The sequence below is a fragment of the Magallana gigas genome, chromosome 10 (assembly GCF_963853765.1).
Source record: "Magallana gigas chromosome 10, xbMagGiga1.1, whole genome shotgun sequence".
In the NCBI taxonomy this organism is placed as follows: Eukaryota; Metazoa; Mollusca; class Bivalvia; order Ostreida; family Ostreidae; genus Magallana; species Magallana gigas.
The window spans coordinates 18,154,018-18,274,519 of NC_088862.1; the positions used below are offsets into that span (position 1 = coordinate 18,154,018).

The 120,502-nt window shown below is 33.5% G+C and overlaps 10 protein-coding genes and 2 long non-coding RNA genes across 17 annotated transcripts; 4 read left to right on the forward strand and 8 right to left on the reverse strand.

Moving 5' to 3' along the window:
• Positions 1-5,679: 5,679 nt before the first annotated feature.
• On the reverse strand, positions 5,680-8,126 carry LOC136272388 (tripartite motif containing 13-like). Its single transcript, XM_066073879.1, has 2 exons — positions 8,026-8,126; positions 5,680-7,682 (listed from the first exon to the last, which is right to left on the reverse strand). Exon 2 carries the CDS (start codon positions 7,673-7,675, stop codon positions 6,566-6,568), a length of 1,110 nt encoding a protein of 369 aa, XP_065929951.1. The 5' UTR covers positions 7,676-7,682; positions 8,026-8,126; the 3' UTR covers positions 5,680-6,565.
• Positions 8,127-14,857: 6,731 nt separating this feature from the next.
• LOC136272091 (uncharacterized) lies at positions 14,858-17,462 on the forward strand. 2 transcript variants are annotated; one of them, XM_066073029.1, is made up of 4 exons: positions 14,858-15,339; positions 15,688-15,814; positions 15,922-16,086; positions 16,401-17,462. In XM_066073029.1, the coding sequence occupies exons 1-4, from the start codon at positions 14,916-14,918 to the stop codon at positions 17,320-17,322; spliced, it is 1,638 nt and encodes a 545-aa protein (XP_065929101.1). In that variant the 5' UTR covers positions 14,858-14,915; the 3' UTR covers positions 17,323-17,462. The 2 variants fall into 2 exon arrangements, with proteins under 2 accessions (XP_065929101.1, XP_065929102.1); XM_066073030.1 differs by having other exon boundaries at positions 15,712-15,814.
• A 77-nt stretch (positions 17,463-17,539) lies between these two features.
• LOC105330085 (uncharacterized) lies at positions 17,540-19,755 on the reverse strand. The gene is made up of 3 exons (XM_066073031.1): positions 19,160-19,755; positions 18,870-18,988; positions 17,540-18,757 (listed from the first exon to the last, which is right to left on the reverse strand). The coding sequence occupies exons 1-3, from the start codon at positions 19,617-19,619 to the stop codon at positions 17,699-17,701; spliced, it is 1,638 nt and encodes a 545-aa protein (XP_065929103.1). The 5' UTR covers positions 19,620-19,755; the 3' UTR covers positions 17,540-17,698.
• Positions 19,756-31,492: 11,737 nt separating this feature from the next.
• Positions 31,493-34,024, reverse strand: LOC136269638 (tripartite motif-containing protein 2-like). The gene is made up of 2 exons (XM_066073884.1): positions 33,918-34,024; positions 31,493-33,574 (listed from the first exon to the last, which is right to left on the reverse strand). Exon 2 carries the CDS (start codon positions 33,565-33,567, stop codon positions 31,903-31,905), a length of 1,665 nt encoding a protein of 554 aa, XP_065929956.1. The 5' UTR covers positions 33,568-33,574; positions 33,918-34,024; the 3' UTR covers positions 31,493-31,902.
• Positions 34,025-38,286: 4,262 nt separating this feature from the next.
• On the reverse strand, positions 38,287-41,173 carry LOC105339526 (uncharacterized). Its single transcript, XM_011445103.4, has 4 exons — positions 41,027-41,173; positions 39,706-39,762; positions 39,124-39,225; positions 38,287-38,473 (listed from the first exon to the last, which is right to left on the reverse strand). The coding sequence occupies exons 1-4, from the start codon at positions 41,156-41,158 to the stop codon at positions 38,348-38,350; spliced, it is 417 nt and encodes a 138-aa protein (XP_011443405.2). The 5' UTR covers positions 41,159-41,173; the 3' UTR covers positions 38,287-38,347.
• Positions 41,174-46,687: 5,514 nt separating this feature from the next.
• LOC105339525 (reticulophagy regulator 3) lies at positions 46,688-56,225 on the forward strand. The gene is made up of 8 exons (XM_034452957.2): positions 46,688-47,124; positions 47,891-47,997; positions 48,199-48,229; positions 49,629-49,755; positions 50,367-50,451; positions 50,945-51,070; positions 51,804-52,034; positions 53,145-56,225. The coding sequence occupies exons 1-8, from the start codon at positions 46,949-46,951 to the stop codon at positions 53,612-53,614; spliced, it is 1,353 nt and encodes a 450-aa protein (XP_034308848.2). The 5' UTR covers positions 46,688-46,948; the 3' UTR covers positions 53,615-56,225.
• A 1,471-nt stretch (positions 56,226-57,696) lies between these two features.
• On the reverse strand, positions 57,697-85,540 carry LOC105339524 (transmembrane protein 198). Of its 5 annotated transcripts, XM_011445095.4 has the most exons (8): positions 85,511-85,540; positions 83,432-83,518; positions 69,583-69,701; positions 68,303-68,432; positions 62,038-62,323; positions 60,936-61,499; positions 60,401-60,531; positions 57,697-59,228 (listed from the first exon to the last, which is right to left on the reverse strand). In XM_011445095.4, exons 5-8 carry the CDS (start codon positions 62,261-62,263, stop codon positions 59,100-59,102), a joined length of 1,050 nt encoding a protein of 349 aa, XP_011443397.3. In that variant the 5' UTR covers positions 62,264-62,323; positions 68,303-68,432; positions 69,583-69,701; positions 83,432-83,518; positions 85,511-85,540; the 3' UTR covers positions 57,697-59,099. The 5 variants fall into 5 exon arrangements, with proteins under 5 accessions (XP_011443397.3, XP_034308855.2, XP_011443400.3 ...); XM_034452964.2 differs by lacking the exons at positions 83,432-83,518; positions 85,511-85,540 and adding an exon at positions 76,308-76,434; XM_011445098.4 differs by lacking the exons at positions 69,583-69,701; positions 83,432-83,518; positions 85,511-85,540 and adding an exon at positions 68,546-68,667.
• A 1,545-nt stretch (positions 85,541-87,085) lies between these two features.
• On the reverse strand, positions 87,086-92,305 carry LOC117683548 (corepressor interacting with RBPJ 1). Its single transcript, XM_066073343.1, has 10 exons — positions 92,133-92,305; positions 91,640-91,734; positions 91,071-91,149; positions 90,820-90,884; positions 90,371-90,522; positions 89,415-89,515; positions 89,200-89,285; positions 88,440-88,543; positions 88,010-88,081; positions 87,086-87,807 (listed from the first exon to the last, which is right to left on the reverse strand). The coding sequence occupies exons 1-10, from the start codon at positions 92,202-92,204 to the stop codon at positions 87,257-87,259; spliced, it is 1,377 nt and encodes a 458-aa protein (XP_065929415.1). The 5' UTR covers positions 92,205-92,305; the 3' UTR covers positions 87,086-87,256.
• Positions 92,306-94,018: 1,713 nt separating this feature from the next.
• Positions 94,019-95,096, reverse strand: LOC105339520 (uncharacterized). Its single transcript, XR_010710138.1, has 2 exons — positions 94,947-95,096; positions 94,019-94,417 (listed from the first exon to the last, which is right to left on the reverse strand). It is a non-coding gene; the product is annotated as an uncharacterized lncRNA (long non-coding RNA).
• A 5,448-nt stretch (positions 95,097-100,544) lies between these two features.
• LOC117683547 (uncharacterized) lies at positions 100,545-101,569 on the reverse strand. Its single transcript, XR_004597556.2, has 2 exons — positions 101,412-101,569; positions 100,545-100,938 (listed from the first exon to the last, which is right to left on the reverse strand). It is a non-coding gene; the product is annotated as an uncharacterized lncRNA (long non-coding RNA).
• Positions 101,570-105,697: 4,128 nt separating this feature from the next.
• LOC105339521 (uncharacterized) lies at positions 105,698-109,454 on the forward strand. Its single transcript, XM_066073995.1, has 4 exons — positions 105,698-105,809; positions 108,328-108,441; positions 108,881-109,007; positions 109,325-109,454. Exons 1-4 carry the CDS (start codon positions 105,725-105,727, stop codon positions 109,350-109,352), a joined length of 354 nt encoding a protein of 117 aa, XP_065930067.1. The 5' UTR covers positions 105,698-105,724; the 3' UTR covers positions 109,353-109,454.
• A 1,643-nt stretch (positions 109,455-111,097) lies between these two features.
• LOC117683546 (kielin/chordin-like protein) lies at positions 111,098-117,383 on the forward strand. The gene is made up of 7 exons (XM_034452953.2): positions 111,098-111,384; positions 111,776-111,931; positions 112,427-112,561; positions 113,706-113,879; positions 115,430-115,597; positions 116,418-116,729; positions 117,229-117,383. Exons 1-7 carry the CDS (start codon positions 111,318-111,320, stop codon positions 117,267-117,269), a joined length of 1,053 nt encoding a protein of 350 aa, XP_034308844.2. The 5' UTR covers positions 111,098-111,317; the 3' UTR covers positions 117,270-117,383.
• The last annotated feature ends 3,119 nt before the right edge of the window (positions 117,384-120,502 follow it).

Below are 120,502 nucleotides of genomic sequence, written 5' to 3' on the forward strand. Positions count from 1 at the left end.
TTTTCTAAACAGGTCAAACTCAAAGTCGCCATCGCCCGATAAATTCAGTCTTTTTAAGCAAGCGAGTGAAATGGATAACTTTCTGAAAAAGAAGATAATTTTGTTGTCACATAAATTATACTTGTTATAATACATGCAGTAGGTATTGATGTAATTGATTAATACAAATGTATTTTTTTCTAATTGATAACATAAATCAATAACTACACAATGACTTTATGATGTAATGAAGTACATTGTTATGCAGGTCACTTTGGCCAAATGAATATGACATGTACATGTCATAACAGCTGCAACTTTCAGTATTCAGTTTTATTTTTTTTAATCTAAAAGAATTATGGTAAATGTACACATAATAAAATTCATCATCACACATAATAGTGTTGTTTGGTTTTTTTTAAACAGGCAAAAACAGAAATGGACAATGCAACTTTTTGCAAATTGCACTGTTAATTTTTTAGTTCGGTGAGGTTACATCAAATAGCTGGTAAAATTATATTTACCTAACTTCCACGGTGGTATTCTGAATGTATGATGATTGACCTTTTACTTGATGTTATAACTTATTGCCATGATAATGTATTTTTAAATACATCGTACTTTAGAACTTGTAAAAATCAGCAGAAAATTGTTTTTAGTGTTAAAATATAAAATACCAGTATTTCTCAGCATGCCTGACTTTACCATTGCAAACCCTTCGTTTTATATTACATAGAGCAACACCTTTCTAAAAACATAAAAATCACATTCTGACAAACATGACTGTATTCAATCTGAGACAAGTTATATCAGACATTTTTTTTTCTATGTTGTTGTTTCAGCTTAATTTGAGCAGTCATGTCATTCTCACATTACTTCTTCTAACACTTGGTTAATTTGCATATTGATATAAAAATAACCCAGTTACACTACAACAGCATATCTGAAGCAACATGTATGGCAATAACGATATCGATACAGATTTTGGTCTGATCGATGGCAAGATGGTCCTGCAGAAAGATTCTGTTTCCATAACTCTAGGAGTTCTGCTTGTCATAATCAATATCTTCGCATTAGGAGTACTTGCTTACTGCCAGAAGATGATGGTCCAGATCCGACTGCTTGCCATCAACTTGTCTTGTACTGACTTGCTGGCCGGGGTCCTTTTGATTGCGGACACCTTCTTGCCTGTCAACATCTCTCTAATCAGCTGCCGGACCCTGCTCGTGTTCTGGTACATGGCGGTAGTCGTGTCTTACTGCACAACGACTGTCCTTTCGGTCGATCGCTACATTTCCATGACGTTTCCGCTAAGATACCATGCCCTCATGAACAAGAAAAGAGTCAAGGTCACCATGGGCCTCGCCTGGGGTGTTGGCTTTATCTTTCATTTTGTGCGCTTTGCTGACGAATTCGAAAAGTACACCGTCTGTATCCCGCACTTGTATCATCAAGGTAAATTTGCGCGCAAAATTGACGTCACCCTTTTTGTTGCCAGCATTCTAATCAATGTAATCCTAAACATTGTTATATTCAGAAAAATTATCAAAATTTCCAGGGTTTCCCGCAACAATCCGCTAGATCAAAAATTTCGAAATACTAGTAGTATGGAAAATATCCGGATCTTTATACGAGTTCTAGTCATTACCGGTACGTTTCTGTTTTTATACACGCCTGTTGTGATTTTGAGCATGATTATTAGTTATTCCAACGACAAAAATTTTGCGCTGTTCCTCACTAGCTGGGCAAGCCTTGCTGGTTCGCTGTATGTCCTACATTCGTTCATAAACCCCTTTCTGTACGCCTGGAGGTTCCGGGAGTGCCGTTACCAGTTTCTAATTGCGCTTTGCTACTGCAGCAAGAAACGACGGGAGCATTACAAAAGCAAGAAGAAGAAGTCGTACGTCACCTACATCATCTCTTCCAGGGACGTTGCAGAGGAATCGTAGGCCGCAGTCGTTATATTGTTTAATGTTGTTGCTGTGAATATTCCAAGCATTTTAACTTTTGAAATTTGATGTTCGTAGATATCATTAAAACGGTTTGCCACGTGTTACTTGAAATCAAATATGTAGTTATATATTACTTATTTGTTCACTGGTTATTAGGACGATAGACCTCCCCCCTTTCCCCGCTCATTGGGGCAACTATTTTCCGGGGCAAAATTTAAGATCAGTGAAATTCTATTTATCGGTATTCAACACCATGCGGAAGAGGATGGGAAAAATCTATTTTTTTTTTTTACTGAAATTGGTTTAATATGGTATGTTGTCATGTAAAGTACTATTAACGTGCATGTACCTGTATCAATAATAAAACTAACAACGATCTATAAATCAGAATTTCACTGTTTCTCTTTTATCTATCTTGAGGGTGAAGAAGAATTGGTGGCATAACCACAGGCTCGAACCAAGGACCCTTTAGTTTAAAACAATTTATGCTCTACTAAGCCAAAGAGTCAACCCATTAGTTGTATAAGTAGAAGTGTAGCAGTACTGATTATTACATTATCACAATAGTCTAACTGACCACATCTAGGCTCGAACTCAGGGCCCTTGAGTTTAAAAAACGAAGGCTCTGCCAACTGAGCCATGGGATAAGTACACTTGTTGTTATACTTAAGAATTGTTTTTAACTTGTTATAGTCCAAATACAAAGATAACTTTAGTTTCTGTCAAGAAACTCATTCCACAACAACTTTTTTTAGGTTTAAAAGTACAAAAAAAGAGGTCACGGCGCACGGTCAAATTTTGTGTTATGTTAGCGATAAACCCGATGATGTTCAAAGTAACGTTTCTAAAAATTGGACATAAAACCAACTAATATTGAAACTTCAAATTGACTTCTGTCATGATACATGCATGTACCAGTATTCTACATACCAAATAAAGACATTATATATTGTAATTAGTTACTGAAGACAGATAAATTCACTTTCATAATGAGAAATGACGTTGTTGGGTGTCATGGAGGAACGAGAATTTATAACAGTACTGATTTTACTCAAGAAAACCCAGAAGTAAACTAAAAATGCAAGATTCTGCAAATAACAGGTCAAAAATTATTCGCATTGGACATGCTTCAATTTTGAAGGGAATACACATATACAGAAGGAAACAGAAAAAACTTACTTATAACTCTCAAACTATTGTGAGCAAATAAGTTAGCAAGTGGTATAAGAGCTATTATAAAATGCATGGTGAAAGACACAAGAGTACGGCGACGTGGAAGGGCAAGAAACTCAAAATGATGTATAGATTTTTTTTTTACAAACTACGCATGCGTCATCTTGACGCCGTGTTTTGAACGTTATCGTGTTCCGTTGTAATAAAACATGAGTATGCTACATTTCTAAACCAATAAAATTCAAGATCAATTGAAAGCCCTCGTACAATCGTGTTTGGGTTTCTTCGCCTCACCAATTAGCAAGGTAAATGAAATTGCCACGGTTTTGATAGAATCGTTATTATTAACTCAAATCGTTATCTACCTTTGTGCTACGATGAATATCGTTATCATTATTATCAGTTTTGATTGTTACTGTCAATCAACATTTTATATTTGACAACTTCAAAATCCACAACCCTCCTTTTGATTAATTGTCCGTGGAAAAAAAATATTTATATGATTAATAATATAATAATATAACATGACCAGTTTCTTCTGCATTGTCTTTTGTCACTAGCTTTGGCAGGCAAAGAGAAACTTGTTCTTGTTCATTTTGTTATATATATTTTTCATAATATTAAAGAACAGAAAGCAAAGACATAATTAAGGGATTTGACGGCAATCTACTTTTAAATTAATGAATACATGTAAGTTAAATTGAAATTAAATGTCAGTAACTTTGTTAGGAAAATGGGCCAAAAGAATGCTTTTTTCAGTTTGAATATTTATTTTGATAGTAAAGATGAAGAAGTTGATGCTGTTAATGTAATCTGAAACCTGAAGTTTAACCTTATGAACGTGCCTAAGCGATTTATAACTTTTATTGATATTTTGGTGGCAAACTTATTTATATAATACTATTTAATTAATTTGTTACAATAATTATATTTATCAGAGTGAACACTTACATGTTTTGTCAGGTGTGTGTTCAAATCACAATTATTTATTGAGATTTCTTTGAAAGTAATGTTCAAAAATGAGAAATTCTTATTCGTGAAACTTAACTAAATGTACAATGTTTGTTTCAAAGGAATATCGAATAAAAATCTGACAACCGAAAATGGTTCACGTTTCTTAGAATAAAACGTTTAAAAATTGCTTTTGTAATTTTTTCTCTTTCATTAAAATACAATTTTTATTAATGATTTGTTAATTCCGTGATTAGTTGTGGCTGTAAGATTTGAGGGTGGCGCCTGCGCATAAGGTCTGTACTTCCTGGGAGTAGATACTGAGGTCAGCAACGTCGCCGAACTTGAGATGTACGCTAACAAGATGGCGGAGCTTTGTCTAAAACAGAACCAAAACAGTCTAGTATATAAAGTCGCAGATTTATAAAAAGAAAATCCGGTCAGAGAGAGAGAGAGAGAGAGAGAGAGAGAGAGAGAGAGAGCTCTTTGACCTAACACACCAACAAGTTTTGCACCTTAATTAAACTGTCATTCAATAAGGTGAAATACCTGAAGAGTTTTATTGATTTAGCCTCCTTATATTTCCATGACAGAATTTCTTTTTGATTGCCAAAAAGCTGTAATATTGCTGTAATTGTTATGCTTTTACCGTTACTTAATAAATAAGACCAGAGATATAAATAACATAACATAATAAATTGTTATTTATGTCTCTGATAAGACATAGCTAAACTGCTAGAGAAACTGCTGTTTAATAATTTAATGATTTTCAGAGTCTCGTGATATTTAACGTTACAAAACTGCATGTTTCTTTAAATCTACTGAGGAGCAAAGTCCACTGACATAAAATAAAAAGTTCATTGATCTAAATGGGGGAGGTGCGAAGAAATCAAACATAGTACTAAAAAATAGACATAGGCGTCGTCACACCCCTCCCCAATTCCTTTTCCCCCTTTCATATCCCAATGAAAATACAATGTACTAATATATAACTTTCTCTTGAAGTGAAATTTGTAGAATACTGTGTCACATGATCAATGTATGAGATGCTGTAAACAATTATTGGAACCTAGCACGGATCTAATACCACTGTAAACAATTATTGGATCCTAGCACAGATCCATTATCACTGTAAACAATTACTGGATCCTAATAGATCCAATATCACTGTAAACAATTAGTGGATCCTAACACAGATCCAATATCACTGTAAACAATTATTGGATCCTAACACAGATCCAATATCACTGTAAACAATTACTATATTCCAATAGAATCAATATTAGTTTGACACAATTCGTCATGGTGTCTATAAGGCAATCACCTCCTTTTAGCCCCCTCCCCCCACCTTAGACACTTTCCCTACATGCGGACGAAATCACAGGGACCGAGCCCGTTTTAACATTAATTTCAATGTAACCATATGATAAATGAAGAAAATGTTATGGTTACATTGAAATTAGTGTTAAAACGGACTTGGCCCCTGTGGATAAAATGCCTAATTTTGATGAATCATTTGCCGCCACCATGTTTATGTACAAACAAACACAATTAATTAATCTGGTTGATATACATGATTTCTTGTACTCTTAAGTTTACATATAGTGTACTGTGTGCATTCTACTTTTACAATAGTATATCATATATCATAAGTAAATATCAAATTAGTTATGTAAGTATGAATATTTCCTTTAGTCGTACAATAACTCAAAATGCGTGATTAAGTTTTTATTTGTGCTTTAACGCATGAATAGGCTAAGTGTATTCACATGAAATTGAACATCGCAGATTTTCAATACAATCATAATAAATTACACTGAATGTAAGTATTTATTCATACATGGTATGAAATACACGTGTTCTGCACCCCTGATATGAACGAAGTTTAATTTACTTACAACAAATCATCAAATTCATGGAAATAGTCTGGCTTAATCTATATCACCCAGTTTGGTGTCTATCTGAGAAATTTTATTTTCCTTACATTGCCTTCAAAATGTTCTGATACAAACAGATTGTCATTATTGTCCACACATAAACCATACGGACTCTTCAGATCACAGTTATCAATGTAACGGAGAAACTGTCCATCCTGATCCAGAATGTGAATACAATGGTTTTTAAAATCTGCTGTCAGGATACGACTCTGACTGTCTATTGTGATACCAAATGGTTTAAATGGTTTCCATTTGGTAACTGAGGGATGACCGACATATCTCCATCTGAGTTTCCCGTTCTGATTAACCACCACAACTGCTCTAGCCCAACAGTCAGCTACACAGATGTCATGGTTTCTGTTCTCAGTGATGTATTTAATTTTATTATTCCCTGAGTACAGAGGCTTACCTTCATCATCAAACTGAATTATGTTTCTCTGTAGATCCCGAGTAACGGATAACTTTGCATTGAGTATCATCACCACTGAACATGATAACCAGGAGACCACCAGTAGAGGTGACCCACAGTTTAGAAGGCGTCCATCCCTGTAATCTGATCAACTGTTCTATCTGTCAATTATTTACTTTATTCACTGTCCTTGATTTCCAGTCACTGAAAAGTAAATTCCCATCACTGTCTACAGCTATATCATTGGGTCGTTGTTCTGATTTGTTGCTAACTGTATAAAGCAATTCACCTTTCATGTTAAAGCATTTGATATCCTTTGTCGATCCAAATGTCCAAACACAATCTTCATTTAGATAGGTAACACTGGAAAGTTTTTCATACCCTGTCTGTATTGTGGCAACAAGCTCCGGTTCATCCAACAGTTCTCTTACTGAAGTGTTGGGTTGGTTTAGTGACAACACATTCTCTTCTGTAGCAGTAGACAAAGGAGTTATCTGCCCAAACATATTATACAACTTTTCATGGTCTAATGGTTTTGGAAAGAATGTTGGCAGTGCAATCTTTACTTTGGGTGGCAGCTTGCTGAACTGTCTTATCTTAGAGCTGTATTCAATGGTAGGAGATACTTCAGTGGATTTTTTTATTTCTTCTATGGCCAGTAATGTTTGTTTTATGAGAGCCTGTATCTGTTTGATTTCATCCAAGTGTTTCTGTAAAATGTCTCGGTGTTTTACTTTTATCTCACTGATTTCAGTTTTCATTTTATTGATAACGATGTCGATTTCTCTGTGCCATTGCTCTCCTAGTTTGGACATTGTTGTCGTAAGTTTCTCGTATCCTCCATCCAGGCTGGCAAGCTGATTTTCCAAGTCGAGTGCAATTTCTTCATAGGTAGGAGAAATAAGATTTTCTAACTTATTTGCCTCGTCCGCAATAGCATTTTTCTTTGTCGTGTAAACTTCGGAAACTTCTACAAAAATATGTCCTTTATGTGTTTGTGATGCAGTACAAGAAGAACAAACAAATATGTCGTTGCAATTCTTGCACTGCAAGTCACAGTTTTTGTGTGGATGTGTCCCACATTTTGGGTAAATCAGAGTTGATCTTCGCTCCCCAAAAGGGACTATTTTATGTTTGTCATATCCATCTGAGATGTGATCTACTACACAGGGCTTGCAGAGGTTGACATGACAAAAGTCACAGTAACTGTGTACTATGGCGGTCTCACAAAAATCACATCGGTGCACATCCTGGGCACTAGAATGAGGATCCATCGTTTTTCTAAAAATTTAATGAAAAAGTTAAATGAAAAAATCAAATTAACTGTTTGCCTTTAATCCAGAAGAAAACGTAGGATTAATTGTTATTATATTAAGAGCCAACGTAATAACCGTATGTTGCAGCCCTGCTTTTATCAAGGGTTAACAATAACCAAATAGAATGATCAACTTGCATTAATTGATAAGTATTGAAGCATAAAATATATCTGTTGAAGGTCAACTCATACAGAAAATTAAAACGAAAGTACTTATTGTTGAGAGATATTAATTCAAAACAACCAATTTTACATGTAGGTATCTCAATTTTCGTCTAATAAATAAAGTCAATTATAAGCGGCACAAACCTTGTTTAAAATAAATCAATATACATATTCGTCGAATCGGAAATCAAACATGCAGACGTGTACGCGTAACTTAAACATGGCTGAGCTTGCTTGTAAGGAATGTCAAGAATTCAAAACAATTAGAGTTATTCCCCGTGTATATATATATATATATATATATATATATATATATATATATATATATATATATATATATATATATATATATATATATATCCAAATCCAAAAATTCTTCAAATTTATAAAATGATAGTTTTTCATTGTATTCATTACTATTTGAATTCGGAGTGCCTCTTATTAGTCCCCTACCGGTTTTACCGAAGGGGACTATAGCTTTCCTCTACGTCCGTCCGTCCGTCCGTCTGTTCGTCCGTCTGTCTGTCCGTCCGTCCGTCAGTCTGTCCCACTTCAGTTTTCCACACTTTTTTTCTTTATGCGTTAAAGGAATAATATGAAATTTGCTGAACAGCTTTAAAATGTCAAACTACAAATCAAGTTTACATGAACTTTTGTAGCGTCTGGTTGACATGTTTTCGGAATGACAATGCATACAATTCAAAAGATGTGAAATGTGTTTAAGATATCGCATTCTTGAATGATTGTTAAGATTACATGTGTTAGATAATGCTTTTTTATATCAATAAGTTGACATTGTTGACATTCAAAAATTCTCTAAAACAGTGGTTTAGCCTGGACAAAATTGCACAAATAGATAGATTTATTCAAAAATTCTCAAAACTTTTTCATTTACAAATTCAGAACACAGAGCTATGCATATAATTGTGTACACATATTGATTTTAATTCTGAGTCTCCATAAATATTTTCATAAATCTGGCTCTCACGCTATATAGAATAATTTTTTTTAAAAATTAGGCATGTATGAATTGGCCTAATTCCTATTACTATTCAGAGTTTAATTACATGTATATTGTCGTGCTTGAAAAACATATAAAACAATGTACATGTAATATATATATATTTTAACAAGTTACCTACATTAAACTGATCATATTAGCACATGATATTGACCATTTCTTATATTTTATTCTTGTATCAACACGAGAGTCTATTGTTTTTGTTGTCTTTTTCAAAAAAAAAAGTTTCCCCTTGTGGTTCATGGATGGACGGAAGATTACGTCTGACTCATAACTTGGAAAACCCATACCGCATAAAACATGTCCTAATGTGCATAGTTGTACTCGAAAAGCATACCAGTTTAAATGATGTTGAAAGTAGACCACATTTACTGCTGATTATGGCTTTTAAAACGTAATGTTTAATATGTTGTACAAATGAATACATATTTTGGGGGAATATGATCACAATATCAACGAAACATTACACAGAAATCTCCTTTACATAAATATGTAAAGTTTCGTCCCCTCTATAGCCATTTCGTATTGCTCAAACTTCACCAACAGGGTGTCTCATCGTAATAGCTGTAGTTCTGTAGCTCTGGTTGAAAAAATCGGAGAGACAAACTGATTTGTCTATCCGAATTTTTTCAACCAAAGAGCTAGTATACAGATCTGCAGCTATCTTCGTAACAAATGTACAATGCCCTTGAACCAAATTCATATCACATCTCTGGGTTAAACTTAGCCAGGAGCATATTTTCTCTCTATTTGGCTCAAACAGTCAAAAAATACTCACATCAACAAAAGGATTTGAAGTTTCTAAAGCCAGAGGTCAAAGTTAATTGGTCAGAGGTCAAAGTTGTATGAATTCTCCATGCAAAATCCTTGTCCAAGAATATTTTGTGCGACTCATTCTTCATCTACAGTGTTAAGATGAAGAGTGCAGTGACCTTGAGTTGTTTAATGCTCCTACTTGGTCATACATGTACCGACCCCTCCCCCGGTCAAAATGAGCATGGACTTTGTTCTAAAGAGGTAGCCATGGAATGGCATGATAACAATCATTGCCCCAAGCAAACCATCTCCCCCTTTTGCACTATCTGACTCGCACTTTACCTTTTGAGATGGTCAGTACACTATATAGTTACAACTCCATCTCGATATTTTCTAATCATCTATCTTGTTTTAATTTGGCCCCCTCCCCCAGTTAAAGATTGTTTGTTGCCCTATTTTTCACGTTATACATGCAGAATAAATTAGAGATATGTAACAGTTCTGTTTAGTTACAGATTTCAAATCTGTTGTTAAAAAAACAAAACACCAGCATCATTTGTAAGTTGAATTTATTAAGGCACACTTGGCTGGTTACCAGCCCTCGCTTCCCCATTCAGTTTAATCTTTATATATAGTACACATATGTATATACCACATTATGAAAAAAAAAGAATTACAGAAAATCTTTACAGACTTGCAATTCTGACAATTTTATACAAGTGTGCACATATTTATTGCATTTCTATCCTTTTTTGATGTGCGCCAGAATTGATACATACATATACATCTGAATGACCCCTCCCCCTTTTTTGACATTGAAAAATGAAATAAATAGATGGTTTTACATTTATATAATACAGTAAATGCATTTTTTTCAATTCTGACAATTATAGTGATGCACCTGATTAGATACATGTATGTACTTGAAACATATGGTATATACCATAAAAGACAATATAAAAGAAAACAAGCAGATTAAATATACATTTTCCGTTAATAATGTATTCTTTTATAAACCATCAACAAGACTTGAGGGCTAAAAAATATATCAAATATTCTAGTCTAATTAATATACTGAAAAGTAAATATAGACAATTTTTAAAAAAAAAATTAGAAAGAGAGAAAAAAAGAATACAGTTTTTACTTATTCAAAATCAACATGTGAATTTGAAGGATAATACATGAGATTAAATTGACATATAGATCACTCAGGTTTAGTTTTCAGTCGTTCTATAAGACTTGAAATGAAGAATACATAATGAAAACTGATTATAAAATTGTTAAGTAACAATAATAAATGAATGTATCATGGATTGTGCTTCAGAATAGGGAGAAATTTTAAAAAATATTCTTCTCATGCATGCACACATACTACTAGTTTATACATATTTGAAACAAAAATCAGAATGCCATATTAACTGCTTTACTATTTCTAAAAAACATATGTGAAGATTTAAAAACTGGCATTCATATTAACTTCACACATGCTGATCAGAATGATCTTGCTCAACAGCTTGAGCATATTGTCTTTTTTAAGCAATTTCATAAGTTCCAAATTCATTAAGTAGGGCTAGTGGGTCGTTGCCATTTGTAGACTATAACAATCTCCTTAAACAAAGAGCTCTATACAGAGAATTAGGCAAAATATTAACATTTTAGAGCTTAAATATTTGAATTTTTGTTTCACTAAATAATAGTTATAAGCGAAAAACATTATAATACAGGTAATTGTTTTTGACAGATCTGATGAATAGTTTGTTGTTTCACAAGATACAATGTAATGGCTATTAGCCAAAAATATCATACTACCAGTAACTTTTTTTGGACAGATCTAATGGATAATTTGTTAACCGCCCACCCTCCTTAAGTAGGATTGTTGTAAAAAAAAAAGGTGTCTGATAGATAAACATAAGTAAATGTGCTTCAAAATTGATTACTTGTATTCCAAGTAACTTGTATTTGCAGATCAACCACATGTGTAAAGCAAACAGAACAAATTCTAAACCGAACTAAGCAGACTGAACAAAACAGGTGACAGATAATTTAGGTATCCAGTTATGATTTTTCAACATTACCTAGCTCTTGCTCTCCTTTCAACACAGAGAGAGAGAGAGAGAGAGAGAGAGAGAGAGAGAGAGAGAGAGAGAGAGAGAGAGAGAGAGAGAGAGGATTATATAATCTTGTCAGTCATATTTGGTCAGAATACACATAAAGGGCACAGCCTCTAGTACATATAACATATGCAAATTAATACATACATTCTAAAACAAAAAATAACTTTAAGTTTTAACCCCCCCCCCCCTAAAAAAAGTTGAAAAAAAGAGATCTTTAATCTTAAATGGTAGAGAGAACTGATATTTCATTTCCCCATTATTTCCTTAAATGTCAATATCTTACTTTATATATCTAATTATCTATATTACATAATCATTGATATTCACGGAAGCTCAGTTGATTTATTCCTATCTAATTTTTCTATTAAAAAAATACCCTTCTGAAAGTAGGAGTGGGGAGGCGGTTTTGGGTAGGCCAGACAAACAATATTAATGTATTGGTTCTGGAATAAAATGTTCAAAATCTAATGAAGTAGGCAGGTTTATTTTTTTATCGCAAGAATTGCAAAGGGAAATAAATATTTAAGCCTAAAATTGAGTTTTCTTTTATTTCCAATTATCAGTAAAATTAATCATTGCAACAGCATACGGCCTGAACCAGCCGTGCCTGAGAAATAAAACATTTATTTTTTTTGCCTTAGCGAACAAGAACCCAGGACTAACCTTGATCACTTCTTGACCTTCTTCGTTTGTTTCCTTGATGACGCAAAAAACGACGGGGGCATTACAAAAGCATGAAGAGGAAATCGTACGTCACCTACATCATCTCTTCCATGGACGTTCCAGAGGAATCGTGGGCCGCAGTCGTTATAATGTTTAATTTTGTTGCTGTGAATATTCCCAGCATTTTAACTTTTGAAATTTGATGTTCGTAGATATCATTAAAACGGTTTGCCACGTGTTACTAAAAAATAAATATGTAGTTATACATTACATATTTGTTCACTGGTTATTAGGACGATAGACCTCCCCCTTTACCCGCTCATTGGGCAACTATTTTCCGGGGCAAAATTTAAGATCAGTGAAACTCCATATATCGGTATTCAGCACCATGCGGAAGAAGATGGGAAAAATCTAATTTTTTTTTACTGAAATTGGTTTAATTTGGTATGTTGTCATGTAAAGTACTATTAACGTGCATGTACCTGTATCAATAATAAAACTAACAACGATCTCTAAATCAGAATTTCACTATTTCTCTTTTATCTATTTTGAGGGTGAAGAAGAATTGGTGAAATAACCACAGGCTCGAACCAAGGACCCCTCAGTTTAAAACAATTTATGCTCTACTAAGCCAAAGAGTCAACCCATTAGTTGTATAAGTAGAAGTGTAGCAGTACTGATTATTACCAAATAAAATCCAATGTAAACAATATAAAGAATATAAACAAAGACTTAACGTCGAGGAAATTCGAACTAAAACTTGACAACGCGTATGTGAATTAGAACCAAAAGCGATTACAAAGATCTTAAACGATGAATGATTTGAAAGCCTTTATGGTATAATTTTATCTAATTTAACTGTCAATATTTACTGAGAACTTACAATTTGATCTAAACATGATTCCCGTATTTTGTTTCCCGAACTAACTTTAAATTACCTCCTTTTACTAAAGAGTCTCTTTAACTTAGAAATGGCGCTAAATTCAAATTCTAATTTACCACGCATCAATGCAACAAACAAAAGTATTTCATTTACTTGTCTATTCTACGACTATCAAAAATAAAACTATTTACTAAAAAAATACATGTGTTAACGGCAAAACTTAGACGGATGAAAAAGCAATTATTCTGTCTCCTAGCCGATAGGTTAATAATGAATTATTTCATAAACGACAAAGCTCAAATTTAGAAACTTATTCCTTTAAAATCATAACTTATTTAAATGCCAAAATTAAAAAATAAACGTTTAAGCAAATTATTAATTTCTTAAAATCAAACTTTTATGAACTTTGAAACAATAGAAAATAAAATAGAGAGCAACATACCTGCAATCCAAATAAGAAAAATGATGATAAAATATGAATACAAGTTTATTGAATGGAGCGTCGCATGGAAGTGACCGAGTTAGGCCAAATTTCCAGCGACGTCCCCACGCGCTTGGATTGCAGGTCATTGACCAATCAAAATTCAGTATTAGATGATCGGAAATATCAAAAGTGTGAAAATTTACCATTTTAAGAAAAAACCTATTAGTGATAAATCACGTGACCCGTACAGTTTATTTGTTTAATTGACATAACTCAGCGCAGCTGTACATAGCCGTAGGTCATTTGCAAAAAGAAAAAAAAGTACAATAAAAATGAAACTTGATTACGTAATTGATTAAGCCTATTTCGGACTAGGCCGGATATCAAAGACTGATAAGTAAACTATTTACACACAATACAATGGATGGTCCATTAAGTGGACATGCCAGGGATTACTCAATTTACACCTTCTTACATTTTGTAAAAAAAAACTATTTACCAAATAAACAACACAATGTCCAGAGGAATTGCTGTCATGTGTTTGAACATTTGACATTTGAATGAATAAAAGAGAAATTGACAATGAACTGTTAAAATTCAGTAAACAAGTTATCTAATTCTTTAAATATTGCATATTCGTTCATGTAGTGAAAAGTTAAAAATATAAAGATAATGATACAATTTCTAATGAATCTTTTCCGTTAAATCTATCTGTCCTTCCACAAATTTATTTAAAAATTAAATTTGTTGTTATGACTATTTTCCTCCCTACTTCAATTACTTTCGACCTCGAAAGCTCAAATTTAGAAAAAAAAATTGAGGGTGTAACCTTTGAGGACAAAAATCATGAAATAAAATATATACAGATGCTACAAAAGGAGACCAACAACAAAATATCAAAATTGAACATGAAAGGTATGAACATATCATTGATGAATATCCACTATAATAGAGGATATATCTTTTGAAACAATAAATCAATTATGTAGGTGGAGAAATTTGTCCACAAAACATAAAAAATTGATTATACAAAAAAAACTTATATATATATACATAAAAATACAACAATGGATGTCTTGTGATTCCAATGAAATAAAAAAAAATGAACCTGATCAATACTTTTGATTTCCATTAGTGCGCTCTTCACATTGGAGGCGCGATTAGTAGGGTCGTATGGGACAAAATTTTGTCGTGATGGACGCCAACTATCAAGATTTACAATGCGCCGATCTAAAGCATATTCTAAAAACTAAAGGCATTCCTTTTTCGAACAAAAGAAAACAAGATTTAGTTGACTTATGTGAAAGCGCTGATGCTCTTAATTTGCCTGGAATCGACCAGAACGATAGCGAGAAAGAGGCTTCAATCGAAAGACGGACGGTTCGGGGGAAAACTTATCAACATCCATGTTACGACACTGGAATCGTCTGGAGTCGTAATCTAGCTACCATCCCAACCATTGATACGTTTGATGTGACATCTTTTCTCCAGAACTACTGCGGATGGTCTGAAGAACGCCTGCGGAGGAGAAAATCGGACAATGGCTACAAGCTACATTGTTCCGGCCACATTCATGATGTCACAATGGCAATGTTAGGTACTTGTAAACTTCGTAAAGCATACCATTTTATAGTTTTATTGACATTGAAATATGAAAATACTAGTAGTACCCATATATTCATAAATTTTGTTGTCAAAATCGATATAAGCAATATATGAATGTTACAACAGAAACATAATCTTGTTGACCAACAGTTTTCTACCCAGTAAACAGGGACTGGAAATTAATGTCATACCAAGACATACCTTTATTGATTTATCAAACATGATTAGAGACAGTCATGCAACAAATCTTCAAAGCAATATATGTATTGTCAACAACAATGTCAACAAAAAGGAATTTAGAATATTTGAACAGAAAATAATTTATCACTTTTCAATTCAGATGAAGATGTGTTCTATGTTAAAGGCAAATGTGTGCCTGAAACAAGGCAGTCCAGTGATCCCTATATCCCATGGATTCTGGTTGAGAAATCAGGACACATATTTTCAGCTGAATGTACATGTGTTGCGTAAGTTTATTTTCTAGATTTTCACTTCCCTGTATATCTTATTGAAGCAAAGCTGGTCATACTATTTTATTATCATTTTTCAAAACCACATTATTAATATTTAACAGAGGGGATGGATCATGTAAGCATGTTGTTGCCCTACTGTTTGGCATAATAGATCACATCACTTCAATGGAAGATCGAAGTTCAATTGGAGTTACTGATACTGCAGCATATTGGGATAAACCACGGAAAGTATGCAGGCCAGTGCCTGTTCATGACTTAGATATCAGGTGTGTTACCCTATTTTTATATGTTCTTTTTTTTGGGATTACCCAGTAATTGAATTAACTTATTTGATAAACATTGTCAATTCAACTGTTCTTTTCTGGCGCTGCTCGCATGTACATGTATTGTGCTTATATATTCAGTTTTAATTTTATGCCAGTCCTTTTATTCATTCGAAAACCAAGCAAATCTTGCAGAATGAATTAAGAAACTGAATTGTTTAATATCCTTTAACTTAGAATTAATCTTTTGCAATTACAATGTGCGTTATTTAGAAATTTACTTATAATGCGTTATAATAATTCCATATAAATTACAGGACTGTCGTGAATGTACCAGATAAACCACGACCATCTGAAGATTCTGGTTATTTGCCACTTAAGTCTTCAGATTTTGATATGGAGTCATTGGAAAAGAATATTGTTCAAGTCCTAAAGAAGAGCAAAACATTGGCAGTGGCTTTGTATACAATGTCAGACTCTGATGATGACAATGACATGTCCATGTGTATTGAGGACACGCCCAAAAATATTATTGATTTAGTGGCAATGCTTGGTCAAGAAAATGTGAAAGTAGACGATTCTTATGTTAAGAAAGTTAATGAATTTACCAAAGGACAGTCCATTAACCTTATGTGGCAGTACCAAAGAAAGGGAAGATTGACTGCTTCAAATTTTTTCAAAGCTTATCACTATAGAGGGGATAAAGCAGACAATTATATTGTGCGCAGTATTATGGGTCAATATAATTTTACTTCGAAGTCAGTTGAATATGGAAAAATTAATGAATCTGTTGCACGTGAGAAATATGTAGATCACATGACATGTTTTCATCCTTCATTTAAGTGTTCAGAGACTGGAATCTTTGTTTTTAAAGATTTCCCCTTTCTTGCTGCATCCCCTGATGGTATTTCTGAATGCAAATGCTGTGGCAAAGGTCTTGTTGAAATCAAGTGTCCATATAGTTCACAAAATGAAACTTGTCAGGTTGCTATGTCAAAAAATTCATCATGTGCAATTGTCAATGGTAATTATGCATTGAAAAAGAGTATTTCCTCCTCCTATTATGTCCAAATGCTTGGCCAAATGGCAGTCTGCAAGTTATCTTACTGTGATTTTGTATTGTACACACAAAAAGATATTTATGTAGAAAGAGTTAATTTCTCACAAGCAGATTGGGAACTGTTATTTGAAAAACTCAAAAGTTTTTATGTGCAATATGTTTTACCAAAATTGGTCTAAGTACATGTATATGCATCAGAAAACTTGAATAAGGTTAATGATTATGGTGTTTGCTTTATTGTGCTAATTCAAAAGTTGATGAATGTCAAAAACCATTGTATGGATTACACTGTACCATAATTTCACAATTTATTGTTCATCATAAGCAATATATAAAGTTCTTGAAATTTATGTATTTATCTCAATCATTTTTCATCATAACATTAAGTAAATAAAAAAAGGCATATGATTATTTGAAATATTGTGCAATCATGAATAAATGCACTAGCTTAAAACATTTTTAGAGCACTTAGTCCAATTGATACAATTATTTATGTTGCTGGAAAAGAAAACCGCCCATCAAATTAACGGTACACATGAACAACAGTAATTTTCCTTATTTAAATTTTTTTGACAAAGGTGGCATGAAGTTACAAAATGCTGCTGCAACTCGTAGCATGGCTGATGACAAGTTTTTCATATTTAATGGGAGAATTCCTGCTAACATTTTGTAGGATTTGAGTCTTCTGATAGCCCGTTCGACATGGATGCGTAGAGAAGCAATCTTACGAGTTTCAAGAATCTGTTTAGATGAGAGTACTCTTCCCTTCCCATTTCTTCTCTCATGGGTAAAAGGTGGCATATTCAAATATGCTCCTTTCAGGGTAAGAAGATCTTTTATTTGGAATCCTCTGTCTGCCATCACCTCATCCCCTGGGGAAATAAGGTCAAGAAATTTGCTGTCCACAGTAATTTTTCGGTCACTGACATTACCACTCCAGAATTTGGAAACAAATGTAAAAGCTCCATTGGGTTGGATAGCCACCAGAGCCTTAAGAGTGTTATGTGACTTGTAATTACTCCAAGTACTTGCCTGAGCTGAACAGTTTTTGGGTTTTTGAATGAACACTTCGGTGCAGTCAATTATTGATGTAGTATTAGGGTATTTCAGCTTAAAGGATAAAGGCATGTGTTTCAGAATTTTTTCTTTGGATGGCCACTTGATAACAGGATTTAAAATTTGTGCTAAGAAATTAATCCATGTGCCGAACAAGGTCGAGACATATCCAACGGACACATTGAATAAAACAGATAGAGTTGCATTGTCTAAACCGAGTCTTAATTTTAGCATAACTAATACGAACTCTTCCTTCATGGTTAGTTTTCTCTGTTTGCCAGGTTTTTGTTGATTCTTCTCTTGCCACTTCTTGGATCCTGACCTCCCAGCCCCTTTCCAAAATGAAACTTTGTTGTAGTATGGTGCCAAAAACTGAAGGAAGAATGTGAGAAAGCTGAGGGATGGCAGTCCAAGAAAGTGTTTGATGTTGTTATCATCTTGTATAATTTTTCCTATAAGATCATTCCGGAAGTCATTTTTCTGCATTTTCAGGGCTTGCAATGTCTGATTTTCCTCTCTCAGTTCCCTGTTTTCTTTTTCTAGCTCCGAACACCTAGCCTATTTGTTAAAAAAGTAAAAAAAAATTGTTTATTCAACCTCATGTTCATAATTATCATTTTGAAAAAAAAAAAACATGTACATGTATAATATTTTGTCAGTGTCAACTCACCTCTAAGGATGTTATTCTTTCCAAAAGGTCATGTTCCCCACAATACTTCTTCTCTGGGTCACAGCAGATATAATGATGGTCATGCTGTATATTTTGACACTGAATATCACATCCAACCTCTAAAATAATTTGAAACATGCCGATAAAGAGCTGGTATACTTGTATAAAATAGTAACAATATTGTATAATGTATATACATGTATAATATATGCATATATTTTACTGGTTAAATTTTATTATTTAATATATATACAAAATATAACCTATTTACATGCAATTGTTAAACGAACCTGTTTTAATTCCGTTGTTATTGTTGACATCTGTTTGTGGAATGTCTAATTCTCCTACTACATACGGATAACATATCTGTGTTTTGTCGGTGGCTGGCTCACATTTGACGAGGTGAACAGTTTTGATGGATGGCTGATCATGCTGTTTGACGTTTGTTGAAGACGACCTGCTTAAATTAGAATTCTTCGTTTTCCGTGGAGTTGATTTTTTATATTGATTATATGTAAACAAAGTTGGGTAAGGGTTTTGCGGTGTTGGAAAGGAGTCAACAAAGTGTTTGGAACAGACAACATAGTGTCTGTTGTCGCAAGAACTGTCTATTTTTAATCCCTCTCGCCTAATCAAACTTAGCCACTTTTTCAATTCGCTCTCTACCTTGGGTAACTGGTGGAAGAGTATATTTGAGCTGCTTCGACTATCGGCAGTACAACCGACAGCAATACAATGTCGCGCAGGCATAACGTACACTGCAGTAGCGTCATTCGCAACAAGGAATGTTTGTCCCGAAAATCTCGCGAGATCTATACGTTTTTTCACTCCGGTGATTGAAGAGCGCCATAAGGGACTTAACTCTCTGTTAGTGGAAATCGGAAGTATTGTAGAGACAGCTGATTCCGAATATTAAAGCTGCTTGGTCCGATTTTTTTGTAATTACAGTATCAAATTTTTTTCCATACAAATCATTAATCTTAGAAAGTTATGGACTTTCTCCTATTTACACCAGCAAAATCAGTCTCCTTTCAAAGTTAGACATATTCAAATAAATAAAAATAATTTCTCTTTGGGCAAACGAAAAAACAAACCAAAATGCATCACGGGAATGTTTAGAAAAGGAAACCGCTTGGTTTCGTCCCCCGAGTGATTGGGGTTATTCAACCCGCATGCTATGCATCGATTGTAAAGAAAGCAGACTTTGGAAATATTAGCGAACAAAACGTACACATGTTTATTTGTAATTGTCTGATCATTTCGACCTTTATTTAAAGCGATGTCAAAGTCGTAATACAACCATACCCGTCTCGTCGTCAGGGGTGAAATTTAACATGAGGCGAAATAACGCGGTACCTTTTCATGTCGTTTGTTTTGTTAGCAAATTTTGTACGTATTTTTCTTCATTGAAATTTGGCATAATTGACGGGTAAAACTACTGCAATGTCTATTATTATACATATACTAAGCATAGCCATCGTTTAAAAGCGTGCATAAAATTTGATATAAAATCGGACCAAGCTGCTTTAAAAATTCATTTCATAAAATATACAGATTGTTTGAAAAATTTTGTTGATAAATACTCTTAGGATGTGTGCTGCCATAAGTGAAATTGAAAAATTCTTAACTCAGAGATGGAAAACCTAATTTTGATGGACCAAGACAACATATATGCACTGAAAGGTTGTTTCAAAATGTTTTTAAGTTTATGACCAATGTAACAGCTGATCTGAATAGACTTGGGAACAGAGATTGTTTTGTCAGTGCGCTTGTCTGTTACAATAAAGTTTGACCAATTTGCATATAATTTGGTATAGGGGAAATCCGAAATTGAAATAGTGCCAATATTTGGTTTTTGAATGTCATAATAAGAAGGACACAATGACAACTGCATGATTGGAACCAATACACATTGACCACCGGTTGTTAACTCTAGTGCCAAAAATGTGTGTTTTCTAGATTTTCTGTGATAAAGCCAAGCAAATAGAATGACGACTAGAATAAATGATAAAGTTCCAATGATGATGTAAGCATGTAACAATGAAAATTCCTCAATTAACCAAGTTTGGGAATCTGAGGGTGCTGCAGTGGTTAAAGCTTTATAGATGAATGAAGGGACTTCCTGAGATTTGGCCATGTGAATATTTTGCATTAACATAAGTGCAATGTGCATTTTTCTAATCTTGAAGAACAACAAAATACAACATGCAAGTGCAATGGCAGCAATACTAATTGAAACAATTGTTAATATATCATTAGTACTAGGCCAAGGTGGGGTTAATTCAATCTGTCCATCTATCAGAGGTTCTGCTAGATGTTGAAAAATTTTCTTTTCTTTCTTAGTTGCTTCTACCATTTTCTTTAAATTAAGATGACTTTTCAGATCGTTAGCCAAAAATTGATTGAAAGTATGATTGTACATCTGAAACTGAGGGATGGAAAAGGAAACTGGTTTTGAAAAAGTTGAATTTGCAGAGATATGAGATACTTGAGTGTCATCAAAGAATTCCTGCAATAAAGCCAAATTTACAGGATGAACTGTTGAATATTGCTTTGATTGATTGTAACAATTGACTAATCTTGGGGCAAAATAAAGATTGCTTGTTGATAATGAGCACCTACAAGGAATATCTATAATGCAAAAATGACAACCTGGTAGAATTTTCTGTTCGGCTGGACAGTTTAGGGAAAGTTGAGAACTATGGTAAACTAAAACTGAAGTGGAGGTTATTTCAAGAATGTTAGTTTGGGGTTTGTAGTTTTGAAGATAACGAAAATTGCATAATTTGTGAACTACTTTAACATTGTTAGTGTACAGAGACAATACACAAGAGTTAGTAGTGAAGGGAGTTAATGCATAGTTAGTGTCGCAAACAACTGTGTCACCATGATTGCAGTTAATCAAATCTTTTGCTTTCAGTTGTACATAGTTATCATGATGTTGGGAGACTGCTAAATATTCCGGAATAGACAAAAGTTGGGTTGCTTGGCCTGAAGTGTTCGAAATAGGGACTGGCATAGAAATGACTTTAAACAATTTCATACTGGAAGGTTGAGATGAGATGGGGAATTTTAAAGTAATGTACAAATCTGATCGATGTCTGGCATACAAAAATTTGCCTTGTGCATAGAACAATGAGGGATCAGTGTGGACTAAATGAAACCCATGATATGATTTTCTTAACAAGCCAGTAATTTGATGAAGAGTATGACCAATGGTAGATTTTGAAATCAAAAAGGGGGACAACTTGCCTTCAATAAGAGTTTGGACAGCTGAAAGTAACCTATTCATTTTGTTTTTGTACACAGTTACCTTGTTGACTTGATTTAACAAAACTTCAGAAATATTTACAAAAGATGATTCTAACTCACTAACATTAGCCAACTTTGTTGCTAAAAGTGAAATTGCAAAAGCATTGTTTTTGATACCATTCTTCAAATTGTTCATACGAGAATCAGTCAATTTCATGAAAGAAGATAAATGATCGCTGTGTTGTACCAATAAGTTTGCCATTTGATTAGTGTGCCTTGTCAACATATTAATGTGAGACGCAAGTATGTTTACATCGTCCATTGTGGCAGTTCCAAAAAAACTTTTTGACAACGAACCCACAAATGGTAACAGTGCCCTTGTCTGTCTCCTACGTGGAACTCTATTGAGGTCTACACTTGGAAGTAATACTTGAATAGATTTCATGGTTTCATTGAAATGAGTTGCTGCTTGCATATGTAGATTATGAACAAAATGACTCAAACTGTTCAAAGTAGAGCATCCTTGTTTATCTCCTGTACACTTTTCAACTTTTGGTATGGCAAACCTTTTTGGAAGGGGAATTCTGAATGTTTGCATCCAATATTCTTGGGCTAGGATGATATTAGGTTCCTCCTTAGAGACAACACAATAATTTATGCGTTGAATTAAACCGTTGCTTGTTTCAATTGGACTTGGGGATGCGGGGTGCAGGACTAGTATGGCCACCAATAGGAACATAAAGTTATGCAGGGTCCTCAAAAATGGTCCTACAAAACACCAAATTAAAAAAATAAGGTTGATGTTGGAAAAGAGAATTCGTCAACATTAGTTTGAGTCGTCACTCATACTAATTAGCACTAACTAACTGTAACATACCAAAGTACTTACAAATTTGGACTCATTAAAATTCCCAAAAATTTAGATTTAAAGGGTAGAAGACAAATAAAAAATAATCTGATTGTGCACAGTATACCTGCATGAGTATACAAACTTATTGAGGACCTCAGACTCTATGTAGCTATATTAGTGTTATACCTCAAAAGGTTTCTGCCCTAGAACAAACACACCTGCTGTATTTTGTAATAAATAAAGCAACATTTGTTTAGTTTTATTTTATTTGATTTGTTTTATATAAGTTTATTACACATTTATGTTTATTTTGGGGGGAAGGGGGTATTTAGGAGAGAATTTTTTTTTTTTTTTATACTTTTTTTTTAAGTTTTACGTTTAAAGCACGTTTTACGTCGCGTTCCGATTTTCGTGAATTTTCGATTAATTTCTTCTAGAACTTTACCATCAAAACAATGGTCTGGTTCCCAGGTTTTGGTTCCATCGTCCCATTCAACTCTAATTTCTCGTCGTCCATTTCTAAACCTGCCAGCCAAGAAACCTTTCAATTTCCATTGTTTGTTTGGATCATGTGGCGGGATTGCTGGCACAGGTTGATCTGGTTGGTGTGACCCATCATCTCTCAGTGGATCATCGGTATCTGTGTCATCAGCTGTCTGTTGCTGATCCTCAGGAGGTTGGTCCTGGTTGTCTGTCTGATCATCACGATGTTGGTCGGCAGCATTAGACTGATCATGGAGTTGTTGCTGTTGTTGTTGTTGTTGTTGTTGTTGCTGTGGTGGTGGCCTATTGTCTTCATCTAAGTGTCCCCTGTGCTCTTCTGGATCATGGTAGAGTTTGAGATTGGTTGCGTTCATCATTGATTGATAAATTTTGTTGTCTGAACATCTCTGCAATTTATAGGTGAAGTTGGGACCCAGTCGAATGATTTCATAGGGACCATCTGCTTTATCATGAAGTTTGCTTGACAGACCTTTAGGAACTTTGTTGATTTTGATGAGGACTTTGTCTCCTAACTGAAAATCTGGAAGTTTCGTGTTGAGGTCGTGTCTTTCTTTGTTGCGAGCTTGATGCTTTTGGATGTTTGACTGGGCAATCTCATTGGTGACCTTCAGTTGTTGTAGTACCTCTTGAATATTCTCCTGGGCTTCTCTTGGTAGATTGTCTTTGGGCTGTAATGAGACATCAAAGGGTAGGTGCATCTCCTCACCAAACACTAACTGGTAAGGGGAGTGTTCTGTCGAATGCATCGATGGAGACTTGTGGTAAGCCATTAACACTCCATGTAATGTTTTTGGCCATTCCTCTTGTGAAGTTCCTCCACAATAACTCCTGAGGGATGCGGCTATTGTACTATTTTGTCGTTCCACCAAGCCGTTTGTGTTGGGATGATAGGCCGAAGTATGGTGTTGTGTGATGTCAAACATCTCGCACAATGCATTGACCAACTTGGACATGAAGTTCCTTCCTCTGTCTGAGAACAGTACTCGAGGTGCACCATATCGACAAAATATTTGTTGGAATAGAATAGTTGCTGTTTCTTTTGCTGACTGGGTACGCAGTGGAAACGCTTCAATCCATCTGGTAAAGGAGTCAATACATACCAAGATGTACTCATAGCCTTCTGTAGTTTTGTACAAAGGTCCTAGGATATCAATGTGCCATCTGTCAAAACGTTTTGTGATTGGGAGTGTAGCCATGGGTGGCTTGGCAGGATTGTAGTCTTTCTTAGCATGCTGACATCTGTCACATGATTTGACGTAGTTTATGACATCCTGGTACATCCGTGGCCAGTAGTACTTCAATACCAATGCTGTACGTACCTTTTCGATACCAAGGTGTCCTCCGCCAGCTAGACTATCATGATATGCATGTAGAGCATTCTTCCGTAGTTCTCTGGGAAGTGCGATTTGTTTGATAAATTTGACTTCTTCTTCAAGGTCTACCTCTGGCAATTTTTTGACTCTGCGTTGATACCAATGATAGAGGATATCATCAACCAAAGAGAAATGTTTTGATTCCGCCACTGTGACATCGCGCAATCGAAGATCCTCTGGTAGTACGTTGTCCTTTAGGTATTTGTATATGTGTTGAAAATCTGGACATTCTTGTTGAAGCTGAGAAAGATTAGTGTGATCTACTCCTTGGGGTTCTGTGTCTATCTCATTGATACCTACCCAGTTGATTTCTTTGGGATCATTAGTGTACCCAAGATGAACTTGTATGTAGCATCGTTCTTCCTCATCAACATTGTCTGTCTCTTGTGCTGGTGTGACATACCTCTCTTCAACATCCAGTTCATTTTCTGTCTCAGGCTCAGTAGTAATGGGCTGACTGTCTAGAACATTGATCTTGTGAGTACTTACCTCTTCCTCTACATAAGGCCGTCTGCTCAAGGCATCTGCCACACAGTTGCTTTTACCTGGTCTGTGTATGATTTGGAAGCAGTACTCTTGTAACTTTAGCGCCCATCTTTCTAACCTACCTGTATGTTTGGCAGTTTGAAGCCAAACTAAAGCCTTGTGGTCGGTCACCACCGTGAACTTAATGTGAACTACATATGGTCTGTAAGCTTCAATACCTGACAATACAGCGAGACATTCCTTTTCGGTTGTATTGAACTTTTTCTGATCTGGGGTGAGAGATTTTCCTCCATATGCAATGACATACTCCTTGTTGTCATCGTCTAACTGACCTAATACATACCCAATTGCTGTGTCCGAAGCATCACATGTTAGGATAAATGGTCTGTCTGGATCAGGGTATGCTAAGACAGGAGCAGTCAGGAGTTTGTTTTTCAGTTTGTCGAACGCCTCTTGACATGATTCTGTCCATTCGATCTTTTTGTCTTTGGACAACATCGCGTTTAACGGTGTGGCAATTTTCGCAAAATTATGAATAAAGCGGCGGTAATAATTTGCCATACCGAGGAAACTGCGTACTTGTTTTTGAGTTTTTGGAACTGGAAATTCACTCATGGCCTTTGTCTTTTCTGGATCTACTTGAATTCCATTCTTAGAGATAATATGGCCTAAAAATTTGAGCTTTTTGACAGCAAAATGACATTTAGCTGGTTGCAATTTCAAATTAGCCTCTTTAAGTCTATCGAAAACTTGGCCTAAATGTTTCAGATGTTCATCAAAAGATTTTGAAAAGATCAAAATGTCATCAACATAGACCAGAACAGATTTCCAGTTTAAACCTCGCAGAACGTTGGACATTAGGGTTTGAAATGAAATGGGGGAGTTTTGCAACCCAAATGGCATTCGCTTCCATTCATACACTCCGCTTTGAGTAATGAATGCAGCTTTCTGTCTGCTACCCTCATCAAGTTCCATTTGCCAAAAACCTGACATCAAATCTAAATTAGTGAAATATGCGGCTTTGGCTTCCCCTATTGTGTCAAAAACGCTTTCAATGTGGGGCAATGGAAACGACATTGGAACTGTTATTTTGTTTAAGGCTCTGTAGTCACATGCAAACCGATAGGTGTTATTTTTCTTTTTGACCAAAACTACAGGTGAATGCCACTCTGAATTTGACGGTTGTATAATGTCATTTTCTAACATTTCTTGAAGTTGCTTGTCTATTTTGCGAGTAGCTTGTGGAGATGTTCTGTAGAATGGGAGTCTGACCGGTCTGGACCCAGGTTGAATTTCAATGTGATGTTTGTGTAACCCTGTTTTGCCTAACTCTGTCAAATCTTTAGCAAAGTTATCTCTATGTTCATGCAAAAATTTTAACAGTTCCTGTTTTTGAGATGGATCTAAATCAGCATTTTCAAGATTGAATTGAATTTGAGTTTGATTTTCAATGTCTGGGGAGATTTGATTTATTGTTGGACCTTTGGGTTTGTTTTGATTTTGACAGTCAAATGGAAAAATTTGTTTTTCGTCAATTTCCATAGCATGGGCAACAATAAAATTGTGGGGCAAGTACACATCGTGAAAATTTGGGTTCATTATTCTGAACACAGCGTGACTACCTTTGATTTTCACCAAACATTTTGCAGCATTTAACCCTTTTGAGAATAGATTTTCATGGGGTTCAAGTAGCACTTCAACATTGTGTTTTTGTCTTGAAATTTTGATTTCAACATTCATTTCTGATCTCTGGGGAACCATGATGGGCTTTGATAATCTTCCCAAACCTGCGTTAGTACTGATTGTGCATACATTTGGGGAACCATTGTCATCTGGTATGTGCATTGTGTTAGTACCAGAAAAGGTTAGTGTAGTGTTAGTAGCACATAAAAAATCTACACCTAATATGAATGAGTGATGTAAACCATCTACAACATGCACACAGAATGAGAATTGAGCACCATTGATTGTAAATTCTAAGTCTAATTTGCCAAGAACTTCTAATCTTCTACCACTAGCACCTACTACATTTGGGAAATTTGGCGTTTGCAATTTTGAGCCATTGAATGCAGTTTTCTCAAAGAATTGTTTGCTAATGATAGTTACTGCAGCACCAGAATCTACAAGAGCACTAGTCTTTTGACCCAAAACATTAACCAGAATTGTATTTTTTTGACATGGGGGCAACCAGATTGATTTCAGGACATTTGTCATTGTGCCCATCTTTAGACGATCTAAAGACAGGCGCGATTTCCTATGCTGAATTTGTTTGCTTTAACCAATTTTGAATATCAGTCTGAGTGACTTTACCCGTTTTCAAATCATTAGTTAACCTACGACAGCACATCCATAAGTGGTTTGGTCTGTTACAATTTAAACAAATTTGGTTTCTGGCTCTACAATTGTAAAAAGAATCACAAGACTCACCACATCTTTGACATTTGCCCGAGGACTGCCGCGTCTGCTGCTGACCATTGGGTATGGGTCGGGGCATCTGCTGGTACTGGGCCGGCTGCTGTGGCTGATTCGACTGCATCGCTTGAAACGGGGCGGGTTGGTGATACTGGGTCATCGGCTGATATTGCGTAGGTGGAAACTGTGCCTGATACTGAGGTGGCTGCGGCTGCTTGTACCTAGGGTTTTGACGGTATTGTCTCTGATTGGGCCTAGGTCTGTTGTTATGGAAACTTTGACTGTTCACCATATTCACCATGTTCATATTGGTTGTTTCCATATTCTGTATCCTATCTTCAAGGGAATTTACTGCCGTGCACAGCGATGCGTTGGTGGCACTCTGGATGGCATTGGTGTCCGGTTCCAGACTCTGTGCAAGCTCTGCTAACAGAGCCTGAGTACGGAGGTCCTCCATTGTTGTTGGGTTGTGGCGAATAAGATCTTTCCGGATGTTTTGCTTGAATCCGCCCATGAGTCTTCCCATTAATTTTTGTGAATCAACTTTCAAATCTGTTGCTTTTTCCGATACACGTTGGATGAACTCTTCCACAGATTCGTTTTCTCCTTGTATGAATTTCAAAAGATCGAACGCATGATGTGACACAGGTTTGAATCGGTTAATGAAGGCTGTGTGTATGGCTGTTAATGATGATTTCACCGTGGTATCTAGTGCGTTGAACCATGTTTCCGCAGTTCCAAGGAAGAAAAAGGGGAGGTATAGGATGGCTTTCTGCTCCGTCAGTCCTTGGAGGTTAACAAGAGCCATAAATTTAACCCACCATTGTACCGCGGAGGTCTTCCCATCGAACTTCTCGAGTCGCACATTTAACCGGTCCGGAGTGGTTGATGGTGGCGTGTTGTAGGACATGGGGGGCGGTGTTGTCAATGGCTGAACATGTACATCTTGCTGAACTTGTTGCTCTCTCTCCATGTTCCTTATTCTTTCTCGGAGTCCTTGCATTTCGTCCTCCTGGTCCACTTGTCGTGTCCTTTCCTGCTCTCGCAATGCTATGATTTCCTCTTCTTTTTGCTGAAGTAGTTCTTGTCTTATGCTTGGGGGTGATGATGTGTCCTCCTGATTGCTATTTGACGGAGTTCCGGTATGAGGCATATTCAATACAAATGATGGTAAGATGTCTAAACTATCACTTCCTTTAGAACGCAAAAAGTACCTTGACATAAAGGATCCTTTGGATTCCCACCAATTGTCACGTCTTGCTTTTTGTCCTTAATAACGTGATCTGAATTCACTATAAATTTGAGGAAATTTAACTTTAATTTGAACACTCGCTTGCTGTGATGAACTAAATTTAACTCGTTGATGTAATTTCTTATTGGTGTCAGCTCTACTGACGTTGTTATATGTTGAACACAATCTGTCGTGGCTGCAATCCAAATAAGAAAAATGATGATAAAATATGAATACAAGTTTATTGAATGGAGCGTCGCATGGAAGTGCTATAAACAACAGTCACCAGTTACAAAAGTTTAAGTTCATTTACGTATAATATTTTAAAACTCTGGTGACCGTAACAGAGGTATAAACAAGATGTAATAAAAATATAACCTCTGTATTATTAATTAACAATATGAAAAATAATAAAATCCAATGTAAACAATATAAAGAATATAAACAAAGACTTAACGTCGAGGAAATTCGAACTAAAACTTGACAACGCGTATGTGAATTAGAACCAAAAGCGATTACAAAGATCTTAAACGATGAATGATTTGAAAGCCTTTATGGTATAATTTTATCTAATTTAACTGTCAATATTTACTGAGAACTTACAATTTGATCTAAACATGATTCCCGTATTTTGTTTCCCGAACTAACTTTAAATTACCTCCTTTTACTAAAGAGTCTCTTTAACTTAGAAATGGCGCTAAATTCAAATTCTAATTTACCACGCATCAATGCAACAAACAAAAGTATTTCATTTACTTGTCTATTCTACGACTATCAAAAATAAAACTATTTACTAAAAAAAATACATGTGTTAACGGCAAAACTTAGACGGATGAAAAAGCAATTATTCTGTCTCCTAGCCGATAGGTTAATAATGAATTATTTCATAAACGACAAAGCTCAAATTTAGAAACTTATTCCTTTAAAATCATAACTTATTTAAATACCAAAATTAAAAAATAAACGTTTAAGCAAATTATTAATTTCTTAAAATCAAACTTTTATGAACTTTGAAACAATAGAAAATAAAATAGAGAGCAACATACCTGCAATCCAAATAAGAAAAATGATGATAAAATATGAATACAAGTTTATCGAATGGAGCGTCGCATGGAAGTGACCGAGTTAGGCCAAATTTCCAGCGACGTCCCCACGCGCTTGGATTGCAGGTCATTGACCAATCAAAATTCAGTATTAGATGATCGGAAATATCAAAAGTGTGAAAATTTACCATTTTAAGAAAAAACCTATTAGTGATAAATCACGTGACCCGTACAGTTTATCCGTTAATAACAACAAATTTAATTTTTAAATAAATTTGTGGAAGGACAGCTCTGCCAACGGAGCCATGGGATAAGTACACTTGCTAGTACACTAGTAAGAAGTGTTTTCAACTTGTTATAGTCCAAAAACAAAGATTTATTTAGTTTCTTTCAAGAAACTCATTCCACAACCATTTTTTTAGGTTTAAAAGTGCAAAAAAGGGCTCACGGCGCACGGTCAATTTTTGTGTTATGTAAGCGATAAACCATATAAAGTCCAAAGTAACGTTTCTACAAATTGGACATAAAACCAACTAATATTGAAACTTCAAATTGACTTCTGTCATGATACATGCATGTATTTTACGTACCAAATTAAGACGTATTATATTGTTTTATTAATTAATTTATTTTATTAATTAAAAACTAAAGCCAGATAGTCCTCATTAAATTCACGATCATAATGAGAAATGACGTTGTTGGGTGTCATGGAGCAACGAGAAGTGACAACAGTCCTGATTCAACCCAGGAAAACGTAGAAGCAAAGTGAAAATGCAAGATAACGCAAATAAAATGTCAAAAATTATTCGCACATTTGACATGCTTAAATGAAATACATTTTCAATTTTGAAGGGTATAGGAAACGGCCTTTTTTATATCTAGCAGCCCGAAATAAAATCAATTTTGATTTTTTTTTTTTGATTTTTAATCAAAAGCATTATTCACGTCTTCTGACATTCAATGTTTTTCAAGAATACAGAAGAATACTAAAAATCTAACTTATAACTCTCAAACTATTGTGAGCAAATAAGTAAGCAAGCCGTATAAGAGATATTCTAAAATGCACAATGAAAGGTACAAGAGACTCAACATGATATAAAGATAGTGTTATCAATAAACTATGCATGCGTCATCTAAAGTGCTCCATTGTAAACACTACACTGTAAACAATTATTGGATCCTAATAGATTCAATAACAGTTTGACATAATTCGTCATGTTGACAATCACCTCCTTGTAGCCCCCCCCCCCCCCCCCCCCCCCCCCCCCTTAGACACTTTCCTTTCATGCGGACGAAATCACAGGGAGCGATCCCGTTTTAAAATTAATTTCAATGTAACCATATGATAAATGAAGAAAATGTTATGGTTACATTGAAATTAATGTTAAAACGGACTTGGCTCCTGTGGATAAAATGCCTAATTTTGATGAATCATTTGCCGTCACCATGTTTATGTACAAACAGACAATTAATTAATCTGGTTGCTATTCATGATTTCTTGTAATCTTAAGTTTACATGTATCGTACTGTATGCATTATACTATTACAATGGTATATCATATATCAGAAGTAAATATCAAATTGGTTATGTAAGTGTCAACGTTTCCTTTAGTCGTACAAAACCTCAAAATGCATGATGACTTTTTTATTTGTGCTCTGACACATGAATAGGCTAAGTGTATTAATTCACATGAAATTGAACATCGCAGATTTTCAATGCAATCACAATAAATTACACTGAATGTAAATATTTATTAATACATAGCATGAAATACACGTGTTCTGCACCCCTGTATGATATGAACAAAGTTTACTTTACTAACAACAAATCATCAAAGTCATGGAAATAGTCTTGCTTAATCTCTATAACCCAGTTTGGTGTCTATCTGAGAAATTTTATTTTCTTTACATTGCCGTGAAGAACTTCTGAAACAAACAGATTGTCATTATTGTCCAAACATAAACCCCACGGATTCTGCAGATCACAGTTATCAATGTAACGGAGAAACTGTCCATTCTGATCCAGAATGTGAATACAATGGTTATAATGGTCTGCTGTCAGGATACGACTTTGACTGTCTGTTGTGATACCAAATGGTTTAAATGGTTTCTTTTTGGTAACTGAGGGATTACCAATGTATCTCCATCTGAGTTTCCCGTCTTGATTAACCACCACTACTGCACCAGCCTCACTGTCAGCTACACAGATGTTATAGTTTCTGTTCTCAGTGATGTATTTAAGCTTTAAATTCCCCGAGTACAGAGGTTTGCCTTCATCGTCAAACTGAATTGTTTGTTTCTCTGTAGATCCCGAATAACGGACAACTTTGCATTGAGTTTCACCACCACTGAGCATGATAACCAGGAGACCACCAGTACAGGTGATACACAGATAACAAGGACTCCATCCCTGTAATCTGATCAATTCTTCTGTCTGTCTATTCTTTACTTTATTCACTGTCCCTGATGTCCCGTCACAGAAAAGTAAATTCCCATCACTGTCTACAGCTATATCATTGGGTCGTTGTTCTGATTTGTTGCTAACTGTATGAAGCAATTCACCTTTCATGTTAAAGCATTTGATATCCTTTGTCGATCCAAATGTCCAAACACAATCTTCATTTAGATAGGTAACACTGTAAACCATTTCATACCCTGTCTGTATTGTGGCAACAAGCTCCGGTTCATCCAATAGTTCTCTTACTGAAGTGTTGGGTTGGTTAAGTGACAAGACATTCTCTTCTGTAGCAGTAGACAAAGGAGTGATCTGCCCAAACATATTATAGAACTTTTCATGGTCTAATGGTTTTGGAAAGAATGTTGGCAGTGCAATCTTTACTTTGGGTGGCAGCTTGCTGAACTCTCTTATCTTTGAGCTGTATTCAATGGTAGGAGATACTTCAGTGGATTTTTTGATTTCTTCTATGGCCAGTAATGTTTGTTTTATGAGAGCCTGTATCTGTTTGATTTCATCCAAGTGTTTCTGTAAAATGTCTCGATGTTTTACTTTTATCTCACTGATTTCAGTTTTCATTTTATTGATAACGATGTCGATTTCTCTGTGCCATTGCTCTCCTTGTTTGGACATTGATGTCGTTAGTTTCTCATATCCTCCATCCAGGCTGGCAAGCTGATTTTCCAAGTCGAGTGCAATTTCTTCATAGGTAGGAGAAATAAGATTTTCTAACTTGTTTGCCTCGTCCGCAATAGCATTTTTCTTTGTCGTGTAAACTTCGGAAACTTCTACAAAAATATGTCCTTTATGTGTTTCTGATGCAGTACAAGAAGAACAAACAAATATGTCGTTGCAATTCTTGCACTGCAAGTCACAGTTTTTGTGTGGATGTGTCCCACATTTTGGGTAAATCAGAGTTGATCTTCGCTCCCCAAAAGGGACTATTTTATGTTTGTCATATCCATCTGAGATGTGATCTACTACACAGGGCTTGCAGAGGTTGACATGACAAAAGTCACAGTAACTGTGTACTATGGCGGTCTCACAAAAATCACATCGGTGCACATCCTGGGCACTAGAATGAGGATCCATCGTTTTTCTTAAAATTTAATGAAAAAATTTAATGAAAAAATTAAATTAACTGTTTGTCTTTAATCCAGAACAAAACGTAGGATTAATTGTTAATATATTAAGAGCCAACGTAAAAACCGTATGTTGAAGCCCTGCTTTTTTCAAGGGTTTACAATAACCAAATAGAATGATCAACTTGCATTAACTGATAAGCATTTAAGCATAAAATATATCTCTTGAAGGTCAACTCATACAGAAAATTAAAACGAAAGTACTTATAGTTGAGAGATATTAATTCAAAACAATCAATTTTACATGTAGGTATCTCAATTTTCGTCTAATAAATAAAGTCAATTATAAGCGGCACAAACCTTGTTTAAAACAAATCAATTTACATATTCGTCGAATCGGACATCAAACATGCAGACGTGTACGCGTTGCTTAAACATGGAATGTGGTCACCTGACATCAAGAATTCAAAACAATTAGAGTTATTCCCCGTGTATCATAATTCTGTATCACCCCCCCCCCCTTTCCTTACTGAACAGTCACGATGACTGAATTTCAAATGAAGTACATGTTGGAGTTTTAACAGATAGGCTACTCTATACAGTATAACGTTACTATTCAAAATAAACCAATGCAGCATTTTATGCATGAATCTCATTATGCTTCTATTATGAAATCCTATAGCACATACAATTCAGCGGTCCATTTTTTAAATGACACCTTGTAATGTAATACTTCTTACATTATTTAGATAATACATTATAATGGGTATTTTGTGCATGCTGCCATGTTTTAATAATTGTAATATTTTTTATTAAAATGACCTAACTGCGCTTGAGTATTCTATGGATTTAAAAATAAAAGGCGATTAATTATATGTAAACATTACACACCTACATAAAAAATGTAGATAAATATCCTGTAAACAAAATATCGTTTTATCCTGGATAGGAAAATTCCATGCAGGTTCATAGATTTAAACCATGACTTCCTACATATATATTTTGCCAGCTTTCTGAAGGCTGTATAAGCATACTGTGATAAAATTAAGGGATTCTTGTTAAAACTAAATGGAAATGGAGGTGAAATCCGATTTTTGAAAACAAAACGAAGATGCAGGAATAGCTCTGGAGAACATGGGGGAATAGCTGTTCACTGTTCGAAAGATGGTCCAAGTATACAAGACGAATTACCTACATAAATAATGTAAATAAATATCCTGTAAACAAAATATCGTTTTATCCTGGATAGGAAAATTGCATGCAGGTTCATAGATTTAAACCATGACTTCCTACATTTATATTTTGCCAGCTTTTTGAAGGCTGTATAAGCATACTGTGATAAAATTAAGGGATTCTTATTAAAACTAACAACTGAAATGGAGTTGAAATCCGATTTTTGAAAACAAAACGAAGATGCAGGAATAGCTCTGGAGAACATGGGGGAATAGCTGTTCACTGTTCGAAAGATGTTCCAAGTATACAAGACGAATTATGAAGTTTTAAGATGTTCATAGTTTTATCTTCTGTTATCAAAACATTCTTGAAATTTAGAAAATGATAGTTTTTCATTATTTTCATTACTATTTGAAATCGGAGTGTCTCTTATTAGTCCCCTACCGGTTTCACCGAAGGGAACTATAGCTTTCCTCTACGTCCGTCCGTCCGTCTGCCTGTCCGTCCGTCCGTCAGTCTGTCCCACTTCAGTTTTCCACACTTTTTTTTCTTTATGCGTTTGAGAAATAATATGAAATTTGCTGAACAGCTTTAAAATGTCAAACTAAAAATCAAGTTTACATGCACTTTTGTAGCGTCTGGTTGACATATTTTTGGAATGACAATGCATACAATCCAAAAGATGTGAAATGTGTTTAAGATATCACATTCTTGAATGATTGTTAAGATTACATGTGTTAGATAATGCTTCTTTATATAGGAAGTTGACATTGTTGACATTCCAAAATTTTCCAAAACAGTGGTTTAGCCTGGAAAAAATTGCACAAAGAGATAGATCTATTCAAAAATTCTCAAAACTTTTTCATTTACAAATTCAGAACACAGAGCTATGCATATAATTGTATAGCTTGTCAAACTATGTAATTTATGAAATAATTACCTAAATTAAGGTCTACGTACAGTGCATGTGTTCCATGTTACTTACATTTATGTTCAATTTTCAGCATTGTCTACAAAAGATAAAAACTCTGCAAAACGAAACCCCAACTGTAAAAATGAATGCAGGTATATGCAACCTGGGAGTGTACAAATATTGATTTTAATTCTGAGTCTCCATAAATATTTTCATAAATCTGGCTCTCACGCTATATAGAATATTTTTTTTTAAAAATAGGTATGTACGAATTGGTCTAATTCCTAATACTATTTAGAGTTTAATTACATGTATATTGTCGTGCTTGAAAAACATATAAAACAATGTACATGTAATATATATATATATATATTTTAAAGAGTTACCTACATTAAACTGATCATATTAGCACATGATATTGACCATTTCTTATATTTTATTCTGGTATCAACACGAGAGTCTATTGTTTTTTTATGTCTTTTTAAAAAAATAAAATGTTTTCCCTGGTGGTTCATGGATGGACGGAAGATTACGTCATAACTTGGAAAACCCCTTCCGCATAAAACATGTCCCAATGTGCATAGTTGTACTCGAAAAGCATGCCAGTTTAGATGATGTTGAAAATAGACCACATTTACTGCTGATTATGGCTTTTAAAACGTAATGTTTAATATGTTGTACAAATGAATACATATTTTTGGGGAATATGATCCCAATATCAACGAAACATTACACAGAAATCTCCTTTACATAAAGATGTAAAGTTTTGTCCCCTCTATAGCCATTTCGTATATTGCTCAAACTTCACTAACAGGGTGTCTCTTCGTAATAGCTGTAGATCTGTAGCTCTCTGGTTGAAAAAAATCGGAGAGACAAACCGATTTGTCTATCCGAAATTTTTCAACCAGAGAGCTAGTATACAGATCTGCAGCTAACTTCGTAACAAATGTACAATGCCCTTGAACCAAAGTCATATCACATCTCTGGGTTAAACTTAGTCAGGAGCATATTTTCTCTCCATTTGGCACAAACGGTCAAAAAAATACTCACATCAACAAAAGGATTTGAAGTTTCTAAAGCCAGAGGTCAAGGTCAATTGGTCAGAGGTCAAGGTTGTATGAATTATCCATGCAAAATCCTTGTCCAAGAATATTTTCTCTTCCTTTTGTGTCACTCATTCTTCATCTTCAGTGTTAACATGAAGAGTGCAGTGACCTTGAGTTGTTTCTAATGTCAAGGTCGAAACAACATTTTTTCTCTTTTCATTTGCCCCTATTTGGTCATACATGTATCAGAAGATGGGAAAAATCTATTTTTTGCTGGTTTAATATGGTATGTTGTCATGTAAAGTACTATTAACGTGCATGTACCTGTAAAAAGCTAACAACGATCTATAAATTAGAATTTCACTGTTTCTCTTCTATCTATCTTGAGGGTGAATGAAGAAGAACTGGTGGAATAACCAATATCAATTTTGAAGGGAATTCAGAATACAGAAGGAAACAGAAAAACTTACCTATAACTCTCAAACTATTGTGAGCAAGTGGTATAAGAGCTATTATAAAATGCATGGTGAAAGATACAAGAGTACGGTGGCGTGAAAGGGCAAGAAACTCAAAATGATATATAAAGATATTTTTTTTACAAACTACGCATGCGTCATCTTGACTTCGTGTTTTGAACGTTTTCATGCCACGTTGTAATAAAACATGATTATGCTACATTTCTAAACCAATAAAATTCCAGATCAATTGAAAGGTTAGAACGAGTATTTAAGCCCTCGTACAATCGTGTTTGGGTTTCTTCGCCACACAATTTAGCAAGGTAAATGAAATTGCCACGGTTTTGATAGAATCGTTATTATCAACTCAAATCGTTATCTACCTCTGTGCTAAGATGAATATCATTATTATTATCATCAGTTTTGATTGTTACTGTCAATCAACATTTTATATTTGACTATTTAAAAATTCACAAGCTTCCTTTTGAGTTATTGTCCACGGAAAAAATATTCATATGATTAACTTAAAGTATAACTTTATCAGTTTCTCCTGCTTTTTCCTTTGTTACTAGCTTGAACTAACTTGTCCTGGTTCATTTTGTTATTTTTTTCGCAAACTAAAAAAAACGAGAGAAAAGAATAAATAAGAAATTTGACGGCAATCTACTTTTAAATTAATGAATACATGTAAATTAAATTGAAATTAAATGCCAGTATCTTTGTTAGGAAAATGGGCCAAAAGGATACTTTTTTTCAGATTTAATTTTTATTTTGAAAGTAAAGATGAAGAAGTTGATGCTGTTAATGTAATCTGAAACCTGAAGTTTAACCTTATGAACGTGCCTAAACGATTAATAACTTTTATTGATATTTTGATGGCAAACTTATTTATATAATACTATTAAATTAATTTGTTAAAATAATTATATTTATCAGAGTGAACACTTACATGTTTTGTCAGGTGTGTGTTCAAATCACAATTATTTATTGAGATTTCTTTAAAAGTAATGTTCTAAAATGAGAAATTCTAATTCGTGAAATTTAACTAAATGTACAATGTTTGTTTCAAACGAATATCGAAAAAAAATATCTGACAACTCAAAATGGTTGACGCTACTTAGAATAAAACATTTAAAAATTGCTTTTGGTTTTTTTTTCTTTTATTAAAATACAATTTTTATTAATGGTTTGTAAATTCCGTGATTAGTGGTGGCTGTAAGATTTGAGGGTGGCGCCTGCGCACAAGGTCTGTACTTCCTGGGAGTAGATACTGAGGTCAGCAACGTCGCCGAACTTGGTGTGTACGCTAACAAGATGGCGGAGCTTTGTCTAAAACAGAACCAAAACAGTCTAGTATATAAAGTCGCAGATTTATGAAAATCCGGTCAGAGAGAGAGAGAGAGAGAGAGAGAGAGAGAGAGAGAGAGAGAGAGAGAGAGAGTTTAATGGAGTAAATTAGAAATGACAAGAGTTTTTAATGAAGTAAGTTAAAAATGACAAAGTCTGGTATATCCTATAAATTTATGTTTTGTGTTTTGATGACGGTGTATTTGCTAAAACGTATAGATTATTTGTTATGATCGAAATCTCATATATCGTCGGAAACCCACTATCATTCTCGCATATCTTTACTATATAACCGTGAGTTACTCTGTATCTTACTTACTTTTTCTCGTACTCATAATATCAAATACTTATTATAAGAGAAATCGAGCCTCTAATATAATATTTTGAAAGTATGAAAATGACGGCCATGTAAAGAAAATATGCCCTTGTGGAATGCATGCAAAGATGCCTGTGTTAACCGTGAACATGATTTTTAAGTTTGCTCCACTGAAGTGTATAGGAGCCAATCGGAATAGAGCCTGGATTATTCATGAAAACGAAAAATATTTATTGAGTTGACCCAAGGTGCGAGATTTACAATGGCTATCCGAAGGTGAATCGTATATTTATATAACAGTAGATTGAAGGCTTACCTCGAGTTCGTAAATTCCAGTAGGACTCTGGACAGACTCAATTTCGTGGCTATTAAGTCTCCAGAAATAGCAGGTATCTCCCGACTTCATGATGGAGGAATCCTGACAGAAAAAACGTCCATTGAAATTTTAATTCTTTATATTTTATATTGTTTTTTAAGTCGTAAATAAATAGTGTATATATATATATATATATATATATATATATATATATATATATATATATATATATATATATAAATATATATATATATATATATATATATATATATATATATATAATAATAATAATAATAATTGCGCCTCATGTGCATTGTATGAATAACAAAACATTCACATGAATCTCATTTGCTTTTTGCGCCAAACAATGCAAAGTCATTTCATATTTTCATTAATAATCTATACGTGAGGTAAAACTTTCTGACTACATGTGTGTTAATTTTCAAAGATCAAAACAATAGCTGTCTACATTTCTGGATTTTTATGGCAGTTTGTACTGATAAATCAGGATAAGCGGTTAATAATCATGTCGATATAAATATATTTAGGTTCCGCTGAGATAAAGACTACGTAGAGTTTTACCTGTGAGAGATCCAGCACGAATCGGTCAGCTGATACCATACACACAAGGGCTGCAAGCTGTGTATGATTTAAAAAATGTGGTGACCGATTAGTTTACTCATTGTTTAAACTTAAACCATTTTTACGGGTTAGTCAGGGCTAATTGTGTGGGTCATTTATGATATGTGATAAAAGAAAAAAGTTTCATAATTTGTTGGGGTTGTGAATTTGCTTTTGATAGAAATCTACCAAAATTAAGCCGCCACGAACAGAACCCAGTATTTGACATCTTCAATAAAAAAAAGAAGATATATTCATATTATCACGGCCACATGGTATAGTGGAGGACAAGCGCTACATGATCTGTAAACTATTAGGGAATATGATAAAAATTCGGTGTTTGCGATTTTTTATTTTCGCGATTTGATGAACAACGATAGAAGATGCGGAATTGGGTACTAGGATAAAATAGAATCTATAGTATGCTTTATAATACCATAGTGAACTAGTATAATCATATAGAGGTTGTCAAAAATAAGTCATTGATTGTCCCTACGAGTTGAATGAGGATTGCGTCATGTTTGCACTAAAGCATGGATGTGTGATCATTTGACCTTGTGGGACCTCTAAATATCGGTCAAAAATATACCTTAGTACTTATTGCACTAGTGTCTGTCTTATCTACACGTGATTCCTTTTTGTGCTTTGGGATGAGAATGTTCTGACTATAATGTTGTTAAAGGTTTAAAGAGGCTTGGTTGTCAACACATTACCCATCAGATCTACCGCAGAAATTAAGATGTGATATTTTAAAAATAAAATAATTTTTTTAGTGAATAAAAATTCCGAATATTTTAGCTTTAGATTTTCCATGTCTTCCTAAATCTTTATACATATAGCGCTTTTTCTCAAGGAGATTATTAAGGTATAAATATGGCAAGGGGACTATCTAGGCCTCTTAAAAATAACTCAATTCACAAATGATTTCCCGCGGTTCAAATTTCGTTTGGATTTGCAGTTATAAATACATTGTAAAAATTTTTTTTGTTTTTTTGTTTTACAAAGTTCCACTTTTGATCTAAACGGCTGTTCATCAAATGTTAAATAAATTGTAGAAAAAAGATAAAAACAATACTTTTTTGTTAACTCAGCTTGACTAACATATCTATATATTTGCATCAGAAAAGTACATTCATTTATTTTTTGAAAATACAGAAGCATTATTATCTAAAATATCTTAATGAATATTCAACTACAGAAAAGAGTGAATGAGATCTTGTAATTACTGTTCTAAACTTAGAAAATAAGTTAATTAAAAGTAAGTAGGTAAATATATACTTACACAGAGTATGAACTTCATTGTTGTTCGGAATGGTTCTTTGGACTGAGTTACTGAACTGTTAGTCCTTATCAAGGCAGATCTGTGGGGTCGGGAGGTTATACTGGCGGTATTACGTAGCTTGCCTATGCGCATTCTTCCATTATCGCTAAGTATCGTGACTTTTTCATTGATCTAAGGGGAACAAAGCCTGTATAGCGGAAATAACGCAGAGAGTCAAGAATGTAGGGGAAACTGTCACAGCTAGTTAAACCAGGTGTAATTAATACATGTTACAATTTAAAACATGTGTATTATTATATTACCTTACAGATATAATTAATCATGACGCAGACTATAGGATTTAGTTATTCTATAGATTTTTATCAGAAAAGCATCTCAAGCTCTTTGGATAATGGCTCATATTAATTTCCCCATCTTTTGGGGGTTTTTTTGATTTTTGTTTGTTTGTTTGTTTGGTTTTTTTTTTAATCAACTTTAGATTGGTATCTCTGTTAATACATTCTATATCCTATTTGGTAAATTCGATATCAACTTGAGTTCTTCCCGGGAATCATTGTTTATCAGTTACTTGAAGCTCATCATATCATTGTTCAAAAAATTGATATGGTATATAAAGATGAAGGTAACAAGTGAACTCGGCACCTGGTGAATTTGGCACCTGCGTAAATAGTGAAGTCGGCACCTGGTAAACTCGGCACCTGGTAAACTCGGCATCAGGAATCTGGTGAACTCGGCACCTCGATATTTTTTTCTTATCATAACTTTAATTAAACATAGAAGAAATACAAAACCTCGTTATTTTTTTATTATCATAACTCAGACATAAAAAAAAAACATCGAAGAAACACAAAACCATTATGCAATTGTGACAAATAAAAATTTCACGTATTCCGTGAATAAAAGCAGTTAAAAACAACTAACTACAAAGAGGATGTATATGATTAATATAATAATTAAATATAAAAACGAAGAAATAAGGTAGATTTGTAAACATATTAATTTATTTCCTATATATAGAACAGTAATATAACTACGTATACACAACATCAAAGGTACTGTACTTAAAGGCCGAACATTTTACAAACGCCCCCTTTTTTACCTGTACAAACTTCAAAATGATGCCGCTTGTCAATCAAGTTTGAAACAATAGCACCCAGTTTGATTGACGTGATCGTCCGAGCGTGATCTGGCCAGGTCCGCGGATTTCTGTTTACTAGCAATTAACAACGGTATCTTTGATATCTTCCGTCATGTATTAAAAAGGGGGAATTGAAAATTGATTTTTAAACATTACCAGTATTAAAATTGATTATGAAAATTAATTATTCAGTGATTGAAAATACGCACAATTTTTATTTGAATTATGTTGAATGTGTGTGACCTAATAAATTCCACGAAAATGCATTGACAGCTCCAAAACATATAACATTTTCTTTTTACAACAAACGTACACTGTGCTAGTGCTACTAAAGCTATATTTACTGGTAATTCACTCAGTTGGAAGTTGGTGCATGTTAACGTCTCTCCATGGAAAACGAACTCCATTAATTGTCGACGTATAATGGCTGTCTTTATATTCCACATTCTTACTGATCGTATGGTTTTCTTATACTATTATAATTGTTAAAATTAAGTTTTTAAACAATGTCAAGTGCTAAACACAATGTACTGAGTTATGCTTTTATAGCAGAATTAATTTACTGCATTTTTTCAATTGTGCTTTACACACTTGTGCTTAGAGAAAATTCGGACGACACATACCATTTCCGTATAAAATTGCTTGGTATGGTCATTAGAACAATAAGATATTTAAACTAAGACCAATTCTGACTAATTCTTTATTTCCTGTGTATTAATTTGCCTCCTGTGTATAGTGGTTAGCAGCGTTCACGACCACGGTAGACTGCAAGCCCCGGAGGCTTTCACACCTCTAATAATTAAGCCCCGCCCTCACCTGGGATTTACCACCCGGTAAAAATGTTCGGCCTTTAAGCATGTGTTATCCAGTGTGTACCTTGTTTTAATTGCTAAAACAACAAGATGACAGTGGGGTATTCCTAGTATACATGGAAGGGGCTACCAGGTGCTATTAGACGGTGTATTACCAATTGCAATTCAATTTATTCTCTCAAACCATTATCATACAATGGTACATGAGGTACAATAACATATTTACATTAAATTGTGATGTCAAGGGTCTAATAAATTATATATATACAGGAATCACCGAGTCGTTTGACCCAATCTGCTTTTACTGTGGGGATTCTCAATTGGAAACAAACAGGGACATAGAAAAGTTAAAAGAAAATTTTGCTATTGTGCGCCCTGTTTGTTCAAGTTGCTACAAATAAAGGAATGCAGCCAGCCACAAGAAATGCTAAAAAAACAAAACGACAAAGGACAAATTAAACTTATATTATGTAAAGTACAAGCAAAAAATATGTAATTTGGATCAATAAAAGTTTGCTCAGAGTTTTTTTTTTGTTTTTTTCCTCCTCCTACCCAATTTTTTTACAAAAAAATCCGTAAAACTAAAAATTAAATTTCTCTCGCCTAAATTATAATACAACATAGTATTACATGTGTTAGTAAGCATAAGTAAGTAAGAGAAAAAAAAATAGTAATAATACAAAAAGTGGTAGAAAAAAAAAATAGATCATCATATAAAAATTTAATACAATGTACACATAGAAGGGGTGAGGTACTAATTATGAGGAGGTTAATGAAGAGACCTTGTCAACACATGGGCTTCCCAATGTCACTTTTTCTTGCGACTTCAAGAAAACAACTGCGAAGACAACATGAGCGGTAAATAAAATATATTTTTTACATTATAAACACATATATTTAAAATAACAAATTTGAAAAGAAAGTAAATATGTAATTACTATGCATATATTAATTGTTTGTAGATTTATAAAGTTCACTTGAATCCCCTATAAAATAATATCTACATGTATAATTATGAATTACCATTATACTCTGAGACGTCGCGCACAGTGTTGGTGTTAATTTCGGTAACGTAAAAAACCCGTCAAAAACGTCATTTTCACTCATCATTATCATAACTTAATTAATAATACATTTCATTAACCACAACATACAAATAAATTAAAAAAATAAGACCTTTAAGTTTATTTTTTTTCCACATGTAAGAGATTTTATATTTCAAAACTGTTATATAAATAAATATTTCTAAGAAATATCAATGTTCAAAAGCATGTGATTCGCTCACAGCTTTCAATTCTTATTTCTAAATTCTTAAATGAACTTCCTATATTTTAAAGAATAGCTCTTGATTCAAAAATGATATACAAAACTCCTTCATTCCTGAGTCTGTTCTACCCTTCTATGTTTCCTTTTTTCTTCATTAATGTTAATTCGTAGTGTAGCAGTCAAAGATCCCGTTGAAATAATCAAAATACATGTTCATCGTCACATCACGTTTAAGTCCTTGCGTCATTTTACGTACCCGTGACATTTAATGTTGACATCATTTTTTTCCTGAAAATCAATTATTTTTATTCGCAATGCTTGTATATTTGGCATCAAATTGTTTGGGAGAAAAAGCACATTTCTAACTGCGATTCATTTTTGTGAATTTTCTGCGCGACTTTTTAAAAGAAGTTTCTAAGTTACTTTCTCTTTCATTGCTTATGTAGTTTAATAATGTGTTTTTATGAAAGTGTGACATTTCATGTTGACATTCTAAATTGTTTCTATTAAGAAAATTTGCGGACACGTTTGCTTCTTTTTAATGGCTATACAACTTATGAAAATGCACATTCTAAAATGATTTCTATTATTATGAAATATAGCCACCATTTTTTAAAATGGGCATGCACTCAATACTTGTGATCGCCATGCTACGCATAACGTTCGACTGTGAAATGTATCTCTTGTGACACGTGTCTTGAATAAACTCCAGCATATCGAATTTTTTTTTATCATTGAAAATTAAATTATTATAAAATATATATTACGAAAATTTTACACAGAAACAATTTCTCTTTATTAAAAAAGTCATATATTTAAAAAAAAACTTCAATAAATCATTGCAAGTTCCTGAATCACAATTTATATTCTGGCAATTAACTCATCTTGCCCTGGCCATTTTCGAGGTTTTTTTACGCATCTACAACTCCATTCTGGGAATTCTTTGATCCGGCGTCGATTCCTGGCATTGATTACGTCAAAAACGTTATGACGTATATATCTGTTACATTATCAAAATAATTAGTCCACCAAAAATTTCTCTCCCAAAATGAAAGTTCACCGAGATAATGTAGTTTATTTGAGATATATACCCAAAAAGTGTTACCTATCTACATGCCATTTCTAGAAAAAATTTCAGGTTTTAACACCGATTTATGAAATATAAAAAAAAATTCCTACATTTTAATATTACATGTTTTGTTGAAGTCCGTATACATTCGAACAGATCGGTATATAAAATTACATATGTCCAAATTTTTGTTTTAAAAAATACTCAAATACTGTGCGCGCACCCTGAAAGGACATTTTAACACCAACACCGTGCGCGACGTCTGACTATTTATGGAATATTTATGAAATATTTTAATTTTATGACCAAGGCACCACATCAATTGATTATTTTTAAATAGCTGACAATTATTAAAATAGAGCATATTAAATAAAAAAGAGTTTATATACTTTAAATATATACAATTTTAAATATAAAGTTTATACTTGATTCCCATATCTACATGTATGATTAATATGAAACTTATTAAGACATCACCAATAGATTCTTACTATTTATTGAGTATTTATGAAATATTTAAATATCTTAATTATATGATCAAGGCACTATGCAATATTTCTAGTTTAAGATCACTAAAAATAGGAAAATATATAAATTTACACTGTATAACCCAACTTTCAATGCTACTGAATTTACACGTCTTGTAAATCATTGTATTAACTTTCTACAATCAATTATACTTTTGGAAAAATACATGAAATTTCAAAACTATTCAACAATCAATGAAAATATGTTGAAAACAACTGATTCTCAATCTTCTATCTAGGAAGTTAGTCGTATACATTGTGTAATCATTTTTTTTTCTTCAAAAATGTGTGTCTTGGAACAAAGAGATAAATGAATACTATGCAAATGCCGAATTCACCAGATGCCGAGTTTACCAGGTGCCAATTTTACCAGGTGCCGAGTTTACCGGGGGCCACACTAACTTGAATATGAATAAGACAACGACCATTTAAATATTCAATGTCATATTTTCCCTACAGATGTACAACAGTAGAGTTCGTTATTTGTAATCTCGGTTGTTGTAGTTGTTTTTTTTCTGTATTATCTCGCTATGTATACAGTACCTTCATCCGATCACGCATGAATCAACAAAGAAAGCATTTCGATTAAATATCATCTTTGTCTTTGATTCACGTGTCTTTGATATTCAATCTATTATGCATGACAAACATGCATGTATCGTTTTAGTTTATGTAAATGTAACTTGTAATTTGCAAGAACTGATGATATGCATTATCCGGATATGTTTACCCAATCAAATGAGGCGTTAAAATCAGAATTAAATTATTAATATATGCATGTGGGATATGAAAAATGATATGCATTATCCGGATATGCAAATTTATCTACTTATTGGTTTTTCAGTTTACTAGTGTTATCCTACTTCCTGTGACAAAAAATTAGTAAACATTGGATTATCAGTGGTTTATCAATTAATTGTGCATCTTTTAATCACTCTTGAGTGTTCTAAAAGTTTAACCCTTGTATTTACTTCAGTAACATAACACATTACACGGTTATTCGCTCTTTGTGTTTGTGGAATCCATCGTGACGTCATAACGTAAACAGTTCAGAACGGAAATGTAGGACAGTCAAGTACTTTTGTGTTGACAGCTGAGTTCTCTACAAAGATGTCCTACGAAGAGTCAGAGATTTACACGGACAGTTATTCCCGGGAAACAGAGAATATGTTCCGGGAATTGTTGAGTCCGATCGAGCCCCTAATTATGAAGATCCAGTCGTTGTTGGTTTGGGAGAAGCCCAGTAGAAGTGCAATTATGTTTCTTATCGTTCATGGAATATTTTGGTAAGATTTTTGCTATAGGCCTTACGGTATAACCAGTATGATTAATTTATTCCTTAAAATATTAAAGTTACCGAGCGATATGATGACATAACTTTTGGACAGTTGGGGAACGTGTAGAAGTACACACATCATTAGGGTATAAATCTGATGGCAGCTAGAGTTCTATGATTTCAAACCATTTGGTTGGTAAAACAGCTAGTCTATGAAATATAAAGGTAGATATTGTAAAACACATGAGTGTTTTTAATTAATTGGAATAGTTAATTACTTTCATTCATAATGGTGTGCCATTCCCATTTATAACATTTAATTTCGATAAATAGTGTGTAATGTTTGTTTATGTTTATCGTGTTTGTACTATTTATAGATATGTTAATGAGAATGCACTGTTGTAGTAATAAAAAGAGTGCATTACTCTTTATGCAATCTGCTATTGTTATAGAAAAACAACTGTGACAAGATTAGCTTTTTTTGATGGGTGGATCTCTTTTTAGAGTGTTTTAAATGCAAAGGCTTTTCTTTTAAGTGCTTTCTTTTTTAAAAGTGTGACACCTTTTAATGAAATTGCTCACAAGGATTTTGTATGAGTTTACAGTTATAAAAAAATGATAAATGGTAACTGTGTTTGTAAACTGTCGTTTATTATTGCCCGACCTAATTTATTTGTATTTTAAAAATGTTAAAAATAATTTGATTGTCAAAATTTTACATTTTAAAAACAATAGCAAAAAATTTACTCATACTGATGTTCATGCCTCTTTTTCAGGTTTATAGCTAAGAATGGATGTCAGTTTTATTTCTGCATCAGTTCCATTGCTGCCCTCATGTTTTTTGTTTACACATGGAGGAAATGGATTTGGCCAGAAATCAGAGGTTCTTGTTATTTATTGGCTCTTTATTGATTTATTCATACAATTGAATTAATTAAATCCATTTTCTCAATGATAATATTGTGACTTCCCAATCAATCAGAATCTGTTTGTAATTTATTGTACAAACAAAAAGACTGAATATTAACTAAAGAGGAAGTTGTAAAAGCTATATTATTACTTTCATGTTTTTTGTTTGTTTTAGTTCCTCCTCCAATACCTGAAGATACAGATGGGTAAATATTGATTTTTTTTTCATAATCCAGCTCAAATATTGATGTGGTTGTAATGGAAGGACATTGTTGCATTTCACACACATAACAAGCATTTTAATAATGCTCCATTGCATTTTTTCCCCAAAAAATCATTGTACTTCATGACTCATTTGTTGCATATAAGGCATATATTTTAAAACAATTTTTTTTTAATTAGTAAATTTATGTAATTCTGTTTTCTTCCACCTTTCCCAATGGATGAGTTCTACATCCACTTGACAATTAGTTTCAACAGTCATTCATCAGAACATACTGAGATCATGTCTGTATCTAAGCTTATACATGTAGGTACATATACAGCTTATAGAACAACTGTTCCTCCATTGAATCCAGCTGGCATGGTAGTTCTTTGTTACCCAAGTCAATCACTTGTCCACATGTCAGACATACAACAAGGCACTATCTGACTATCAATACAAAGCAAAAATTCTGCCAATACCAATAGCTATGGGTGATATTAGTTTCTTTTGATTTAAAGCTGCCCTACTTACTTAAAGCTGAACACCGCTCGTAAATAGGCACCGATTTTGTTACACCCAATTGCACACCTGAACCTCGTGGCCAACATGTTGTATTCCTTTCGTGGTCTTTAGATTTTATGCATTTTTTCTTATCTTATGTTCATTTTCTGTTCGGAAATAATGCATTGACCAATTTATTTGATGTTAGTATTCTCCTGGCTTCAAAAAGGTGCGTAAAATTTGATAATTTCATCGCGACCGAGTAATACGGCAAGGCAGAATGTGCGTCCTCACATGTGAGACCTCTACAGCGAAGTACTTTGAACTGTTTAGAGGTCTGTCCCTTATATAAGGGTTGCAGGGACAGCAGTGATTAAAGAGAAATATGGCGGACAGTGCCTATTTACGAGCGGTGTTCAGCTTTAAACATGCAAAATTTAATTAGTACAATTGTTAGAGTATATTAATATGAAAATGTACAATTACATGTAGATGATACTGTACATTATCTTTTAAGGACCCCCTGTATGGGCTAAAATACACTCCACTTACTATACATTCCTCAGGCTCTGGAGCTATAAAACTTTGACATGTTAACTTTTGATGTGTTTCACATAGTTATGATGAAGTATAATATTACTTTAAAAGCTACATTTGTAAAAATGAGACAGAGATCAAACATGAGCACATCTATTCATTAAGTTTTACAGTAGTGAGGTCTGGTTGTACTGGACTGCTTTAATCTTTCCCTTGAATTCTTACCAATATCAAGCCAGACTATTAACCTTTGGCCTCTAATTTGACCCATGTATATTCTTAGATCATCTACTATCGACTTCTCTATTTGACCAATTATTAGACCCACAAGCTTTGTTCTCAGTATTTGACCTATTTTGTAGATGGACCCCTGTACATGTTCGGCTGCTGAGCGTTCCGGAGATTTGTCAACACCTGGCCAATCTGTGGATATTTATGTCAAACAACATCAGCTGTTGGCTAGCATTCAGACAGGATCACCATTTCTTGGTTTGTATAAATGGAACTTTCGAACTCTTGAGAATACAATGTATTTAAGTATACAGAAGTTAAAAATGTATGAAAATGTATAAAAATTACTGACATTAATTGGAACCTCATTAGTATCTACATCTAAAGATAATTAAATTGAATAGTCAAAAACTATGCAGTGCTTTGGATTAGAAAAACTGTACTCTTATATTGCAATGGGTGGTACACATTATGTACTGTACATGCAGAAAAGATCCTGTATCAGTTGGTATCGCATGAATTAGCTAAAAATGTAGACTAATTACTCCTTGCTTTGTATAGTACATGGACAACACGTCAATATTTAGAGCATGTACAGAATCCAAGACTTGACTGTTCTATATATTTTATCTTAAAAGATACAAGTACTCACATTTACTTGCGATTTCTGGCTAATAAATGTACAAAAATCTACACACTTAATTAAAAAAACTAACCATGCTGCCAAATCTTATTCTATTTCAATTTTTTTTTATTGAATAAATTATTATGTTGCTAAATGTTTGAATACTACAGTAATAAAGTACAGTTAATTTACAATACATTCACTGATTTGTCCGTCGTACATGAACAGTATCTTTTATTTCCAGTTCACCTCTCTGAACTGTTCTTTCTTGCTGTTGTTTGCTGCCTTTGGACGACTGATATCTGGAGTGACCCTGACCTACATTATAGGTAGGTGTGCTGCGTCAACCAATCAAGTGTGTGCATTGCATTTTACAGTCCAGTAAAGGTGTTGGTAGTATTGCTCATGGCACTGTAGAAAAAACTGGTTTTTTTTAATATATATCTGAAATTATAGTTTAAGACTAGGATTAGGAGAACTGTTTCAGTCTCTCTTTCTGATCTCTCTCTCTCTCTCTCTCTCTCTCTCACAGTTTCCATAATGTTCATTTTTACAATTACATGTTTCATGTTTCTCCCCTTCTCTAAGTAATGTTCAAGCACTTGTTGAAATGTTAAAAAAGGTTCTGTTTGAAAATCTGATGCTCTTTCAGATTTTGATTACCAGTACAAATGCATGTGTGTACCATTAGTTTCCATTTGTTGGTTCTCAATTACATGTACAATGTATCTGCCTTTCTTTCTGTGGTGATTTACAACATAACAGTTATCTGGCCTGAATCCACCGATGATTTACAATTACATGTATCTGGCCTTGTTTCAGTGATGTCCCTGATGTTGTGGCCCTGTGTCTTGTACAACAACTTGTTCCAGAAGATCTACATGGCGCTGGAGCCGTTACTGATGAGGCTGGACTACACACTCAAAATCAGGCCCTGGATTTGGCGCAGTTAGTATTGATTTCAGAAGAAAAGGAATTACCGTATTCCTTGAGTATTATGAAGTTATCAAATATGGTCAGGGTGATCAGATCCTGGGACCAATAGATTTGATCATGCCCGACCGTATTTGATAACTTCGGAATATTCAAGAATGATTTCTTATAATTTATAATTACCGGTATATGATTTTTAGTAATTGTACGATTAAATTTTAAAGTAGTCATTGATGAAATGTACAGTGTATTGTTATATTGTTATTAAAAGTGTCCCACTCAAATATACTGTGAGCTCTTTTGGTTAATACTCGATTAACTTGTTATGTGTCAAGTTTGTTATGTGTCTTTATTTATGTAAGTGTATGTATCCACAGGTACCATTGAAAGCTTGTTTGATAAATATTTTGTGCTTGTTCTAATGTTAATACTGGTACCTTCTTCAATGCGAGTATCTTATCTCTGTATTTAGTATAGCCCTGTGTTGAAATTTTCTTCTCTTCAGTATAATAATAATTTTTTTTCTTACAGTTTAATGTTAATAGTTTCACATATTGATCTAATATTTCTCCCATTCTAGTTTTTGTCATTTTTCTTTTTAACCCTAAATTTCTCTTTAATCTTAACGATTATTAAGAGAGAAAAATGAAGTTGATAAATTGTCTGGAATTTGAAAACTGGTAAATCTGACTTATTTTTATCATTTATACATTTATTATAACCCTGTCACTCTATTTTTTTTTTTTAGATCAGCAGGCTCGGAAAACCGCAAATTTCGGCAGTATTGGGACATCAACAACTCGAGACTCGGACAGTGAGTCTGAGGAACTCATGCCAACTCGCGACCCCAAGGTCACGGCAGCACTCGCCCGGGCCATCACAGACTCGGAGGACGAGGGGATGGGGGTGCCAGATATCCCCACCCCCAGGCTGTCAAAGGAATCCTCCATCAACCACAGTGACGAACATGCAGACTTTTGTAAGGAGTTTTAAGAGTTTTGATTTATACATGTACATGTAGTTTAAATAGATAGTTTGTTCCTATAACCTATAAGGTTATATATAAATTTATATACTAAAGTCCTTTTACTTCAATATAACATGCCTGGAAATATCTGGACAGTTAGCTAGCATTGAACTATTCTTAATGACAGTGAGGTATGTACATGACGATCTATTCTGGTTCATTTTTGCAATGATCTTCATTTCATGCTGATATAATGTCATTTGCAGTGTGACACAAAAACTTAAAATACAGATCTTTCTTCTTTAGCAAAAATCCTTAAATATATGTATGCAGTGGTTTATCTCCATGGGTAAATGATTTGATGGTGCATGTATCACCAAAGTTAAATCTAGTATGATAGTCTTATTGAAAACATAGACTAAGAATATCTATCGTACTTATATATGGATCAAATGGTAATTTTGATGTCAAATTTATTTTTGGGAGTTGATTTTAATCAACTCTCCTATGCAGTTACTCAGACAAACCGAAAGTGAAACAATGTTTGGACCTCAGTACAAATCATTGCTGCTGACAAGATTTAGTTCTTGAAAATAATTGATTAATTCGATGTAATATATGCTAAAGCGTTGTTTTTCAAGGAAACGTATTTATCAATACCTTGAAAATAGTCAGATTTTAAATGGTACGAACAATTTAAATATTTTTTGTAGTCGTGTGTATTCCTACGCCAGAGTTCAATATACTCTCGTTCAACTCGACGCTCGCCTGTCTCCTAAATCCTTGTCAGAGATTTACGGTGTCAGCCGAGCGTTTGGTTGAACGAGAATAGAGTTCAATATTGCTTGGATCCATACAATTTTCGAGAAATATTTCTATTACTGATACATAGTTTAATTGAATTATTTTTATCTTCAAATATTATTTAACATGAATCATATGGTGGTTTCTCGACATTCTTGTCGAAAAAGTCCAAAAATTCATATTATAAAAATGTGCGTAATTCAAATTAGAAACTACATGTAACTGTCATGCAAAGTAACATATCATTGATTTTCAAATAAATAAACATCGACAAAATCAACTCCCGTCAGTTCTTCAGTACTTTGATTCTTCTTGCAGCAGATAACTCAGACATTGAATCAGAGTTTGCCAGGGGTTTGGGCCAGATGCCTTCTTTAGAAGACCAATTGTCAGATGAAGAAGCGACCCCCTCAAAGCCCAGAAAAAAGAAGGAGAAGATTCAGTTTGTGTCCTCTCATTTCGGAGATTCAACAGATGATGAAGTAGAGGATACAAGACTAGTGAGGGGCATGAGGTTCCCAGACTTACAAGACTTGTCATTGGTTGAAAATTCAGCTGGAATTCGAGAAACAGCCAATCAGATTGTTTCTTCTGTGATGGGAAATGCTTTGTCAGGAATCAAAAACTTGGCTGGTGGTAACAACAAGGATTCAGATGCCGTTGATGGAACAGAGGTTAAAGTTCAAAGTTCATCACCCCAGCAAGAAGCTTCTGATGCCAGTGACCTTGATAATGATATTGCAGAAGAGTTTGATTTTTTGGAGGAATATGATGTTGAGCAAAGTTAGTGACAGGCATTTATGGAAAAATGATAATTAATCTGTGATGAAACAGTTCTTGCTGCTCTGCATAGGGGAATCTCATTGGTGAATGATAATTTATATTGAAGTTTTCAATTGCCATGCATTTGCCAGCAAGGTCAATTTATTCTACTAAAATATCACCTCGAAACTGTACTGTTCAAAAATCTGCAGCAACAAATGAATTTGTAACTGGTCTTGAACCCTGTGTTTAGTACACAGGTTTCTTACTTTAATTTCTTTTTAAATTGCCACTGTTGTATAAATGATATGTATGTATTAGATGAGTGGTTCAATATTCCATAATTTTACACAAATTCTGAATGTCTTCCTTTGGGATTATGCATTTTTGGCATTTCTTTTTAAAAAATGAATTCTAATATACCGGTATATATATGCATTTAGTACAAAGTTGTGTATGATTTATGTTTTTATTTTATCTTTTAATGCACTAATTTGATTTTTTTTTTAAAGTACTTTATTGGATACACAAAACAAGTGGGTATTAAGCTTGACATGGTACATTGTACATGTACAATGTATCTACATATTGTAACCTATCATCCATACTGTACTTGACTACTAAATTAATACATGTACTAATGTACTAATTTATTGAATTTCAATATAGTGCTAGGTAATGATTAATTATTAAATGTTGAAAATGTGTTATTATTTTTTTTTTGTTTCTTTTAAATTAGAACATTTTTTAAATTATACATTGTAAATTTTTTTTAAACCCAATTTTTTTTTCTCAAAATGTGATCAAACAGTGATGTTGAAATGTAAAATAGAATTGTTGTAATTGTGCCAATCGATGTGTGATTTTGTGAAGGGAAAAATACTTTACAAACACAGGTGTAATTCAATATGTACACAAAACTCAGAGAAACAAGTTCATTCACTAAGTCTGTGTGTGTTATCTGTTATTTATCTGCTTTTTGTACACGCATTTTTTCAAATAAAAATAGAATAATTTTTGCAATTTGAAGGTAGGTATACATGTCGGACCCTTATATTTTCTTGTACATATATACATATATCCAACCCCAAAATAACATAATTTTTTTTATCGTATAATGATTTTTATCTTCAAGTTTTTTTTTATTTTATTGAAAATAAAAGCAGTGGTGAACATTACATGTATACATTTGTACATGTACATTACTAATCTTTTTCATTATATATGTGTAACAATGCAAATATTTTTTGCTTGTTTTTTGTTTATTAAGGTAGCACTTTTTGCAAAGCTTATGCACAAAAATACAACTTTGAAGTACAATTGCACATGCAAGCTTGTTTTGATTGGAATAAATTTTTTGTTATTTACAGTTATATGAACAACATTACTTGTGTATGAAAAGATAAGCGATTCTCGTCATAAAATTTTTGTACCAGTAATTTCAAAAAGAAAAAAAAAATGATTATAATTTTAAAAAAAAACCAGGATACACAATAGATCATTCCAAACCATGTCTTGATATTTTAACAATTTTCTAAGTCGATGTACCAGTTACATGTATGATAGTAATAACTTTGAGGGTGAAAATATATACCAGCAATTATATATCCTGAGTGGTGATAGAAATTGCTATTGTTAATCTAGCATTTATTTAAAAGTATTACAGCGAATTACAGAAAACCGGTAGAGTTTTCAATAGCTTGTTGGATTGCTCAATAGGGTATTCAATTTGGTCAGCAAGGTATCACATTAGGTTTAAATCTAGGTCATGTGATTACTCAGGTATGACAGTGATAAAGTGAGTTAATCTAGTAAACATTTGCACATTTGGGCCTTTTTTGTTTCTCCCTGTTGTCCTACATTACTGCTATAAAAGTCTGAACTAATATGAAGCAGTCACAGCACAAAAATACTCTTAGTGCTGTATGTTGCACCAGGAATTGGGGAACCAAAATGTCTAATGATTTTTTGCAGGAAAAAAATATCTCCGTAATTCTTAAAGTTATGCTTTTCTCTTCTGTTTGTTTCTTCAGAAATGTCTTTTGAATTACATTTCTTGAAAAACAAAATTCAAATTACTCCAAGCAGAATTGATGCTCTATAGAATCCAGTGCTGTTCAGGTGAACATTCTTTTTAAAGGTCTATGAATAGAATAGCTAACAATAGGAGAGAGTGTTCTAGAGGTTTTCTTTGTGCCAAATGAATTGGTTGAGTGCAAAATAACAATCTACACTTGGGTAACCACAGGACCTAGATTTAAACCTGATGTGATACCTTGCTGACCAAATTGAATACCCTATTGAGCAATCCAACAAGCTATTGAAAACTCTACCGGTATTCTGTAATTCGCTGTAAAGCATTGTTTTATTGAAATTGTCAATTTCATAATTTTATTAGCCCCCCCCCCCCCTCCAAACACCATATCTAGATTATGAACCTATAAGACAGTACATGTATGTACCGTACATATCATATTCAAATATTTAGTATACTGGTATGTACTTACTAACATTTTTAAGTGACTCAATAGTTTGTTGTTTTATTTGAATGTTTTATCTTGATTTACCTGGATAAAACGTTGACTTTGTGATTCCCTGTATTGTGATTGTATAATAAACTCAGAGAATATAACTGTATCAAGTCTTTTGTGTTGTACATACATTATACAGCTCCATTTACCATTGTTAAGGGTATAAATTCTAGAGCTTCTTAGTTTCATTTCTGCTCAGTTCCTGTGGAAATCTATGAGATCTACAAATTAAATATGAATATAGATGTGATTTGAACAGTTTTTTTTTAAAGAGTGCCAACTGTTCCAACCAAGTTAGCAGTTTATTTTTTCTGTCAATTTTGATGAATTCTGCTTATAACTATAATGTAAAAGAAAAATATCCCAAAAAGTCATGCAGATTGACACTGCAAGATCCCGATACTTTTCCCAGTGGGAGTCCATAATGTTGTCTACCAGCTGGGAGGTCGGAGGCTCTTTTCAGAAACTTTACTTTGTGAGGGATCTGACCACAATACCCATTACAGTAGTCTTCGCAATGTACAAACATTAATTCTCTTAGCAAATCAATAAGTGTACCATACATTATGAGCAGAAACTGAGTTTTATTCATTGAATTCAATTGACATCAAATTCATCCAATCAAATTTTACTGTTTCTTTTATCTTCTCTAAATATTTTTTCTGCATGTCTTTGCTACCAATTTTCTAGTACATGTATAACCATTTTAAATTAGACAAATTAAGCATCTAAAGATGAAAAGATTTTTTTTAATTAATTTCTAATGTACTCTTAGCTGAAATTTCTTTAACTATTCTATTTTCTATATCTCCTAGTTCCTACATAACTAAAAAAAAAATTTGTTCCATTGAGTTTTGAGATACAAGACTTGACTGTATTAAATAATACTTCCGATAACCCTGTTTCCTCTCCAACATAACCCTGTTTCCTCTCCAACATAACCCTGTTTTCTATCCAACATAACCCTGTTTCCTCTCCAACATAACCCTGTTTTCTATCCACCATAACCTTGTTTTCTCTCCAACATAATATGTGACACAAGACTATGTGACCGGTATGATAAGAGTCACTGGGTTGTCCAGTCTGTGACTGTTAGAGTCTGTGTATTGCATGCACAAGTCTAGAGAAAGGGAAAGGAGAACAATTCAAACTTTTCAAAATCACAGTAGAGTGCAACTGTATACAGTGTTATTTTCGCCTTTTTACACAGTTTTACCCCGTCTTAAATTCGCCTAAACTCGCTTGTGTACTATAGCAATAACTTGTAACATTGGGATTCGCCCAGTCTTAAATTTGCCTGCTGACAACGAAGGCGAAATGGGCTAAAATAAAACGGGGGCGAATATTTCCCTGTTTACAGTAATTTTAAAAACAGGCTTCAGAATAACCACATCCCAGTTCACAAAACAAAATTATCAATTCTGACCCCTCCTGCTGTAAAAAAAATTCTGGATCCATGCATTTATTGGATCTCTGTGGTTAGAGTGTTAACTTTGCATTGTACCGGTACACCAGAGGCCGTGGGTTTGAATCCTGTTCGAGTCTCGACTTTTGACATAAAGAAAACTATCAACATCTTTTATGTTTTGAGTTTTATTCTAATCATTAACAGCAACACAAAACTGCCTTCATTAAAAGTTAAACTTACACAATACCATACTGCATAGATTTACATGCAAAACAAATCATTTTCCCTGCAGAATTTCTTATCAACATTTCCCAGTTGTAATGAAATAAGCAATGCTGTCATATCATAACCATCATTCAGAATTAGCCTATCACTTATAAACTATGACATTAATGTATATTTATATACAACTTACAAAACAAAACATTTGAACATTTAAATTTTCTTCATTGAGGGTTTACAATACATTGTAATATTACCTATATTCCAAAAAAAAAAAAAAAGAAAACCAAAAGAGAAAATAACACTGAAGTCTGACAACTTGACTGTGAACTTGAATTGTTTTACAAGCACAATTAAAACAAAGATGTACCCTGGTCAGAATAATTAACAAAATTTAAACAGTTAAACAAGTTAAACAGTTAAAAAAGAAAGCAAAATTAATGTTGCAAAATAATGACCCACAAATTGTACAAAAATAACAAAATTGAAGAATAAAAAAAAAATACAACACAAAATCTTATTTGAGTTATTTCCCTTGCTATTATCATGAGATTCACTTGCATTGCATGGCCATTGCAAGATTATGTACAACTACACGTCAAGTGCATTACGTTTTGCTTAACCTCTGAAATAATAAGTTTTATTATCAGATAAGCAAAATAAATTAATTAATAAATCAATTTATTATATTTCCTATGCTGATAGCTACATGTACATGTATCTACACTAAAAGTTGAATGCGCATTTTAAATGTGTCCATCCAATATGTAGCTCTATATATCAACACATGTTTACACACATCCATGATCATCACTAAATCATCAAGTTTCAGACAGACACACTATGGTACACCATTATGTATCACCCTGTATGTGTAGCACGGGTATAAGTTTGACTTGGTGAACAAAAAAATTGTTCTGCTATAAACAAAACAAAAACGAAAAAAAAATGTTCGACACTGGAATGAAGTTAAAAAAAGAAAAAAAAAGAAAATCTCGATTCATTGCTCGTCTGAGATCAACACTTTCCAGGACTTGCTGCAGTGTCTGTCTGAGTCTGTGAGAAATTTACACTGTTTATTGTTCATGCTCACTGTATGGCACCACGATTCCAGATCCCGAACTCTTGAGACAGTTTCTCCTTATCAGTATAATACTGTCCTAAAACTGTGTCACTGTCTTGTATTCACAGAAATTCCTGGTCTGCCTCTCAATTCCAAAGAAATCAACTGAATTCAGTTTTCGAGTCCTGTTTTACATTTGTTGTCAGACTTTTTCCACTGTCTGACAGCACATAGACTTGTTAAATTCATCACGACACAAATGTTTTTCCACCTCCACGTTGCAAATATTATGGCACCTGGGTTAATGTCGTATTTGTGCTTTCCAGTTCTGTCAAACTTGGCTCTGTCGGAATTGCAATGTGGTCTTTACGCTTTGTGGCTGGTGACATTTTCTGTTGCATGGTCTGTATGTATGTCTGTGTATAAAAAACAAAGATGAAATTAATTTACCAGTTCTTAAAAGTACAGCGCAACAGATCATGCAGATATTTTATTCTTTTTGTCTTCCAATATCATTAGCACAGTTTCTAAATCCAAAATAACTATCGATAAATAGACTTCTGAAATGCAGAAAAAATTTAAAAAAATAAATCTTCTTTAGGTTGATTTAGATGTTTTTGGGTGACTTTCAATGACATATCGAGGGAACGTCAAATGATAACTATGCAATTTATTGAAAAGAGATCCCAAATATTTCTACAGCTATATCATACCAAATACTGGTAGCTTTACACATCATACTGAGTATCATAAACAAGTGTTACCAAGATCTTAAAGAGTAATGAAATATTTACAGAGCACCTGAGGTGTTTATAAATTTCTCTGAATTAAGGGTGTTATCTTTTCAGAAGAAAACCCTGTGTTATGTGATGCCAGTGTATGATGAGATCTGTTTGTACAATGACTGTGCGAGTCTCTTCACAAATGACTAGCGAGCACTGACTGTGCCCATTACTGAATAGCATTACATTGGTATTCTGGAGGTTTATGATTAAGGCAACCCTACAGAGGTGTAGCTTGTCATAATAACTCACTGTATATAAACAGATAATCACCCAGTTACCAAAGATCTACAAGATGTTGCCAAGGATTAGAGATTTGCTCCTGAGAAATATCATAAATCAACAAAGCCGGTACAGTGTGAGCTAACCCATTTCACACATGTTCTCTCAAGCTTTTACTGTTTTTTGTTGATGAGTATATGTATATATGTATCAATGGTAGCTGGTCATTACATGTGTCTCAGATACCTAATACAATTCACGAATATATCTATCTTCCACCAGCAGTCTAGCTACCTGAACTAATTGACAGAAATAATATCATATCAACTAACCAAACTAATCATATGGTATGCTAACAATGTCAGCTACTAAACAAGTTCTGATATGTTTAACCACTTCCAAATCAAATGGTCCAATCCAAAATTACATTAAAATTTCGTTATGATAAATATTTTTCAAACCTCAGATCTTCGATTTCCAGAATAACACACCAACACTAACATACCATTATTACAGGAGTTTCTTAATGGTAATTCACCCTTACAAAATATAGCTTTAGTAACCTGTATCTCGAGATAACTCACCTGAGATAGAACATCACCGGTGGCTCGCCTGGCTTGGTACAGGTGTCGGTATCTCGTGTGCTGGCTGTCTGACCGGTCCTTCTTCCTCGCCTGATGCAAGTTCACTTTCTTTGTTCTTCTGCTTTGAACAGCTACAATTTTACAAAAAATGTTTAGATGAACGTTTTCCTGCATTGTTAAGAAAATACACATCAATTCTTCTCTAAGGATTGCACTGTTCAAGGTTTCTCTAGTAAAGTACTTGCATTCAAGAAGAAATCTCACTTATTCATTACATATTGTAATTTTCTCCAACATCTTCAAAGTGTAAAACAGTAGTAATAGTACATTTTTTAAGTAGTTTTGTATTTTTTATCCCTAATCATATCACCCATTATTCAGAGAAAAAAAAAACCCTGCATATAAAATGATGATTTATAACAATAAGAAAAAAAAAACCCTGACTCAATGATTTTTCTGTCTTTGACAATGATCAATGAACAGACCAAATTGTGGTCAGGAGAAAACCATGAAATACCTTGGGGATTCCCCTCACCTTCATTATGGTCGTATCCCTGTCCGGTAATTCTCCACTGAGTTACGGCCCCTACCAGGAAGCAAAAGAGCCAGCAGCCCAGTAGCACCCAGGAGTACCAGCACACCAGGGTAGAGGCTGTTCCCGTCACCTCCCCCCACACAAACGTCACCATGGCCAGCTGTTCTATGAAGTAGTCCAGACAAGACACCATCAGGGCGCCCCCAAACACACTGGTCCCCAGGATCATGCCCCCCTTCTGGAATTTCAGAGTCACTATTGCACATATTAATCCGGCACCACAGATCACTCCAATCCGAATCCAGTGGATTGGGATGAAGACGAATAAGTCCACCACTATTAAGCTCACTACTCCTATGGCGGCCCCAAGCTGGAAGCCGGTGAAGAAAAGTCCCACATACTGCACTAGCATAGTCAGAAGTCCAATAAGGAGCCCACTCCCCAGGGCCACGCCTATGTTTCCCTCCACTGGGAGCAAGGAATGCTGGGATAGGACGAGATATACCAGGACGGATGTGAAGATGAAGCCGGTCAGGAACATCACAGCTTTGAAGAACCGGTAACCTGTGAAACACATAATGAAATATATAGAAAGATTTCACCAACCAATATTGTAGATTCCTAATGAAACCCAAAAAAGTAACATTTGTGTAAAATCGCGGGAAGTACTCCTCGCAGATTTTAAAGATCGCACTTTTCTTTTTCTGTGAATAATATAATACATTATTTAAAATAAAGTTTGGTTCTCAAAATTTTATATTCTCGTGTTTTGATACAAAACTGCAGCATTGTGGAATTAAATACTTGCATAAAATAAGGAATCTACAATATTTCTTTAAATGTATTTACAATATGCAGTCAAAACTTCTTATCTTATACTTGATAGGACAGACTATAAACAGAAATATGCATCAATACCGGTATGTAGCAATATGTATTTCTGTAGTAAAATCAAAACTGTTCTAATAATATTATTTTTAGTACGATTTTACAACCTAAACAAAATAAACACATTGCTGCCGTTTTTTACATTTGCATCATTCAAGTGCTTCTATTTTGACATGTTATCTTAGTTATCAATATATAACAATGGAAAGCTCACCAAAAAATGTGTACACAATTCCGAAAACAAAACACATGGAACAGATCACAGCGAGAGCAATGTCGTACTCTGCAGTGATTTCCTCACAGGTGCGGGGCCGTGAGATCGCATGGTCACCAAGGGTGGTGCCATTAACCCCCTCCGTGGAGGTGGGCAGGGTGTCGTATGGCTGTCCGGGTGTGGCTGGGGGCATGGCCCGGGGCGCCCCTACAGAGTTGGTGCTCATGGTCACTATATGGTTATGATAATAATTCCATCACGTTCTCAGCATTAAAAGTCATTGGATCTACAACAGGAAAGAAAAAAAAAATTAAAAACTTGAAACTTTGAACATAATTAATTGTTCATGCAGGATCAAAATGATGAATTTTCAACTACAAAAACTAGACATGAAACAGGATTCAAACCAGGACATTGCAGAGGAGAAAACTATGGAGCCTGCTGTCACTGATCCCAATGTTAAACATGTCACTGACTAATGTGTCCTGGACCCAAAATAAACATCTACATATAGGGGTGGATCAGGGGAGCAATGTGAGACAGCAGTTATCCCCCTTTAATACATGATATCTGTACATGCAGGTACTGATACTCAGATACTGTCCACAATGCCCAAAATATGTACATTTTTTAAAAATTAATTTTAAATTTTTAAATAATATTTCAGTCATTTGTTAACTGGTACACATATTGGTATACACTTTATTTGGACATATTAATGTCCTCAGTTTGAATGGAAAATGAAAGAAATAAAATCCCTGAATCTATTAAAAAAAGTCTTTTACACAACAATATACAATGCAATAAATTCTTTAAGCATGATTTTTTATCCATTATGACACCATTTTACTTCAATTAATTATTTAAATTAACATACAAGCAAAAACATATTCAAAGTCCAATGTGAGTTGTAATACAAAGATGAACAAAGATCCAAGCATACACTATATTTCGTCAAATTTTTAATGTTAAAAAATTCAAACAATTGCATCCAGATAAACATGCACACTTACAAAACATTTAAAGTTAAAGTCCTTTGAATTTATAGATGAACAGCTTTGATCATTAAACAATTCAACACAAATGACAGACTGAGCTCTCACTGCTTCCTTATGCCCTTGATATCAGTGAATACAATGAATGCATGATGACGCATAATCACTACGATATTGAACTTGTAGAAATAAGTCAACAACTCATACTATAGTATCGAATAACAGGCGTCAAAAACAAAGCATATACTACTTATGATGTAGACTTCTTGACACTGGGAAAGCCCACATAAAATCAATCTTAATGTCTGAGCTAGCTGCCCTTACAATTCTGTGTGACAGTTGCAGTCTGCACTCGGTGATATGTGCGTGGTTACGACGTCTATCATTTTCACTTAGTTCACAAACAACAGTTTATATAATCCACATTTATTGAGGAAAATAAAACTCACGCAATTAAATAGGATAAGTATTGACTGACAAGCCCTGGTAAGCAATAGGAATGTTTGTAATGATGATCAGCATCTAAAGTACTGAATTAAGCGGGGGAGTACGTGTTAATTGAAAACTAATTAAACTTACAACACAGTACACTGAGGTTCTTTGTCTAATGACTGTCTGAGTCTGTCTCCGTGAGAAAATTCAAACATTTACATGTAAAAGCAAAATTATCTATGAAACTCTTCATAGACTTATCATATACCGGTACTGGCTCCATTATTTCAGAAACTTATTCTGTCTCGATTCTATCTCGATCTACAGAAAACTGTTCGTCTCACAATCATTCAATTACAACTGTCTCTAATCTTGATAGCAAGTTAAAAAAGCTTCTGACTTCTAACAAATTCCTTTGAATTAGGATTGTCTTTCTCCCCAAAACAACAGAGGCCCTTCGTTCAATGAGTAAAAAACTAGAAAACAAAATCATCACATCAATTAACTTGATTCCCCTGAATACCTCTTTTGAAACGTTAATTTGGTAGATTAGTGACTTTACCTAATTATCTTAAAACTCTTTAGTGCAATTAGCCAAACAAATGCAAATTATTAGGATCTGTCTTACCGAGACCCAGCTACATAGGAAATGTCTACCGTACACATAATTTGAAAGGATCATATCTAAGTCAAACATGCAATTAAAACAAACCAACGAACCCATTGAAATTGTCTGCTTGCACTCAAGCAATAAATCAACTTTTAATTAAGTATTAAATTAAGATACGGAAAGTCCAAGCCTTAATCAACTTCTGTAATTAAAATGCCAATGACTTTATTCTTATGTGACCTTCACTCTCTTACAGGAATTCCAATCCACCATTAATTACCACATAACACTATGATACCCTTGAAGCCAAATTGAAAAAAAAAAAATAATAAACTCTGCCAAAAAAAAAAAATTTAAAAGTTTTGATATTGATACTTATGTCTTTAAATGACTTTACCATGAATGCAATCATTAATATCCTGATAAAACAACAAACTGGGACTCCTTTCCAATGATGACTTATAATATCCTAAAAGATGATGTTGACAACATTGCACAAGTCCAGTAATAGTGTGGCCACACAAAAAAAACGGTCACATGAAAGCCATCAGTTATAACAATAATCCTCGCACATCACTGGCAGTTGGCCATATCACAAAGGCTCGTAACATGCAGACATAGGAATGTGCACACTGGCATAACAATAATTTCTTCTTTTTCTTTTTTTTATATATATAGATATATCTGCTGTACTTTTTGGAGGAAAAAAAACAAACTTTGGCCGTTAGGGGACTTCCCTTCTTACACTAGCTTGAACTACTAGACACCGAATATGTAATGCATTCATGTAGCTGCTAAATGCCTATTGAATAATTCACTCTCAGGCTCCTTCAACTTCACCATTCAAAGGGCACTGACAGCTTTTTTCAATTAACTGAACTAATTCAAACTTTTCAAACCACAATCTACACTTTGATGGTTGCATGATTTCTTGGGAACTATAGATTATATTAATATAGTAACAGTCAGCAGAATTACCCTGACAAACCAGTACAGTAAAACTATGTCATCACCAATGCATACCTACATAGTTCACAACATCTAATAAATTATGGAAAAAGCCTACTTGTTTAGATTGAAAATTTACAGTTCCCCAGCACCAAATAAGTAGGCAAAGGCTGCATTAAAAAATAATATTGGATTTCCAACTTTCATTACAATGTGGCCAGCAGATGTGATGTAACAACAGCAATTATACCTGTCTTGTATAATTATTTCTAATCCAGTAAAAGTCTCCCTCAAGAACAGTAACTCCTGACAGACTGTCATCTTGTGCGAGTCTCCGACACTGAAATACGTCACTTACACAGTCAGACCCAGCGTTTTGGGCGATAATGAAAAGATGGAGAATAAATAACATGTACGCAGTGTAGGAGGAAAAAACAACAGAACAAAATATTTAGAACAACCCAGAATATTCATTATTGAAAATATTTAGAATGATTTATACCTACAATTCCCCATTCCCTTGGAATTAATTCAAAATTTTCGAAGCTAAGACCAATGATACACAACTCAAATAGTGCACAATCAGCCTTAAATAATTTGACCTTCCTCATTGGGAAAAAAAAATTCAAAATGTTCCAAAGAGTATCAGGACAACTGAGGGAAGTAAGCACAGTGGGACTAACTTAAACCAGGAAAATATGTGGAGCTATAAAAATAAAAGCAATGTTAAACTTCCCTCAGGGCAGGCTAATTCCAGACAACAGGCAAGTGGGGGTAGGAAGTTAAGTAAGATAGCCCATCCTTTATGATCAGAGGTCCAACAAGGTCCATCAGTAAATAATAATCGATTCAAATCAATTGGGGAAAAAATAACTTTGACGAACTATCCTATCCCCTAACTCTCAAGACTTCCCGCAGGCAAACATAAAACATACACACTCAAACGTAGCCGAACATTCTTCATCATCGTCATGCAGTCAATTAAGACTCCATCCCTTATAGATTTTACGAGGCTGGGGAAATAAAAGTCAGGATGAGACTACTATGTCACACATAAACTGCCTCGTTGTGCACAAAACTGTCAGAAAGTACTCTGAGCGCATACATCATAAGTTTTAATTACCCTATGCGTAAAGAAGGATGCTTTCCCCTTAATTCAACTCGCATGCATTAATTACTTCTGCAGGCTTCCTTAAAACTCAATCTGCCTTCACATATATTTCTAAAAGCTTTTAAAAAGCCTGTGACAATTACTTAACTTAATGCATCATTGTAAACTAATTGTTAAGGTTATAAAGTGCATTGTTGCAGCTGACGTGCATTTTTTTTAACATAGCTAGGGGAAATCCTCTGGCTAATTATAATTACAATATGTAACAGCTGATAAAACATAAATACCAAATCAATATTCATTTGCCCTAAACCTCAAATTATGCATGAAATACATCAACATGATTTTTTTCCCTTGAGACATAAGTAACCTACCTTATAGTTAATCAGAAAAAAATGAGACCAAAATAGTCAGGAAAAAGCCAACTAGGGTCACAGAAAGTTAGGAAGGTCTGCTGTCACTGTCTTGTTCAAATCCGAATAACAAGTACCACCCACCTAACCCCCTGTTTGTGTTAATTAATTATTACCATAACCTAGCAATGTCTCCATAACACGTTCTGATAATTACTTAATTAATGGATGTCTAATGGTCAATGGCCAATTAACAGATAATTAGTCCTGTACCTAACTGATCTATACTTGTAATGATTGCACTGTATAGACTTAACATACAAACCCCCTAATGAGTATACCTGTAGTTGATTGACATGAACACCATTATGACAGTCAATCTCATTAAACATTTTTTAACCTTCGTTTTTATTACTGTCAACTCCATTCTGATAAACAAAATCAATTTGAACAATAGGGTCCAAATACCCCCCCCCCCCCCAATTCTCAATCAGTGTCAACATACATGTTACATAATGACAAACCAGTAGGGAGAAATTTTGTCCAGGTAACTTGTAATTAAATGTCAACCCACACATAATCTAGACTAATACATTACATGTAGTCAATATATTGTTTATAGTTATTCATGTTGAACAATTACAAAAGAAAATGTTCTACACCCATTTTCTATACAACGTTTATAAAAAAAACACTGGTGAAGTCAGTAAAATATAATATTACACTCGCAAAAAAGACTTATCTAAAGTTGCCATCAAACCTTGAAAATTCCCTTCAAAGAACACAATGGTAAACAAAAAGAGGCAATACAATCGCCATCCAAACTTCTCACAACCATCGGAACAAAAACCACAACATGGCTAGATCATCTAACCATGGACTGTATTCAAAACTGGATGGAATACACAAAACAGCAGACAAATATGTTTGTGGATTTGACGCTAATGTTAACATTCAATGACATACATACCCTAAATATATACCTCTTGACCAATTAATCCATATATCCCTAATTCATTAAGGTTCATTCAAGACATGATTAACCAAGCGATTGGATCGGTAGTCACTGGTTAGCTTGATCAAGCCCTTTAAACAAACAGGAATGTTTAACGTGGATCTGCAACAGGGTGCACTTTATCCTGCACACCTTTGTCGCGTAATGTGCCAGTAAAATTACGTACCCCTTTTATTTACAATCCCAAAACCTTTTCCCTATAGGTGTGTCCAAATCCAAGTCGTCAACGTACTGATTCAATAGCAATATGTATACACAAAGAAAAAATGGAGTCAGCTGGAAACTTATCTAGTCAACACCTAACAGAGATGGTCAACGTCTGTATAATAAATAGATCTGGTGGAACCTTATATAATTCTATACCTGATCAATTTATACTGAAATAATGATTACATGTACAGTGAAATAGGAGATACCCGATATCCAATCAAAAATGTTAACTAGTATGTATAGGGTTCTTTAAGTGAAGGTGTAGACACAAAATCAATGTTTGGCAGAAATCAGCTGATGTAATGAAGCACCTGACAACAAATCAATAACCTGGTCAGGAAACTGGTTTGTGTTCACTGACCACGTTAACACATCTGTAGGGTTTGACACCACATCCTGTAGTGTAGTTGATACTATAGTGAAATACTGTTACAGGTATTATATAATTATCATTTTGGAGGCCCCATCCACCCCAGATCAAGAAAACAACCCCAGTCAAAAGCAAAGTTTATAAAAGATGTCATCACTGTGAATCAGCTAATGTAAGGACCAAAACAAAATGACATACCGGTAGGTATTGTCTGTACATACCTGCATTGTTCAATCAACCCCTAGTGATTGTTTGTCATTAACTAGGTCGCTAAGTCCTCCTTTGTTCCTTATATCACTTCTCTGCCTCGATCAACCTCTTTTTTTTTTTGGTCACTCGATCACGGCCTAGCTGAAACACAAATGACAATATCTTTTCTGAAAATTTCCAGAACTTTTGGTTGAAAAAATTGACACATGGATTGAACACAATCCTCAAGTGAACCTCGCGTATTAAACTCTCACTCTCATAAACCACGGCTATTCCTCCACAGTAAACAGGTAGGCTTTAAAATGAAAGTGGGGATATTTAAATGCGACTCGGCAGTAGTAGGTGTTAATTGCGACTCAGTTGTAAATAATGCTTGGCAGTTTCTTTGGGATCGTTGCTCATGAATATTCATTTGTTATGACAGTTCCCCCAGTGGAATTGAACCAATTTATTGCGCAATGCTGTCATAGGATTTGTATGAATGAAAGAAGCTTTCAACACACACCTACATCGGTTTAATGTATTCAGAATTCCAACCCACTAATTTGTGCCAAGCTCAGTCTGCGTGAAAAGCCTTGACCAAACAAAGGAAAACATACTATTGCTGTCTCATGGAACAATGAACTATCTATTGAGCTTTAATGGTTTAAACACCCAACACAGTTACCATAATGTAACCATACACAATCAGTCAGGGCCCTGATTTTCTCCATTATTTATTTCTTTTGTCCTCTATACCAACTTGATGAATACCAAAGAGAACATCAGCTTATTTTCTTTTGTCTGTCTGTCTGTAATTTGACCCACTTAAATTTCCAGACATGAAGTCTTTATATTTTAGAATTAATACAGAGATTTAATGATGTTGGGTATTCAAAAGATCCAGATCCGAAAATCTGGGGCTACCCTTAACGTTTGTACTGTGCTAATGAAAACATTTTTCACAGTTACTTTTTCTTACCGGATTTGATACAAATTTTGAGGTTCATGTGTACTATTGCCTGAATGAATCCTTGATTTTGAAAATGGTTTATTTAATTTAGTGAACTTCTTAAACTTGTGTTTGTTTTCAAACTTCAGCTCATATTTGGAAACTTTGATTATATAAACTCTTCTGATCCAACTACCGAGGTAATATACTGGTAATATGGATATAAAGAGATCATTGCAAAAACTATTGAATCAGATATACTGGTATACACATGTTATTGAGATCAGTTTACAAAGAGCACCAGACACCTTCAAGAACCATTAAATGATTTTACAATTTACACACCAATGTTGAATGTACCTAGAAACTCGTTAGACGAGCACTGGAGGACTGGATGTGTCTTTTTCACCGTGAGCTATATCCTGTGTGATGGTCGCTATATCCTGTGTGACGGCCGGGCGAAGAGCTCTGTCAATACCCTACAACAAAGAATAAAATAAACAAATAACAAAATGAATGAATGTTCAGAAATTGAGTCAATATTATGTAACACAACATTAAATAATATTGATCATTATGATCGGGATTACAGAATGATTCATAACCCGCCAGTCTTAGCTGGCGACCATGTTACAAAAGATGTGTGTACTCAAAGGCTTTAAAAATCCCTCTACATTTGAATCTCTTACATTATACAAAGGAAAGTCAGAAGATTTATTTCATTTTTGGTGACCTCGCTTTCTTTCGGCAATCATTAACTATAAACAGGATGAAATGAAACAGGCGGAATATATAATTATCTCACACTATTCGACTAAACCTCTCATTGACGTAATAGAGCATCAACTAGCTGTCACTACGTTGATTGGGCTTTCAAATTTCAAAATGCAATCTGATTAATATTTGGTCATTTTTTAAAAGTACAGCAATTGTACCACGTACACATGAATTTTACAGAAAATTTGCCTGTTGGTCAATTTCATGTACATATGTATATGGTACATGCAACATGATATAATACTGAAATTTTCAGCATCAAAAATCCTTTCATATGATTTATTTTAAATGCTCTTTTATAAATGTGAAATTATTGTAACAGGAAATAAATTGCACAGTTATCATAATTCTTCAGTATTACTCATCTACTTTTTTAAAATTTCATCATCTATATAAATAATGCAAAATATGAATTCGATTGTCTTTCTATCATTTATGAAATTTTCCATCAGTAATGCTAAATTAATGCAACCAGTTACACTTTGGCCCACATTAACAAATAGCTCTGCTGTGCTCAGATACTGTAATCCTAGATTTATACACTACACACAATGATCATTCATCACTGCTGTCATTCTTTTTTATTCACAATGTACACATACCCAATTCTCAAATTTCATCAGTTTTCCAAAGAATTACAAGAAAACCATTCTGTGTATATGTTCTTTTTCTGGTTTCAAGATCAATTTTTCATCATACAACACAAGCTATAATAGAAGCTCCCTCTAAAAATTACTGAAAGCTGCACTTTTCAATGAAGAAAACTCATCCATCTCTCACAACCTCCAGGAATGATAAACATAAACTGACAAATACTCTGACTCATCACATCTACACAGATAAAAATCTCTCCGTGTACACTGTTTATAAATATGATTACTCGTGTGTCTTTTTTTTTCTGGGTTCAATTTAGGCCTTATCAACAGATTGGGAAAAGGTTGGGGGGAGGGAGGTAGGGGGTCTTGAACTGTAGCCCCCTGTAGCCCCGATAACAAGAAAAGCTAAGCAAACACTGAGCTCCAGCCAGGTACATGATGTATCCCTGTGTATTGTAGATAATCACCCCTCAGGGTGTCTGGGGGTCAACCATTATCACACATCTTAAAATGATAAAATGGAAACCAGACAAGATTCTAGATTTTCTATGATTGATAAGGCTGATGTTACAACTCCCTTGAAAAAATAAATCACTGACAAATTTTCTGCTTGATTTCTATACTTCCCTCTCCCTAAATTGCAGTATGGAAATATATATGTGTGTCAATCCTGATAGACTAATTAGTGTTTGACAGGAAGAAATAGAAAAATGCTAGGGACTGAGTGAGACATTGCAGCTCAATAAATGGCTGACCTCTGCTACTTCCCTTTAAAAACAAATACATCAACACGTTCTATCACAGCAGTATGTAATGTCATGCTGTGCAAACAGGTGCAGACTGTTGATTGAGGAAACCAAGGAACTAAAACCCACACAGGGAGCATCAGAACTTATAGAAATACAGATAATGAACAACAGAGGTACATATATATGTCAGGAAGGAATTCACTCAAATAATTGTCAAACTTTATCCACAAAAATCAAAAAGAACTGTCATATCAGTAATACAATGAAATTCTTATAGTCTCAGTCCTTCTGTCAGTTGATCAGTCTGCCTGCCTTGGTATCCTGCTTGAATTGATTTGAAACTTGTAAATTATGATGTAGTGTATACATGTATGGAGTCTATGATGATGGTTAAAATTTATGGGCATCTATTAGTGAGAGTAGTTATATTAAAGTTGCATGTACACGTCAATGCATTCATCACTCTTATGTAAAATAAAAATCTAGCTAAGAATATGACAGGAATATAATTCAACTAAATCTGAAAGCACACATTGAAACCATATATTTAGCACCCTAAAAATTGCCTACTATGATGCCAAAGATATATACTTACAGGGAAAAATAGCCAAGAAGAAATAACTACATTAGTTCCTTATTACAGAAATCTGTGCACCCAGACCACTTCAAAGGTAGATTTTTCTGCTTTAGAAGCAAAGAATTCAAGCACCTGCAACTACATACAACAGACAAGGCTATCCACTTTCATCTCAATTATTGGATTTTTTTGCAACCTGAAACAAGAGACAGACAAAATTCAGTGGCCAGGGATACATAACACTCTCTATTGATTCCATGGCATCGTTTTCAGCTGGTGGGCTTTTTTTTCTGCCTGGATAATGAAATTATCTTACCTAGGGCATGCATGATTATATATATCATAGATTAGTTTAGTGCATTTTATGATGCATCAGGTGCATAATTAGCACAGCTTGCGATGGATATTAAATATATACTTAATTACCGGTATATACCTAAAAGATTTCATAATCAACTTAATATAATGAGAGATTATAGCCTTATTGCCAAATCTGAAACCACTAGTGTCATGGAAGAAAATTGAGTTACATGCATACATAATACCTAATTTACATGAACCAGTATTATATGTTCATGTGAAAACTTATGTCAGGTCAAATACACACATCTAACATATAACTTAAATTTGACAAATTCATCTCACACACGAAAGGCAAACAGCTGCATGCATGGTAATCTAACATTAATATGTAATAGGTTAAAATACATGTAAAATATACATGTATTTTATTTTACATTTTAAAATTAAAAAAAAACAAACCCAATTGCATCTGGTTCCATTATACTGTTGAATGATGGGAGACAGATGTACTATAATGGGCTAGCTTAATCCTGGCTAAAACAAAAGTATTAATGACGTCACGTCATGTTAATTACGATTCTTGTTGAGAAACAGAATACTGACGTTTATTTACTTCTGCGTGAGTTAATACGCAGCATACAGCCCCCTCACAATGAACAGAAATATCCTAACTAGACATCTGTGTTTTATTTTTTGATTTAAGCTGTCAGAATTATTATTTGTTTGAATTCATCTGAAATGTCTGATTTTACTACAGGCTCAGTGACTCATCTTTTCGTAAAAAAAAAAGGGGGGAGGGGGAAGGTGCTGAGCGATAAAACATTCTCCCTCAGTTATTCATATAAGAGAATTTTTTTCCCCTTAAAAATCAATACATGTTTATGTATATCACTGTGCTTAAAACATTGAGCTGCAATGATGGCTTTAATAAAAGATTAAAATGATGATTATAGCCATATATATACTCTGCATAATGCTGACGTTTCATAAATACAGAATAAGATTCTATATCATCGATTTTTGCATTATCAAATCAACTTAATCTGGTGTCTTTTCCGGTGTGCAGTCTTTAATATATATAACAGCGGTATGTTAATAGTCAGAATATATCAGGTGACAATAAAAACGCAGCTCTGACATTTTTTTTCACCTTGGAATTTCTCTCCTGGAGATAAAATAGAGCTGCCAATGCAGCCATCCTGACCCCTAATGCAGCAAAATGCCATAATTTCCTGATAACAAAATATCTTTTATTGAATAAAAACCCTGGAGAGAAGAAGCCAGGGGATATATATAAATTATCATCTGCATTCTAAAACTTCCTTGCAAATTAAATCTCAATAGTATAAAAAGGAGTATATATAAGAAACAGATGGTGTAATTTTCTGTACACATTATGTCTCGGCAAGAATGAGAAGATAATGCCAGCCTTGGGAACCCCAGGGGATTGAGAGTCTTCAGAAACTAGAAAAACAATGGATGAGTGCTGCCTCTTGTTTATAAAACAGGGGAGGGAACCCTTTATTGTAGTTTGATGATGTTGTACATTCCATGCCTATCGACAGAGAGAGTGTTGAGGGATACCATGGCAAAATAATTGTATCTGGGGCCCTTGTTAAAATATAATCCACCACATCTGACTCATTATAATACTGACTTCTGAATTCCACAGCATACTTATTCTACAATTTATCAATATAATGGCATTATGATTACACTGTAACTTTGCCAGCCTAGCTGTGTTCCATCATTTTTTGAAGTTTAAGTACACTTGTAATTATTCAACTTTAAATCTTTAAATCCAATTTCCTGGTCAGTATGACAAAAGCTATTAATATTTGTAAATTCCCAAGACATATAACACCTTATCCCATGCTTTATACAGATTTCTGTTCTAATAGATGTATACTTATCTCCAAAAGTTCAACATAGAAAAATGAATGCATTACCGTAAATATCCAAATTAATGAAGTAACACTTTCACACCCCATCATTAATGATTTACAAATTAAACACAGATATCACATCAGCATAATGAAACAGGTGCATTAAATTGTTTACATATACGCGCATATAACAAAGTTATACTTACATCCTAATTCAATTTTTTATCAATATTCCAAATGAAGTACTCACTTACAGAAACACACAGTTGGTACGTGAGTCAATCGTTTCACAGCTGCAAATGAGCTGGTAAAGTTTGAGGCTCGATCGTAAAATGACTGTCAGATTATGATATATATCAGGAGAGAGCCTCCCTTCAGAGCAGGAGACTGTGACTCAGTCATAGAGAGAGAGAGGAGATAAGATACACCTCTGATTATTTACACATTGGGAGGGGGGAGGGCCCAGTCTGGCTTAGTAGTTATGGTAGTAGTGGGAGTAAATTTTTATTTTCAAATGAACAATTTGATTTTTTTTTTAGTTAACTCCCTTGGATGAATGTTATCTCCATACAGTTCCTTCACTCATAAATTACAAAATACTAGTATAATTGTAAATGTAGAAATTTCACTTAAAACGTACATTATTACATGTAATGTTATATACAACATGAAGGTATTCACCTATTAATGATCTGACTAACCTCAATATCATTGAGAAACGCACCTGAATGTATTGAATTTCATATCATGATAATGATAAATATATATATGCCCAGAAATGTGTTGACAGATATATTAAACTTTCAGAAATGTTGAAAACCATGCATTAACAATATTAAAAGTCAACCAATTCCTGGTAAGTGGCACAGGTGTTCATGTATTTGTATTATCAAATAAACACCACATGTATACACAGACACAATAAAGTGTTCGCCAACTTAATTAAAAACACAGATAATGGTAAGCCGCTTTATCTACCTGATGTACCCCATTCACAATATCATAAAATTATGATCTACAGCACCACAGCATAAATCCCACGGGCTATTGTTAAAAGTCAATGTGCTGTCTCTCTCCAAATCCCTTTGTAATAGGATTAAAAACTGTCCAATGTTTACCTAAAGCTGAAGTATGATGGGTTTATCTCCTGAGCTAGCCGCAAGTACATGGCGCATTGAGTGGCAGACTTAACACCAGATCAAGAGCACTTGGGCGACTTTATGGGTCAGATTCTAAATGAATTAGACTTTAACCACATGTACTGGTACATGAAATCTACTACTAAAATTGCTTCCAAACCCTTTAAATGGCTCTGTTAAAGGTAGCCCTGAGGTAAATTTACAGTCTTTGATTCATTAAAATAAAAATTATACACATTTAAATCTTTCATAATAAATGCATGCCTCTAAAATTAAATCTAGTTTTGAATTTGCACTTTCAATTCTAAATTTAAGCATCCTACCCCCAATTTGAATAAGTTTGCACTGAGAGACGGTGGTGTGTGTTTAAGTTTTGTATAAGTAAGTGTGTGGCTACTATAGAAGCTAGTGACTCATTCACCACACACATGCTTACTATAATGTCTTGTAGGATGCGGGATGAAGATGTAAAGTCAAGTAGGCGACTTATATAATACTAACAGTCATTGACTTAAATTGCAGGGAGCTCAAGTGAAGATCTTGAACAACAAATAATTACTGGTATTAAAAATCCAACAACAGTTTTTGTAGGCATTACATCATATCATACCTTGATACAGCTGTATATAAAAACTGCAGGTCTGAATTTCTTCAAAACACCAATATCAAGTTAACTGTTATACAATGTTTAAGTTTTTTTTAAACAAAATATTTGTTTGAAAACTGAAATTTAGTCACTGTCCAACTATTTAGTTCAACAAATTTCAGTATACAACATTGTAATAATATATACTTTTTGACATATTTCACATGTTCTAAATCAAAAAACTTTTCATTTGTAATATTAGTTTACATCAGATATAAACCTCCAGTCTAACACAACTTCCTTAAACTCTCAAAATGTTCAGACTAAATATAAATCATCCGATATGGTATTTTTTTCCCCACAAAATCTCTTAAACCAAACAAGCAAAAATAAGCTAGTTAAATCAGAGAGCAAACTTGTATAACATGTTAGATAACATGAAGTAATATAGACCTGACCAATGATTACTCACTGAGACCAATGACTCTCGCAATGTGAGTCCACTTACGTCCACTGTAATGTCATCAGAAACAACCCACACAATTTGTCCCCAACACTCCCAGCAGGCTAATAGAAAGCTTGTCCTGGTCAGCTGTTTACGAGCTATCAAATCTGGATAGGCTCAGACAGGAAACAAGGGCACTTTTCCCAGGCCAATTATCTCCCTTTATCACCTCTTTAGCTCCCGTAAATGCTGCCTAATAGAACTCAAAATAGCGGTCCATTTCACGAGTTGAAATTTTCTAATGTACTGATGAGTGATGACACATGTATCTAACTGTATTAATGGTTCCCTTGACTTTTTAATGTAATTTCTGGTATTTATGGTTGTTCAAAAAAACTTTACATCTTTCGCTGGTAAGTTATTAAAATACATTGACAGTACTGTGCATTAAACTGCCTCATTTCTATTTTTCCATGGGCCTCGGAAAGATTATAAGTAAACCAATCACATGCATGTATCCCTTTTTTCATTGACCACAATTCTTGGTGGTTAAATAATTGTCATTTGTAACGAATGTATATCATCTGACTATTGCACAATATAAATGTAACTCTGATGTAGATATTATGCTAATTGCATAAAAAAATTCATTAATTAGTTACCATCCTTGCATTGCTGACTAAGATGCTAACAAAATAAATGGAATATAAATACTAATGTACATTTCTGATATAAACTAATTGTTTATAAATTATGGAATGTTTCAGAGTAAAAAGATTGGGATAATAGCTGTACATCAAGTTTTAATATTGCATGGTTATGTGAACTAAAGTATCAAAACCTTCACCGGAAACAACAATTATATTATATGCTGGTACATGTATATCTAAACTAAAAATTAAGAGAAATCCTCATGGTATTTACATGTATAAAATGTTAATTAAAATCTAAAAAGTACATTGGATAGCGTGAAGCTTATCTACGTACAGGCAACATGTACGCTTTATTTCCGAGTTCAAGTTTGGGGCAAAGAACTTGTTAACATGGAGTAATGATAAAAAAACACTACTGAAGCAGGAAATATCATCTTCAGACATGAAAGTGTTATCTAAAGTATCCATCATCAATATGATGGTGTGTCATATACATATAACAGTACGAGATGGGGGCGGTTTATAGAGAGGATGTGTCCCCTTCAACCCATTAAGACTGATTAGATAAAATGAATTACATAGAAATTGAAGATTTGATAATTATACATTGAATATCAATGATATTTGTACTATGATTCAATGCTTTCTGACACAGCAGAGCTTCAAGATCTATAATAATAAATGTTGTGGGAGGAAAACATTTACGTCATCCAGACTTACGGTAATCAGACATATTGTTCACCGGAGGAATGATTACCAAACTCTCTTCAATATTTGTTTAGCAGTTGAAGAAAAAGAAGTAGAAAATCAGATAGGTCCTTTTGTTGGTGCTGATACAACAACAGTGGAAAAATAAACGGTCACAAATTCTAATATTTTTCACCTGACCAAAGAACCACACAAACCCCAAACATTTTAAACACTTCAGATGTAACGATAAGACCTATAGCTAGTGAACAATTCTAAAATGATATCAAGCCAGGCAATAACAATGTAGATTTTTTTTTACCACTTGTGGTTTAAATGCCAAATACAAGAAAACATAGCAAATGTCTTAATTGTAGTAATAAAGCATTGACAATCTGAAATAATTTGTTCATAATTTCTTATCTTTCAAATTATTAGATGACACTGCCAAAGTTATTATACTAAATCCACGAGTGTAATAATTATTTCCCTAAATTAATACGAAGCTGCAATTCAAATTCAAAATCCATGTTCTTTATCATTGCATGTTAATCTACATGCCGACAGTTTAAAAAATAAACCCTCCATTCAAGACAATGCATAAGGATCGACTTATAGAGCAATTAATACAAGGCACCCCTTGCCCCCCAAAATATCATCACAGTCCTCACACAATACAATTATCTTTGCTCTACATCTCTATCTGATATCTGACGGTGACAATAGCATTTCTTAAATCGTCATTCTGACCAAAAAAAATCATTACTTCTGCACCAACAAGTCCATAAAAATTTGCAATCTCCAATTATTCTCTCCATGCATAGTTGCTATCATTCATGCATATAACTGAATTATGAATAACAGAAACTCAATTCAAAAGATCACAACATTGTTTGGTTGTTAGAACATGCATTTTTATATGCAAATAAATTCTTCATTCACCTGTGCTGATTGGTAATTTTCATTCATTCATTCTAACATATCAAATTGATCACAAAATTGGTGTATAATTGATTTGCTGTCATAATAATCTTTATCCTTAAGCCCTTTTTTGTCTTTGCACATCATAAATTATTCCCAATTTGTTGATACAAGCAACTACGGTACCTAAAAATCTCCTTTTTGTTGATCGCGAAACTCAAATATTTAGAAATGTTAAATCAATTTTCACCCCAAGATAACAATCTGCACGGAACTGCACATCCGACCCTGTCTAGACGACAGATTGAGTAAATAAGAGAAATAGAATCTGATCTCATACAGGTCATTACAGGGCACCCGCCTAGGGCCCAGATTTCTAAAATGTGGCATTAAAACTAAACTACCTGCTAAATGTGGAAATTCTAACATTAATCAGAGCAGGGATCTTAATTTAAGATATCAGACACCATCAATTTTCTGCAATGATAATGTAATAATAATGTCATGGTTCTGAAATTGTCTTTGTAAATGCTTTATCTCACTATCGAGTTATCCTTTTAGTTGACATTTTTAATCATTATCAGTAGTTGTTCTGTTTTTATGAATGTACATGTATCACAGTTATAGGGATAATTATAACAAATTACGGATATAACAAATAAGGGATATAACCAATTAATTCCATTGGTCCTGAGCATATACATATCTGAAAGATTTAAGATTAAGTTGTTACTTAAATATTCATACTAGTAATTAAAATTTTTGCAAAATTATGATTTAGGTAACAGTAATGACATTTAAACACTAATAATACCAGTACTCCCCCTGCGAGATGAAATTCGTGATTTTAAGAACTTTAATGAACCGTTCATGAAGTTTCATGATGTATTCATGACTGGTTCATAAAGGTGGTTCATGAATTTTATTCATGAATATATTCTTAAAATGTAATTCATGAACAAATTATGAATATACAAGAATACAGGAAATACCTGGTATTCAATAGTTCTAGGTATTGAACTTTCATGAATTTTCATGAAGTTCTAATTTACGAAATATATAATTAATTTCAAATACTTTTATAAATAACATAGTTTACTCTAGTATTCAGAACATTATCTTTTTAAAAAAAATTATACATCTTAAAATATTAATATTAAAACACAGTCTTCATGAACATTCATGAATATTCATGCATACACCTATATAAATATGGCATCTTTAATTTTGAAAAAGAAAGATGTGATATATTATAGTTGCATTATTTATTCAATTCTAAGAAACATGTAAATTCATTGACAACAACGAAGGTCACAGACATCATGATCAAATGGTCATTACTAGATCCTAAATTTGACGCTTAATTTCCTCATTGTTCAATTCATATTTTAAAAAAAATGACATAATTTATCAGTGAATAATCAGTCTTTGCAGATGATACATTATGGCTGTTTTATGTTGTTAAAAAACTTGTAAACTAATCTGAAAAAGTGAAATAATTTAAAAATTTGCATATTTCTTTGGAAAAAAGATTTTGTATACGTTGAATTCCAACTTGTTTGAAGTACATTGTATATCAAGTTTATTAAAGACGTGGTAGGTTGTCAGTCTATCATAGAAGCATAATAACACACAAGACGAAGTGCGTATGTTCCTGGGAGAACGACAGAGAAAATGTTCCGAGCACATTCGGTGGAAATTTGGACCCCGTCGAGTTTAGAACCTTTGCGGTTTTTTGTAAAAGGCATTACTGTTGCACACACTTGAAAGCGATTCATTCTAAGAAGTTACAAATCCGTTACGTAAATATTCCGTTGAGAACTTCTAATAATTCATTTATGATTAGCTGTTTAAACTCAGACAACTACCGTTGCTACACTCCGAGTTTTGAGGAGTCCGCCATTGTTTATGAGGTGTCATGTCGATTCGCCCCCGTTACAAAAACACACTGAACTTCAATTTGTCAATTAACTTAATGATACACAATCATGAAAATATTACTTTAAAACATTAATGCAAATTATAGAAATAAAGTATGAAAGAATATTTAATTGAGTGTAAATTATTTTTTAAGTTTCAAAACCTTGAGGGTTCAAAAACGAAGGGGGTTGAAGTTTAACAGACACAACTTGTGTAAACCGAACGATATTAAATCGTACGTTTCTTCAATCTCTGAAAATATAATGATGAAAACTTAAGCATTTTATAATTAGTTTCATTTAAAGATATTTTTTGATTATTATTAACATATGTTAAAAAAATTATTTAACCAAATGAAAGAGTCTCAGAATACACAGTCAGTGAGTTGTTTTGATTCTATTACGTCACTTCCGCCCAGTGATAACGCATTTTGAATGAAAGCAGACGGATCTTCAACATGAGCAATGGATTAATTAAGCATGGAACATGCAAGAAGATCATGCAGCAGATGTAGTTCAAAGTAATGGTATTAAAGGTAATAATTTTTTTTATACAGTATGTATACATGTATATTGAAATAACTTTTATGAGGGAGTCAAAACGTAAGATTAAGTTTTGTTCATTTTTTCAAACATTTCAAAATGGCGGTTTTTAATTTGTAGTGTTTTTAATTTGTAGTGAAATTCTTTTTTGACTTACTTATAAGTTTTAACTACATAATTGATATAATTTACACATTTGATATACCTAAATCGGTGCAATTACAAGGTAAAGTTATATGCTGATGTCATTTGAACTAATTGAGTTAATACAGATTTTTTTTTTACTCTAGAATTATGCAGTGAAACCAGAATATTGGACAGCCCTAAAGACAGTGATCATTGAACATAAATTTCAGTAAGTAATACATAAATGCTATTGTAAGTAATTGAAAATTTTTAATAGAATGGCCAGTATCATTTACAAATTTGAAAACAGTTATACATGTAGTTTCATCGTAATTAATTTAAGAAGTATTTTATTCAAGTATATAGATACATTGAAATGGATTGAACAGCAGGCATAATGCCTATTTATGTTTTCTCCTGAATTTTTCCTCTTGTTTCATCTTGAGTTGTTTTATTTTTCTGCGATATCACTTTTTCTAGGGTAGGCACTCTCATTCTTAAGCTCTAGTGCAATTTCAGCATCACATTTGATAAAAATATTTGAAATAAAAATTACATGAGATGATTGAATGATTAGTTGATGTTCCAAATGTTTTAAACGACATGTCGTAATTATACTGCTATTTGTCATATTATTTTTGTACAGTACAGAGGTACAACTCTTCTGCCACCGAAGGAGCTATATGTGAAGCCTGAAGAATTGCCACCAAGAAGTACTGTCACCAAGACACTCTGGGTAGTGGGTTTGTAGAAAATAATCATTTGAAGGATGGAGCATTTTACCTACCATGCAGTAAATGCACATTGCAATATATGGAATACAAGTGAAATCAACATGAGCAGAGGCAAGGAAGATGCAACAAATGAAGATTTCATAAAGAACATATTGATAGTTATCAACTAGTAATCATATTCTAATGTCGCTTATATTTCAAATCATTGCATATTGGTGTGTCAATTCAAATATTGTAACATTCCTTTAAAGCTAAGGAGTTAGTATTGATATCATTACCTGTTGTTTTTTAAAACAACTTTATTAGACTTGCTCATTATTTAAAGTGATAGTAAGTACATAAGAATTATGTGATACTTAAGATATTGTCTCATTATTCTTCAATTTATTATAATAAAGTATTTATTTTATATTTGATTTTTTTTAGGAGATTTTACCTTTTTTATATACAACATGTAGAAGGTAAGAATTTTCATGAATAGTTCATGAATTTTATTTACGAATTATTCATGAATAAAATTCATAATGATATTCATGAACAGTTCATGAAGATTCATTAAACTTATTCATGAACAGTTCATGAAGATCCGATGAACTTATTATTGGACATTCATCAAATGATGAAGCTTCATGAATATAACTGTTCATGAATTATTCATGAAAAAGTATGTTCATGAATATTCATCAACATTTTTTCATGAACAAAAATTCATGACTTTAAAATGTCCAATAATAAGTTCATGGGATCCTCATGAACTATTCATGAACATTTCATGAATATAATTCATGAATCATTCAAGGAAAAATCATGAATTGTTCATGATCATCTCGCAGGGGTCTATATACATGAATCATATACACATGCATGTACTGTACCTTAAATTCTCTCACAATAATGGCAAGCGAGATGATAGCCCTATTTGAATTAGCATCCCTGAATTGTCTTGTTATTATTCAGAGAAAAAGATTGACATCTCGGCCATAAACTGGCCAATATCAGTGACCGAAGAGATAAAATAATCCCCTGGACATACACAGTATATAGATTTCTCCCAACTGCTTGGCTGAAGCCTAATGAAAATCAATAGCTTTTCATGTCTACAGAGTGTCCAAGGAAGTGCTGAATCTTCTAATGATATAGTGTGCCAAGACATGAAACTGCACTGTACTTAATTCCATCATGAACTCTGAATAAATCCTAGCAAGTTTCAGCAATCAGTTAATGAATATTTTGATACAGATCAATCCTTCTAACAGTTTGGTACATTTATAATATGAATAATATATTATCTTACCTAAAAGCAGTCAGAAAAAAAAATGATATTCATACACAGAATTGATCTGTAGATAAAATAGAAAGGACGTTGATAACAGGAGCCTGTCAGGTGTTTAGTGTGTTAATTTTAAAGATTTAGTGGGGTCTAGCCTTAGTTATTATCTTGAATGATCAACATGAGGGGGAAATGAACCAGAAACAAGCAACACAGAGGTCCAAAAAACATTGGAAACACCATTACTTGTCACAAGACATCAATCAAATTATAGAGGGAAAACACAGCAATCCCTTACCTGAGTGGTCACAACAAAACAGGTGTCACACGGATAAATCACATCCAGTGTTCAATAAAGGAAAATATAATTCGTCTCCAGCAAAAACTGAAAAAAAAAAAATCATAAATAAGCAGGGTTGGCAAAAAAGCGGGAAATACTCATATTTCCCAGGACGGTGGAAAATACTGGTAATTCCCGGGAATTACTGGTATTTCCCGGGAAATACTGGGAAATAAAGTACAACTACATATTATAGTACTTCATACTTAAGACATTAGTCTTAATTAAATCTGTAGGGATGTAGACAATAGTACACCTTGTCAGCAATCATTTATGACATTTTATATTTATAATGTTCTTTGATTTTAACATGTTTTGACTGGTCAGTAATGCATTGTTATCTCTTATGAATACTCAAAACATGGTTCATTCATATACCATTGTAATTTGTTTTTAAGGCTTTAATCAGGTATAGGTGCATCTACACAGTTATCATAAACATGATATCAAAGGTTCCATTTCCTGGTTATTTGGTGAATATGAAAATGGGGCAAGAAAATTGTGAAAAATAAAGTGTGACTGTGTCACTACCTCCGTATGCAACACACCTAAGAAGAAGCCAATTAGCCCCACTCATAGTATATATCTCCCACAAACAGGAGCACAAAACTGTCAAGTGTAATTATTTATTAAAACAACATGTGTGATTATTGAATTTTTACTTGCAACACCTACACTAATTATAACAGTTTATTTTGTGCTTTGAATTATAAATCTGTAAAACACAAAACTTGAAGTTAAAAAAAACTGGACTAAAATTTGTACATTTGCAGCTATAGAAATCTTTTGGAATAGATGATCTGGTGAATTTTAGATTTATAAACTAACAGTGAAATGGGGAAGTATAATAAATTGGTTTTTGATGCTTACTGTTAATATCTTTTATCATAAACATAAGTTTTACATTGAACAAACTAAAGAAATAAAGATTATAAATTTGTATTTCCCAGTATTTCCCAGTATTTCCCAGTTTAGTGGAAAACAGTAGTATTTACCGGGACGGGAAATACCGGTATTTACCACCGGTAATTCCCAGCACTGGTATTTCCCGGCCAACCCTGTAAATAAGGTCTGTAATGGTTGAATTGATTAAAGTATAGTAGCATGCAAACAATGAGTCAAAGAACGCACATTTACTGTTATTTACATGATTGTATACTTTGCTTTTGAAATGAAAGTAGGTCATCATGATAAAAAGTGTCAAAACTAAAATTTGAATCGACTGTCCTAAGGTCATTGTTTGACTTGTATCTTACATGAACCACCTGTTGCTTAGTTTCCTGGAGCATTGAAACAAGACGTGTAGATTATTTATAAACTGTAAATTATTTTTTGGTGAATTGGCATTACGGTACAACTGGTTTTATCCGAGAATATTAATGAAAAGAATTGAAACTCACAGAGCATTATCACTATGCTTAGTTCTCAAAATATTTAAATTCAAACAGTTGATTAATTAAATAAATTTATTTATAAATCAAAGAAGGGGGTATTTTATAACTGTATAAGTTTATATATGTAGGCCTATAGCCATTGTCAACTGATTGAAGTAACAATTAATTCAAAGCGACAACAGAACTATGTACTTAAAACAAAATTAAAATGCCTATCAAGTAATTAACTGGCAAGACGGATAACGGGCTATCACTGACCCCCTGGGGTCCTATTGAACGCAATTTGTCTGGAAGACGAAGTGTTACCACCCCCTCCTTTTGTCATGGTGACATCGCCGTAGATATAACAGTTAATGTGTCTCAAATTCTCTGCTATATACATTTTGCACATCACAGTTAACCTCATGAAGATTTTCAGGATGTTCCGCGGTGTCGAGCTGTCGAAAGCATGCAAAATCAAACAGTCAAAATGTGTCTAAAGTTTTCGAGCTTCTTCACCTGTCTGTTGCTTACTTCAGTTCATTGAAATGTTGAAGCAAAACGTTATTCCATTCAAAAAGTTTTAATCGGTGGAGTCGTATTCAAACCCTTCTTGATTTATCTATACCTAACATCATTTTAAAAGTTTTTCTAATGCTCTTACCTTAGATGATCGCATTCGGGACGGCCCGGGTATCAATGTTAAATCGTACAAGGATAATTCGTGCGAATAAGAAAATAGGGAAGTTGTACGCTAAAATTCTTTTGCCTTCTTCAAAAAATAACAGTAAAGAAGAAATATTTACAGACATAACCGATAATAATTGAAATCTTGTGATTTTAAAACATTAAACATCTTAAACTTTGCTTTCAGTGAAAAGTAATAAACTGTATAACAGTAATAGAATGCAAATATTCTATTACATCAATTTCATATCTTTAAATTATTTTGATCAATATTAGTTTCAAATGCATGATTAGTTAAAAATGAGAAACCTTTCCAATTAGATAATTTATCGTATTGACAATCAATGGTCACTCCAATTAAGATATGCATTAAAAAATTGTAAATATATAATGTTATCGCATAGCCCCCTAACTCCGTCACTACCCTAACTCCGTCACCTGGTCACTTTCGGGAAACTCCTCGCCGTTTGAAATCAAGTATGATTATGACGTCATTTTTTACATGTCAAAAATCTTTAATCAAATGTCAACAATTTACAACGGTTAAATCTAAGAATGTGTCAAAAAATAACAGAATTAAACCTTGTTCATTGCATGCACCATTAATTGTGTGAAATCAGCTAAAACTTTTTCACGGGTGCACTAAAATATTGATATTTCTTACATGCGGGCCCATTCGACCAAATACGGTGGTCAGCCATTTTTAGAGAGGTCAAGATGGAACATTTCACATGTAATACATTTTTGATTAAGGTATTTAATACATTTTTTTCAGTCTGCAATAGCCTTTATGCACTACTCTTGATGATAACGTCAAATCGCTCATGCCGATATTTTTGCCTTATACAGGGTATAGATATCTCCGGTATATCGCTATTTAGAATATGCTACATTTCTAAAAATTTAATAAATAAATAATATAATAATTGATATATTAATTAATGATATAAAATATTTGAAATATGTAAGGACATAAATCAAACGGCATCCATACATTCTGAAAAGGCCATTGTGATTGTTGTTACATGGACCCATTTTTTATTCTGGCGATCATTTCATTTCGATGAAATTAAATACAATTTAAATTGTATGCACCATTTTTACTTATTATAACTTGGCCTAGATACAAATGGAGTTTTAACTAAATTGTTAATGTGTCTTCATTCCCTGCCATATCATAGAGCATGTGGGTGACGGAGTTAGGTTCATAGGATATAATAAGCACGCGTGATAAACGTCGTATTCGGAGAGCTTATTTGAATAAAAATAAAAATATTTTTGTTAATAATTTTATAAATTATATTGTTTCAGATTATATTTAGTGATTTCAGATGAAAAAAATCACACAAAATAATTTACAGAGAAACGCGGGATGTTTTCTGCTTATGGTGACGGAGTTTGGGTACTCGGGGATATAGTTTTTTCTCCAAAAAGACGCATTGAACAGATTTTCAATAATGTTTTCTTTTGGCTGGACAAAAGAATAAAACATCATTGACTGACTGAGGCAGAAATAAAATTAATGTAACAATTTAACCTCAAACAAAATGCAGTATGTATCAACAATTTATTTCCACTTTATTGACAAACAATTTCACTTAAATAACATATGCATCAGAATGAATTACATTACATAATATTTTTTTTTTACCCCAATATGGGGAGTTCAAGGAATCAACAGTCTAGAAGTCCTTCATCTTCTTCCATCACGTGACCTTGACCTTCAGTGTTCATTTCTGGAACTTGACCTCCTTTTCCTGGAAGAGTAGTTGTCTCTCCTGTTCCTCTGTGGTGACACAGACCTCCTACTTGACCTATGACCTCTTTCTAATGACCTTGACCTGTGTCTTCTAGATGAAGCTCCACCTCCATCAGAGGAGGATGAACTAGAACGTCTTGACCTCTTCGGTCTTTCTCTGTCAACCTCATAACCTCCCCTGCCTCTGTGATTAGGTGACCTTGACCTCCTAGCATTATCAATATTTCTTCTTCTGTCCCTTTCATGAATACTATCTTTCTTTCTTTCAACAGAGGAAGATCTGCCTCTCCTGTGACCAGCTCGGAAGTCTGCACTGCGATCTCGAGATTTTGACCTTTGATTGTCTCTTCTCCTTGACCCCTGATCCCTGCTGCCTCGTTGTGGAGACGAGTCTGATAAAGATGGACTCCTCCTTTGTCTGTGTTGAGATCGCCCTCCTCCTCTGTATTCTCTGTCATCCTGGGGCTGTCTCATTCCCTGTTGTCTGAATTTTTGACGTCTTCTTTGTTCATTATCTGAAAAATCCAAATTAAATCCGGTGATCATTGCAGCATATGTAAAATGGAAAATAACTTTTTAGATGAAGAGCATATACAATTTTAAGGTACAGATTATTTGTGGTGTTATTTATCGGAAGTATTTAATCAGCAGCATGTATATTCTTACATAAAAATTCATTTAGAATTAAAATCAAAGATGTTTAGAAAAGATTATTACCAGAGTCGTCTGAGTCTGAATTGGACATTGAATTTCTTTTTTTCCTGTGAAACTTTGTATCTGTATCTGATTCTGGAGAAAAACATACAAATCCACATTTAGATTTTAATTCATGTTCCTCATTATGAAACATCTTTAATATATATCTTCTTAATTATGATAACATCAATATCCTCAATGTTTTCAAAATATTGTAAAAAGTAAAATATAATTAATAATCAAAATGTTTGGAACTTCCAAGATGAATACCATGTAAGGAAAACATACTAAGATAAGCCATTGCTTAACCAAGTCAATGAAAATTTTTGATAAATCAATGTCTTTGTAGCATCCCACTTTATTATACATCTAGAGGTTATCTTTAAAATACCCATATTTCCCCTATGCCTGTATATTTCTATGACAATTGATAATATATACTGATACTGACCTTCCTCTGAACTCCTGGACTTCTTCCTGTGTTTCTTTTTCTTCTTTTTCTTGTCCTTGTTTACTTTTCCATCTTCCTTTCCTGATTGAAGCTTATTCAACTTTCTAGACAAGAAAAACAAAATTCTCACATAAATTACTTTGCATTCAGATATTCCTGTTGAGCTTATTCTGTTTTTATGTAAGAAAGATAACTCGATTTGGAATTTTCTTATCTCTCTCCAATGAAAACTTTTTTTTTTCAGCATTATCAAGCCTGTGAAATAGTTTACTACAGATTATGTGTTAATTCAAACAACATTTTCCCCAATAAAAATCTGTTTTTTGCTTTGGTTAATGTGTATTGAAATTCTTCATTTGTTAAATTGACATTCAAAGAATGCCAATAGGACATTTCTATTGAATAGGAATAGGATCTTTAATAATTTTTTTTATTAATGTGCCACTATGAGCAAATAATCTGAAAGTCATACAAGAATACTGTGGTTTCATCAATATTCATTGAATACCAATTTTCGTGGATTTCGTTGTTAAGTTGACCCACAAAATTAAATGTTCATTGTATTCAATTTCAACTTACATTTTGTATTGATAGGATCATTGGCCACGAAATTACGTATCCTTGAAACTGTGGTTTTCAGAAAATCCACGAAAATTGATACCCACGAAAATTAATGAAACCACAGTAATATAAGTTAGTAACTGTTAGGATAGTTAATGCAGTGTAGTACACTTGGTTTCATTTTCCTTATTTTACATACTTCAGCAACTTCTTCCTCTGTTTGGGGTTCAGTGATTTCAGGAACTTGACCTCAGGGTCATCCTCATCTTCACTTTCCAGTAGCTTCTATAAAGTCCAGCAAAACAACCACATTAATGAACAGTGGAGAGTACCGGTACTATAAAAGCACTATATCTAGTAATATAAATTTAGTTAACTTAATTAATATAAAACCAAAAAAAATTTTCCCCATACCTCTGTGTCTACATTATCTGCCATTTTTCCCAGAATGCTTTTCTTCAGGGTGAAACCATCGCTTCGCAGACCCTCAAGTAAAGAAGATGCACTGGTGGAGGCTGAAAAGACACACAATGAAAGGTTTTTACATTGTATAAAAGAGCATTTGAGATTATCTAATTACACATTGATAGTCAGACATGACTATTGACTAATCTTCCAGTTCTACCCTTTTTTTTCTTTTTCCGTAATGTGAAGATTTCACTACTGTAACGTAATTCCGTAATTGTGTTTCATTTCATATACTTTTGCTTACTTGCCAATTGATAAGTTGTTTCAATAGAAAATATATACTAGTACTATGCTTTTATATTTTATTTTGCATGCTCATGATGCTACTGTAAAGAAAATCAAAAATATTTTAACTCTAAAAATAGCCTGGTATAGTTACTTTAATATATTTGCCAATGGAATAAAAGTTTAGATGCAAATGAATAAGGCATTAATTTTTATGGAGATTTTTGTAAAATTCCAAAAAATAATCTGGTATTGTTCCTAAATATTTTTGGTATAACCAGGTTTAAGGAATTAATTTTGATGGAAATTTATCAAAAATAGAAAAAATATGTTGTGTGTCATTGTATCCTCATGTGTTTTTTGACAAAATCCTTTTTACATTTAAACAAATTTATACAAAATAATACTATTTCTTTTCATTTCTCACATCCAGGAAATTCTGTGCTATTTTCTGCTCCATTTTTGCTCTATTTATACATGTAAATCAGAAACATCTAAAAAGAATATAATATCTATGTACCACCTAGAAATTTTGCCGAAAAATATAATAATTTTATTTTTCAATGACTCGCCCACTCGTACTTTTTTCATCAGATGTCTGACAAACAAGGAATAATACTGGTGTGGTCCTACAAATATATACACATGTATAATATTGTTTGCCATTTAACACCTACGTTGCGGGGGTTCAGCGGTGAGATCCTGGTTAAACAGGGGACAGATACGGTCTGTGTTCACATGGCCCCATTTCCTACACTTGATGCAACGAACATTCCTGACCTCAATTCCAAACGGCTGGTCCCGAATTGTCTCATCGTCCTTTGCATACCTATTAAGGTCATAGAAATGTTAAAGATTATCAAACAGAATGGTACATGTAGTACTACATGTTATGTTCATATATAATAATGTAATACTAGCCTAAGGTTCAAAATATAGCACAATATGAAATTTATAATAAAATGACACTTTAGATAGGTAAAAAGACATCAATACTTAGTTTACAGAATTATTGTTCCAGGTATTTCTCGCTTTAACTGCTGACCTTTGACTGCTACTACCTTATTAAATATGTAAAGTTCATTAAATACATGATTCAGTCTGAATGAAAGTATTATTTACTCACTGTTCTCTTGGTGCATTGTATTTTCTCTGCCATTCAAATTTCACTTCAGCTTCTTTCTCTTCTACCTAAGGTATTGAAAAAAAAATCATTATCACACATGAATTTCTGTTTTAATTGATATGCTAACATGTTTATGGATGTGATCTGGGGTTTTTTTCCTTCTAAGAAATAAAGCCAAGGTTTATTTTATATTGCATAATGTTGTTTAATTCTCAGCATAACCCTGATTTTTTTTAGGTATTTAAGCTTACCTCTTTCTTCTTGAGACCTGGAGGTGCGTCATACATAAAACTCAGTCCCAGCTTTGCCTTCTCATCTCCAAGTAAAGCTCTGATAAAAAAAAATAAATAATAGCATTAACTCATAATATGCTAACAACGATTTAAATACATCTAGCACAAAATATGTCAAAAATTGAAATCACAATGAAATAGTGCTAAAAATTAAACATAATTCAACTTAATTTTAATTTATGGACCACATGTTAAGATGTGTATATTTCATTTGTATAATGTGTACATGTATATCACCTTACTAAAGATACATACATGACAGTTACTTAGAGGTTTTACTTTTCTTAGGCCAGCACTATGTCTCAATTTTATCTCCTTTGCTTTCTCTGCCATAATTTGATATTTCTATAGTGAAAATATCTCCCTTTTCATTTGTTTTTCCCTTGTAATTAAGTGATGTCTGTTTTAATCCATCGAATAGTGATGGAAAAGAAACCATTTTGACAGTAACAGTGTAGTCAATTCTTTAACACGTTTAAGAGAATCATTCTCTATCAACAACCAAGAAGTATTTAACATATGTTTACCTGTTTTTGTACATTTCCTGTTCTTTTTGGTACTGAGAGAGTAAATCATCTTGTTTCTGTTTTTCATAGTTTGTCTTTTGTTGAGCCATCCATACCTATAAGAGCGTAATACATGTTTTAAATGATATTAAGAAGATACTTGGATTATTAATGACCATCAAATCTAGTGTTAGGATTAACTGGAAAATGGTTAATATTCATACACCCAAATCATCCACTGAATTTTCTTTTTAAATTACCTGATAAGTATTTTCATTGTAACGTCACAGGAGTTCTTTAAGCATAGCTAATGGGTCAGTCAATTAAGTAAGTTTTTTTTGGCTTTATTGATAAAAATTCGAACTCCTGTGGTAACGTTAACCTTTATTCTCTTTTGAGAAGTCGACAGGCAAAGCCTACATCCATGGATGTAGGCTATGCTTGTCCACTTCTCAAAAGAGAATACGTTAACCTTGTTAACTTAACGTGTTTGACTACAGTAAACACCATTTACCCTTTTAATGTTGTCTTTACTTCCAGGGTGGAAGAACTTCTTGGTCATATAATTATTAAATCCCTTCCCCATGTTTGATTATTCGTCTGTCCTATATATATAAATAAAAAAATATATCCGTCGATCTTGTTTTCGTTTGTGAATCGTCTAAAGAGTTGTCGTTCGTTATTAAAAAATTAAACAACTTGTACGTAAAATACGTTAATATTTTCTTTATTAAATCGTTCTTAATATTAGTCGCAAAAATGGTGAATCTGATTTTGTTTACAGTTTAGAATTACAATCATGAATGCAGTGTTAACATCCATCTGCATTTCATGTGGATCTGGTAAACAACTTGTCTTTAAGAGAGAGAGAGAGAGAGAGAGAGAGAGAGAGAGAGAGAGAGAGAGAGAGAGAGAGAGAGAGAGAGAGAGAGAGAGAGAGAGAGAGAGAGAGCGCTCATGACCTATACGTAGTAATTAAAGTTTGTTTTACAGTTTGCATCAGATGTAGATTTGTTAGATGTGATGCCTCATTATATATATAGTTAATTAAATTTGACAATCAGGTTGGTGTAAATTATGCAAATGAAAATATACAAGTTTTCATGTAGTAAATTGTTATCCCCAGTTTATTTACTTCCACCAGTAAATTAAAATTTTACATTCTGACCATTTTATAATATATAAGCATGCATAGATTCGCTCCTTTTCCCACACAGCATGTAGACTGACTGCGTCTGTCTGTTTAGTTATGCAGTATACTGCAGAAGTGTACATTTTCAATCTCCCTGCAGTGAACACCCAAATTATATACATGTATGATTGTCAAAACTTAGATGCATAGCGATTGTGACAAATTAACTGATATTATTGTAGCTGCATGAATTGCTAATTTTCATTTTCATTATAAGAGTATATATTTGAATTCGTTAATTTTTAATAATAAAAATATCTAATTATTTATTATTTATTCCTAAAGGCCTATTATGGCTGTTAACATTCGCGGTATTCAATCTTTGTGGATTTTGTGATATTCGCGAGATTCAATCTTTGGGGATTTTGTGAATATATGACCCTTTCAAGGATACGTATGAATTCGTGGTCAATGACTTTATTAATAAATTACAATATATTATAATAGATATTGCACTTCAGTCATATCTATTTTCGTAGTTCAACTCAACAACGAGGTCCACGAAAATTGGTTTTCAACAAGTATTGATGAATTCATAGTAACCCAAATCCAAATTCTTCTTTGTTCATTTTGGTGATATCATTATCATTTTGTTTTTGGAGAGCTGGGGTTCATCTGCCTCCAAAATAATGAATCCTAACGGATGTATCATTTGTCACTGTGTTGAACACGTAGCTTTAGTAGACAGATGCTCTTACACCACAGAGGTACATTTATCCAGCAACCTCTGATGAGTATAAATCCCATAAGCCAATTTCCAGCTGAATGACATACATGTACATGTACATGTAACCCAAGAGATGCGAAATTCGAATTATTTTTCTGTCTTTGTAAAAATTACCTGTTCGACTTTTTCATTTCCTTTAAAAAGATGTTAATAAAGAGGATGAATTGTTTTGTGTAGGTTGGTTGATATGGAAACAATAGTTGCAATATTATTTCAGAATAAAACTAGTATTAGTTTACTTAACCTGATAATGCATGGTAATTTAAAAATGAGAGATATGACAATGCCTTTGCTTAAGTGTTACAATTTGTCTATATCATTAAATCAATACATTTACTTTAGTTTCTTCTATGGGTCTATAAAGGCACCGCGACTTCAAAGTCAATAAAATGTAAAAAAAAACTGTACGCGATGGTGACAACAGTTGACAGAAAAACAAAAGCAATCTTAGTTCTTAAAATAATCACAAGACAACAAATAGTCGTAGTTGTACAGACTTTAATCAATTATTACAGAATTTTCAAAAATCATTTTTCAAACAGAATTCCAATATTTGTTTTTTTTGGCATTTCCACACGACGGATTCGGCCGAAATTCTTCCAGAGTGTAGCTTGTTTACGATGCGACTTTCCTGGAGCCGCAGGTTTCCATGCACTCGTCCACCCACTGAGAACAGTACAATCCACATCTGATCTTATCCTTCTTGAGTATCTTGGTGCAATAGAACGCCTGCGTGCATGGCAGGAGTACCTTACTGGAACACTCGCTTTCGCATTCCAAAAGAGCCTTGTCTTCGATGACCGACGCATGCACGTGCGAGAGTTGCAGTACTATTCCCAATAACGTGGCCATCAGAAGCATCTTTCTATAGTCCGCCATTCTGAAAAATGTTATATTATAAACATGTAAATACTAATCAATATACTTATCAGTATTCTCTATCAACAGTCATTAAGTTTTATAAATTATGAATAAGAATATCAGCTAATATAAATATAGATCAAATTCGAGTGTCAACTTAAAATATTGAAATTCAAATACTGCAGATACAATTCATCTAATGTATCTAATCAATACTTGATAGATCAAGTGATCGGACTATATAATCTATAATAATGTTATAATCAATTTTTAAAAAGAAGTGTTTTTAAGCATTTGGTAAAATACTTATATGTTTTTTTTTCATTTAACGTATCACCACCAGCCCCCCCCCCAAAAAAAAAAATTAAAAATAAATATTTGTTTAATTCCAATACCCGCTATATGACCGTCAAATAACCCGGGGCCCCTATGTGCTTACAGAGATTTCATTTTGCCTACATGTATATGAAACGAATTACAATGAATATCATCGTTAAAGAGTACTTAACACTATCTTACACTCCCTTTTTTTAGAAAAATAAACTTACTTTTTTCAGCTAATCCAGGAATCTTCCAACCCTGCGTAAGAAAAGTTTCAATTCGGCTTTATAAACTGTAGCGTGTATAAAATATATCAAATTTATAGTAATTTGAGTACGATATAATTGCCCACAAACATTTGACGGACACGTGCATGGGCTATCGTTATGGTCATCAACGTTGTAAATTATGAAAGGTCAGTTTGGGGGTAACTGTTCAAGGTCATTTAATTTATTTACGTTGCATATGACCTGACATATAAATGGACATCGAAATTTCATGTACGTGGTTGTTGTTTTTTTTTTTTCATTCAAATAATATTTTATTCCATGTAATATATTGAGTGGGATTAGGCAGTAGGCACAGCTAACTTTAGCCCTCTCCCTACATCAAGGTCAAAATGAACAAATTGAAATATTCAAAAGTTCAATATTCATAACACAACACAGATTAAAGAAAAGATACAAATCAAAAGAGAGAGAGAGAGAGAGAGAGAGAGAGAGAGAGAGAGAGAGAGAGAGAGAGAGAGAGAGAGAGAGAGAGGAGAGCGTTTTGTTGCTGCAATGAAAGTATGTACCGCTTTAAATATTAGAACATTCATATTAAGTCCATGATTAGGACTAGCGTAGAAGATTAATTCAAGTAAAAGTTGACGATCAAAACTAATTATGTTATTTTAATGGCTTGAATAAAAGTACATGTAATTCTGCCTGATTCATACTTGGGACATTTGATAAAATAATGATAAGCATCTTCAACAGAATTTACACAATTACCACACATTGCAGTTCCTGTTGAAACCATGATTTTACATACAATGTATCTGCTACTTACATACTTGCATTGTTCCTTAATTGACAATGTATCATATATAATATTATATGTGTATTAATGTATGTATGATTAACAAGATCGTCACAAATATCATTGATATACAATAAAAAACAGGAATTGTTTTCTTAGTGACGGTGCAATGAAAAATGTGCAAAACATACTCTCTTGGCCCCCCCCCCCCCCAACAAAGTATGTTCAAATCCTGAGCATTTTGATTGCAATTTGGTATAAACAAGAGAATTACCATCACAAATCTAATTTGATATTCTTGTTTAAGTGCATTAAAAATATTCGGGTTTTTTTTTTACGAGACGGCTGTTGGCAATATATAAAAAATGACACATGAAAAAAGAATAAAGTGTTAAAACTAATTGATTGTACTGGCGCCACCAACCTCCTCAATTAGCCTCGTTTTGAATTTCATAATAAATCAGCTTTTCAAGGTCAGGAATTTCTAAACGCATCTAAAGATATAATTTTTCATCCCTTCAAAGTCATGAATTGATTTATACTGCAACACCGATTTTCTTTATTCTTGTTAATATATCTTCGTTCTCTATGATTAAAGAAACATTAACATTCTTAATTAAAGACATTTGATAAAAAAAAACCCGCTACCACACAAGAATAATTTGCATTTATGTACTTTTCCCCTAGCTTTGCTAGAGATAGTCAATTTCCTTTCGCATCGAATATGACTACTATACTGCAAGCTAAAAAAAATTTCGAACTATGCTTGTGCATTGTCTTTTTTTCTTAATTAAACTTTAATTAAAAATAAAAACGTTTATCCAAACCTACTCACATCAATATTGAATTGACAATTTCATTACAAGCAGAATTTAAAAAAAATGAAAAAATTATCCAGAAAATTTTTTTTTAAATGAAAATAAATAAAACTTTCTTGTTATTCATCATATGCATAAAAAATTATGGTAAGATACACGTTATATGACTTTAAGTTGATTCTTTTTCAAATGCATATATATCAAGCCTTGTTTATCAAGATCTGCTGAACATTTCAATAACCAGAACTATGACATTGTGCTCTTCTTTAATTTATTTTCAAACTGCGGTCAATTTGTTTGCACAATGTACGTTTACAAAAGCTATACGTTTTTGATTACAATATGACAATGCTAATAGGCCTAATAGATAATAAACAATTATCGGCCAATAGTTTTATCGTCCAATGATTTAATGAAACGCAATTTTTAGGGGGGGGGGGGGGGGGGGTCGTAGTCGGGTTAAAGCGAATTGACGAGCTCGGTTTTTAAATGTCAGTCTCATTATCACAACTTTGGAAACAATTCATAGCATCGAGGTTAGATGCGTACGTGTTTAAAATACAGCATTTTTAAAGCTTTCTTGGTGTTTTTATCTTGGTGTTTTTATTCACTGTTCATTAATAACTTTCAGAACTTGCCTTTTGTTTGTTATCAACGGGGGTTATTTGTTTAATTACATTTATTTTTTAATTGCATTATTTTGGACTCCGTGTTTGTGGTTGATGGAGAGACAGGGCATATGTAAAATGTCTGTCTGTTGATTCCTGTTACCTGTTGTCATCGTTGAAACTCGTCCAATTAATACAGATGCTCTCATCTCTTGATTTTGTTTCTCTGGCATTGCACGCATAAATCGCGCCTTAACCTTGTATATAATCAGCTGAAATCACCTAACTTTGATCACAGATATGAGGGAATGAATTAATAATTTTCCTTTGTGCTTAAGCCCTAAGACTAGCTCCCAGACCGAATGAGTCCGAACCTCTACTGTTCAACTAAAACTACCGGTACCCAGATTCAGATTGGAGTCTGAGACATACGGCTTGAAACGTATTTAATATAGCATATCTAATGATATGTTTACGTTTTGAATAATAGAGCTGTTTCAAAACGCCTCATATCAAAAGTCATTTGCAGTTGGTTTCCGCTGGGGCATCCGTGTTTCATATATTATACACATTCTTTTAAAATTCAACATTTCCCTTACACATACAGTATGTAAAATTGTAACACTTTGAGATAATTTCTCATCATAAAAAAACCTGTAAAACCTAAAATCTAAGAGCATCCGGGGTCTCCCCCACCTCCACTCCCTGACTGCCGATTTTGAATACACTAAAAAAGTCCTAGCTACGCCACTGTCAAAAATATATAAATCTCATTGATTTAAGACACCGTGAATGAGACTTCTTACTCCAAGAGCCTTATGGTCTTATACCTCCGCGAGCTCTCACCGATTTACTTTTCTTTTCTTTTCGTTTTGGGATAATAACCGAGGACTCTAAACTTAAAAAAAATCCAGGGGGACATGCGTGGCCAATCTTATAATTATATAAAACGTAGCAATTATTTTGTAGTTTTGTACACTTAATATTAAACGATTGGAAGTACATTTTTTTTCAATGTGATTGAATATTATTGCTAGCTCCTGATATAGCATAGCTATATATGTCTAATGAGAGTACTAAACCCACACAGTTATAAGAAATAAAATGTAGGCTTTTTGCGATTGGCTGAATTCGGATTTGTTTTCATGATTTACTTTTTGAGATTAAATATTTTTTTAAATAATTAATAATAAAATAATGGAATATCATATATAGGGGTAATAGGAATGGAGTTGATTTTTTTTATGTAGAGTGCTAATAATTGTCGATATCTTTAAGTTGTGAACAACTGCAATTTTGATCTATAATGTGCATGCAGGGACCCAATATTTTTTGGTGACATTTTTTTTTAAAAGACTTGAATTAAGTTTCAAATTATGCCAAACGTTCGCTAAAATTGTGAATATTAAGTGAAGCACTGAAAGGTCAATCAATTGATTTTAAAAGAGTTTATTGGAAATTATTTCAGTACATGTACTCTATTCAATTATTCAATATATTTAAGGTTTTTTCTTTGTTTTTTGTTTATTTTATTTTTCTTCTTTAAGAAAAGTAGACATACAGACTGCATTACAAATTATTCGGGGCTTTAAACAGACAGCTTTATTTACATATCATCAACAAAATTACAAAAAAGAGAACTAATTTAACCGTTTGTTTATACTCACGCCGCTTTACCCCCCCCCTCAACTTTCCACGTGTTTTATTTTTATCTCCATAAAAATATATTTTTCAAGGTAAGAAATTATTTTGAAAAGACATTGTATTAAACAAAATAATTTTAAAATGGTTTTAACGTCATGCATTGCTGTAACAAATTTTAATAACTAGTGACATAATTCTATTAAATATATTCCTTCTGTAAGATTAAAGAAACATTAGAATTTTAAATTAAAGATATTTGATTAAAAATCTGCTACCACATCAGAAAAAAATTGCATTTGAAAAAAGAATTTTTATATCATTTTAGAATTTTAATGTTTCTGTGACATTGATTTGATTGAATATGACAACAATGTTGCAAGTTCGAGTTTGATGTGAAATTAATGTGTGCTTCGTTTTTCTGTTCTAAATTTAACTTTAATTCTTTTATGCTTTAATCCAAATTCCTTCATGTCACCAATAATCTGACATTTTTATTAGAAATGGAGGTCAAAGTTGCAGCCAAAAAGATAGAGACATCGACCCAACCCAGAAATAGAAAAAATAAGCTTTAGTGATTTATGACTGGAGAATATAGTTTTTAGTTGAATCTTTTATAAATTGTATATAAATAAAGCATTGCCTATTAAGATCTGCTGGACATTTTGATCATTACCAGGATCATGGCATCGTACATTTCATACATTGGAGTAGGTTTGCTCTGTTCCTTATCATATTTTCAAACCGAGGCCATCTTGTATGCAGAAGGTACGTATTCATGTTTTAAAAGTTATAATAATATTTCCCAATTGAGGGATTTTTTTACAAATTAATGTACAATGTGTTTGAACCACCGTGAAACAAAAATGCCAACGTTAAATCTCCATAAATTTGTAAACAATATGATACAGGTGTATATAAATACGATATTAGTTTGTTAAGAAACGTTTTATAACTATTTTATTCATCAATTTTTTAGGAACGTTGCTGAATCCGAAGGTCAAAATGGAGGAAGACGATCCCGACTACATTGTACGGGTAGAATATTAAAAGTGAAAAGTCAGGATGTTAACAACGGGGGGGGGGGGGGGGTCTTATTTTTGATTAATCATTCAACTTGTCAAATGTTTTTACATTTTTAATGATTTTATTTGCATTAAGACAGTTTCATTTAAATCATGTACTCTATAAAAAAAAACCGTTAAAATTAATGTTGTACATATTAATCTATCAAGTTTTCCTATGTACCATGGGTTGCGGTACTGCTTGTATTCCGTATTATAGAGAAACTTATTTATGAATAATTTTTTTTAATCATTTCATTGTTCTGTACAAAAGCACATATTGAATTGTTTTTAAATCGGGTTCGTCCATAAATTGCGGCTTGCAGAACGTTGTCTTCTTCTAACAGTTGTTTTTAATCCGTCAGGGATTCTTTTTCTAACAGCGTTTATCAAGTCTTGCTCTTCGCGTAAGGCCTATATACGGAGACAGAGTTCTTTTACTAAAAGTCTCTTGTCAATCTGTACGGAACCACGGAATTCCGTTGTCTCCTACTAAAAGATGAAAAAACTTGATAGATTTCTTTTAGGAAAAGATGATAATGGTACGGTTCGGGTGCTTCTGTGGGTGTAAAGGCACCGCGACTTCAAAGTCAATAAAATGTAAAATGACAACAGTTGACAGACAAACAAAAGCAATCTTAATGCTTAAAATAATCACAAGACAACAAATATTCATAGTTGTACAAACTTTAATCAATTATTACAGAATTTTCAAAAATCATGTTTCAAACAGAATTCCAATACATTTTTTTTGCATTTCCACACGACGGATTCGGCAGAAATTCTTTCACAGTGTAGCTTGTTTACGATGCGACTTTCCTGGAGCCGCAAGTTTCCATGCACGCTTCAACCCAGGCAGAACAGTACAATCCGCATTTGTCCATATCCTTCCCGAGTCGCTCGGTGCAATGGTACCCCTGCATGCATGGCAGGAATTTACTGGAACATTCGCTTTCGCATTCCAAAAGAGCCTTATCTTCGATGACCGACGCATGCACGTGCGAAAGTTGCAGTACTATCCCCAAAAACGTGGCCATCAGAAGCATTTTTCTATAGTCCTCCATTCTGAAAAATGTTATATTGTATACATGTATATACATGTTCTTATCAATATGCTCGATCAACAGTTGTTAATTATAGATCAAATTCAAGCGTCAACTTAAAATATTGAAATTCTACTTTAGCAGATGTGCAATTCATACAACGTATCTTATCAACACTTGATAGATCAAGTGATCGGACTATATAATCTATAATTATGTTATAATCAATTTTTAAAAACGAAGTGTTTTTAAGCATTTGGTAAAATACTTAATATATGGATGTTTTTTCATTGAACGAACCACCCACCCCCCGAAAAAAAAAATATTTGTTTAATTCCCATACCCGCTATATGACCGTCAAATAACCCGGGACCCTATGTGCTTACAGGGATTTCATTTTGCCTACATGTATATGAAACGAATTACAATGAATATCATCGTTAAAGAGTACTTAACACTATCATACACTCCCTTTTTTGAGAAAAATTAACTTACTTTTTTCAGCTAATCCAGGAATCCAGGAATCTTCCAACTCTGCGTAAAAAAAGTTTCAACTCGGCTTTATAAACTGTAGCGTGTATAAAAAATATCAAATTTATAGTAATTTGAGTACGATATAATTACCCACAAACATTTGACGGACACGTGCATGGGAAAACGTTATGGTCATCAAAGTTGTAAATTATGAAAGGTCAGTTTGGGGGTAATTGTTCAAGGACATTTAATTTATTTACGTTGCATATGACCTGAAATTAACATCGAAATTTCATGTACGCGGTTGTTGTTTTTTTTTCATTCAAACAAGATTGTATTCAATGTAATATATTGAATGGGATTAGGCAGTAGGCACAGCTAACTTTAGCTTTCTCCCTACATCAAGGTTAAAGTGAACAAATTGAAATATTCAAAAGTTCAATATTCATAACACAACACAGATTAAAGAAAAGATACAAATCAAGAGAGAGAGAGAGAGAGAGAGAGAGAGAGAGAGAGAGAGAGAGAGAGAGGAGCGTTTTGTTGCTGCAATGAAAGTATGTACTGCTTCAAATAATGAACATTGATATTAAGTCCATGATTAGGACTACCGTATAAAATTAATTGAAGTAAAAGTTGACGATCAGAACTAATTATGTTATTTTTATGGCTTGAATAAAAGTAATTCTACATGATTCATACTAGGAACATTTGATAAAATAATGATAAGCATCTTCAACAGAATTTACACAATTACCACACATTGCAATTCCTGTTGAAACCATGATTTTACATACAATGTATCTGCCACTAACATACTTGCATTGTTCCTTAATTGACAATGTATCATATATTATATTATATGTGAAGTAATGTATGTATGATTAACAAGATCGTCACAAATATCATTGATATGCAATAAAAACAGGAATTGTTTTCTTAGTGACGGTGCAATGCAAAATGTGCAAAACACATTCTCTTGACCCCCAACAAAGTATGTTCAAATTCTGAGCATTTTGATTGCAATTTGGTATAATTTAGAGAATTACCATCACAAATCTAATTTGATATTCTTGTTTAAGTGCATTAAAAATATTCTTTTTTTTACGAGACAGCTGTTGGCAATTTACAAAAATGACACATGAAAAAAAAATATAGTGATAAAACTAATTGATTGTACTTGAGCCGCCAACCTCCTCAATTGGCCTCGTTTTGAATTCCGTAATAAATCGGTTTTTCAAGGTTAGGAATTTCTAAACGCATCTAAAAATAAAATTTTTATCCCTTTTAAGTCATGAATTGATTTATACTGCAACACCGAATTGCTTTATTCTTTTAAATATCTTCGTTTTCTATGATTATAGAAACTTTAACATTTCTAATTAAAGACATTTGATGAAAAACCGGTACCACACAAGACTAATTTGCATTTGAGTACTTTTTCCGAAGTTTTGCTAGATATATTCAATCTCCTTTCGCATCGAATATGACTACTATACTGCAAGCTAAAAAATTTTCGAACTATGCTTGTGCATTGTCTTTTTTTCTTAATTAAACTTTTTTAAAAACGTTTATCCAAACCTACTCACATCATTATTGAACTGACAATTTCATTACAAGCAAAATTTAAAAAAAAGAGGAAAAATTATCCAGAAAAAAATATTTAAATGAAAATAAAACTTTGATATTATTCATCATATGCATAAAAAAAATATGGTAAGATACACATAATATGACTTTAAGTTGATTCTTTTTAAAAATGTATATCAATCCTTGTTTATCAAGATCCGGCCTGGGGGCCATACAACTTAATGGGGCTCACTTTTGTTCTCAGTTTCACTTTTCCACTCTATATTCCTTTCGTTAAAGTGAAACTGAGATCAAAAGTGAGCTCGTCTAACTTCTATGGCCCCAGGGCCTGCTGAACATTTCAATTTCCATGGTCATGACATTTTACATATCCATGGGAATAGCTGTGCTCTGTTCTTTATTCTATTTTCAAATTGCAGCCAATTTGATTCCACATTGTACGTTTACATAAGCTAATGCAGACTTTACTGTTCATTTTAAAATAACTTTCAGAATATGCATTTTGGGATTCAGTATTTGTTTTGTCATGTCGTCCTGCAATTGGATATTCACATGGGTTATTTGTTTAATTACATTTCTTTTTTAATTGCATTGTTTTGGACTCTGTGGTTGTGGTCGATGAAGAGATAGAGTATCTGTAAAATGGCTGTGTCCATTGATTCATGTTGACTGTTGTCATCGTTGAAACTTGTCAATAAATACGGAAGTTTTCATCTCTTGATTTTGTTTCTCTAGAATTGAACTTTTTGGTGGACTCTCAGAAATACATCACGCCTATAGCCTAGCTTTCCTTCGTTTTTACCTCAGAGCCCACAATGCGCCTTAACCTTATCCAGTATGTTGTGCGAGTTCTAACCACGGATAATGTTAATGATTATTATAATCGACTGAAATCACCTCACTTTGATCACCTTTTATCACAAATATGAATGAATGAAATAATTTAAGTTTGTGCTTGAGCCCAAGTTCCCAGACTTTTAAAATGAGTCTGAACCTCTACGTTCAAGCATATGTAATCAACTCAAACTACCCAGATCCAGATCGAAGTCTGAAACATATGGCTTGAAATGTATTTTTATAGCATATCAAGATATATAGAAATCTCAAATGGTCTGTCTGCATTGATTTAATACACTGTGAATGAGGCTTCTTACTCCTAGAGCTTTATGGTCTTACTCCTCCGCGAGCTCTCACTGTTTTACAGAGCAGCTGCCTATAGGTTTTAATTTTCTTCTTTCATTTTTTTTTCTTTTTGGGGTAATTACCGAAGACTTTAAATTAAATTAAAAAATTAAACCAGAAGAGTACTAGTATGTGTGTAAGACGTATCAATTGTTTTGTACACTAAATATTAAACGTTTGGGAGTACATTCTTTTCAATGGAATTAGATACATGTATTATTGCTAGCTCCCGATATAGTATAGCTATAAGAATACCAAGTACATTGTTTTAAGAAATAAAATGGTAGGCGTTTCATGAATGGCTGAATTCGGGTTTGTAACCATGATTCTCTTTTTGGGGTATTTTTTTTTTATATAAATAATGATAAAATAAGGGAATATCGTATATAGGAGTTATAAGAATGGTATTGATTTTGTATGTAGAGTGCTTATAATTGCCGATATTGTAAGTCGAAAACAACTGCAATTTTGATCTATAAATGCTAGGAACCTTATATATTTTGTGTCATTTTTTCTGAAAAGACTTGATTAAAGTTTAAAATTGTGCCGAACGTTGGCTAAAATTGTTATAATTATAGTGAATTACTGAAAGGTCACTTAATCGATTTTAATAGACTTTATGGGAAATTTTTTCAGTGCATGTACTCTATTCAATTATTCAATATAGTTTTTTTTTGTTTCCTTGTTTCTGTTTTCTGGGGGTTTTTTGGTGGGTTTTTTTCTTTTTTGTTTTTTGTTTATTTATTTATTTATTTATTTTTTTTTTTTTTTTAGAAAATTAGACATGCAGACTGCATTAGAAATTATTCTGGGGTTTAAACAGACAGCTTTATTAACATACATGTATCATCTTAAAAAAAATACAAATATATAGACCTAATTATAATCGTTTGTTTATTTTCACACCGCCAACTCCCTCCCACGTTATTTTTACCACCCCCCCCCCCCCCAAAAAAAAAAAAAGAATACTCCAACATGTTCTACAAGGTAAGAAGTTATTTCGAAAAGTACTGGTATTAAACAAAATTAAATAATCTTAAAATGGCTTTAACGTCATGCATTGATGTAACAAATTTTAATAACTAGTGACATAATTCTATTAAATATATTCCTTCTGTAAGATTAAAGAAAAATTAGAAATTTTAATTAAAGATGTTTGATTGAAAATCTGCTACCACTTCAGAAAAAATTTGCATTTGAAGAAAAGAATTATTTTATCATTGCATGCTTGAGATTTTTAATGCTTATGTGACATTGAATATGCCAACAATGTTGCAAGTTCGAGTTTGATATGAAATTAATGTGTGCTTCGTTTTTCTGTTCTAAATTTAACTTTTAGACTTTTATGCTTTAATCCGAATTCCTTCATGTCACCAATAATCTGACATTTTTATTAGAAATGGAGGTCAAAGAGACATCGACCCAACCCAGAAATAGAAAAAATAAGCTTTAGTGATTTATGACTGGAGAATAGAGTTTTTAGTTGAATCTTTTATTAAATTGTATATAAATAAAGCATTGCATATTAAGATCTGCTGGACATTTTGATTATTACCAGAATCATGGCATCGTACATTTCATACATTGGAGTAGCTTTCCTCTGTTCTTTATCATATTTTCAAACTGAGGCCATCTTGTATGCAGAAGGTAAGTATTCATGTTTTAAAAGTTATAATAATTACAATAATTAGTAATTTGTACAGTTTTTACTTATCATATCCCTCACAAGTATTTTCTACAAATTATTGAGAAAAAAATTATTTTTTTTTGCTTGGGGGTGGGGGGGTGGTCTTGGTTGGAGGGGATGGTTAGAATGAATGATTTCTTTACTCGTTTCCGAGCAATACTGTGAAATCATTAGATTTCGTGGTGGCTCATTTTTCGTGGAATTCGTGGGTACCTCTCATCCACGAAATAACACCCATCACGAATTGATGAATTAGGGTAATAAAGTCATATTCCCTTTTGTAGATATATATGAATACACGAAATTACGTCCCCACGAACCTGTAAAATTTAAGTCATCCACGAAAATTGGCCCCCATGAAATTTTATGATTCCACATTATAAAGCTTGAACGGAGCTCACTCTGATATTAGTGTAACTTAAACAATATTGTGGAACCTTTTTATGACCTGTCAACCAGTCGCTTAAAATATCGGAAATGTATACTTTTCAAGCTTTTGTAAATGACTATTTTGCCGATAAGCAAGCATTACTTCTTACAAGAAAAAAATAAGAAAAATTTTAATTTGAAGTTACTCTTTTTTTGGATTGATTTTGTATTTGCATATTTACTCACATAGTACTTTTGATTTTGTATTTACAAATATAGTTCTACACATATTTATTCAAATACATGTATATATTAAGAGAACACAAGCTGAGTTTCTGCATTTGTATCGAATTTATATCGTCTTTCTGTAAGCAAATCATAAAATAAATAGTAAAATTAAGATTTCAGAATTTAATTTGAACAACTTACATATAACACCATATAATTGTAAGAGCGAGGGAGGATCTCTTTTTTTCAAATTTCCCTTTTCACCTTTCAGGCACGTAGCATCGGGGGGGGGGGGGGAGCTTTTTTGAGCAGCAAAGATTTGAAACCTGTTTCCTTTTCTTTTCTTTTTTTAATTTATTTATTAATTTTTTTTTTTTGCTTGTCAAGATTTTTTGAATGAGTCTACCCCCCCCCCCCCGCACTTTAAAAAACGATGCTACGTGCCTGCTTTTTCACGGGTTCCACTAGATCCCCAAGTCCCGCATAAACTACCATAAAAAATGTATGCTAATGTTTACATTTACTCTTGCAAATAATAACCAAATTATTGGAGGAGGGTGTTCCATCACAATTACTTAAATTGACATTTCGTGTTCTGGACCTATCCTCTCTTGCAAGCATAAATCATAATGTATAAATTAATTTTGGGATACCTTTTCGCAATTTCATTCCATATCTAATGAAAAGTGCTACCAGTACCAAAGTGTGTTATCTCAATAAAATGGGCATGTGCTGCACTATCTAACCAAATGAATGCAATAAATATTTTATTATAGCAACACATATATGAATAAGTTATGTATGCGCTCTTTTATATATTTTTCAACTTGAGCTGATTTCTCTGCAATTTTAATGCATACATAATAAAAGAAAAACAAAATCTATATAAAGCATTTGCAAGATATGTATAGAATTTAATTATCATTTAAGATCTGCATTCGAGAAAATTAATTATGTACTGTCAAAGGGACGGTACTGGCGGTTTCACAGTGTGGTTATTTATATTGTAGTATGCCGTATCATTCTCTATCAATTTATGCACGGTATTGTTTATAAAACCATAAATATATTAAGTAAGGATTTTTTTTCGTTGAATTCTCAAATTTAAAATTTCTTATTCATGTGCTGCGGCTGGGTTTGATCGTTGGTTGTTGGAATTAATTCCTCAATTTATTCAGATCTGTTATCGCGTCCAGAACCTCGAGGACCGACAGTTGCAATGTCCTTTATGCGGTTATAATTATTATCATCATTCAGAAATTTTTCCAGAGGGGATGGTTATTTTCGGTATTGTTACTACGTGAATTTGATAAGTTTGAATTTTTCGGGAAGCGGCGGATGGGTCCGGAACCCAATTCTAGACCTGCGCATGCATTATTGTCTATAATTGTATATAATTTACATATTCTACACTTCCGAAAATCTATGATATTGTAACAAGCTGGAAAAATAAAACATCCATTGTTAAAAAAAAAACCAAGGATAATCTACCGCACTCTTACTAAACTTTCCACATGTTCATAAATATTCTTCGTTAATTTTTAATCAATAATTGATTTTTGAATTCTTTATTGTCTTAGTTATTAATCAAAAACTTGTTAAAAAGGATAGTGATATAAATATATGATAATGTTTGTGAACAAGTTCGTAGATGTATTTAAAAACGATTAAACGATTAGTAAAATTACTATTACTAAATGGTGAAAAACCCAATCGGAATACGGCATGAATTATTCACGAAACCGTAGACATTTCATCGACTTTGCCACGTCTTTTTCAATAAGTTGCATAATCATATACATTTGTACCTTTGGACTTCACTAGGAGGGTTCGAAGAAGCACTAACATCAAAAAGTTCTCAAATCATTTTTTTATGACTAGGTTGTAAGATGGCCGATGGTAACTGGTATAGGGTCGGGGCCACTCGTGTGTTGGGATGCACTCACTGTACCTGTGAAGCGAGGGATTATGTGTACTGTGTAGATTTATGTCCAGGTAAGTACACCAACACAACTAAAGAAAAGTTACAAAAAAAGTGTTAATTACCAAGTTTGGCACTCCCCTCCGCCCCACTCCACTCTTATAATGTTTGACATCAAATAATAGTTCATATTATATCAACTAACTTTAGCTTTCTTCAGTTTTCGGAGATAAAGGCCATATAACATTGCCCCTTCGTTTGTTCGATTAATTTTCGTAGTTGATAAACATTTTCATCCCCAGAAAGAGACAAAAGTGGCACCAGTATTGTTGATATCACTATAAAATATACTGATGAAGATTATCCACAAAAATATACATTCATTTGAACACTGCATGTATGAATAAATGACATAGTTACTTCGACGAATTTATTAAATTGATTATACAATTTTAAATTGTTGATATACAAGAAAAATGTATCATAACTAGGCCATATTCTTTGATTCCAAAGATTGTGAGTACAACTACAGGAGGTACCCTATTGGAGAGTCGTTTCAAGATGGATGCAAAGTCTGCATGTGTCAAGGGAGGGGCAAAGTCGTCTGCTCAGAGGAAGAGTGCCCTTACCATAGATCTAGGTAAAAAATTAAAGCATCAACAACACTTGGGGAAGGGGACGTCTACGTATGTCTCACAAGTTTATGGAAAGTAACGGTAAAAGTGCATAATTTTCATGGGTCTTCACATAACTGACAATTAAAATGATATTTTTTTTAATGAATGTTAATTTATAAACTTAGTAAAATAACCTATACACATGTATAAGGTATCACCAAGTCTTTGTTGAAGTTTATATTTTATTGATGAAACATGCTTAAAACATGCGAAAGTTAATTTTTAAGCTATAATTCAGCTGATTTACGAGTATAATATATCTTTCCTATTTATTTTGCAGAATGTTCCAAACCTTTGGTTTATCGTGACAGCATAAACTTTTGCCTGTTGATAGTGAATCTGTTATTTAAAGCATTTTGGGGATATTGTACATATGATGTTAAAAAATTAATTTATGTGAATATGAATTAAATAAATTGGAAGAAAAAAAACTTGACTTGATGATTTTCATACAAGGATAAAAAGAAAATTGCATCATACTGTTTCATATTCATTATTGTCATATGGTCGAAACCTTGACAAAGGTAACTGAACATGACAAAATGTACATTTTGATCAAAATATGGTTCTTAATTAATGCTGCCGCAAATTTTATCTAAATTTTAGAGTACATTATGTCTTTGAAATGAATTGTGAAGAAACGATCGAAGTTGTTTTAATGAAAACATAAACATTAATCGATTTTTTTCCCCCAAAACATTAACATTTGTGCCTCTACTTTTAGGTACATTTTGCACAAAATATAGTACTAGTTTTTTAATGTTGATATATCATTTAAATATCTCTGGTATAAAGACCTTCAGGCACGCAGCATTTGTGGGGTGGGGGTAGGCTAATCCTAATCAAAATCTCTAATGCTCTACCATATACAAGTAATGCTACTTTTTCCTATAAATTCTAACATGCTTTCAATAAAGTGTGTGTGGGTGGAAGGTGGGGGGGTGTATTCAACGTTCTTTTTCTATTTGTAAACTAGAAAAAAAAATTCTGCTTCGAGAAAAAAGGGGGCAAAGGGGGGTGGGGAGGGGGGGGGGGGGGGGCACGGTACTGCCCCGATCTTTCCGCTCGATGCTACGTGCCTGATCTAACAATATTTTGATGAAAATCAGGCACGTTAATTTGTGTTTTTCCCCAGGAGATTTGCACTTTTTCTTGTCGTTGGTTTACCACAAAACAGAGATGGTGTCATTAATTTGAGCATTGAAAAATATAAAAGGTTGAAATTAAAAGTTGCCATATATGTAAATGAAAACCACACCAGAACAATACGAGGGTTTATTGCAATATAACGACATTGAACATTTCACAATAAGCACCTTATCTCTGGAGAATAAGAATATCCAACAATGAAATCAAATTAATTTTTACCCGTTTTTCTTTTGTCCTCCGTAAAACTTCTAATCTCTTAATTGAAAAGTAAAAAACTATATACTGATTTACAAATTCTAAAATAATACTAAGAGTTATTGATAAATAAGGTTAGGTTCTGGCCCAAACAAAAATATGCAACATCAAAGTTGTCAAGGTATTTCGCAATTATTCACCTTTACCCCACAAAATGAAGGCGGTTGAGAGGCATTCAGATAAAGCCGTTCCCTGCAACTACCATGTTCTCACAAAGGCATGAATAGAATCCCGAATGGAGTTAATGTATGTGTGGCAAATATAAATCAGATTTTAATGCATGCAAAATTAAACTTTCAACAATAATACCAGTGTACTGCTTTGTAAACACATAGGAGTGCATGCATTTTTTGCTATTGTTCAACATGCACGTTTTCACAACGGCACATTAATTTTCAGGTAGAGATAAATAAAAGACAAATTTGATAAACGTCTTTAAATTATTCAGTATTTTAAACATTGATTAAACCACATCTAGCTCATCATTTTCATTTGTCATAATTTCGTCCACCGAGACCAGCTTACGAAACAATTTACATGCATTAATTAATAATAGGTATAAGTTCTTAATGAGGAAACGACCAGTTATCGAAAACGTGTCAGAGCGGTTCAGTTTGATCTAATTGTTTGGGACCAAAGTCTTACTCTATAACTCCGGTTTATGAATACATTTCAATACTAATCCGTGCCCCGGCGCTCTGAAGTGACAGAAACTGCTGGAGAGAACACACCGTGTGCGATCAATTTGATATTCAAATTCAAATCAGTTCTATACAAGTCTTAACCAATGACATTCACTTTTTCTTTTTCCTTGTACACATAATGTACTCAGCTTATTGAATTTGTTTGGATAATCCAAAGAGGCAACAATGGCTACCGTTCGAATAGCAGTTTTTCTGGCAACTTTTCATATTGCATTAGGCATATTAAACCCATGTGAGTACGATTATTTACCGTATTTCAGATCACGTACTTTTTTTATTCGCATACTTTTCATTTTTTAAAGAGCCCCTCCCCCACAAGTTAAACATCTGCAAATGTATTTTTCAAATGCATAAGTTTAGGTATTTTATAATTATCCAAAATGATTTTGCGTAAAAAAAAACTATTGCAAAAGATTTGTAGCTCAACAGGAAAATTCGGATTTACACACCGAATTTTCCCACAAAGGTACATATCTGCTGCTAAAAATAATAGACTATGTTAAAACATAGAGAGAAAAAATCCCCAAAGCTGAAACATAAAGTCTCATATTTATAAACTAGTTCGACTGAAACCTCCAACAAGTATTGCTTAAATCCTTCTGTTCTGTTTTATCACTGTTTAGGGGAGCCTGAGGTTGACCCCGCACTACGATGCCCCTATGGTAGGCACCACACGGAGATCGGTAACCAGGCCAACTGTAACCTGCTGGGCGTGTCCTGTACTGAGGGTTATTTCTGTAGCGGGGATACCCAGGACAAAAACGGACGCTGCTGCAAAAGTGAGGAAACAGCTCTCTCTCTCTCTCTCTCTCTCTCTCTCTCTCTCTCTCTCTGCTCTTTTTTACACCATAAATGCCATTTTTATACATATTCATGCATGTCAAGTTAATTATTCATAAATAATTCCAAACCCGTTTGGTAATATTTCTCGAAACACAATTGACTTGAAATTTATCGAGAATGTTTTGCATATTCCATATTACATTAATGGAAACGTAAAAAACTATATAGAACATCAAAGCAAATACCGTAGCTTACGCTCAGCATTTGAAGCAACATAGGGAATATCATTTGATGGCAAACCGACAGGGATTGCTAATATTCGGAACTTTTCAGTAAAGTTTGTAACACTGATTTTTTTTCCTCTGAGGAGTGAATCACCATTTCACCATTTGCCTGTTTTTTTTTCTAAAGAAATACTAGTAGAAAAGATAACAAAATATACTCAATAGATTTAAGAATATTACATTAACCTGTAATTTCTGATCCTTCAGCTCACAATCCGTGCACCACTGGTGCCCCTTACCACGTGCAGGGAGATGCCCCTGCGTGTCTCCGGGGAGATTTCCGGTGTCCTCACGGTTATACGTGTGTCGGGACCGCTTATTCTTCCTCTGTGTGCTGTCCAGGTATGTACATTTATCCGTATTACATGTATCCGAAACAAAAACAAAAAAAAGCAAGAAAAAAAAGGAAAAGCTGAAATATTAGAAAAAAACCCGCTTACAAACAATTTTTATACGGTTTTCTTAACCTAATTAGATTTGACTAACATATTCTTTATAGAATTTAAGCAATCAAATACACTACCGACCAGAAACCACTTTACACCAAAGACCTGGGGTTTGGTTGGGGTCTGCTTTCTGCAAGGTTGGATCTAGTCGATACTGTTTGATAGGTGAATAATAACAGCAAACAGGCAATCAGAAGTTAGAGACTTAATAACGTGTTAAAGGGGCTACCGAATGTCAAAGATCCCATATTTGATTAAACCATCATCTTTTGTAAGGATTGGGTTCTTTAGTAGGCCAGCTAACGTTCCAGAGGAACTGTTTATATATACATGATCATAAAAATGCATAAATAGCCTGGTGAAAAATAAGCGGTTTTCTAATTATTACTGTAAAACATAGGATTTTACCAAGGAACTGGCTTACATCTAATACCCCATGTTTATTATCATATACTAATTAAGAATTTTTAAACGCACACATTTTTTATGACATCTTTGAAAATTTACTTTTTTCGAGTGACAAAATAACGGTTACAAGTTAACCAACTTAGGTTATTTCATAAGTTCACCAGCCTAGCTTTACATGTTTCTGGTCGTGTAACCGAATTCTAAAAAGGTAAACTCGCCTGTCCCGGGGCGCCATTCTGACAAAAGATGCCGTTTTAGAGATGGAATCATGGATGTAAGCTAGTCACATTATATATTTCTATATACATGTATTCATGTATCCTCATCAGGCTAGCTAAAAATGTCATTGGTCTTGTCATTTCTGCAAGTACCAATTTTAACTGTTCTCTGTTTCTGGTAAATAATGCCAGCTAATATAAATTGAATTTAAATTTCTTAAAATAGTTACGATAATTTTCTACAGTTTATTCCGTGAGTACACTTTTAACATTCGTGTATGTAACTGCAGCACATTTATTAAGATTAACAATAAGGGTTTTTTAAGCAACAAATACAACACTGTGAAATTCCTTAAATAAACATTTTAGCACTTGGATGAAAGCAATTCACCTTTTATAACTTTCCTCTGATAGGATCGGGTCATTCGGGGCCTTACATCCCTGACCATTCCAATCAAGGCCTTGGATGCGTTGCTGACGGGGGGTTATACCAGCCAGGCGAGGTCTTTTATAACATCGCCGGAGATAGATGCACGTGCACAATTACCGGACGTGCCACATGCATTCCAAATAGTCATAAACTACCATGTAAGTAAGACAATGATAACTTTAGTTGCGGCACTGTTTTTCTTGAAATATATCGACGTCGAGAGAAAGAAAAATGTTGGAAATTATGCAACTGATGAAATATTATAATTAATTTGTTAACATGTAAAATGTTTATCCGGAGGAAGCATATATTTAAATGATTTTTGTATTTGATGATAAGGGGGCATTTTTTCTGCTTTGGATGTTTTAGCAGGAGAAACAGATATTGATCTGACTGATAAATAGACTGATTTTGTATTACTTTTGTATTTTAGCTGGAGAAGACATACATGTATTACATTGCATTAGTATTATAGCTGAATTTGTATTCTTAGATTAGCTTGAGGAGACAGATATTGCATTACATACATATACTGTATAACATTTGTAATCTAGCTGGTAGAGACAGATACTAGTATTGTATTACATTTGTATTCTAGCTGGTAGAGACATGTATTGCATTACATTTGTATTCTAACTGGTAAAGACAGATATTGTGTTACATTTGTATTCTAGCTGGTAGAGAAGAGACATGTATTTTATTACATTTGTATTCTAGCTAGTAAAGGCAGATATTGTAATATATAAATTTATATTCTTTTTAGAGGAAACAAACATTGTACTATACTTTTGTAATCTAGCCGAAGGAGACAGATATTGTACGACTATTTGATGATAAGGGGGCATTTTTTCTGCTTTGGATGTTTTAGCAGGAGAAACAGATATTGATCTGACTGATAAATAGACTGATTTTGTATTACTTTTGTATTTTAGCTGGAGAAGACATACATGTATTACATTGCATTAGTATTATAGCTGGATTTGTATTCTTAGATTAGCTTGAGGAGACAGATATTGCATTACATACATATACTGTATAACATTTGTAATCTAGCCGAAGGAGACAGATATTGTACGACTATTTGATGATAAGGGGGCATTTTTTCTGCTTTGGATGTTTTAGCAGGAGAAACAGATATTGATCTGACTGATAAATAGACTGATTTTGTATTACTTTTGTATTTTAGCTGGAGAAGACATACATGTATTACATTGCATTAGTATTATAGCTGGATTTGTATTCTTAGATTAGCTTGAGGAGACAGATATTGCATTACATACATATACTGCATAACATTTGTAATCTAGCTGGTAGAGACAGATACTAGTATTGTATTACATTTGTATTCTAGCTGGTAGAGACATGTATTGCATTACATTTGTATTCTAGCTGGTAGAGACAGATATTTTATTACATTTGTATTCTAACTGGTCAAGACAGATATTGTGTTACATTTGTATTCTAACTGGTAAAGACAGATATTTTATTACATTTGTATTCTAACTGGTAAAGACAGATATTGTGTTACATTTGTATTCTAGCTGGTAGAGAAGAGACATGTATTTTATTACATTTGTATTCTAGCTAGTAAAGGCAGATATTGTAATATATAAATTTATATTCTTTTTAGAGGAAACAAACATTGTACTATACTTTTGTAATCTAGCCGAAGGAGACAGATATTGTACGACTTTCATTTATATTTTAGCTGGAGCAGACAGATACTGTACTGCTTTTGATAGAAGCTACCGACCCGGCCAGAGATTCGTGGCTTCCGACGGTTGCAATGAGTGCACGTGTGAACCGGACGGTGGGATCCAGTGTAGCAGATATCCTTGTCCTGACTTCTCCGTTGACCGAAGACATGGTACCCCAGGTAAATAATATTAGTACTCATTCACAGAGAATCAACCCCAAAACGGCGTTCTAACGTCTACTTTACTGTACGACATGACCCCATTGATTGGAGAACTGACTCAATGGGATTTCTATTATGAAGTGTCAAGTCAAAAGTCGATATCTGTCAAATATTGCCCGAATCATAAGTATAAGTATTCCAAGATGTTCCGTATTTATATGGGATATATGTTTATTTAATTTTATAGCTTTTGGGAACACTTATAATTGTTCACACACAAAAACACTAAAACGATCGCGCCTTAAATTCATATCGTTTATGATAACTCTATAAAGGAGATGAAATATGATAGCAGCATACTTTGGTAAAACTTAGATCATTTGTTTACATTAGGAATTTTGAAAATATACATTGATCTCATTGAAAGTTAACTTTCACTGATATATTCATTCAATTTAAAAAATGAATTTCATCGTCAAAATAATGAACCTATTCTATTAGTTACATTTAGAACCATTTTACAGGAGCTTTGTGTAGATGGGTCAAACAGAAATGTGACGTAGGCCTGTCTATTACATTGCTGGCCACTCGGTCATCGCTCTTTGAAATCAACAAAATTTGTCTCGCCTTTGAGATACGACTACGCAATCTGTGTATATTTCGCTTGAAACCAACGTCATTTTTAACCAATTTTGACGTAAGAAAAAGATAGTTACATCCTACCGAAAGTCCAAGGTCTTGTTAAATTGGTTCTAAATATATATATACAATTACAATAATGTTCTCCAACACCTCAATGTGGTGCATTCTATCTTAACGCCATTGCACATCTCTACAGGACAACTGTACTGTACCTTTGAGGACATCCACTATAGCCGTGGACAGACTTTCACGAGCACTGACGGATGCCGGCAGTGCACGTGCGGGAACAATGGAAGAGTCAGCTGTCAGCGTCGTCAATGTAACGGCTTCCCTGACCCTGGAAGTTCCATTGGCTTCCCAATTGGCTTACCTGATGGCCGTCGTCCAATCGCCTTACCCGATGGCCGTACTCAAAGAGTCGGCTTTCCCGAAGACCGTGATTCAATTGGCTTTCCTAGGAGCGGTGGTCAAATCGGCTTCTCTAATAGTGGCTCTTCAATTAGTAGAGGTAATACTAGGGCTTTTATAAAATGTTAGACTCTCTATTGATTAATTACAAAATTTCCTTGAACACATCAAAACCCCCAATAATTACAGGGTAACAACCCAAGATACATGTACATTTAAAAGCATTATTGATAATCAGTATTTTAATTGCTTGTCAAGTACAAGTAGTATTGGGGGTAAATAAACTCATTCCCTACGTACCTGCCCTGGCATACCCTACCCCTTTTGAAAGAATTTTTTTAATGTATGATGGTGTTTGTTCATCCTAAATAATATTGGCTTTACATATGTATTAACCATAAACAAAGTTGATATTTCCAAATTATCTGCAAAGGGACATAATCAATGACTTCCATCCGCTCTGTAGTTATACCTCTATTATAACAATGGACCAGTAAAGGATATGTTGATCACATAAATGTATTAATTGATATTTAATTAATTAAAATTTAATTAAATTTAATTAAAATTAATTAAAAATAATTTCACGTGCTTTACAGGTGGTGACCACGGGCATGACCATGGACATAGTCACAAGTAGAGAACCAATCAATAGTTACAAGAGGAGAACCAGTCAAAAATCTATGTCAATGTGCATATCATTAAAGAATCCTACACCAAACTTTTTCTTTTTTGTAATAAGTTAAAAAAAAACCAACAAAGTATCAACTCACGCCAAGTTCATGGCGTCTCAAAGAAGCGATGTCAAACTGTATACATTGTATCATTAATTAAAGACTCCTTCAACATACTTTTCTTATTTGTAAGCCAAAAAAAAAAATACAACAAAGCATGAACTTATGGCACCTCAAAGGAAACAATAACATCTTTGATCATTTGCATTGTTTTTTATTAATCTTTAACGAAGTACTTCAATACTTCGAAGTACTTCAATATCTGAATGTAAAAGAAACTTGTGAGAAAGATGGACATTGTTTTCATAAAGACTGTTGATTTTGTAACACAGTCCACCGCAAAATTACATTGTAAAATATTGCTTTATTATTAAGAGTTATCCCCCATTGTAGGAATGCTGTCCGTCCATTAAGCAGAGCAAGTTATCTGATGGTTTTGAGTTCTTATTGACATTTCTTATTATATCGGGTGATTTGGAAAATTTGAAGAAAAAAAATTGTCAAAAGAATTGACAATCTTTAAGAAGTAACAATTGAAAAGATTAAATACCATTAAAGGTGCAATATTTGAATAAGTAAAAGGATGAATTAAATTGAATTTTATTTTGACAAAAGTCAAAAGGATTTGCCCAAGGTTTTTAATCTTAGATGTTCAATTTGATGTTATAGACATTATATATGATATTCACTGTAATGCAACTATTAGATAAACATACTTAGTTTAATTACTAAATTACCATAGATGACAACACAGATTTTTTTTTACTTTTAAATAGATCATGCTATCTTTCACATTGACTGAAAAGTGATATTTTGAAACACAGTCAATGACAATGCCAATGAACTTTATACTCATAACTGAAATTACATTGTAGAGAAAATGCATATGTGCAGTAGGTACACACTACAATATCAAAGATGAAAATCATTGGTACAGGCATGAATAAGAAATTACAGATAATTGATTCAAGTTAACCAAGAGAGCTTACTCTCTCAAACATAATATCTAATTTTATTGCAGTCACATAATTTACAGATTATGTTATCTTTTGGAATATTTGACCATCTACCTGTCTCAATTAATAATTTAACATTACCCGTTCTAAACTTACAATATTTCTTACATAGTATTATTGACAAAATCAATAAAAAAAATCCAGTGATTTTTTAAAATACAGTCTCATTGCTAGAAAGAATCTTTTACACATTATGTTTGGAAAGTTCAATAACATAAGGTTATACATGTTACATGTTACAGTCGCTATAATTGCTATAACATTGTCTTGCAAAGAAACAATCAACACACATAAAAAAACATAAACAAAAACAAAAACATTATGTGAAGCGCGTCTCTTAAATGTCAAGAGGAATCACATATTACAGTTACAAAAAAATCAAAGCTAAATTAAAATAGCCTAAAATACTTTGGGAACGTATAATGTTGTACTTAGTCGCTTTGCCAGTTGTTTTATAAGTAAGGAAATTAGGTAACTTGAACGTCTTGCCATTATCAGACTAAGTACATCAGATAAAGAGAGTGATCAAGTGAAAAACTGCTTTTCAATACGAGAGTTAATCCAATAGTAATGTCACAAAATGACAAATGCGATTAAATTGTGAAAAATCGGCGTAAAATGACAAAATTTCGTGCGTTGAGATATTCACCTGATTTCAATTTAGATATCTGAGAATTTTAATGCTTTATGATCATTGCATATAAAGATGCTAATATATTTTATAGAGCGTGAGGTACAGAAAGTCGTCGCATGTTAGAGATGTCATAAATGCACGTAAGCTTAAAAGCGGAAGATAAAACAGTCACATTTTAAAATGTTTTTGTTATATAGATACAAAATTAACTAAAACACAGCTGCATTTTTTTAAACTTCAAACCATAGGAAATAGGAAAGGATATTCAAGCAGGTGGAACTGTAAACCAAATTTTATTCGCGTGCGAGAAATTTTCGCGAGGTTAGCGAGAGCCTTGTCGTCGCGAATATTTCTCGCCGCGAACCAATCCTTTGTCTATAGTTTTTATAACAATAAAAATTTGGATAAGGCATGTTCGTGAACATTAGTAGTCGCGACCCAGTTTATTGGCAGTTAATCGCGAAATAAAGTCGCCGCGAATAAATATTGGTTTACAGTATTCTATTTGAAAGTATGTGTGTGTGTGTCACTGTGATCCCAATTTTGATTCGCGCCCACTCGCGCGAAAAAACTATGAATAAGACATCATCGTACGAAGTCCTAGCTACTTTACCATTCACGCAACGTCTGAGATCTCGATCTGATATGGTTATAATGAACTCATCTATTTGCATAGATCCATGGGGAGAGGGTCAAATGAATTTTTTGACATTGGTTCTGTAACAACTACATTAGTTTTATTATACTTTGGATCGAATGTTTTGGAAGAAATCTACTGCACTAACTATAAAACGGCACCCAGATCGATGTTATCTTATTGGATTTTGCCGAAGTATTCGATAAGGTACCACACCAACGTCTCCTCCACAAACCGAATTACTAAGGAATTCGTGATTGCACCCTATACTGGATTGTCAGTTTTGTATCAGACAGGAAACGGCGAGTATTGGTTGAAGGGATGTTATTTAACATTGCTGATGTGAACTCCGGGGTACCCCAAAGCACAGTTATCGCTCCCCTATTATTCTTTGCCAACATCAATGACCTCCCGGATGTGGTAACACCCAATGTTAAACTTTTTGCAGACGACTGTCTCATTTAAGAGACAATCAAATCAATCAACGACACAGTCCAACTCCAGCAGGACTTAAGTGCTCTTGAGAAATGGGAAAATGACTGGCAGATGGCGTTTCACCCTCAGAAGTATACCACCATCCACATTTATAAGAAACGCGCTCCAATCATTGCAAATTACCAACTGCAGCCATACCCTGGAAGATGTCCCAAGTGGTAAATACCTTGGAACCACAACCAGCAGTGACCTGTAATGGCGCGAGCACATTAACTCAACTTCTGCCAAGGCGACAAGAACAATTTGATTCTTGAGAAGGAACCTCCGGAGTTACCCACAGGCTATCAGGAGTCAGGCATACACGACCCTTGTACGCCCAATACTGGAGTATGGGTCAGTAGTTTGGGACCCTTACCA

Excerpts from the sequence above, each read along its gene's own strand:
- LOC136272388 (XM_066073879.1), bottom strand. The coding sequence starts at position 7,675 with ATGGATCCTCATTCTAGTGCCCAGGATGTGCACCGATGTGATTTTTGT.
- LOC136272091 (XM_066073029.1), top strand. The coding sequence starts at position 14,916 with ATGGGACAAAATTTTGTCGTGATGGACGCCAACTATCAAGATTTACAA. Across the intron at positions 15,340-15,687 it reads TGTCACAATGGCAATGTTAG|ATGAAGATGTGTTCTATGTT; the intron begins GTACTTGTAAAC and ends TTTTCAATTCAG. Across the intron at positions 16,087-16,400 it reads GTTCATGACTTAGATATCAG|GACTGTCGTGAATGTACCAG; the intron begins GTGTGTTACCCT and ends TATAAATTACAG.
- LOC105330085 (XM_066073031.1), bottom strand. The coding sequence starts at position 19,619 with ATGCCTGCGCGACATTGTATTGCTGTCGGTTGTACTGCCGATAGTCGA. Across the intron at positions 18,989-19,159 it reads TAACAACGGAATTAAAACAG|AGGTTGGATGTGATATTCAG; the intron begins GTTCGTTTAACA and ends AAATTATTTTAG. Across the intron at positions 18,758-18,869 it reads AAAGAATAACATCCTTAGAG|GCTAGGTGTTCGGAGCTAGA; the intron begins GTGAGTTGACAC and ends TTTAACAAATAG.
- LOC136269638 (XM_066073884.1), bottom strand. The coding sequence starts at position 33,567 with ATGGATCCTCATTCTAGTGCCCAGGATGTGCACCGATGTGATTTTTGT.
- LOC105339526 (XM_011445103.4), bottom strand. The coding sequence starts at position 41,158 with ATGCGCATAGGCAAGCTACGTAATACCGCCAGTATAACCTCCCGACCC. Across the intron at positions 39,763-41,026 it reads CAATGAAGTTCATACTCTGT|CTTGCAGCCCTTGTGTGTAT; the intron begins GTAAGTATATAT and ends AATCATACACAG. Across the intron at positions 39,226-39,705 it reads TCGTGCTGGATCTCTCACAG|GATTCCTCCATCATGAAGTC; the intron begins GTAAAACTCTAC and ends TTTTTCTGTCAG.
- LOC105339525 (XM_034452957.2), top strand. The coding sequence starts at position 46,949 with ATGTCCTACGAAGAGTCAGAGATTTACACGGACAGTTATTCCCGGGAA. Across the intron at positions 49,756-50,366 it reads GACAGGATCACCATTTCTTG|TTCACCTCTCTGAACTGTTC; the intron begins GTTTGTATAAAT and ends TTTTATTTCCAG. Across the intron at positions 52,035-53,144 it reads TGACGAACATGCAGACTTTT|CAGATAACTCAGACATTGAA; the intron begins GTAAGGAGTTTT and ends TTCTTCTTGCAG.
- LOC105339524 (XM_011445095.4), bottom strand. The coding sequence starts at position 62,263 with ATGAGCACCAACTCTGTAGGGGCGCCCCGGGCCATGCCCCCAGCCACA. Across the intron at positions 60,532-60,935 it reads GGGATACGACCATAATGAAG|CTGTTCAAAGCAGAAGAACA; the intron begins GTGAGGGGAATC and ends GTAAAATTGTAG. Across the intron at positions 59,229-60,400 it reads CCGGTGATGTTCTATCTCAG|ACATACATACAGACCATGCA; the intron begins GTGAGTTATCTC and ends TTTTATACACAG.
- LOC117683548 (XM_066073343.1), bottom strand. The coding sequence starts at position 92,204 with ATGGGGAAGGGATTTAATAATTATATGACCAAGAAGTTCTTCCACCCT. Across the intron at positions 90,885-91,070 it reads CAGGTCTCAAGAAGAAAGAG|GTAGAAGAGAAAGAAGCTGA; the intron begins GTAAGCTTAAAT and ends TCAATACCTTAG. Across the intron at positions 87,808-88,009 it reads TTCAGACTCAGACGACTCTG|ATAATGAACAAAGAAGACGT; the intron begins GTAATAATCTTT and ends TGGATTTTTCAG.
- LOC105339521 (XM_066073995.1), top strand. The coding sequence starts at position 105,725 with ATGGCATCGTACATTTCATACATTGGAGTAGCTTTCCTCTGTTCTTTA. Across the intron at positions 105,810-108,327 it reads GGCCATCTTGTATGCAGAAG|GTTGTAAGATGGCCGATGGT; the intron begins GTAAGTATTCAT and ends TTTTATGACTAG. Across the intron at positions 108,442-108,880 it reads CTGTGTAGATTTATGTCCAG|ATTGTGAGTACAACTACAGG; the intron begins GTAAGTACACCA and ends TTGATTCCAAAG.
- LOC117683546 (XM_034452953.2), top strand. The coding sequence starts at position 111,318 with ATGGCTACCGTTCGAATAGCAGTTTTTCTGGCAACTTTTCATATTGCA. Across the intron at positions 115,598-116,417 it reads CCGAAGACATGGTACCCCAG|GACAACTGTACTGTACCTTT; the intron begins GTAAATAATATT and ends ACATCTCTACAG. Across the intron at positions 116,730-117,228 it reads TGGCTCTTCAATTAGTAGAG|GTGGTGACCACGGGCATGAC; the intron begins GTAATACTAGGG and ends CGTGCTTTACAG.